General features: G+C 43.8%; 2 protein-coding genes across 5 annotated transcripts; one reads left to right on the top strand and one right to left on the bottom strand.

The window, feature by feature from the left end:
- Window positions 1-15335: 15335 nt before the first annotated feature.
- On the top strand, window positions 15336-114940 carry Pak1 (p21 (RAC1) activated kinase 1). 4 transcript variants are annotated; one of them, XM_057755966.1, is made up of 15 exons: window positions 15336-15697; window positions 74524-74737; window positions 80867-80967; window positions 81411-81558; window positions 85317-85354; window positions 89381-89497; window positions 91317-91491; window positions 93657-93720; window positions 97589-97637; window positions 102377-102489; window positions 104157-104274; window positions 107237-107336; window positions 108224-108420; window positions 110425-110562; window positions 113648-114940. In XM_057755966.1, the coding sequence occupies exons 2-15, from the start codon at window positions 74548-74550 to the stop codon at window positions 113732-113734; spliced, it is 1635 nt and encodes a 544-aa protein (XP_057611949.1). In that variant the 5' UTR covers window positions 15336-15697; window positions 74524-74547; the 3' UTR covers window positions 113735-114940. The 4 variants fall into 4 exon arrangements, with proteins under 4 accessions (XP_057611949.1, XP_057611946.1, XP_057611948.1 ...); XM_057755963.1 differs by having other exon boundaries at window positions 15337-15697; window positions 74521-74737; XM_057755965.1 differs by lacking the exon at window positions 15336-15697 and adding an exon at window positions 60839-61035.
- Window positions 44746-45247, bottom strand: LOC130865091 (60S ribosomal protein L21-like). The gene has a single exon (XM_057755967.1). It carries the CDS (start codon window positions 45223-45225, stop codon window positions 44746-44748), a length of 480 nt encoding a protein of 159 aa, XP_057611950.1. The 5' UTR covers window positions 45226-45247.
- Window positions 114941-121730: the final 6790 nt, after the last annotated feature.

Genomic DNA, 121730 nt, shown 5'->3' with positions numbered 1-121730 from the left:
TCCCCTCAGAACCGCATTGGCTTCAATCACAGGACTTTATTATCAAGATTTGATATTTTAAAAAATTATGTGATATGGGGAATTTATATATATATATATTTGCAGATGCCCTTGAGAGCCAGGAGAGGGCATCAGATCCCCTAGAGCTGGAGTTACAGGCAGTTGTGAGCAGCTGGTCCAGGGTCCTGGGAACCAAATTCAGGTTTTCTGAGAAAGCCTTGCTCTTGGCGGCTGAGCCACCTCTCGGGCCCCATCAAGCACTTTGAGTATTTCTTCTCATCACTTATTTCAGCATTGATGGAAGCACTCCCATCAACAGATGAATGGATAGACAGGGATAGGCATGCAGCAAGATCCATCCTTAAAGGGAAGGGAAAGGCATCATCAGGTGCTACCACAGAATGAACTGGAGCAGAAGTAACTCAGCTGCAGACTGCCGAGCACACCTCAGTACAAGGAAAGTCCGCTCAGAAATGGTTACAATGTGTGCTGTGCCACAGTAACAAGTTGGTAATCAAACTGATGTGGGATTCCCCTCCGTATGCTGTGAATACCATTGGTTAATAAAGGAACTGGCCGGGCCTGATAGGGTAGAACAGAGCTAGGCGGGGAGAGAGAAGGCGGAGCCAGAGAGCCGCCATTGAGCCTATGCTGGAGACAGACGCACTGAAACTTTGCTGGTAGGCCACGACCTCATGGTGGTGCACACATGAATAGAAATGGGTTAAATTAAGATATAAGAGTTATCCAATAAGAAGCTAGAGCTAATGGCCAAGCAGTGATTTAAATAATATAGTTTCTGTGTGATTATTTTGGGTCTGAGCTGTCAGGCGATTGGGAAACAAGCGGCCTCTCCTTATAACACCCAAGCAGTGGGGAGACGGAGACAGGAAGGCTGAGAGCTGTGGGCCAGCCTGGGCTACCTGGAAAGCTCTTCTCACAATGCCAACAACACTAACGGACCAACCAACCAAACAACACAGTCTAAAACCCTCGCCCCTTGTCAAGTCTTAGCAAAAGTGCTAAAATCATACCTACACTTGTCTAGAAGGGTGTTTAAGACGCTCCTTCCTTTCCCAGCGACACATAAAAGGTTGCATTTTCTTTTTCATTAGACTGGCAGCAGGCCACGCGTGGAGGCAGATGTAAGCACGCAATTGCAAGTTCACAGTACAGAGAGCGAAAAGACCTCAGAACACAAGCAATTCCGCTAGCTGTTTTCCTCCTTCTTCTTGTGGTTTAGAGAATATAGTCACTTTGCACACACATACACAATCTAATTCTTGTTAGTAATTACAAAGGATGTAGCAAGAGATTAAAAAAAAAACTAATAACTACGTAAAAGCTTTTTTGGCTTGAACTTTTAATACAATGGCTCTTGATGGACACTCCAGGATTTGTAGCGCAGAGGAGTCCTGGGATCAGAGCGTCTGAGAACGGCTTCCCTGTTTTCTACACAGCCCCCTCCAGGACAGGGGCCTCCGGTGGGTACCATGGCACTTCTGAGATAGAGTGGTGGCTTTGAATCAGCCGGGTTAATCTCTGGTCTGCTCTGCCTGCTAAGACATTCTGGCCACGAGTCAACAATGTTTCTTGGACAGTGGTCCCCAGCAATTGGTGTTAGAACCCACTTTTCGGATTGGAAGATAACACCCATTGGCCTCACTAGAGGGAATCAATAATCTTCCTTTTCGGTGACTCAGGAGCAGAGTCCTTCTGAGTCAGCCAGGAATTTGAAGGCAGCGTGGCAGAGCCAGGACATTCACAGCTGCGTTTCCGGGAACCAGCAAATCCCTGGCCCCACACCGAATCTGGGAAACGCGTGTCGACATTTTTTCCAGCCAGTTAACATTTTCTGTTATAAATTGCACATGCTCGTGAAAAAAGTGAAAGGAAAGTTCACAAGAGAAGGGCTTTGAAAAGAAAACTTGGCCATGATTAGCCCGGCCTTTCATATCTTGGCGGCTCTCCCTTTTAAAGTGACTCCGTGTACTCTCTTTTCAGAAAGTCCCGGTAAGCATTGGGCCCTGGTCTTAGGGGTTGATTGGTCCCTGCGCGTCAGAGCAAGGCCGCTGTTGGTCAGTCTAAAGGCCAGTTAGGGCAGCCCAGGAGGGACGCTGGGAAGAAATAGAAGAGTGTATGGTTCTGCGCTCAGAAGGTGTGTCAGCTGCTGTCCAAGTGGTCAGAGAGGACAAACAGGCTCCTAAGGTAGGGAGTGATCCATTTCTTTCCATATTTTCGTTATGGTAAAAATCTGAAATTACGTTAGGAATTCTCCTTCCGATAATCAGTCTTAAGGAAATGACGAGACATTGAGCCAGCACGATGTGTCTGCCGTTATTCATGAAACTTGGAAGCAAACTAAGTGCTCACGAATTAAGGTTCATTCCAAAACTCTGTGGTTGTATATTCTGTGCTGGCTAAGAAGAGTGGACATTTAGGAAGTCTTTAACGGCAGAGGAAAATTCTTTTTTTTTTTTTAATATTTATTATGCATACAATGTTCTGTATATATGCCTGAAGGTCAGAAGAGGGCACCAGACCTCATTACAGATGGTTGTGAGCCACCATGTGGTTGCTGGGAATTGAACTCAGGACCTTTGGAAGAGCAGGCAATGCTCTTAACCGCTGAGCCATCTCTCCAGCCCCCAGGAAAATTCTTGATGTAGATTATCAGTAGCCACTTATATACTTGGTTTAGATATTTGTTGGATGAAAACTAAAAAAAACATGCAGGTAAGAGATTGTACCTAGGTATAGTCATTTTCTATTATGTAAATATTTTGGTAACGAAGTAAAGAAAACGTAACCTTTAAATTTTATTTATTTATTTTTATTTTATGTGTATGGATGTTTTGCCTACATATATGTCTATACACTTGGTACTTGGGTGGTACCCTCAGAGGCTGGAATAGGGAATTTTATCCTCAGGAACTAAAATTAGGGGTGATTGTGAGCCACCATGTGGTTGCTGGAAATTGAACCCAGGTCCTCTGGAAGAGCAGTCAGCGCTCTTAACAGCTGAGCCATCTCTGCAGCCCTGAACACTTATCTAATGGCTGGCACCAATGTATGTCGCCAGAGGAAAGCTGTCTTTGTGAAGATTCTGAGAAATGACCAAGGATTCGGCAGATATACACCAAGAGGGCTGGGAGCTGCTTTGCATGAAGCAAAAACAGGGATTTGGTTTAGTGCTTCTGAAAGGAGGAGGGAAGAAGAGGGGAGGGAGGAAGGAGGTGGGAGCGGAGAAGGGGATTGCGTGACTAAAGGCTCTCTCAGAATTGCTAGTTTCAAAGAAGTTTAACTCAGTCTGGAAAAACAACAACAACAAAAGACCTAGGTACCTGTTTAGACATACTTGGATCCTCCCTCCCCTCCCCTTTCATCCCCTCTCCTCTGCTCCTTCTCTCCCCTCCCTCCCCTTCCTTTCACTTCCATTTTTTTCTCTTCTCTCTTTCTTTCTCTCTTTGTTTTAAAACAGGGTCTTCTCACTTAACGGTGTGGCAAAAGGAACGATTAATTTTTTAAAAACTTATCTACTCTTGTGAGTGTGAGCATGTGTGCAAACACACCTGAGTGCCATGGTGCATGCCTGGAAATTAGCTTTTAGTAGGGCGTTTTCTCCTGGCATGTGTGTCCTGGGGATCAAACTCAGGTTGAGCTTGGGAGCAGGCACCTTTGCCCGCTGAGCCGTCTTGATGACCCAAGGCAGGCTGAACACTTTCTCTACCGCTGAGCTCTGTCTCGAGATGTCCAGGATGGCATTAAACTCCTAGGCTCTGGGACTCCGGAGCACAGGACGGGGCTGGTTCGCTTCCCATCTCCTGACTCTTTTTTCCTTTATTGTACTTCTTTTAAAAAATTGACCAATCTCAGGACTGGAGCTATGGCTCAGCAGTTAAGAGCACCGACTGCTCTTCCAGAGGACCCAGCACGCATATGGCATTTCACAACCATCTGTAACTCCAGAGGATCTCACACCTTCTTACAGACATATATGCGGGCAAAACACCAGGGCACGTGAAATAAAAATCAAGAAATCATTTAAAAATTAAAATCTCTTTCAGTGTGCGCGTGTGTGTGTGTGCGTGCGTGCATCTGTGGTGGCAGAACATGCCAACTTATACCAACATATACCAACTCACGCCAAGTCATGCCAACACGTGCCAAGTCATGCCAACACATGCCAACTCACGCCAAGTCATGCCAACTCACGCCAACACATGCCAAATCACACCAACACATGCCAAATCACGCCAACACATGCCAACTCATGCCAACTCATGCCAACACATGCCAACTCATGCCAACTCAATGTTTCAGAGAGCAGTATGGGGCCAGGATTCACAGCTACTCACTGAAACTTGTTCTTGTTTCTTTTATATATGCAAATATTATTCCTGCTCATAGATAGCAGGAAATAAATGAAAGCACTGGGCATGTTAACATATCTGTCGTCCCAGCACTTGGGCGCTGTGACAGGAAGAGCTAGGGTTTAAGGCTAGTCGGCTACAACGCAAGACTTTGTCTCAAAACCCAATCAGACAAAACAAAACAAAACAGACTCTCTTTGCCATTATGAAGACGAATATCAAATATTCTGGTGGAAAGCCAGAGCACTCAAAGTCACAAAGTTCACTGTAACGTGGGACACGGGACTAAGTTGGAGCCCAGGAGGGAGCAGACGAGAGTCCTGTTTTACTCTCCCCGGGTTAGTTGCCAAGCGGCTTGGCCCTTTGCAGCAGATCAGAGCTGAGTCCTACACAGTGATGAGCAGAACTCTTGGTTCCGCTGCTGACTTGGACACATCACAGAGTAGAGATGACACATGGGCCTCAGAGCCTCTGATTCACTGCAACCTTCTTCCCAGTTCTCCTCCTAGGCCCAGCTGCGGCTGTTGGTCAAATAAAGTTGGTACAACACTTGAGAGACTCAGTATCTTCCTGATCTACTGATACTGAGGTCTTGGTGTCCTCAAGTGTAACAAGCACCTGCCTTGCCTGTTCCCTCATTGAATCAAGTAGGGGAGGAGAAGCCGGACTATATAGACCACATAAGGAGGATTGGTCCCACCCAGCATTGGTGGTGAAATCCTATAGTTCCAGCACTTGGGAGACAGTGGCAGGCAGATCTCTGAGAGTTCGAGGTCAGCCTGGGCTACAGAGTGAGTTCCAGGACAGACAGGGTTACACAGAGAAACCCTGTCTCGATAAACAAAACAACAACAACAAAGAGGATTGGTCCCCATTACCATTGGCGTTATTGCTCTGTGGGTTGCATGCTACTCCTGTCTGTGCTTCAGTTCCAGCCCGTATTCAGATGCACAGGGGATGAAGACCTGGTACCACCATGCTGCCTGGTGGGAAGGCTCCTCAGAGGCTGCAGGAGCTGGCTCTGGGTTCAAACCTTGCATTTCGGTTTTTATTTCTATTTTCAGAGTGTATATTAAGTTTAAAATTTATGTTTTTATTTTCCACTCTTGTAAAAGCCATTTAGCTTATTTATTCATTTAGCATGTGATATGTGCACGTAGGTACATGCATGTGCAGCTGCATATAACCATGTGTGTACATACGGCGGCCAGAGGTGTCCCTAAGGTATCCCCTTCACGTGACAAACAAGCCTATCAGGATCCCGTGTTTCCATCAACTCCGGGGTCACATACGTGTCAGGGGCTGGAAGGTGACTCAGAGGTTACAGGTGCTTACTGCTCTTGCAGAGGGACCTGAGTTTGGTTCCCAGAACCCATGTCAGGCAGCTCATTCACAGCCTGTAGCTCCCGCTCCAGGGGGAGTCACCGTGCCTGGCTCTCATGAGCACTGGCATCCGTGTGCGTTGTGGTGGTTTGGATGAGAATGACCCCCGGAGGCTCATAGGTTTGTATACTTGGTCCCCAGTTGGTAGATTGTTTGGGAAGGATTGGGAGGTGTGGCCTTGCTGGAGGAGGAGGTGTGTCACGGGTGTGTGTGTGTATGTGTGTGTGCTGGCTTTGAGGTCTCAAAAGCCAAGGCCACTCTCATCTCTACTGTCTTCTTGTTTATTGAGACGTGAGCTCTCTGCTATTTCTGCCACCATGGACCGTGACCTTCTGAAACAGGAAGCTCAGGCAAACGCTTTCTTTTATCAGTTGCCTTGGTCATGATCCTAACAAACGCCACCAAGACACACACATCCCCACCATACACACGGTGTTAGATAAATAAATACCACAAATGTATTCCGCTATCCTTCGTTTTTATTCATATTGTAGCGTAAGATTTTCTTCCTTTAAAATTATTAAAACTTTTTATTACATTTATTTATTTGTTTTGCATGTATGCCGGGGGGGGTGCTGTACATGCCACAGCACACATTAGAAGAAGTCGAGACAACTCTTGGAAGCCAAGAATTTCTCTTTCCACCATGTGGGTTCTGGGGATCAAACATCCCCAGCCAGAGGTCAAGTACTTTTACCCCACAAAGCTGTCTCGCTACCCTTCCTTTTTAAAAGGCCAAGTAATAAATATCCCAGAGTGTGTCTATGGTGCACGTTGCTCCTTCAGCTGTCCTTTGCAGGATACTTAGGTGGATAAGTTGGATGGATACTGTCTTAGCTACTGTTGTACCTCTGTGAAAAGACACCATGACCAAGGCAACTTATAAAAGAAGCATTTAACGGGGGGGGGGGGGGCTTGCTTACAGTTTCAGAGGGGGAGCCAATTACCATAGAGAGGGGACCACAACAGCAGGCACGTGGGCATGGTGCTAGAGCTTACATCTTATACACAAGTGAGAGAGAGAGAGAGAGAGAGAGAGAGACTGACTGGACCTGGCATGGGCTTTGAAATTTCAAAGTGACATACCTCCTCCAACAAGGCCATACCTCCTAAACCTTCCCAAACAATTCTACTGACTGGGGACCACCAATTCAAACATAGCAGCCAATGGGAGTCATTCTCATGCAAACCACTACAGATGTCTTTACAGATGTCTTTGGGTTACCGAGGAGAGACCTGCTGTGAATATGGGCACACAAATGTCACCCCGAAACTCTGCTTGCAGCTCCCAGAAGTAGAATGCCTGGGTCATATGTTAATCTTATTTAAAAATTTTGTTTAAGACAGGGTCTGATATTGTAGTCCACACTGCTCTAGGACATGCTATGTAGCCCAGGCTGCCCTCAAACTCACACTGATCTTGCTGCCTTAGTCTCCCAAGTAATGGGATTTAAAGAAGAGGACAACCACATTCTATTATTTTTTAAATTTTTTTTTTTTTGGTATATATATGTGTGTGTGATGTACTTGTGTGTGTGTGTTCGTGTGTATGAGGGTACATGTGTATTATATGTGTGTGTGATGTACTTGTGTGTGCATGCGTACATGTGTGTGTTGAAGCCTAGGTTGACACTGGGCATCTTTGGGCATTGTTCTGTGCATTATATTTTGAGTCAGGGTCTCTTGCTGAATCTGGAGCATGAGGTTTTGGCTCTAGTCTAGCGAACCAGCCTGTTCTGAGAATCCTCTGCACTCAGTCCTCCTGTAAGAGCCGTGCATGCTGTTTGCCCCCGAGCCATCTCTTCAAGCACAAGCTAGCTTCAGCTGTTTTTTTTTTTTAAATTTTAATGTTAATTTTTGTTTTCTCCAAGACAGTGTTTCTCTGTATATCTGTGTCCTGAAACTAGCTCTGTAGACCAAGCTGGTCTCGAACTCACAGAGATCCACCTGCCATTGCCTCCAGAGTGCTGGGATTAAAGGCGTGCGTCACCACGGCTTCATTTTCAATTTTTGAAAAAAAAAAAAAAAAAAAAAAGCATTTCTGTAGTTTTCCACAGTGGTGACACTATTTCACAGGTCTGTGGCTTTTCCTGGGGAGAAGTAAAAGAAACAACCATCCATCCTCAGTACGGAACGGAACGAGCCAAGAAACCAAAACAAGTCCAGCCTGGCGAACAAGTGAGCTGCTTGGGGTTGACGCCTTAGTGCCTCTCAGGCAAGCTGCATCAGCCGAAAAATCCCAGCCCTGCTCAGCTTTCTCCTCATATACTTTAGCGTGTCTAAGAATAAGTGCGGGGTGGGGGGCCAGAGGGCGTCGCGAATGAACCCCAGGGGAGGGGCCTGTTTCTTAGGACCCTCTTACTCCATCTCCTGGAGTGAACATTAACAGTCAGGGGACGGTAGAGCTAACAGAGCGCTGGCCACATTCAAGGGGCGCAGCGAACAAAGCTGTCAAAACGGAACCAGGCGAAGCCGACATTGGAACCTCTTGGGACACGCTGTACCGCCGAAGAACAGCACCCGACTGGAAGGAAGAGGGCCTTGAGAAACCGCAGCTCACAAACACCCAAACAGACCCAACCTGCCTCGCTCTCCCAAAAACAGGACAGCTGGAGGCAAGTGGCGCCTGGCCTAGGGTTGATGACTCAGACGCATTCGGCTGAAGATCTTGGCGATTTCCTTGGCCTTTTCCTCATAGTTTCAGGAGGGCTGCTCAGCTGCAGATCCCACATCTGCCTTTATGGGAAGAGGAAGGAGGAAGAAAGGGAAGACACCATTAGGAAGTAGAATTTATCTCCAGCGTTCTTCCCTCCCTGCTCCCCTGCGTAGCTTCTGTTACTTACAAATCATCACAAACACAGCTCGAGATGCATTTGCTCTCGCGGTTTCTGTGGGTCAGGCCTCGGGTGGTGGCGTCAGTAGACACTTTTTCATGAGTCCGGTGAGCTGCACCGTCTTCAAAGGGTTCCGAGCATCCTCAGGTTGTTGCCGAAATCATCTCCTTGCAGCCTCAGAAGTCACAGAAGCATCCTTCCTAAAGGCCAGAATACCTATGGTTTTATTTACTTATTTGCTCTGGTGTGCACGCGAGCATGTGCACACTTCCCGCAGCATAACCGTGGAGGTCAGAGGACAACTTTCAGGACTGGATTCTCTCCTTCTCTCCCGTGGGTTCTAGGATTGAGCTCAGGTTGTCTGTCAGGCGGGGCAGCGAGTGCCCTTGCCAGCTGAGCCATGTGGCTGGGCCGTGTGTGGTCCACAGAGGAGCCCCAGGAACAGCTGTATCCTCTACAGTGCACTCACCTCAGCTTTGAGGAGCAAACGCCATTCTTCACCGAAAGGCATCGGAGCCTCTTCAAGAAATGGCAGTTTCAGTACCTTCAACAAAGGAAGTAGAAGATGCCTAGGGTATCTCAGGCCAGGAAGCGAGGAAGTGCTCAAAGAGAAGCGGGCATCTTCCAAAGGCACACTAAATTCTACAGCTTTTGAAGAATAGCGTGGTTTATGAAGTTAAGTAGGTGCTTGTCCCTTGTCCTACAATATGTCACACCTATATGACTCTTAGGGGTTTACCCAATAAAATATAAGACATATGCACTTGAAGAATCATTATAGCTTTTTTTTTGAGACAGGGTTTCATTTTTTTTTAATATTTATTTATTTATTTATTATGCATACAATATTCTGTCTGTGTGTATGCCTGCAGGCCAGAAGAGGGCACCAGACCCCATTACAGATGGTTGTGAGCCACCATGTGGTTGCTAGGAATTGAACTCAGGACCTTTGGAAGAGCAGGCAATGCTCTTAACCTCTGAGCCATCTCTCCAGCCCTGAGACAGGGTTTCTATGTAGCTTTGGAGCCTATCCTGGAACTCACTCTGTAGACCAGACTGGCCTCGAACTCACAGAGATCCGCCTGCCTCTGCCTCCCGAGTGCTGGGACTAAAGGCGTGCGCCACCACCGCCTGGCTCGTTATAGCTTTTACAGAGCCAAATATTTGAAACGTCTATTGATATATAAGTGGATAAATGTATAAATACATAGAATGGAATACTATTCAATAGTATACAGGGAAGGATAACTGGCAGGACATGGATAATCTCAAAACCATGTGTAGTTCATGATAGTGTGTTCGCCTACAATGCGGCAGGGCCCTCTGTTCAAGCCCCGACATGGCAAGAAATATTATGAAAGAATTGGATGCACAGAATCATTTACATTTTAGAGCAAGCCCAACTAACTCACAGTAACAGTAAACCGATCATTGAGTGCAGGGGTAGGGGTAGAGGGTTAAGAGATTGACTGCAAAGGGGTATAAAGGAACTTTCTGAGTCAGATGGGCTTTGTCCTTGTTTGTGAAGACAAATATTTGTCACTGAAATGCAAAATACCTAAAATGCATTTGTTTCGTTTTATGCAAGTTCTATCTCAATAGTTAAAACCATTCAAACAGAAGATTCAAATACATTCTTTACTCTGCTGGGCACAGTGCAGGCAGGGAGACCAGGAGTTCAATGTCAGCTTCAACTGCATAGTCTGAGTCCAGCCTGAGCTGCTTCATGAAACCTAGTTTCCAAAAATAGGTGCGCACACGTTTGATCCCAGCACTTGAGAGGCAGAGGGGGCAGGTGAATCTCTGTGAGTTCAAGGCCGGCTGGTTTAGACAGCAAATTCCAGGCCAGTCAGATCACCATAGTGAGACCCTATCTCAAATCCAGTCAGTCAAACAGCCAATTAAACAGCCATCAAAAAGCACAGCTGCCTTAGCAATCAAAAGAATGTAAATTAAGGTAAGAACACACAGTCACATGACATATTGCTTGCAATAAATAAATAGCAAAGGTTGCTAATCCCAAGCTGTTGCGGTTGTGGAGTAATTAAAATCCACAGGTCTTCCAGATAGGAGTGGGCACACGTTTGACATCCTCTACTAAACTCGGTTTGTAAGATGAACCTGTAATGAAACCAAAGTAATTTGAGGCAGACCCTTTCTGCATCGCATTCCCTGAGCCCACCTCCTATTTCAGCTGCAGGCTCGGACAGTTGCAACTCTCTACACTGCGATGTTGAGCTAATGTCCACCACACACCTTCCTCACTATTCTGCAGGGACTCGATTGCAGGGGCTGGGGTGGGGGTTAGGAGGAGAGTCTCTGATATCAGATTAGTAGGATAGACCTGCAATCAAAGCCGTTCAGTCTAGGGGCATCGACAGCCTGGGGGCAGCTCTTAGGAGAGGAGGAATTCTTGCAGTAGATAAGGCTCCTCTTTCAGGGTCTCTTCCAGGAAGCCTGCGTTTCTCCAAGGTTCCCACACACTCCCCATTGGCTTTCCCACACCACTCCTGTTTTCCAGATCAGCTCCTAAGTGAACATTGTGTTTCCAAGTATTTATAGCAGGCTCTGATTTTTTTTTTTGAAGCTCAGGATTAGATAATTAGTACCCAGAATGACTCTACTCTTAGGATGGAATTCTGGAACTTAGTAGTCATTGGTAAGATGGCAATAAGAGTCCCCACAGTTGATAGCTGTCACATCAATCATCATGAGGGTTAAGGCTCTTTGCCTGATGTCAGACTGGAAGTATAAGCGGAAGGAAGACATTTCATCACGTCACAGGTACTGACAAGACGGTACAGTGGGTCAACAACGCTTGCCACCAAGCCCGATGACCTGAATTGGTGTTTGGAACCACACGGCAGAAGGAGAGAACTGACTCTGAATGTTGTCCTCTGGTCCACACACGAACTATGGCATATGCGCTCATACACATACGCACAAAATAAATGTTCAAACAACATTAAAATTACGTCCTGACATAGCCTAGCACAGGGATGCTCAATATTTTTTTTTTTTTTTTTTAACATTTGTCCTTATAGGAATAAAGAGGAATTAAAGCTGTCCTAGCTAGGATTCCTACTACTACGATGAGAAACAAGGACCCAGAGAAAGTTGGGAGGAAAGGGTTTATTAGCTCACTTTTCCACATCGTACTCCATCACAGAAGGAAGTCAGGGCAGGAACCTGGAAGCAGGAGCTGATGCAGAGGCTGTGGAGGAATGCTGCTTACTGCCTTGCTCTCCCTGTCTTGCTCAGCGTGCTTTCTTACAGAACTCAGGACTACCTGCCCAGGGGTGGCCCCACCCACAATAGACTTGTTGCACCCCCCTCCAACCCTGTAGTGGATCACCAATTAAGAAAATGCCCTCCCTACAGCCAGATCTTCTGGAGACATTTTCTCAGTTGAGGTTCCCTCCTCTCAGATGACTCCAGCTATGTCAAGTTGATGTAAAACTAGCCAGCGCAAAAGCCTTCCCATTCAGACAAATGAAATGTTAAATAATAGAATTTTTATCAAGCAGTACGGCACTCCATAGGCCACACACCATTATAATATCTAAAAATGTTCTGCCTGTGTAGGTACCAGATTCCCATGGAGAAATCTTAGCCCTGTGGAGAGAGTGCTCTAGCTCTTGAGAGACAGAAGGGCTGTGTCACATTTTGTGTTGTTGGTTGTGTTTTGTTAGCAATCTTGAGAGTCTCGAAGAAATTTCAGGCTCAGGTCATTCACTTGCGTATCAACTCAGGATGTCACGTGAAATCCAGAGAATCTCCACGGAAGACTGAAAAACCACAAAGCCCGTCGTCTTCGGCAGCCGGGGGGAGCAGACCATGTTGCAGGGGATGTCCTGAATGAACGGTTGTGTGTTCCACGCCTGTAATCCATGCACTCAGGGCACTGAGGATCTTGACTTTGGGGCTAGCTCTGGGCTATACAGGAAGAGCCTGTCTGGACACAATGTAAAAGGTTGCTAGTGATGTCTTGATGATTTGCTTTGGTAGGGCTTTAGAGACCAAACAGCAAATGGTATCCAGCAATTGGGGTAGACACATTAGGGTGTGTTTGTCTATAGCAAGCACCCCTGATGTGGGATTCCCCTCTATATACCATTGGTTAATAAAGAAGCTGCCTTGGGCCTGTCACAGGGCAGAAGAGAGTAAGGCGGGAATTCCAAGTAGAGAGTATTAGCAGTTTGGAAGAGATCCTGTTTGTCTGCTGTGCAGATGCAGACATAGTGTAGATCAGGATGAATTTTCCCGCTCGTGACCCTAGAGTATATTATGCTCTGTGCATATGCCTCAGTTTCCCCATCAAAGAGAAACAGGATGAAACCTCAAAGGGTTGTTAGAGGTTTCTTTAGGGAGATACCGTCAATGAGGTACTCAGTACAGCAGCACACAGTAAGCATTTATTAAATATATTGTTTTGGACGCAGGATCTCAGCGATTTGCCTGCTCCCACCTCTTGAATGCTAGGATTAAAGGCCTATGCCACCCCCCGGCTATTAAATATATTTTTTTAACAGATCAATTGATGCTACGTAACACAGCTCCAAGGGTGGAAGATACAGAGAGGAATAGGACTTGGGAAACTGATGGCATCAGATAGACAATTACAGTTACTACACCTGTACTTGGGATAAAAGAGCCAGGCGAGGTGGTGCACTTGGGGGGTTGAGGCAGGTGGATGGTCACAAGTTCTAGGTCAGTCATTCAAGAATCCTGAAAGAGAGAAAAGCAGAAAGAAGGGAAGGAGGGAGGGAGGGAAGAAGGAAGGAAGGAAAGAAAAAGGAAGGAAGAAAGGAAGGAAGGAAGGAAGGAAGGAAGGAAGGAAGGAAGGAAGGAAGAAGGGGGAGCAGTGAGTAAAAGGGAGAAAATAGATGTGAAAAACTTTTGATATTGTTAAGTTCAGGGACCCTTAGAAATAATAGTCAAATTCCTAAACAAATGTGACCCTGGAGTTTCAGGGTGCAGAATGAATAGGTGCCATCCAGTCAGATAAGGAAGGGCTCCAGAAGACTGTTAAAAAGCATTAGGTAGTGTTCTGATGTGACCGCAGCGAGGGCAGAGTGTACGATGAAGCCAGAAAGGCTGGTATAAGCAGCCAGCCTGTATGTGCCATGTTAAAGTTCGAACTTTATCCTAAAAGCTATAAAGTTTCCCAGACTGTTCAAATAGGGGAAGGAGAGACCAGAGAGCCTAATGGGTTAGATTTCGAGAGACTAAAGGTTGCTTCTGTTGCCCAAGTGACGGTAGTGACTAGAGAGAAGGGCAAGGCTTGACAACTTTTATTTATTTATTTATTTATTTACTTTTCAGATTTTACAGGTCGGAAGCACAGTTTGAAATGAATGTTGAGAATGAGATCTGGCTTAGAGGGCTGCTGGATGGTGGTGCATTGGCTCACCACAGGAAGGGAAAAGGACTCTAGAAATACCCATGATTTTCAAGGACAATGCAGGCTAAATTGCAGCTATTATTATTATTATTATTATTATTATTATTATTATTGTAAAGCTGAAGTTTAAAGAGGCCAAGTTAGGATAGATAGTCAAGTGTTATTTATTATGAAGAAGTTGGAAGGGTTGGAAATTCAAAGTTTTTTATTTTTATTTTTTTGTCTTTTCAAGGCAGGGTTTCTCTGTGTAATTCTGGCTGCTCTGGAACTTGCTCTGTAGACCAGGCTGGCCTCGAACTCACAGAGATCCGCTTGCCTCTGCCGCTCGTGTTCTGGGATTACAGGCGTATGCCACCATGCCCGGCTTGAATTCGAAGTTTTTTTTTTTTGTTTTTTTTTTTTTTCAAGACAGGGTTTCTCTGTGGTTTTGGAGCCTGTCCTGGAACTAGCTCTTGTAGACCAGGCTGGTCTCGAACTCACAGAGATCCGCCCGCCTCTGCCTCCCAAGTACTAAAGGCGTGCACCACCACCGCCCGGCTGAATTCGAAGTCTTAACTTGAACATCTGGGGTGTGAAACCAGACTATGAGTTCGGCTCAGAGTTATAGTGCGTCGGTTTTGGACGTACCGAATCCGAGTCACAGCAGGACAAGTAGTGAACGCTGTTTCCCAAGGAGTGAGAAATAGAGAATCTGAGCTTAGGAGAAAAGTTTGCGTCAAAAGTAGCCTCGGTGGTGGGAGAGAGCCGGAAAAGGAGCCTTTTTTTTTTTTTTTTTTTTTCCCCACGTGAATTCAGTCCAGCTCGACCGTCTCCGCTATTTCTTCCCCCACCCTTGCATGTGACACCTAACGTTGCTCAGACCGCCAACCCCAAGACAGACAGAAGAGCAGATGTCCGGCTGGGAGACGGCCCGAGACCCGACAACTTTCACACTTTCAACTCTTGGCGAGCTAGCGGATGCGCTGGTGCCTTGCAACCGAGGGGCTCCTCGTGTTCCACCCCGACCGCAAGCTAACCACCTTACGTGGCCCCTAAAATCTCACGGGCCAACGCCGGTGCAAAGCGCGAGAGCGTCCACACTCGCAGCAGACGCCCGCCCCCAATGACGTCACGTGGCCGCCAGGTGATCCTCGGCCTTTGGCATCAAGCGCTGATGACGTCATCCCGGCGCGGGGCCTTCCCCCTCCCCCCCTCCCGCGGCGTGGTTGGTCCGGTTCACGTGGGTCGTACCGGCGCTCCCGCCCCCTCCCACCTGCGGGGGGCGGAGTCCGGCAGGAGGGGGCGTGGCCGATCTGAAGGAGGCGTGCCCGGGGCGGAGCTGCAGGGCGCGGCGGCGGCCGGCCGGGCTGCATACAATAGCCAGGCTGCGACGGGGGCCGAAGGTACGGCCGCGCGGTGGGCTCCCCGCACCGCTGCCCGACCCCATCCCGCCCCGCCCGTAGGCTGCACGGGGTCTCCTCAGCCATAGCCAGCTCCCCGCAGTCGCATCTCTCCACCTAGAGCCCGCGCTCTCCCCAGTCTCCCCCTCAGCGAGTGCACCCCGCCCCCTCTCCATCCCGGCGCGCCCCCCCCGCTCCCCGCGGCCCGCAGCGGCGTGAGGGACCCGGAGAACGCGGGGCGGCCGCCCGCGCACCCCGCCGCATTCTCCCCGGGCTCGGCGGCCGCCGCCAGGAGGAGGAGGAGGAGCAGAGCAAGTGCAGAAGGTGAGAGACCCCCACCCCCCCGCCCGGTGCTCCCGGCATCGCGGCGTCCGGGCGCGGGTCGGGGAAGACGCGGGGGCAGGGGCGTCAGGTGAGCAGAGGCGGGCGCCGCCCCGCGAGGCCGACCGACCGCTCCCCTTCGGGCCAACAAAGGCCCCCGGTGCCAGCTCAGAGGCGACCGCGGGTCCCCACAGCCGGGACCCTGGGGGACCCCGAGGGCGTGCTCTGGCGGGGGAGGGACCACAGGTCCCGGTCCCTTCGGGGTCCTGGGACGCTGGAACGGACCCGTGACGCAGACGTTTAATAAAGCAGGGCGGTTTTGGGTCTTTGGGGTCGGTCCTGGTTTGGGAATCACTTTGCGGGTTCATCGTCTTGAAAAATAAAGAATGGAAGTCAGTGACTTGTGCTGCCCCTCCCCCACTCCGGGAGTACCCCGTAACTTGGGAAGTTCCGCACAGACTTTTGGAAAGGAGGATGAGAATCCTAGTCCTTTTCACGCCCATTTCAAAAGGGCGTGAATTATTCCAACCTTTCCAGAATCATTCAACCTTTTAACGGTAAACAATACTGTGAGTGCTTTGGAAGAATACTTGACAATTATTGGGTGATTAAATCTTTTAACTTAAGTTCCTTATGTTAAACCCCTTGGATAATTACCTTACCCTTTACGATACTCCCAGAACTGCGACAGGTAAAAGGAAAGGTTAATCGTTATGTTAGTACTTCTATTTTAAGGATCTTTCTTGAGGGAAACTTTGTCCCTATGTTTAAGGGTCTCAACCCTGTCAGGAGGGTTGTTCAGAGATACCTCTTTCGGCATCACCTCCTTCCTGTGTGACCTTGAACAGGTCCCCTCCAGCCTTCAAGTTCCTGGGGTTTGCTATGAATCTTCAGAAACAAGCAGGAAGGTAGCAATCACCTACTCGGCTTTCAGGATTCCACTGAAGAATACTCCTCACACTGCTCAGTCTTTGCTGGCATCCTTCCTGGTAGAACACAGTTGTCCCTGTTGGGGCTCCTAGCGGCCCACAGAGGTTTCAATGTCTGCAGTTTTATCGCGCTCGCTCTGTTTGGAAATCCTAAATCGTGTACACTCGAACTCAAGCCACCTCAACGAGAAGCCACCTCTCCAAGAGTTTTGGCAGCTCTGCCAACATTCCCCGGAAGCCTCTTCGTAGTCTTATGTTTGAACTCATGGCTTGGCCTGATCAGTTTGCTTATTTATTCATCTGTTCACCCAACATAGAAATAACCTAGGTAACCTAGACTCTGGAGTGCTCCAATGTTTCAGGCTGCCCTGCTAAGGTCTGTGTGGATTTCAAGTGCAGGATACAGTTGGTCTTTGCTCACAAGACTGAGAGCTCAAAGTTTAGTGGGTGAGGTAGACGTGTAAACAATGAAAGCCCTCTGGGGAACTCTAGCCGAGCAGGGAATGGTGTGCAGTAATTGAGGTTGCTGGACCTGTCTTACAAGTCTTGTCCTGGCCAAAGCTAGTCCTTAGGGAAAGTGACTGCCCCTCGTCTATAAGAGCTGCCCTTGACACGAAGCTTATCTGGTCCGATTCAATGTTTTCTGAGTACCTGCTTTGACACCTTGTGCTAGGTTTGCAGGTAGCTGTGCACCTTGCAGGGGTCTTTGTAAAACAAAACTGGTCATGGAAATGCTTCCTACCCCCACCGCACCCCACCCCTCCCTCTCTTTTCACAGTTGAAGGATCAGACTCTTTAGGATGGAATAAGAAACGTCTGGAGCCCAGGCCATGCATGGTGTCCTACGTCCCTTTTTTGTTGTCTCTTTTCCGTGTGCCGCTGGGCCTGGAGTGCTGCTTTCTACCCCTTCCTTGCCTGGACAGAGTTCTTTGTTGGATCTCTGACAGCTAGTCCCTCTTTTCTCCTAGTCTTCTCTTGGAGTGAGCTGCTCCTGTAAAGTCCTCTTTCGGTAATCAGTCTTGTAGTGAGAGTCCACACCTTTAACCCCCCTCGCCCTTCTGTGGTACTACTGCTCAGCTATATCCCCAATCCTTATCACATTGAACATTTCAAAATTTTGAGCCGGGACTGGCCTTGGATCATTCTGTAGCTCAGGCAGTGAACCTGTGAGTCTCCTTCCTTAGCTTCCTAGCTGGGAGACCATTAGGTCCAGCGGCTTGTGAATCTCGTAGGGCTCGTATGAAGAGCAGAGGGCAGCTTCGGAGAATCGGGTCTCCTCTTCCTAGGGATCAAACTCAGGTTATCAAGCTTGGAGGCAAGCACCCTTTCTGGATGAACCGTCTTGCCCGCCCTGCATATTTTTAAATGTTGTCTATCGGTATTGTATGAGTGTTAGTGGGAGTTTCGTGGAGGTCAGAGGACAACTTTCGGGATTGGCTTAGTCTCTCCTCACAATGGGTTTCAGGGGTGGAACTTAAGGTCATCAGGCACGCTCTTTAAAACAAGAATTTTTTATTTTTATTTTTTCTCTTTGACCTGTTGACCCGTCTCATTGGCTCTACTTTTTATTTTGAGACAGGACCTACCTACCCAAGATGCTCAGGCTGGCCTTTGAACTCCATGTATAGCTCAGGCAGTCCTTGAACTTGGAATCCTTCTGCTTCTAGCTTCTGAGTAGCTGGGGTTCTAGGCCCGTGCCATTCGGCCTATCTTTGTGAATTATTTGAGGTCAGGTTATATTTAGACTTATCTCCTAGCACTGTTCCTGGGCCTATGAATAAGTGTTCGAATGCTTGAATATGCGAATGGACGAAAGAAGTCCTGTGAGCTCCTGAGCTGGGTTACCTGATCTGGATGGACAAAAGCATGGCTCTTGGACCAGAGGTGTCAGCATAATCTGGGAATTTGGCAGCGTATTGTTGAATCTCATCCCAAACCTACCAGATAAAAAGATCAGGCTTGGGGCCCAGAGATCCCTGCTTTCTTAGGCCCTCCAAATGATCCTGATGCTTATTAAGGCTGAGAAACCACTACAGAGTTTAAAGATTTGTTTTGGTCAAACCAGCACTGTGTCCCCTGTTTTCCCTCTTCCCTCCACCCCTCTTTTCTTACTTGCAATATTTGGACCCTGCCTTTCCTTTCTGTTTACACCCCTCCCTCCGATCCATCTCTTGCCACCAGAATGAATGCTCCTTGAGGGCTGGAAGTCTCTCTGTTCAAGTTCATCGCTCAGAGCCTCGAGGGCTAACTGACCACAGCGGCACAGACACTCAGGCGTTTGCTGGGTGAATGCTGTGATTTAGTCCTTTGACAGCCAGCTGCTGCGTTGCAGTCTTGTCAGAGAATAGCGGGAGTGGAGAGCAAGCCTTTTTGATTTGCAAGTCCAGAAAAATCTTACCGTTTTGGGGCGTTTGTTTTTCCTTCAGCCACCTTAGTTAGCTACCTTCCTCCCCTCCCTGTTTTGTCATTTTTGTTTTTTTAGTATTATGTGAAACAAGGGTCTTTGTAGCCCAGCTTGACTATAAATGTGCGCCAGCCTTCCTGTCTCAGCTTCTTGAGCGAGATCACAGGCCTTTTCCTGGCGTTGCTGTCTCTCTACTGTAGAAAAAAAAGCCTACAGGGTTTTCCAACTTAGAATACTGTTTTAGCCGTGGCCTGAAAACTGCTGAGATATCCTAGGCTGGGATTCTTTCTTGAGAATTTACAGCTTGGTTTTGTAGGCCTGACTTCTGCAAGTCAGACTTTTGGGTCTGAACTTGAAACTGTCTCTTCTAGATGGCCTGTGGTTTTTGTCTTTTTCTAGTGATGTTTAAAGCCATATAAAGGCTTATTTGAGTTCATGACTTCCTTATGAAACTCTAGAAGTGTTTTATTTCTTTCACTTGTGTGTGTGTGTTGTTTTCTTGTGTGTTTGTGGTATGTGTGTGCATTTGTGTCTGTTGAGTGTCTTCAATTGCTTCTCCACCGTATTCTTTGAGACATGGGTCTCTCACAGCCAGGTAGACTGGCTGGCCAGCAACCCCCAGACATCCTTTGACTGTCTAGCCAGTGCTGGGATTAGCGGTCTTCTCTGGCTTCCAGCAGGGATTAGCGGTATATTCTGGCTCCCAGTTTGAGACACAGGTGCTGGGGATCCAGATTCAAGTCCTCATGCTTGCGTGGAAAGCACTGCACCGAATCACTTCTCCAGCCCAGTGCATTTGTCGGTTTCTTATTAGCCTAACCCAGCGTGCCCAGGCGTCCCCTTGCCTAACATCCCTCAGAGAAGTGGCTTTGTTGATTCATCCTCAACCTTAGGAACAGTAACTGGGCTCATCTCTGCATGTACCAGCCCTTCTCTGGGGTAAGTACTCACCTGTATATAGGGATAGCCCAAGCCCTTAAGGAAATATTGAAATGAATGGACAAATGGAGGGATTTGATTGTAAAGGGGAGAGAAAGCTGCCTTTGTGCCCCCTCCCCATTTACAGGTAGGTTGTCAAGCAAGTGTCATTTTAATAAACACACTTGAAAAATCATTTTGAAGCTAGGAGTGGTGGCCACTACTTTTAAATTATAGCAAGTGGAAGGTGGGTTTTTTTCCAACCTGCGGAATAGCCACGTATGATAATGTTGGTGTCTTGGAGGTGAAGAAGCAGAGGCTTCTCGCGGTACAGGAAACTCGTTCAAAGACTGGCTGCATGTAAGTGTCAAGCCTAGTTCCCATTCATATCCACCTGATCCTAGCAGCCACGCACTATTTCCTGTTTCCAGGCTGCTTGAGTTTTTATGCATGGGGGCATGGGAATATTTCACAAATAAATATATTGCCGTTGGAGCGAGAATAAAATTTTCTTCGTGTAGCCTGCCCTTCTTTGTGCATTAGGAAGACTGAAGGACTGATTTGCACCATGAGCAGTTAATCATTTCTGTGGGAAAAGGGTTTTTCCTGGGTGTCATTTCCATCGGTTTCACAGTAGCCCTGTATTCCCATTTTTTGAGTTAGGAGACCAAAGATCATAGAACAGTGTCGGTTTGCTGGAAGACACATCTCAGCCACTGCCTGAGTATTGGCGTGGAGCACACTTCGGGATTCTAGGTACAGTAGCTTACTTCTGCCCCTCTATTTGGAACTCTGTCCATCTGGACTCTGGGACACTAGAAACATCCCTTTAGGTTGCTTCCTAATTTCAGTTTTTTGTTTATTTTTTAATTTTTTTCTCAAGACAGGATTTCTCTGTGTAACCTTGACTGTCCTGGAACTCTCTCTATAGACCAGGCTGTCCTCAAACTCATGGAGATCCGCCTGCCTCTGCCTCCCAAGTGCTGGGATTAAAGGCATGCGCCACCACCGCCTGTCTTAATTTCAGTTTCTTAATCTTAAGGAAACCCTAATCAGAGAACACAGTTTGAGCTAGATAAAAAAAAATTGCTGAAAATTTTATGATGGCAAAAATTTTATGAACTAGAAAAAAGTTGTTAGCAGCTTGAATATAGCATTTCTTTCCCTGCCTTGTATATTTATTGTGTTATGCACTGTCCTTGTTTTAAGCCTGTTGAAATAAGAGCGGCAGGGCTGCGTCCCCGGCACCCGGCCGCCCGCATGGCTAGCTTATGCCCCGAAATAATTACACGGAAACTGTATTCTTTTAATCACTGCCTGGCCCATTAGCTCCAGCCTCTTATTGGCTAGCTCTTACATATTGATCTAACCCATTTCTAATATTCTGTGTAGTACCATGAGCTGGCTTACCAGGAAAGATCTTAACCTGCGTCTGTCTGGAGTGGGAGAATCATGGCGACTCTATCACTCGACTTCTTTCTCCCAGCATTCTCTTCTGTTTACTCCACCCACCTAAGGGTTGCCTATCAAATGGGCCAAGGCAGTTTCTTTATTAGTTAACCAATGACCTTCCTCCATCATTTCCCCTTTTTTTGTTTAAACAAAAAGAAAGGCTTTAACTTTAACATAGTAAAATTACATATAACAAAACGGTTATCAAGCAAGAATTACAGTTACAATATTTATATCTATTTTATCTTTTATCATAAGTAAGGAAAACTATAACTATAACTAACCATTCTTCAACTCCATCAAAGACTCCAGAAGGATATAATATTACCTAAGTAAACAAGAGATCCAAAACTCTAGAAATGACAGAGACATCTCGCTGCCTGGACAGTCACCCAAAGTTCTTTTGTACCGTTGGGGCATCCATCTTAGAAAAAAGTTGTTAGCAGCTTGAATATAGCATTTCTTTCCCTGCCTTGTATATTTATTGTGTTATGCACTGTCCTTGTTTTAAGCCTTTCCTCAAAAATAACTTTCTCTTCTTAGAACCCCTCTTTTTTTAAAAAAATATTTTTTCATGTTTCTGTTTTTGCTGTCATGCATGTTTTATGACTCTCTCGATTACTCTTTGTGGGCTGACATGTGACTCGGTTGATAGAATACATGCCTAGCATATACGAAAACCTGGGCTTGATCCCCAGCACCACAGGGAGCCGGGTTTGATGGCATGTGCCTGTAATTCCAGCACTCTAGAGTGGGAGGATCAGAAGGTCAGGGTCATCTTTGGCTACATAATGGGTCTGAGGTCAGCCTGGTGACCAGAGACCCTGTCAGAACAAACCAACTAACCAAATTATTCCTTGTCAAGGATCTTGAAGTAATAAGTCTAGGAAGAATTTGAGGTTCTTTAATTCCTCATTACTATGATTTACTATTTTTTTTAAAGGCAAGTCATAGTGTTTTGAAGTAGTTTTTCTTTGTTTTATTATTATTTTTTTTACATGTGTAAGTGTTTTGCCTGCACCACGGCTGTGCCTGGTGCCTGAAAAAGGCTGGAAGAGGGATTCTGATTCCCTAGAGGTAGAGTTCCAGCCTACAGTGAGCTCCTGTGTGGGTGCTAGGAACCTAACTCAGGTTAAGTCTTCCTACAAGTTTTCTAACCGCTGAGCCGTCTCTCCAGCCCCTCATTAATAGGATTTTGTGTGGTATCGATTAATCCTCTAAAATGGATCCAAGTCTTAAGTTATACAAGTCCATTACCTCTTGGCTCTTACTCTGGAGTCAGGGTTAAGTAATTTACATATAGCCTAGGGAAACCCTTTCTATTGTGGAGCTTTCTCCATTCTCCCCTTTCTGCTTCCAGCTCCCTCAAGTTCCCTGTCCCTTTCAGGCTGGGAAAAGTCCAAGAAGGGGGGGCAGGGATGTTGGGTCTTTCTATAGAATCTGCCTTTGGAGTCTTTTGTTACGATAAACAATAATGCCAATGTGTGCCCCTTCCTCGATCTTCTGTCTGTGCAGACCGGATCTTCAGGCTCTGCTCTCCTTATTCCCACCCTGCTTCCCACAGAGCTGAGGTTTATGTCTTCCTGATCTAAACCTTTGCCTCCATAGTTCTTGTGTGTTGCCGCAACCTTTGTCGCTTTCCTAGGAAGGAACTGGGTATAAAGTTACCCAGAAAAGCAACTTAGAAACTTATTTATTATTTAAATCTAGTTCTTCATTAAGAAAAGAGAAGAAAAAAAAAAAAGAGAAGAAATGCTTAACTCACGTAGTTGTTGTGAAAGTTAAATTAATGTTTGTGCAGATGGGTTGCAAGATTTTGTTCTGTAAGATCTTAGAGTAATGTAATTTATGTGTAGGTAAAAGTTTTTAATTTTGATTATGTTTGAATTCCTTTTCAATATTAATAAAAGCACAGATGTCAGATGTCTGTGTTAAGTTTACTTTAATCTCTCTCTCTCTCTGTATGTTTGTTTTAAAAGATGGTATCTAATGTGGCCCATGGTGGCCTCTAACTATGTAGCAGAGATAGCTTTGAATTTCTGATTCTTTGCCTCTACTGGCTGTGCTAATATACCTTTTTTAGTTAACTGTTTTAAATGTTTATAGATGATTCTAATATGCAAACATGATTGCCAGTATCTGCTCAACATCTCAACATCTGCTGTGTCTTACGTACTAGTTACATAACAATGAGTGATTTATTGCTATTTGAATCCACTCATTCATTTGCCAATCACATTATGTACTAGGCGTTGTCTGGGAGAAGAGGGACCTGCATGTAGACAGTTATGTTCTATTGAGACAGAAATGACAGGTTAAGGTATGTGCAGGCGCCATGTGACATGGGAACGGAATCTGCACCACTAGAAAGGGGGAGGCTTGGCACGCCGTGTTAAAGGAAGTGACCCCGCGGATGAGGTCTGAAGTAAGCAGAGGTTCCTAGGGCAGGAGTGCGGAAAGGAGAGAGGAAGGACAGCAGTTAGGAGGGCCAGGAGACTGAAAAGCTTTTCTGTTGAGTCCCGAGTAGTTCGGTATGTGTAGAAGACAGATAATGGAATCCTCCTGTGGGCTACACAGGTCCTTTCACTGTAACATGGCTTCACTTTGCTCTTTGAACAGTTCTCTGGGTTAGTTAGGACAGGTGCTGTTTTATCTCTATTTTATAGAAGAGGAAACAGGGAGGTTAATTGAATTGCCTGAGGCTGTCTGTGGTGCAGATCGTTCTAGCGTTTGGGCTCAGGTGGTTTGCACCTTTCCGGAGCTCAAGGGTCAGGAGAGAACCAGGGTATGAGCAGTTTGTAAGCTACACTGTGCTTGACTGACTTTGGCTCTTAGATGGGATTTTCTGGTTGGAACTTTTATTTTTTTGTTTTATGTATTTTTGGGTTTTGCATATATGTATGTCTGTGTGAGGGTGTCAGATACCTTGGAACTGGATTTAAAAATAAAAAAATAATGATTTTATATTTTACTTTATTTTGAGACAGGGTTTCATGTATCCACAATCTTCTCCTTTCATCGCTCAAGTGCTGGGATTATGGCATGGGCTGTCACACTCGGCTTATAAATTCCTTTAGCTCATAGTCTGTGGGTGTTTCTTAGAATTTTCCTTAATATCCAAGCATTTTCTTCCCCCATTGGAGTTGCTAACCAGGATCCAATAAGCTAGAATATTGTCAGCTAATTCTTCTCCAGCTTTTTTTGCTTGCCTGTCTGTCTCTCAAACTATTCGTATCCATGTTATTTTGAAGCATTTCAAAATAAGTTGTAGGCGTTAGTATTTTACCGTTGGACACATTAGTATTCACGTCGTCTGTTTTCACAGAGCCATACCCATTTGCTCTCCTGTGGTTTTATTTGATTAATGGCTGTCTGCCCTACTGGAACCCAAGCTCCAGAGATTCCGTCTCTTTAAAACGTGATGACTTAGAAGAGAATGAGGTCGTTTTGGTTGTTGTTTTTGGGACGGGGTCTTTGTGGAGCTCAGGCCACCTCGAATTGGCTGTGTAGCCAAGGATGACCTTGAACTCCTCGGTCCTCCTGTGTCCATCTCTCAGGTGCTGGAGTTAGCAGGTGCTTGACATTTCTTGAAATACAAAGTAGAATTCCTTTTCTGTGAAGGGATACTGTGCTTGAACCTGGCATGTAGTAGGTATGTAATAGCATGTAGTAGGTATGCAATAGCATGTAATAGCATTTGGTGCATAGTAACTGAAACTGGAGCCAGCAGACACGGGAGCCTGTGTGACTTCCTGAGTAAGAACATGAGCTTAGTTTTTCTCCAGCTCAGCAAACATAAAAGAGTTCTTGTGTGTTTCTCCTTTGGATCCCCTCCCATGCTTGGGAGTTCATTCTTTCTTCTTAATCTATGTTCACACAGCTTAAAAAAAAGGCTATTTTACTATTTGTCTAAACGGTGATAGGTTTGCTGAATAGATGACCGCTTACCGCAAACGCCGCTGACGTGAGTAAAGCGCAAGGCTTTCTTGACGACCTCTAAAAGTGAAAGTTTCAAGGCCCCTCCAACTGTTTTGCCACTCTGGGTGTTTCTTTACTCCATTTGAATTGAGGAATCAACGGGTTATTGAGGTCTTTGTAGGATGATGACCTGGGTGGCAGTTTGTTTGGTTTTGTTTGGTTGTACACTTGCTGGCTGTGAACCTTGCAGGTTTGTTTGTAACTACTCTGAGGGCCGGGCCTTTCATTCCAAGGCAGGGTTTAAAAATTGCAAGGTTTTTTTTTTTTTCCAATTAGTATTAAGGTGTTTGTTTCTTTTAAAGTACTTTTTTTTTCCCTTTTGGCAAGGTATCTGTGTATTTTAATTTGACCTTACAATCTTAATGCTGGGGTTACAGCCAGGTACTACCACACCCGGTTTAATGTTACTATCTTTCTTGTTAAAAATAACAGATGGTTAAGAGCATTGGCTGCTCTTTAGAGGACCCAGGTTCAATTCCTAGCACCTCGTGGCAGCTCACAACTGTCTGTAACTCCAGTTCCAGTGGATCCAGCTCCCTCATACGGACACACATGCAGCCCAAACACCAATGTACATGCAAAACAAAACAAAGGAAAACAAAAAACAGATCTGGGGCTGGGAGCCTGGCATAAGTAGACCGCCAGGTTCAGTTCGCAGCACCGCAAAAAAAATCCCAAACAGTCACTTTTCTCTTGCTGTAACGCAACACCATGAGCATGGCAGATTATAGAGAAAGTTTATCTAGGCTTGTGGTTCAGAGGGCTAGAGTCCCCGTGGTGAGCGGAGGCAGCAGGCCTTGATAGCAGGGTCAAGAAGCTGAGAACTCATCGCTAAAACTGCAAGCTTGAAGCAGATAGAGCAAGAATCCTGTAACTCTCAAAGCCTGCTTTGTTGACATACTTCCTCTAAAAAGGCCGCCTCCTAAGAGTCCTCAGACAGCACCACCCACCACCTGGGGACCATGCATTCAAATGGGGGGGAGGGGTGTATTTTTCATTCAAAATCATTGCACTTCTCAGCCACTTCCACCATCCTTCCAGTTTGTTTGCTGAAGACACCACATTATTTGGTAGGGTTACTCGCTTCAGATTTTGTATCCTAGTGTTAAAATAACTTCTTTGGGCCTATGTATTTATTTATTTATTTATTTTTAAAACTATTTTAGGGGCTGGAGAGATGGCTTAGTGGTTAAGAGCATTGCCTGCTCTTCCAAAGGTCCTGAGTTCAATTCCCAGCAACCACATGGTGGCTCACAACCATCTGTAATGGGGTCTGGTGCCCTCTTTTGGCCTGCAGACATATATGTAAACAGAATATTGTATACAAAATAAATAAATAAATATTAAAAAAAAACTATTTTAATTTAATTTTATGTATGTAGTTTGCTTGCATGTATGTGTGTGTACCACCTGAGTATCTGGTATCAGAGGAGGCCAGAAGAAGGCATCAGATCTTCTGGGACTGGAGTTAACAGATGATCATGAGCCTCCGTGTGGGTGCTGGGAATTGAACCTGGGTCCTCTGGAAGAGCAGCCAGGGCTCTTCGCTGTTCAGCCTTCTCTCAAGCTCCCCCCCCCCCCCCCCCCCGCCTTTTTGTTTCTACAAATCCATAGCTGGGGTTAGAAGCCCAGCTCCGTCCTCCCCTCTCTTCTCTTCCTCGTTCCTCTCCTCCTGTCCTCCTTTCCCCTTCTACCCTCTTTTTCCTCCTCCCTCTTCCCTCTCCTCCCCTTCTTTAACCAGGACCTTGCTTGTGTTAGACAAGAGGGGTAGCCCTGAGTCAGGTATGCAGAAGCTTGGTCAGATTAAGTGCATTTTACTTTGTTTTGAATGAGTGCCACTTCATTGTTATTGGTGTATTCTTTCACCCAGAGGCTCACGATTCCTGGGTGTCTCTCTGTGTGTTAATAATCTGGATTTTAATAGCTGTAGAAATTCCCTTTTTGTTCTTAGATTAGTGCACCTTTCAACCTTTGCCATTCTTGTTAAGTTCCTTCTTTTTTTAAAATATTTATTTATTATGTATACGATATTCTGTCTATGTGTATGCCTGCAGGCTAGAAGGGGGCACCAGACCTCATTACAGATGTGAGCCATCTGTAATGTGGGAGTTGAACTCAGGACCTTTAGAAAGAGCAGGCAATGCTCTTAACCGCCGAGCCAGCTTTCCAGCCCAGGTTCCTTCTTTTAAAAAAATCTCTTGGGCTGGCCAAATGACTCTGTACTTAAAGATGCTTCCTGCCAAGTCTGAAGACACACATACATACATACACGCAAAATAGGTAAATAAAATGTAATTTTAAATAACCTTCCTTTGTTGGGTGTTACGGCACATGTGCACTTAATAGTCCCAGCTACTTGAAAGAGGCAGAAGTTTTGCTTGTGCCCAAAAGTTGGAGGCCTGTTTTAACAAATTATTTAACATATTATTGTTAATATGTGGAATAATTTAATTGTTTAAAAAAAATCATCATTCATGCATCTTTTTCTGTTCTCATTCCTTTTGTCAGTAAGGGCTTTTTTTCCCCCTGAGACAAGGTCGAATTGTCTTTTTATTTGACATTTTTTCCCACTTCCTTCTCTTCTTGTCCTCTCCCCTCCTACCCTCTCCCATCACATCTACTCTCCCAACTTACTCAGGAGATCTTGTCTTTTTCTACTTCCCATTTGATTACATCCATGTATATCTCTCTTAAAATCCTCTTTGTTGTCTAGGGTCTCTGGGATTGTGATTTGTAGGCTGTTTTTTTTTTTCTTTTTAATGTCTAAAAGCACTTATGAGTGAGTACATGTGATAATTGTCTTTCTGGGTTTGGGTTACTTTACTCAATATGATGTTTTCTAGATCCATCCATTTGCCCGCAAATTTTAAGATGTTATTTTTTTCTGCTGTGTAGTACTCCATTGTGTAAATGTACCACATCGTCCTTGTCCATCAGTTATTCATCAGTTGAGGGGCATTTAGGTTGTTTCCAGGTTCTGGTTATAACAAATAATGCTGCTATGAACATAGTTGAGCACATGTCCTTGTGGCACGATTGAGCATCCTTTGGCTATATACCCAAAAGTGGTATTACTGGGTCTTTTTTTTTTTTTTTTTTTTTTTTTTGGTTTTTCGAGACAGGGTTTCTCTGTGGTTTTGGAGCCTGTTCTAGAACTAGCTCTTGTAGACCAGGCTGGTCTCGAACTCACAGAGATCCGCCTGCCTCTGCCTCCCGAGTGCTGGGATTAAAGGCGTGCGCCACCACCGCCCGGCTACTGGATCTTGAGGAAGGTTGTTTCCTAATTTTCTAAGAAATCACCAGCCACACTGACATCCAAAGGGGCTGTACCAGCTTGCATTCCCACCAGTAATGCAGAAGTGTTCCCTTTTCCCCACAACCTCTCCAGCATAAGTTGTCATCAGTGTTTTTGATCTTGGTCATTCTTACAGGTGTAAGATGGAATCTCAGAGTTGTTTTGATTTGCATTTCTTAGAGTTGTTTTGATTTGCATTTCTCTGATTACTAAGGACGTTGAACATTTCCTTAAGTGTCTTTTAACTATTTTAGATTCCTCTGTGGAGAGTTCTTTGTTTAGATCTGTACTACATTTTTTTTAATTGAATTATTCTTTTGATGACCAATTTCTTGAGTTCTTTGTATATTTTGGAGATCAGACCTCTGTCTGATGTATGTACCCCACTTTTTTAATGGCACAATATTAATATCTAATAATATAACAGATTCTAAAATGGAATTGAAGAATTTTGGGAAGTTGAGATATAGTAATTCTGGAAGATGGCTTGAGCCACACAGAAACCCTGAGAGGTGAGAAATAGATTAGGTTAGATCATTTTAAATTTGAAAGGATTGTGTACAGTTAGTATGTTTTAGCTAAAAGTTTAAATAAACTGGAAGAAAGATTAATGTGGGCAATAAAACGACAGGAGATTCAGAAGACACCGATTTAAAATAAGTAACAAAGGATTGAGAAGAACCTAGGGGAAAATTGATGAAGTCCTGAATATTTTTACCAAATTGATCATATCTACATAATGTTGGAAGTTAAATGTGAAACGACAGATGTTCTTTAAGATTTTTGTTAGTGACAATTAAAACAAATTTTAGTAATGATGATGAAAAATTGATTTTTATTTATTTTGATAGATTATTAAAATTCCTTTCTTTCCATCAACTTCTTTTTCCCTCCCTCCCTCCCTCCCTCCCTCCCTCCCTCCCTCCTTCCCTCCCTCCCTCCGTCCTTCCCTCTGTCCCTCCTTCCCTCTCTCCCTCCATCCTTCCCTCTGTCCCTCCATCCTTCCCTCCCTCCCTCCCTCCCTCCCTCCCTCCCTCCCTCCCTCCCTTCGTCCTTCCCTCCGTCCCTCCTTCCCTCTCTCCCTCCATCCTTCCCTCTGTCCCTCCCTCTGTCCCTCCATCCTTCCCTTTGTCCCTCCCTCCCTCCCTCCCTCCCTCCCTCCCTCCCTCCCTCCCTCCCTCCCTCCCTCCCTCCCTCCCTCCCTCTCTCTGTCCCTCCTTCCCTCCCTCCCTCCTTTCCTTCCTTTCTCTCATCTTTTTTGACAGGGGAGGGAGGTTTACTAGAAATTCTGGTTAAATTTAAGTACTATTTTGGGTCCTAGTTATCCTTGGATAACAAGAACCCCTCTAGTGTTTGATGGTCCTGTTAGATATAGTAATCTGAGACTGTGACATTCTTTATTGGTTGTATTTCTGTGATGTCTTGAGAAGAGCATAGTGAGAAGTAACTGAAGGGATGTGGTCCAGGGCGTGTGTGGCAGGAGTATGGTAGGTTCTGTCTGCCAAACGTTGTTAGATCAAATGGAAAACCTCTTACTCTTCCTTTTGTTACTGCGTGGTGTGTGCTTTAATATTCAGAATCTGTTCTCTGCCTTTGTAGCCCTGGTCTCATTGTGATTCCTCTTGGAGATTGAGATGGAAATGAGAGGCTTTGCAGCCTGGTTACCCACACTCAGGAGAACTTAGAGGTGCAGAGGACCAAATGCCTTGACTGACCTAGCAGTGCTGGGTCAGCCAATCACTGCTTTCCTGATCTCCCTTTGTTCTCTGTGCCTTCGGCCTTTTATCTGCTGGAGTTTGTGCTACAGCTGTTTCTACCAATTAATGTATGCTAATGTGCCCCTTAATGAAGTCGCGGACACACACGGTCCCAGTCGGTGGGCAGGAGCGCCATAGCAGCAGCCTTTAGAATGTCTTTTCCCCAGCAGTTGGACCTGAAAACCTTTTCATACTGTGTAGGAAACCATAGAAACCATAAACTGAACACACCGTTTAGATCTGGGAATCTTGACTCCTCATTTTATTTAAGAAGAAAGACAAGAAAACACAACAAATAAAAACCCAAAATGGGCTTATGCCAAATTTACTCCGTTACCTCATACGTCAACAGAGATGTCCGATCTGAATTTACCCTCTGTCTTGTATAGCAGTTAAGCTTCTGCCCCTTCCTAACTCTGTAGGCTGTGATGCTGCTGTCCCTGACTGTGTGTTATGGGAGTGCTAAACTCGGTAGTTTCAGTTTATTTACCCTTAAGATTGTACTGATCATACCTGTTTATAGGTTTGCATTAGGATGGCATGAAGTGGTAATTATAGAACACCTAGCAGATTTTGAGACTTAACAAACGCTCAGCAGACACTAGCCATCAGTCCATGTTAAAGAGGCAGCTGGGATGATCTTAACATATAGCTCTGTGCTTGAAACCTGGCTTCTTAGTTCCTCAGTTAGGATTCAAGCGTTGTGAAACCCAGAACCTTCTCTTTTGCTACCCTGAAGTTTCCTTAGCACCTAAAAACTAATTTTTTTGAGACAATAGTACCATAGCCTGGGCTGTCCTTAAAGTCACTGTGAAGCCAAGCATCTTCCTACCTTTAATTTCAAGTAAGCTACCTGAGATTGCAGGTAAGTAGCCCCGTGCTCAGGTTATGTGATTCTGGGGATCAAACCCAGGGCCTCGTGCCTGAGAGGCTGGCCCTCTCCCAATGGGATTATATATCCCTATCATTTATAGTACAATTTTTAGTGTATCATGGATGCTTAATACATATTCCCCCCCCCCCGCCCCGTTTTTTTCAGACAAGGTTTATTTATCCTTTGTTGGCCTGGAATTCACTACGTAGAGCAGGCTGGCCTTGAACTCAGAGATCCCACCTGCCACTGTCTCCTGAGTTCTGGGATTAAAGGTTTGTGCTGCCATGCCCAGGTCTGTGAATTTTTTTGAAGGAGTATTTTCTAAATAATGTCTAGGTTTAGATACATTGTCCTTGGTTGTTTTTGTTCTTTACAGTTTTTTTTTTAAATATATAAATTTGTAGTTTTTGAAAAGGTTTGGCTGGCAGGGAGGCTCAATGGCTACTTGGCTGCCAACCCCACCTCTTGAGTTCACCCCCAGGATCCACATGAGAGCCAGCACCCGTGACTTGTCCTTCAACCTCCACGTGTGTGCTGTCACCTGTACCCGCATACACATGTGTGCACACAAAATGAACTGACTTATGTCTGATCATCTCATGGATCTTTGTTTCCTTTGCATTGTGAGCCTTCACGAATGCGGTGGGGTGCACACCTGTAATCCCAGTGCTTTGGAGGTGGAGGAAGGAGGGGGGTCAGGAATTCAAAGTCATCTTGAACTACACAGTGGGTTCCAGGCCAGCTAGGGCTCCTTGAGCCTCTATCTCAAAAGCAAGCAAACAAACAAAACAAAAACAAAAAAACAACCAACACCCCCACAATCTAACCCTCAAAAAAGCAAAGGGACTGTGATCTTTGTTGTAAGAATCTTCACCATAGCTCATAGTATTTTTGTACAGTTTTGAAGATTTAGTAAATATTAACATTAGGTTATAAAAATAATTTGGATTCAACTTTGTTGAGCAAAAACTAGTATAGGCTGTGGAATCATTCCAGACTCTAGGAAGTGAATTTTATAGGTGTAATTCTCATGGGATGGGGTGCCTTACTGCCTTTATGAAGGTTGCTCTTTGTCCCCGAACTCACCCTTTCTGTCTCTCTCCTGTACAAGGACACTGGTCATTTCTTTGGTGCTCTCTCAAATCTGCCAAGTCTTTCTGCCGCTGCTTCTCTGGGATCAGTTTCTTTCTATGTAGGTTGGCTGATGAGGGACGACACTAATGAGTCAGTGCAAAGATATGGGCTGGAATTATGGGAACATGATAGTATATGTTGTATGTTATTTTTCACGTGGGGCTGTTTACCAGAGTCCTTATGAATTAACAGAGGCAGAAGCAGAGTCAGTTTTAGCAACTTTAAACAGCATGGATTCATTGGAGGTAATGAAAGGAGATGCTAAAGGCTCCTTGTATGGCTAAGGAATCAACTCTAATGGTAGACTGTGTGTCTGGCGTGCTCAAGGCCCTGAGTTTGTCTGCACTGAAGAAAGAAATCAGACGAAAAGTATCCAGTTGAATTCATAAGAACAAACTCTGCAGATTGCGTTAAAGAACTGAGCTCCCAAGGATGGCGATTTCTGCTGGAAGCTGTTGCTATGACAGCTGGATCTAGACTTGTGCTGTCTCTGCTGCAGTTTATTCCCACAAAAGGATGTGCTGTGTCGAGCCTTATCCTTTCTCTAATCTACTTCCAAATTGCTATTGAGTTTGAGAGTAGATACTCTCTCTTGGCAAAAACCTAAATCATACTAAGTAGAGCGTATAGGAAATTGAGTTTTATTTCCCAAACTATGTAGTACCTAGAAGGAGATTGAAATAGATTTGAGAAAACTAGTTGACAGATTGGTTATAGAGTATTCAGGTACTAGTGCATTTTCCTGGTACCAAATCTGAGAGTCTATGAATACAAAATCTTAAATTTTTTTATAGATCATGTTGACGTTTATATCATGCTCGTTACCTTTGTCCCTATGTTGACGTAGTAAGCTGGGAGAGAGAGAGAGAGAGAGAGAGAGAGAGAGAGAGAGAGAGAAGAGAGAGAGAGAGAGAGCCCGCACATGCTCAGGAGGGGAGCGGGAGAGATTATGAATACTTGCAATCTAGCCACTAATTTGGTCTGGTGCTGGAAATTGAGCCAGGAGCCTCTCTCTGTAAGAACAAGTGCTCTTAACTACTGAGCCATCTCTTCAGCCTCCTAAAGTGCCCCCTCATCTTCTAAAGAGTCAGATTGTACTTGCCCTGTCTCTGATTGGTTAAACCTAACCGCTTACCAGGAAGTAAACCCTGACAAGGAGAATGGGATTAATAGGCCTGGTTTGGTTTTATAACCAGCACCTGTCACCTTTTCCTCAGGGGGTAGCGTGGTTTTCAAACTGTGGCCATCTAGTAATTTTTTTTTTTTTTAATGTGCTTGCTTTTCGTAATTTGAGACTTGGTCTCCTACGTTGCTCAGGCTAGCCTTGAAGTCTTGCTGGGTAGCCAAGCCAAGGATGACTCTGAGCCCAAGCAACAGATCGTCCTGCTTCTGACTCCTCCCACTCCTGCCTCTGGAGTGTCCAGACGATAAGTGTGGGCCATCATGCCTGGCAATATACAAAGTTTTGAACCACATCCCAGACCTAAGTAAAAAACTCTAAATGTGGGGCCTAAATTCCAGGTGGTGCCGATGATATGCTAAGTCTGAGGACTCACTTTAGAGGAGGGAGGCAGGATAGATGCTGTGGGGTTTCAGAACTATAATGGGGACAAGAAGCCAATTCACGAGGGATCTGAGTGTGTACTTCCTGAGGTTGTGAAATGTAGTGGGTAGTGCGTGTCTGAGGACTTGTAGGGTGAAGGAGACGATGGAACAGCGGGAGATCAGATTTTCATCCCGGGCTCTTCCTCTCATTCAGCCTTCAGCTCTCTTTCTATAAACAGAACACGGCCATTAGGATGTTGGGAGAACTTAATGAACAACACACACTTCCTCCAGGGACCAGACTCGCCTCATTAGGGTCGTCAGCAAGCATCTTTCCCCACAGAACCATCCTGATGGCGGCTTCTTCTTCTTCTTCTTCTTCTTCTTCTTCTTCTTCTTCTTCTTCTTCTTCTTCTTCTTCTTCTTCTTCTTCTTCTTCTCCTTCTCCTTCTCCTTCTCCTTCTCCTTCTCCTTCTCCTTCTCCTCCTCCTCCTCCTCCTCCTCCTCCTTCCTTCTTCCTTCTCCTTCTTACTCTTCCTCCTCCCCCCTCCTTCTTTTTTTTTTTTTTTTAATATTTATTTATTTATTTTGTATACAATATTCTGTCTGTGTGTATGTCTGCAGGCCAGAAGAGGGCACCAGACCTCATTAAAGATGGTTGTGAGCCACCATGTGGTTGCTGGGAATTGAACTCAGGACCTTTGGAAGAGCAGGCAATGCTCTTAACCACTGAGCCATCTCTCCAGCCCTCCTTCTTCTTATTCTTCTTCCTCCTCTTCCTCCTCCTCCTTCCTCCTCCTCCTTCTTCTTCCTCCTCCTTTTTTTGAGGTAAGGTCTCACTCGCCACATTGCCTAGTGGCCTCATACTCACCACCCTCCTGTCTTAGCCTTCTGGGAGCTGGGATCAAGCATCTTTCCTTTAAGATAATATCTTGATTTTCAGTGATTATTTCAGGACTCGGGCGCTTGATCAGATTCTTCCGCCAGCTCTGGTTTAGCCATATGGAGATAATGTTCCGCCTCTGCAGTCTTTGGTGTCATGTGAATTGTTTAATTCCGTTGTCAGAGGGACATGGAGGTTTCTTTCTGCTTTTAGAGCTCATATGTATTAGGATGATGCCACCATACATGCGTTATCTTCTACCTTAGCGTTATATCCCATTCCCTTTTAGTTTGTGCCACTATCCCCTTTCCTCCAAATTTTTATCACTTACATATTTCACATTTTGTAAGATGGAATATTTTTTAGGTTACAAACAGGAAAGGTATTTAGATTTGATTTAGCTTCTTCCATACTTACATTTAATGAAACCAAAACAGAAGGAATTTACCCAAAATTTTAAGTATCTTGTCACTTCCCCTTTCACATTTCTGGGCAGAAAAAAATTACATCTGAGGTTAAATACTTTTTTTATTATTTTATTTTGTGTATTGGTATTTTGCCTGAATGTATGTATGTATGTATGTATGTATGTATGTATGTAGGCAGACATGTCTGTCTGGTATCCACAGAGGCCAGAAGAAAGTATCAGATCCTCTAGAACGGGAGTTACAGATGGTTATGAACAACTCTGTGGGTGTTGGGCGTTGAACCTGAGTCCTCTGTAAGAGCAGCCAGTGCACTTAACCACTGAGCCATCTTTCTGTCCCACAATTTTTTCTCAACTATATTACTTTTTATCAAAAGTTATATGTAAATGCCTTGACTTTGGTTACAAACTGTCTGATGTAAATGAAGCAGAGCTAAGGTCTTCACCTAGGAAGAGAAATCAGCTAGTGGAAAGAAGTGTAAATCCAGCAGAGAGAAAAAAGGTTCCTGCTTCCTGACTGAGGACAAATTCTTACCCTTACATATTTGGTATTAGATATTTGAGCTGGTGGTGGCGCCTTTAATCCCAGCATTCGGGAGGCAGAGGCAGGCGGATCTCTGTGAGTTCGAGACCAGCCTGGTCTACAAGAGCTAGTTCCAGGACAGGCTCCAAAGCTACAGAGAAACCCTGCCTCGAAACCACCCCACCCCAAAAAGAAAGAAAGAAAAAAAAGAGATATTCTAGTATTGGGTTACTGGATGGCATGAGAGTTTTGCTTATCTAAAGTGTTTGAAGGAAGAAACGGCCTGAGATCAAGTGGTGACTTCATGTGGTAATAGTAAAATGACTTGTTATTCTCCTTTCAGAATGTAACTCTGTGGAAAGGAAACCCAATAAGCTGCTTCTTGTAAACGTATTGTGACTAATTAAAACTTAGATCACCAGACTTTGGGGACTAGCTAACCAGACATTAATTTTATGAATGAAACACTGGGGCTCAGCGAAGAAAAACCCTGGATTTACCTGTCCTATTAGAAGTTTGGGTAAGGCCACGTTTTGATGCTCGTGCCTCCTTGATGAGTCCGTTTCTGATGGACTCCTTCCAGGCGTGGCACACGAGGACATGTGACAGCAGAAAGAGAACAGACCTGGAGGCACAGGTCTACCTGCATGCGCATCACACTTCTGCCTCTTACTCATTTGCCTCTGAGTCGGTATTACTCCCTCTGCTGGTTTCCTCAATTGTAAAATGAGGTTATGCTGCTCCCTCTCGAAACTGCCTTCCTCCCCTCCTCCCTCCCTCTTTTCTTTTTTCTTTCTCAAGACAGGTTTTCTCTGTGTAACCCTGGCTGTCCTAAAACTCAGAGATACACCTGCCTCTGCCTCTTCCTGATCTTTCTGAGTGTGGCATTCACCACCACTGCCGGAATGACCACTTGTTCAAGGATGGCAGTGCTCATAGTGAGCCTTCTACACCAATCATTAATCAAGAAAATAGCCCACAGACTTGCCTAAGTCTCATTTGATGATGCATTTTCTTGTCTGTCTGTTTGTCTGTCCATCATCATCTATCTATCTGTATAAACTATGGTACCAGAAAGGAAAGCATTATTTATTCCAGAAAATCTACAATGATAGCTAGCATAAAGATCTTAGCTGGGTCAGGAAGACGACTCAGTGGGTAGAATCAGATCTAACTAAGCCTGATAACCTGAGTTCATTTCTGGATCCTGGATCTCATGTCAGAAGATAGGTACCATCTGTAATTCCAGTCGTCCTGTTTCAAGATGGGTGGTAAAAACAGGAGGGTCAGCTGGGAACTCACAGGCCAGCTAGCATGGAGTATACACCTTAGTAAAAGAAGAGAAACCTTGTCTCAACAAGGTGGAAGAGAGAATTAACACCCAAAAGTTGTTCTCTGACTTTCCATGCAGGCTGTGGCCCATGCTTGCCCTCGCATGTGTGCGTGCACACACACACACACACACACACACACACACACACACACACACTCACTTACAGAAATAATTAGTTGGACAAGGTAAAGCATACTTATAGTCCCTCCTGCTCAGGCGGCTGAGGCAAAGGATCTGACAAACCTCAGGACTTTCGAGCCAGTCTGGGCAGTTTAGTCTCAAAGGAGACAGGATAGCTTCAGGGTTGATCCTTGGGTAGTTTGGCAAGTACCTTATAGCCAGCACTACCACCATCGCCACCATTGCCACGACTCACAGAAAAAGTTTCATTAGGAAAAAGACTACTTCTCCATTGAGTAGTCTTCTAAAAATTCAAGGTGCAGAAGAGCGTACCTGAACTGTGAAGTGCCCTGTTGTTTCAGGTTTGGCTTTCCCTGCTCAGCACCCTCTCTGGTTTTCATTGGTCTTATATAAACGATGAAATGGATGTTCTCTTTGGCCTTGAGAACTTAGATAATTAGATAATGCGCTTGCTTGTGTTACCATTACCATGGTAACTGAGATGTTCCACAGCTTCTTTGCCTCTCTTTAGCCCATTGCTTATTTCCTTTCAAGTTTGTTGTCTACTTTGTCTTTTTATTGACTTATTTTATTTATTTACTTTTTAACTGTTTCTGTGTAGACCTGTGTTCCCTTTTGAGGTTGAGTTTTGTAAGGCCTCAGGAAGTGGTGGAAGCACCTTCCTCAAACCTGGTTGCACCAAAGCCTGTCAAGTCAAGCCTTGTCCCCAAAGAGGAAGAGAAAGCCGAAGTTCCTGACCGTAGACAAGAGCTTCTCTTTTGAGCTCCCTGGGGTAGTTTCTCCACTAACAGAGGGACATTTCCTTTTAGGTGACAGCATTTATTGTGCTGTGTATTTTATACTCCATTCTCTTGTAATGGTTCTCATATCCTGTCTGCCCCTAAACATTTTCTTACAACCATCAATCCTTCTAAGGCTGGAGGTAGCTGTATGCCAGGTGATCAATAATGAGGAGAAACCACGTGCTGAGAGCCTTATTGCTTGTAAGTGCCCAGTAAATATTTCCATGTAGTCTTCACAGTGGTCTGTGACATGGGTATTATGTCCCTTTTACATAGGATGTCGTTGAAGTCCAGAGAGAGAAAGGGGTTTACAGTATTGTGACTGATAAGCTGGATTTGCTGACCCATGCATGAACTGTGATTGGAACTCTTCTTGTGATTTCCAGTCTAGCATTCTTCCCATTGCTACCGCAAATGCATAAACCGAGTGTGTAGCTTTCTTTTTTTTTTTTGGTTTTTTTTTGGTTTTTTTTTCGAGACAGGGTTTCTCTGTGGTTTTGGAGCCTGTCCTGGAACTAGCTCTTGTAGACCAGGCTGGTCTCGAACTCACAGAGATCCGCCTGCCTCTGCCTCCCAAGTGCTGGGATTAAAGGCCTGCGCCACCACCGCCCGGCTTGTAGCTTTCTTTAATGTAGTGGTGGAGAGGAGTTCAGATGGGAGCAGGCTGGAGTGGAGGGGCATATTGGTGCAGCACACACTTTTTGCCAAATTAAGAAGTTACCTTGGAATCTTTATAATGTCCTCACTGGAACTGTAGGCAGTCCTATAATTTGGCATCTTCAAATGATTGTGTGCTGATTAGCAGATGTAACACCACCAACCTTTAGGCGTGTTCCGTCCTAAAAAGATGAAAAGCTGCTTCTCACCACCAAAGGCAAGGTAGGTGAGCTCAGCTTTGACTTGAAACAGTTCGTACTTCTGTTTGCCCCCAAGCTTTTCTATTTTTCAATTTTTAAAGCCAGGTGCCAATAACCTACATTTTCAGTGCTGAAGAAGCATTAGACAACTGGGACATGGGGCTCTTTTCCCAGCAGCCAGGTCTCGCCAGAGTCAGGTATTAAGCACCGTGGTGAAATTGGTTGCTGAAAGATAAGCCTTGGGACATGACTCTGCCTGCTTGTGTTTGGCGCGGGCTGTTGATTCAGTCTGAGGTTTCCTAAGAGGACTAAGTGATATTGTGTAGCAAGGTAATAAAAATAACACCTGGGCTCAAACTCTTGTTAACCATGTGAACTTGAACAAATGATTTCTACCTTCCAAGACTTTTCCTTCATGTGTTTTAATGGAGCAATTCTCGTTGTCTCTGCAGGAAGAGACTGCAGCCCAGAGACCGATAGTAGTCTAGACACTATACTTTCAATTATTCTTGAGTCAAAACCCCTCCACTTATTATCTGTGTTCTGAATGTTTGCTGAAGTATGTCGCATGCAAAATAAAAACCCAGAGACAGATATTGGGGTTCAACCTCATGATTAGAAAAGCAAAGCGGCCAGCCACTAGTTCCCACCTCTACCTCAGACTGGAAATGGGCGATCCTGCCTCCAGGAATCCTCAGATTGAGACTGAGCTGATAACTGTCTCCTCCTGTTTTATATTCCTCTCTAGTGCTGGGATTAAAGGCATGTACCACCACCTCCCGGCCTCTATGGCTAAGCCTGGTTTCTTTGCACTGATCTGCAGGCAAGCTTTATTTATTAAAACACAAATAATACACCCCTATAGAAGACCTTACTGCCTGATATCGTCATCATTGGGGCTTATACCTTATGTATATTTTAAACTGTCATTTTAGCATGAGTTTGGAGGGAACATGGGTAAATATATTTTTGATCCGCCAACTTGAATTAGAGCAAACTTCAAAAGAAGTTAAAGGAAAGATGAAATTGGTGTTGTATCCAGAGTTGCAAAAGCTTCTCCATGAGAATAAGTGAGATGATAGTAAATGAAGCTGGTTTCCTAAATAAAGAATGGCCCGAAAAAGAAATGACCAAGACTGAAGCCTGGTAGTACCTGTTATCTGGCTTTGTTATATTGCTGTAGTCACAGGCCGGCCCTTCTCAAGGTGGGTGAAGATTACTTTTGATGACCCAGGCTAGCTACAACATTTATAAAGAAGTGAACCTTTCTAAGCAAGCTCTAATTCTGTTCCATTTTCCAGGTTTGGTAAATACAGGGAGAATTCCCATATGTCTTTAAGGGATGGTTTCTGCCGATGCATGAAGCAGGGACTCCTTCAGAAGCCTCCTGGGTCTCATTTATCTACGAAGGATCTTTCTTAGTTATACCACAGTTATGCCTGTTTCTACAAACAGCAACAGCAGGGCACTAGTGAGAGCTGGGAGCACCGGGGATTGCTTTGCTGTTTGGTGCTCTCTGGTGAAATCATCCTCACTAGTCTGAGCATTTTAACTTTTTTGACTATACAGAACATTAACTGAGGGAACTGTACTTTTCTTCAGTACTTGGTATTTTTTAAAAAATGGTTTCATTCATCTTCTCCTGGTCTTTCTAAAGAAGTGTGAGGAGGTGGAGACTAAGTGGCCTTGCAGTCAGTGTGGGTTTGCATTTGGCGTTGATTCACAGTGTGATTCTGAGTTACAGTCACCCTCTGACTTCAGGACACTCAGCTGGAGAGTCAGGACTTTGAAGTGAACTCTCACGGGTTACTGGGTAAATTTGGGAAGTGGGAAGAAGCTGAGGAAGTGGACTTACCCTTCTCCATTTCAGACACAACAGTTCTGCTTTTGTTTATTTAAATGTTGAGGTTATTGTAAGATCTGATTGGAAAGAAACTTTTGAGACTAAAAAAAAAGCTTGGGTTCTCAGAAGAAAGGGGTTGGCTTTTTGTTGCCATGGACAAGGGGCCTAAGGGATGTGAGGATACCCTCTTTTCTATATTTCTGAACAAAAGGCAACAGAATATTGCACCTAAATGACTCCTAAGAGACCAAGATTTTTCTTCCTCTTTGAGAATTATTTATTTATTTATTTTAAATAGTGCTTGCTGATATAGGCATTGGTTGCTAATGGATACATCTCCTGTCCCTAAAGTGGTATAGCTTCTTCAGGGAACCTAGGTCTTGAGGGATAAAGACCTTCCTTGGGAAGACGGAAAGTATGGTATACATAGATCAAGCCTTCCAGGTGGAGCAGGGGAAGGGAGGGCAAAAGAGGGAGGACTTCAGTTGACATTTGCTTTTAACTGTTTAGGAGATGTCTTTTTTCTTTTCTTTTTTTTTTTTTTGGAGGGATGGGGGTGGGGTGGGGTTGAGACAGGGTTTCTCTATGTAACAGCCCTAGCTGTCCTGGAACTTGATCTATAGACCAGGCTGGCCTCGAACCCAGAGATCCACCTGTCTCTACCTCCCGAGTCCTGGGATTAATGAGATTAAAGGCGTGCGCCATCGCCGCCCCCGCTCTCTTATTGTTTATGGCTCCAGTGCTCACTGTTACTTCCCTTACTGCAGAAAACAGTTGAGGGAAGGTAAGCTGTTACCGTTCCCCTGTCTGTTTTCTTACTTTCCAGGTAAACATTCTGGTTTGGAATAGAAGCTTAGAAAATAATGGTTTGGTGAAAGAAGGATTGGACTTGGAATCAGTAGACCTAGGAGAAATTCTGTGTCTTCTGTTTCCCTGTGTGACTTTGGGAAGGCTTCGTACCTTTCTCGGTTTGTTCCGTTTGTAACTAGGGGTTGTTGGGAGGACTAAAGGTAAAGATGAGGCCCTGCACTACACTTAATCCCACATTCATTGCTTATCAGGTGCAAAATATTTGCTATTTTCATTCATGTATCTTTGAGACTTTTGGATAGATACTAATTAAAAATTTAAAAATAGTTTATGCCAGAGTAGCAAAATTAGTACTTGATGAAATTCAGTCTTGTCAGATATATTCATTTACAGTTTTAATGGGCAGTTGGTCTTTGGAGTTGTTGAGGCTCTGAGTGAAGCAATGAATGGCTCAAATTCATCTAGTCGAGGCAGCAGGCAGCTCGGCTTGTACCTCATTCTCTAATGACTGGAGTAGTTTATAGTCGTATGGGCGTCCGGCATGACTAAACATCCATCCTAGGTTCCTAACTTCAGTTTTCAGTTCTGGTGGCTGCCTGCTGTTGGGTAGAGGATCTTATATGTTCTTACTGTCTTTAGGTGTTTTTTCCGATATGGGTCTAGGTACTTCCCTGCAGATACACCTGACTCTTTTCCTCTACAATTTTACCGCCTTTTCCTATAACTTAAGGAAAAGAGCCCTGGAAAGGAAAGGCGAGGGTAGCCATGGTGCTCTGGGAGCACAAAGGAGGAATCAAAAGGACCAGAAAACTCTTTAGGTCTTTCCCTATTCCCATCATAATCTGTTAAAGGCTAGTCCTTCAATTATTAGCGGGAGAATCTTAAAACTCCCACATAGGCACTGGTGTGGCCTTTACCTTATGTTGGGGCTCACAGTGTAGGTTTCTATAGTTCCCAGCATCTGCTTGCATTCTTCACAATAGAGAACTGTACTGCGATTGGTCGTCTCTGAAAACGTGGCTTCTCATCATTGGCCTCTCACATGAGAAAGCAGGCTGAGGCGGAACCTTAGATCCTGCAGTGTAGAGGTCAAGACGTTCAAATCTAGAACCTTAGATCCTGCACTGTAGAGATCAAGAAGTTCAGATCTAGAATCTTAGACCCTGCAGTGTAGAGATCAAGAAGTTCAGATCTAGAACCTTAGATCCTCCTGTCTTTGTACAGATTGACTTACCTAAATTTATTTTTGCGTAATTTTTTTCTCAACTTTCTGATTTTGTAGTCTTGCTACTCTTTTGTAGATGAATAACTCAAGGCCACACAGAAATTCTCTGAGATAACTGGGTTTGAATTTCTTTTCCTGGACAGTTTTTCTAGAGAAGCTGCTTGTAGCACGAATAATAAAATCCCAGAGACAGATACTGGGGTTCAACCTGAAGATCAGAAAAGCCAAGCAGCCAAGCCACCAGAGAGCGCTTACCTCTTTGAAATCTTCAGACTGAAAGAGTGAGTTCCTGTCTCATCCCACCTTATATTCCTCTCTAGTACTGGGACTAAAGGTGTGAGCAGTCACCACTGCCTGGCCTCTAGTGACTTAGTTTTACCTTCTGGTCTTCAGGCAAGCTTTTTTTTTTTTTTTTATAAAACATGAATAAAATATCACTGTAGCTGTTAGCAGTCTCTGAAGCCATCTCTCAGATTTTCAGGCCATGAGACTTCCATTAGGAGATGAATGGCAAGTTCTGTTAAAACACATCAGGGCTGGGGATACAGTTCAGAGCACTTATTTAGCAGGTGTAAGGCCCTGGGTTCAAGTCCTGATACCGCAAAACAGCAGAACAGAGCAAAACAAAACACCATGTAGGGGAGATTTTATCCTAAAAATATGAAGCTGTTTTTCAACTTTTGAAGGTTAAGAATCGTACCCACAGCATTTATAGATCACAGTAGAGTTTATAGACTGCTTTAGACATAAGCAGAACACTGTGTTCTAGCTTCTATAAAAACGGGGGAAATTCCAGCTTCCAGACGTGTCAGAAAACTTCACTTTTCTCAGTCACTTGTTCTTCCCCGCCTTGTTCCCTTATTCTTTTTTCTCAGTCTCTCACGGAAGTGTGCCCCATTATAGGAATTACCACATTATAGGAATTACCACACACATTGGCTCTGTGCTGCACTAAAGAATGTTGACGTTTGATCTGGGCAGCAGACCTGGGTTGGACTGGAGCAGAATACTAGACACACAGTTCTTGACATGGTAGCTCCAGCTCCGGTTGTAATTATTTTTATTGTTGTTCATGCCTCTTTTGTCTCTTTTAATTTGTGAATTTCTCGAGGTCAGTGTTGTATTGTTTCAGACTATTAAGCTATAACTGGTGTCTTTAAGAGGTTCAGTATTAGATGATAAAACGGCTTAGCAGTTTGTAGTTCAAAGCCCATCTTTAAAGGATGCTATCAGTTGAAATGGCATCATATGAACCAGGTGGTATCATTGTTGTGGGGCCCCAACTTCTTCCTGGAGACTTCAGAGATTACTGTCAGAAAATGTATTGCTCACTATGGAAAATTTAGACATTATTCATATCAAAATGGAAAGTTTTAATTTCAGTAGACATGTATTCAAAGAAAGGTACCATAGAGACAAAATTGGTAAGGGGAGAAGTCAAAATTTTGAAAACAGAGTTTTGATAACCTTGGTCCCTAGATTTTTGTCTTCCTTCTGTCCCATACTAGGTGACTCTCCTGCTATGAGACAGAAACTCTGAATTTTTCTTTTAACAACATGCTTGGGTTTAGAGAAGGCGAGAGCCATACTCCAACTCCAAAGCCAGCTTTAATCTTTAATTGCATTGGGACTACAGAAGAGACCTTTTGCATTATATGTCTGTAGAGAGGAGCAGAAACAAACATTTGAGAAGACTTATGGAATTTTACCCTGTTGGAAATGAAATATACCAATAGACCAACTTACTCTTTTTCTCTGGATGACTTGTTCTTTTCTTCAGATGTCTCATTTGTCCAGTGGTCTTCACATTCCTTAGCTGGATGTCTTCATTCTCCTGAAGATGGAAACAAAACCCCTCCCCAACCCTAATTTTGGAGAGAGTCTTTTTTTTTTTTTTTTTTTTTTTTTACACAGTCCAGGTCTTTTATTTATTTTTGTACTTCAGGCCATGAATTTGTAGGGAATGGGCTCCAGCAGCTCAGGCTCCTTCCCGTTAGTCCTCACAAAGTGTGCTTCTCTGGGTGGAGCAGGCAGGCGCTTCAGCTGAACCCAGGTGCCCTTCTCTTTGGCTTCCTTTTTCTTCTGGTCGTTCTCCTTCACCCTCTTCAGGAAGCTGTCTCTGCTCTTCGAGTGCTTGATGTGTTCAATCCGCACATTAATTTTCTTGGCAAGAATCTTGCCCTTGACTTGCTTGTTTACAATGCTGCCCACAGCATGCTGGGTGACGTAGACTCTTCCGGTTTTGCCATGGTAACATTTATGGGGCATTCCTTTTTGAACAGTGCCCATTCCCTTGATGTCTACAATATCGCCCTTCTTGTAGATTCGCATGTGCGTGGCCAAAGGAACAATTTCATGTTTCCTAAAGGGCCTAGAGAACATATAGCTAGTGCCCCTCCTCTTTCCCTTTGTGTTTGTCATTTTGGCGAGTTACTGAAAGATGGCTACCACGGCCAACGGGGAGAGTCTTTTTTGATAAGTTATATCTGATCAAATTAAAAGCATTTGTTAGTTTTATAGGTTAGTTCAGATGAAAAGATCATCATGTTTGATGAACTGTTTTCTCTTCTAATTAAAAGGTGTCTCTTGTTGAAATTGAATCTTTATCAATTTTGATGGTTTCTATAGCTTTTCTTCTGCAGTAGAAACAAAAGCAAAACCCCTTTCCCAACGTAACACTTGTCCCGGTTTCCATTTTGAGGTCAGTACATCCAGGTCTCCACAAAGAAACCCTATCTCCAGAAACAACAACAACAACAAAAAGTTCTCAGAGAAACCAAAAGTTTTTATTATAAATAAATGAAAAATACTCCACTAGGTATGGTCTCAAGTACTCAGGTGTAGGACAAATTCTAGTTGATTTAAATTAATTAAAACCCAGAGTCAGATATAGGGGTTAAAGCTGGAGATCATAGAAGCAGAGCAGTAAGCCACTAGAGAGACCTTTTACCTCTACCAATGCTCAGACCGAAGGGGCGACCCTCAGACTGCCCAGACTGCACTGTGTCTCCACCAGACCTCAGATTCCACACTCCAGTGTGTTCCTGTCTCTTCCCCTTGTATATTCCTCTCTCTGCCAAGCCATATTACTCCCGTCTTCACCTCCCTAGTGCTGGGATTAAAGGTGTGTGACTCCCTAACACTGTGATTAAAGGTGTGAGCCCCCACCACCTGGATCTGCTTCTTGATTGATCTTGTGTAGCCCAGGGTAGCCTTGAACACACAGAACTCCGTCTGCCTCTGTCTCCAGAGTCCTGGGATTAAAGGTGTGAGCCACCATTCCTTGGCCTCTAGTGGCTTGGCTTTGCACTCTGATCTTCAGGCAAGCTTTATTTATTAAAATGCAAATAAAATATCACTACACTCAGGAGGTTGAGACAGGAGAATTTTGGTGAGTTTGAGGCCAGTCTGTAAACTCCAGACCTGCCTCAGAAAAATCAAAATACCCCTCCAGTAAATAGTTCAGGAAAAGAGTTGAGAGATATGTCAGTGGGAACTTTCTCTTAAATCTTTATTGCGAGGTGTTGGCTCTTGCAGTTATAATGTAGGGTGCTACTTTCAAGCTTGAAACCTAGTAAAACTGGGCATTTATCAGTCTGAGTCTGAGGCCTATGAATTACAGCAGCCGATGATGTCAATCCTCTTCTGAGGGCGGAAAGAAGAGAGGACACAGCGTTCAGAAAGGCTGGCAGACAGGAAGCGAAGGGGTGAATTCCCTCTTTCTTTTGTTCCATGCAGGCCCTAAAAGGACTGGACAATGCCAGTCCACAGTGCAGAGGGCACTCTGCTGAGTCCACTGATTCAAATGTTAATGTCATCTTGTAACACCCACTAACGATATAATGTTTAATTCGGGCAGCCCGTGGCCAGTCGGGTTGGCACATGAGATAATTATCTCAGCAGCTTACCTTTCTGGCATAGGAATAAATTTCAACTGTCACTTACTGCTGAGTGGCATAAGGCAAGTTACTAACTACCTCCCTAGCCCTCATTTTCTTCATCTCGGAAATTGAATAATACCTCAGAAGCTGCTTGTGAACACTGAGTGAGGTCAGCGTCACACAGAGGCCGGCATTTGATCAGCGCTTTCTCGATACCCTCCCCAAGAAGAGGGGCATTCGTCCTTACAATACCGGTGAGAACTACCTGTAGGTGTTAGCTGTTGGCTACCCTCTGAAGTCCATTCTCCACGTTTTCTCTCGCTAAGATACCCACAGTCTTTTTTTTCTCTTCAAAGCCACTTCCTGGGGAGAAAGTCCAAAGTAAGCTGTTAAGACTTGCCTTGGCCCCTCCCTGAGCCCAGTTCGTTCCTGTAAGCTGGGAAAGGAAATGAGTTCACATTGTCCAACCCAAGCTCAACTTTTCAAGCAAAATATCTGCCTAACCTTGGGAAGGAGTAGCAGTAGGTGTAGCTTTGAATGAAAGGGACCCCTGGACAAGGTAAGTAGGAAGGCTTTTCTGACCCACAGACCAGCTCCAAATGTGAGGAAGAGAGGTCACTAGTGGCTGTCATTTGATGAAGGAGCTAGATCTTGATTTAAACTTGTGGAAGGGTGGAGAGAGGAAGGGTGGAGAGAATACTTGCAAGGTGTCTGAGACGTATCTTTGTGTTAGCTCCTGGAAAAAGCAGTAGCCTGGGCATGGGAGAAAAGAATAGCTCTTCTCCCATTGACCTTTCTTCTTTTGTAATTTTTTTTTGCCCATTCTGAGTTTTAGTAAATGCAACTCTAAAATGTTCATTCCCTGGGGTTGCAGGTTTGTGCTACTGTCTGTATCTTACCTGCGTGCTGGGGATCTGATTTTAGGTTCTTGTGTTTGTGGAAAGCTCTTTTCGCAATGAGCTGTCTCTCCAGCTCTGGTATAAGATGTGCAGCAGTGCCCTTGTCTGTCTACTAGACGCTAACACACCTCTTACCCCACAAAGTTCTCCTAATTGGAAATGTCTAGGTACTGCTGAATGTCATTGTGGGGGAAACTCAACTGCAGCTGAGACTCAGCATTCTCTCTGTACATAAGTTATAGTGATAGGTAGAAGAAAAGCTAATATTGATATGATCTTCTATTGTAGTCGCTATGTGCCAGCCTTAAATGTAATAGCTTGTTTAGTCCACTTAATTATTTTGAGTTAACTACTGTTATTGCTATTTTATAGATCAGAAAATGGAGGGAAAGAAAGGTTAAATGCATTAATAGGTGCTAATGTTGTTACAAGTATATGTTGTCAGGGACTGCCCTAAGTCCCTTACCTGTATATTATTTTTTTAATATCCAGCTTGAGTATTCTGTAGAGGTGGTTTTGTTAAACATAGACTTTTGCATTCAGTAGTTGTCTTACTTGTGTGAGTACTGAATCGTCAGTAAGTGCATGGGAAGGAAGGTGATTGGAAGATGATGTAGTCAGGATTATGTAGCATTTTGATAGTAGTTTGGGCCTGGCCCTGAATTCTTTATAAGCCACACACTGCTTGCTTTTTGTATTCGTCTCATGACTAGGACTAAATGATTTTGTGCTGTTTGCTCATCAAGTTCCTTAGTTTTTCTTTAACAGAAATGATAAGCAGCTGTTCTTGTCTCTTTTCCATTTTGGTTGCTCATAATGTCCTTCTAGTGTAGTCTTTGACCACTGAATAAATGTCTCTGGAGGACCCGGGAGGCTGTGCTGTCTCTGCCAGCCCAGACCTGGAAGTCATGCTACACCTACTGTTCTTGACAGCTGCTTCCTGTTTCAGTGATGACACGGTGGTCAAGGCATACCAGCCAAAATGAAAGTTAGTTTATAGGGAAGAAGGCTCTTTAAAAAGAGATTCACCGCGTACCCTTGGCTGGTCTGGAACTTGCCCTGTTGACCAGGCTGGCTTCTAACTCACAAAGATTTGCCTGCCTCTACCTCCAAATGCTGGGATTAAAGACACCACCACACCTGGGTAACCTTTTTCATCAGCATGTGTCATGTGGGGAGGGTTGCCTTTCCCTTCATAGTGAATTTGGAGAGCTGCTCATTTTCTTTAGCTTATGGGGGAAAGTCACAAAGCTACTTAACTAAAATAAGAAAAATGCTTTTGTCTGTTGGTTTCAGTGGTTTTGGTATTGATAGCAGTGGCAAGGGATGCCTATCAGGAAAATAAATATCTCAGATACTTTAACAATATATAAAGTATTTTCATGTCTGTTTGTTTGTTAAACCCAATTCTCTAGATATTCCTATTATATCCTATTTTACAGATAAAGCAGCTAAGGTCCAGTGAAAACTCTTGATTATATAGGCAGTGAGTGTTGGTGTCAGGGTTTTATTTTTTATTTATTTATTTATTTATTTTTTGTTTTTCGAGACAGGGTTTCTCTGTGGTTTTGGAACCTGTCCTGGAACTAGCTCTTGTAGACCAGGCTGGTCTCGAACTCACAGAGATCCTCCTGCCTCTGCCTCCCGAGTGCTGGGATTAAAGGCGTGCGCCACCACCGCCCGGCTTGGTGTCAGGGTTTTAACCAAGGCCAACCTCCTAAGTCCAGGAGAGGACTTCTTTACCACAGCTTAGTCTGTGTTATGTTTAACAGCTTTATTTTACTTCTGTTTATTTTTTGAGATTAGGGTCTCCTATATGGCCTCAACTGTGTAGACCAGGATAACTTTGAGCTTCTGATCCTCCTGTCTCTGCTTCCCAAGTGCTGGGATTTCATGACTGTGTCGCCATGTTTGGTGCAGTGCTAAGGATGGAACCCAGGACGTCATGTGCGGTAGCCAAGTACTCTGCCAACTCAGCCGCAGCCGCAGCTCTGACAGCTTTAGTAGATAGAATCATACACTGTAAAGTTCACACAGAGCATAGACAACTCAGTGTTAGTTTGGTTTATTCAGAGCTGTTTGTAAAACCAGTGCTGAAGTCTAGTTTTATACTATTTCTCCATCAAAGAGAAACAAACCCGCTAGCGTTCACAACCTCATTGTCTTAGTCTTGGGAGATGATTGATTTACTATTTTATTTTTGTAGATTTGATTTACTTTGGACATTGCCTGTAAGTGAAACCATACAACATGTAATCTTTGTGTGTGTGTGTGTTATAGGTGCACACATGTAGGTGCATGCGTGGGGGCCGGATGAGGACATCATATATCCGTCACTGCTCTCTGCTATATTTCTTTGAGACAAGGACTGTAGTAAGACCTATTTTGTCCCACCAGCCAGCTCCCAAATAACTACAAGGCTCCGTTACCTTTACTCTGTATTACCATACTACTTCTTCTCCATCTGCTGGTGACCCTGGCATCTCCACCCTTCTTCCCAGCATCCTCTCTGCCCCCCAAATCCTGCGTAGCTATGGACTGTTTAACCTTTTACTACCAATCCAAGTGACAAACCTTCGCAGTATACAGAAAGATTATTTAATAACAAAGCACTCTAACTAAACCTGGGGCTACCTGTTGTTTGTTTGTTTTTGTTTTTGGCTAGACTGCTAGCCAGAAGTCCCAGCAGTCTTTTTCCTCTCTCCTCTCATCACCGGAGCTGTAGGTGTAGGGAATCACTCCTGGCTCTTTATGTGGGAGTTGGAATTTGAACATTTTAGGTTTTCACTGTATTCTTTGTATTTTAAATGTTATTTTTTTAAGACTTCACAATAGTTATCTTTCCTCATTTGATAGACTAAAATGTCCAGGTCAGAGAAACACATAACCAGCTCAAAGGATGAAGTCAAGAATCAAAACTGACTGGGCGGCGGTGGTGGCGCAGGCTTTTAATCCCAGCACTTGGGAGGCAGAGGCAGGCGGATCTCTGTGAGTTTGAAGCCAGCCTGGTCTACAGAGTGAGTTCCAGTACAACTAAAGCACACATAGAAACCCCGTCTCGTAAAACTTTAAAAAAAAGATTCAAAACTGGGTTCAACTTTAAAGTCTCTATTTTCCTACTTCATTTTATTTCCTTTTGGTAAAGAGATCTTTCCCTCTGGCACTCTCTTTTTCTGATAAAAAGGTCTTGACATTGTGGGCGATATGGGTACTTTTTAAGGAAGGATAAAATTTGCTTCTCGACCTTCCTGATTTTTAATGCTTTCTAGAGGTGTCTGGAACAGAAGAGAGCGAGAGCTCAGTTCTTAGGGCTTACTGGTCTACCCACTTGTTCAAACCATAGCTGCATGTTGAACCTCTCTTATTTATGAGTCCATTCCTTTAGGCCTTTATCTTTTCCATCCTAAGCTGGAACTTTTTGGATTTCTGTCTATTCATTGGTGTTCTGTGATAGTAACAGTGACTAGTAAAGAATGAGTTGTTTACTTTTGTATTTTCATTTAATTTTTGTTATGCTTGTTGTTTTGAGACAGGGTCTCACCCCTGGGTGGCCTGGAACTTACTGTGTAAATAAGGCTGGCCTCAAACTCAAGAGATCCGCCTGCCTCTGCCTCCCCAGTGCTGGGATTAAAGGCGTGCACCTCTGTGCCTGGCTTCCCAGGCAAGTTTTTTTTTTTTTTTTTTCTAAATAATTTCAAAATTGAGATTAGGAAATTTCTGTCTCCATAGAAATGGAGTCAAGGTGTTTATCTTTGTCTACATGGCTAACTCAAGAATATGTTCTTTACTCAAGATGGCTTCCTGGTAGTATTTGAATCTAAAAAGGAATAAAACCTACTTTCAGTAATTGGGAAGTAACATAGAAATCTGTACAAGATGGTGGAGCAGATTCTCTTCCAAGTTGTGGTATTACTAGGTTTATAGTCTTTGTCAGGTGTTAAGCTTTCTGTGTCTCATTTTTCTCATTTGTAAATGAAGATAATAAGGCTACTTTGGGTGTGTGTGTGAGCATGTGTGTACAGTGGCGGGGAGTGTGTTTTACGGTGTGAAGGAGATTGCTCTGAAGCACAGGAAGTGACCTAGGTCTTATGTATATAACATGTCTACCCCGCACATTAGAACTTGGAGACCTAAGTGAGAAAGCAACGGGTGCTGAATGTCTTCTCCAGGCTGAGGGCGGAAGCCTTGCTCGCGAGGTTGGTCTTCTGGCGTTAGTGCTGGCTGTCGTAGCGAAGAGGGAGCCGTGATGCCGGTTCTCGTGTCCAGTGCGCTGCAGTGGTGTAGCCGTTTCTCTGTTGGACTAGATCTTCAGTGTAGCTTTGTGCTTTGCCCTGAAGTTTAGCCTCCAGCCCCTTTCTCTCTTCATTTCCGTAGCTTGTGAGACACCCAGTATTAGTAAGTTCATTTTCTACTCAGTCGTCTGGGCCTAATGCTTAGAGTCCTAGGCTGCTGCCTCTGGGACGCGTCTGACATGTTACCTCATTTGTAATAAAGGTTCTACTGGATGACAGCTACGTTGTTCATTTATGCATTATCCGTGATCTTCATGCTAAGGAAGTAGAGTTGAGTGGTTGAGACAGAGATGACAGAACCTGCAATCCTAAAATGTTTGACCTCTTGCAGAAACAAGATAATTTTGTCTCTTAACAAATACTGTTTTATCAAACAATGAGTGTTTGACTGCCAGTTTCATCAGAGCAAAGTGGCCCTGAATTGTAATGCGGCTTTTAGCATGGGATGTTGGTGGTATGCTACAGTTTTATTTTTATTATCTGAGTAATGTGTTGTGTGTGTGTGTGTTTTATATGCATATTTATATGAAAGTCATTTTAAAAATAGGTGTTAATGTTTACTTTTTTAATGTTTTGTTTAAAGGACTTATTGGGAATATAAAATTTATGAAGCGTGCTTATTAGTGCTTTCATATCTATTCATAGCCTCTGTAATCTAGTGGTAGAAACAGGGTTTCACTTATGTTAGAGACCACTGGCTACAAACAGCAATGACCATAATCAGTAAGGGGACAGTGGTTAGTAAGGAATCGGTGTTTCTGACTACTTAGAGTAATCTTTTCTCATGATTTTTCTGTGTTCTGCTGCTTTATATCAGCAACATTTCCAACTGTGTGGAGTAAGGAACCTGACAGCAATCTGAAATGTAAAAATTAGATTTCTCTACTCAAGGAGGAGGGTGGCTGGTGGCTGGTGTGAGCGCAGATGCACCAGCATTTGGGAACCAGGTGTTTTGTCTTTCTTCATTCAACTAACGTTGGAGCATTTGCCTTAGGCCTTCCTTGTGCTGTGAGGTCTTGACAGTCTGGGGACTGGAATGCCACATTTGAGGAAGGAAGGGTGAGGGAGAGGCAGAATGAGGAAAGGAGGAGCCAGCACCATTTCTGTGTCCTATTTTACAGTTAAAAATGACCATTTCCTTTGAATTCTTAAAAAGCTTCCTGTCTTTAACTGTGTCCTATTATCACATTAAATCTTAGGGGAGGCTGGGGAGAGAGCATAGATTCTCTTCAACGTAAAATGATGGGCGTGTGCCGCCATGGAGCCATCAAATTGTGTTTATGTGTGTATGTGTGTGTGGGCGTGTATGTGTGTATGTATGTGTGCGTGTGTGTGCGTGTGTGTATGTATGTTGTGTGCGTGTGTGCACACGTGTGCGCGTTGTACGTTGCATGCTGTGGAGGTCAGAGGACAACCTCCGTTGTCAGTCCCCATTTCACCTTGTGTTGAGACATGGTCTCTCCTTTTACTGTTGCGCAGGACCGGTTAGTTGTCTAGTGAGCTTCTGGGAATTCCCTTGTCTCTCTCATTTCCTGTTGGTGCATGCTGGGATTACAGATGTGTATGCTACCGTATCATGATACCGCATCCATCCTTTCTCTTGTGAGTCCTGGGGATCCTGAGCTCAGGTTCTCAGGTTTTCTAAGCAGTAGCCATCTGCAAGCTCCTTCTCTCCTCCTTCCCTTTGTCTTTGTTGTTTGCTTTTTGAGGCAGGGCATCATGTAGAGAAGTTTGCAAACTCCTGTAGCCGAGGATGACTTTGAACTCTTGCTCCTCCTGCCTCTGCCTCCTGAGTACTGGATTTTTTATAGGCATGCTCCACATAAAGCCATTCTCTATAGAAAACATTGTAAATTAAAAGTACATTTAGCCAGGTGCTGGCCGCACACACCTTTAATCCCAGCACTTGGGAGGCAGAGGCAGGGGGATCTCTGTGAGTTTGAGGCCTGTCTGGTCTCCACAACAAGTTCTAGGACAACCAGAACTGTTACACAGAGAAACTGTGTCTTGAACCCCCCCCCCCGCAAAGTACATTTAATGCATCAAACCTATTGCACATAATAGCTTAGCATCACAGTGTGCTGTATCGTATCAGCTGCCTATTCTTGCGATCCCATGTTGCCTTGGGACAGCACAAGATGTACCATGTTACACACCTGTGAAAGATCAAAATTAAATGTGAAGGGCGTGTTCTACTGAGTAACTGTGGAGGAGCATGCCTGTAATCCCAGCACCTGAGAAGTGGAGGATTGAGTGTTTAATGTCAATTTAGGCTACATAACAAGAACCTGTGTGGCGGTTTCGATTCATAGGAAGTGGCATTATTGAAGGTGTGGCCTTTTTGAAGTAGGTGTGACTTTGTTGGAGGAGGTGTGTCACTGGGGGTTGGGGTCTGTATCGTTCCATAGTAATGCTTGGTAGTGTCCGTGTTTTACTGGAGTCGCCAACTTCTGTGCTGGGGATAGAGTATTAAATTAGGAGATCAAGTGTCTTTTCAACCAAGAGCTGAGAAAAGGTATTAACAAAGATCTTAGTAAGGCAGAATGACTGTTTTGGTAGTTCCCTCCCCCCTCCCTCCCTCCCCCCCCTCCCTCCCTCCCCCTCTCTCTCTGTCTCTCTCTCCCTTTCTCCTTTTCAAGACAGGGATTCTCTGTGTTGCAGCTCTGGCTGTCTGGAACTCACTTATCCAGATGAAGCTTGTGTTTCCCTTTTCAGTTCTTGGCTTTGTTGCAAATATAGTTTAATTTATGTGGCTTTGTGACTGACTGCTGCCAAATAGATTTTACTTTTTTCATTTGTTTCTTCTTGCTTGTTTTATTGTTTTATTTATTGATGCAGTTTTTTTTTTGTTTGTTTGTTTGTTTTTGGATTTTTCGAGATAGGGTTTCTCCGTAGCTTTTGGTTCCTGTCCTGGAACTAGCTCTTGTGGACCAGGCTGGCCTCGAACTCACAGAGATCCGCCTACCTCTGCCTCCCGAGTGCTGGGATTAAAGGCGTGCGCCACCACCGCCCGGCTTGATACAGTTTTTTGAATCTGAGTCTGATCCCAGACTGACTGTATAGCCAAGGGTGTTCCTGATGGTCCTCCTGCTTCCACAGCCTCCATGTGTTGGGATTAATGTTGTGTGCTACCACATAACCTCCTGATTGCTGGGATTATAGACGTGTGCCACTATGCACAGTTTTATAATACAGCTTTAAAGTTGGTAGTGTGATTTATTTTTTGGTCTTGTGTTTTCATACTATTTTGGAAGCTCAAGTATTTTGAAAACTGTTATTTATTTTATACTCTATCTCATCTTAGAAAGTCTCCTTAGTAGACCTTGCCGTCTAATTACTTCAAGAAAGAACGACACATTACATGGTTATTTTATACACCGTTGTTGACTAACTCCGCGTACATTTAGTTGTGGTATTAGAAGAGCATAATTTCTATCCAGCAGTGTTTAAAATTGTTTGTGGTTGTAAGAGAAAACCGATTCAAATTCTGCAGCTACTCCAGTCATCGTAGGCACCAGTTAAGTACATACACAGGTAAATTAAAAGTTTTAGTTTCTAAACAAAGCCAGGTTTCCGAGTTAGAATTATTGCTCGTTTGCTCTTATAGCAGAGTTAGCAGGTGGTCTATGCTTATATGCCTAAAAAAGGGCCCAGTTAGGTCTAAGAAGACTTCACAGACAAAACATTGCTGTCCAAGGTCCACAGTTTATAATCTGTCAATTATTTACATTGTAAATCAAAGGGATATATCATAAACGTAAGGACGTTAGGTAGTTTTCAGTAAGTCACCTGTTATCTGGTTGATTTAATTTGTGTTTCAAACATAGAGCCTCATCTCTAAATTCCCTTCTCCTCATCCAGTTCGGCTTTCCCTCTTCCTTTCTTACTGCTGTGGAGACGAGATGTCGCCCTGGTCACTCTGTACCATTGACGTGATCCCTCTCTGTGCATGCTGAGTGCTGGATCGTAGGCGCACCTCCACCCCTGGCTGCATCTCACCTCCTCTTTGATCTAAACGGTTGTCAGTCCTCAGTAACAAACTGTTGGCGTCTCATCACCGTGCCTAGTTCTGCACATCGGTGTGGCATCAGAGAGAGCCAATGTTGTTGTTTTTAAGGGTCAGTAAGTATTTTGATTTCTTCTTATTTTTAAAAATTAAAATTAATCACATAATTTCCCCTTTCCTCGTAGTCTTTATGGGAAGGGAGCCAAGTTTCTTATATCAGTCCTCAAAGTGAGAGAGGACAGAGTGAAGCGGGGCGATGGCGTTTGATTGCCTGTGCTGGTTGGGTATACAAACAGAGCTTTTGATAGATGATTTTCCACAATTGAAGGCTAAACAGAAGATACCTGAATTTGATCTTTCCGTACTATGTGTTAGATGTTTTTGTTTCTTCTATTTCATTCTACATATTTAGCTGTCTAGTATGCCACTTTTTAGTCTGTTTGTGTGTCTGTGGTTGTTTTGTGTGCACATTGTAGTTGTGAAGACCTTGCTGGCCTGGAACTTGTAGCGGGAGCTGCGGGCTGTGTTCCTGCCGCCCCAGCTCCTGATCGCCTGGCTAGCTTATGCCCCGAAATAACAACACACAAACTGTATTCTTTTAAACACTGCTTGGCCCATTAGCTCTAGCCCTTGCTGGCTAATTCTCATATCCCGATCAACCCATCTCTAATAATCTGTGTAGCATCAATCTTACCGGGAAAGATTCAGCCTGTCTGACCTGGCGGCTTGCTTCATTGCGTCTGCCCTGGCAATGAGCTGCATGGCGTCTAAGCTCACTTCCTCTTCCTCCCAGCATTCTCTTCTGTTTACTCCACCCACCTATGTTCTAACCTATGAGGGCCAAGCAGTTTTTTTTATTAATTAACCAATGACCTTTCTCCATCAGGAACTTACTGTGTAGACCCAGAGATCCCCCTGTTTCTGTTTTCTGAGTGCTGGGATTAAAGTTGTATGTTACCATGCCACCATGCCTGGCCATCTTGCCCTCTTCCCCTCCCCTCCCCTCCCCTCTCTTCTTTTCTGTGAAGATACAGTCTCATATAGCTCAGGCTGGCCTAACTTGCTTGTAGCTAAGGGTAACTTTGAATTACACATCCCCTTACCTCCACCTCCAAAATTGTTTGTTTGCAGGGATAACAGGTGTGTGATGTTACCTGGATTACTTTTCGGTTATTCTACATATGTTGACCCCTGTTGGTGATTTCCTGTAGATATAGATAATTTCTTCACCATTTTTTTTTATCTCTAAAGTCTAGAACATGCAGGAGCACTCGATGAACTTGGGCCTGGTGGTCTAGGCATATCATCCTAGCTACGGGGGAGGTTGAGGCAGGTTCCTGAGCTAAAGAGTGAGCTCAAAGATAGCCTGGAAAATGTGTCATCCTCTAACAGAGAAACCCTCTTTCAAAAAACCAACCAACCAACCAAACAAAAAAAACCCAAAAAACAAAAGACAGAAAAAAGGAAGAAACATAAAGAGAATGAATAGAGGTGTATTTCTTTGGTAAAAGGCTTGTTTGGCATCGGGTCTGAGAGCCTTGAGTTCATTTCTCAGTACTACAGAGAGACAAAAAGAATTCATGACGAACGTTTAATAAATATTTCAAAAAACTGCATAATTAATATTTTTGTAGATTTGCAGATGGTTGTGTCCAGGAGGGAAAGCCAGTGTGCTCTGGAGTTGAAGGATGAAGTTTAAGAGGACTGTTAAATTCTGCATTTTAAGTCTCAAAACGGCAGCATATAGGCTGAAGGGGACTTAGCATGATGCTGATCTTATAACATGGTGCTGTGGGCTGCCTAAGTTCCACTCTGTCCAAAGGTATCGCGGTGGCTATCACTTTCATGTAGCTCTTAGTTATTAGAAGTACTAGGTATAAGGAGATAATAGTAACACTATGACAAGCAGTTTGTATTTAAGAGTAATTCCTTGGGTTATGCAGACAGCTGTGTTTAGTGGAGGCGGCCCTAGACCACCACCATTCAAAGTATATTTGGCACTGTTCATGGTCTGTAGACAGATAAGCATGGAAATTGAGAAGTATTTAGATACTTAGAGCATTTTGACAGTCATTTTATGTCTAATAAGCTTTGCTAGAAAGAAAGCACATCTTATCCATGTCTTTGTTTTTTCCTTAATGCTTTCTCTTTTATAATCATTTTCAGTGCAGTTATAGATTTATTTAAAAATTGGGCAAAACATTCATTGATCCGGTACAACTGACGGAACCAGTATTGAATACATCATTGTTGACTGAAGTCTGTAGTTTGAATTAGTCGTTTTCTAGGTTTTGAAGTGTATGTAATGCTATGTATTTATTATTATAGTGGTGTGAGACTCTTTATTCTAGAAACATCCCATGCGTTATGTATCTGTTTGTTAAGCTTTCTCTTCCCACACTTTTACTGTTTTTGTAGTTTGCCTTTTTCAAGACACCATGTAGTTGGGTCATGCAGCCCTTTTTCTGAATGGCTTCTTTCACTTAGCAACCTACTTGTAAGGTATTGCCATGTCCCTTTGTAGCTTGTTAGTTTCTTTTTTGCATATGCTATTGTATGGATTTATCATAGTTTATTCATGTACTAATATGCGTTGATTGCTTCCAGTTTAGAACTGTTGTATGTACAAGGGGAAACTTTTTGGGTGGGCTATAACCGATTATTTTCATTTGGGTAAATACCTAGCTGTTCGGCTGCTAAAATGCTTACTAAGCCTATATTTAGCTTTGTCAGAAACTGCCTAGCTGTCTTCTACAATGACTGACCATTCTGTGTTTCAGCAGCAATGAAGTAGGTTCCTGTGGTTTCACGTCATCATTGCCGTTAGTACTGGGGCATTAGCGTTGTCGTAGGTAGGAACTAATCGTGGTATCACACCAGTGTTTAAATTTGCAGTTCCCCTAATGGCTTACAATGTTGAGTATGTTTTTGCATGATTGTTGTCTTGGTAAACCTTTTGTTCAAATCTTTTGTCTCTACCTGCTTTTTAAGATAGTGTCTTACCATGTAGCCTAAGTTGTGTTAGAACTCACGATCCACCTACTCCAGCCTCCTAAGTGCCCGGTCAGCACGCTAAGAACCCCAGCCATTTGTTCTCATTTATTTATTAATCATCTACCTACCCACCTATTTTTTTTATTTATTTATTGCTGTGGTGTGCACTTGTCATTGTGTGCATGTGCAAGTCGGAGGACAGTTTTGTGGAGTCAGGCTCTCCTACATTTAAGTGCGTTCTGGGAATTGAACTTAAGTCATCAGGCTTCTGCAGCCATTTTTTTTTTTAACCCACTGACCCATCTCTCCAACTCACGGGAGGAAGAGTTAGTTCTGTCTGCCCCGCGTCCCAGGGATCGATCCCAGGCTAGCAGTCTTGGCAGCAAGTGCCTTTGCCCACTGATCCTTTTTACTGGTCCCAGTCAGTTTCTTTTCCTAATGTAGAAATGTCCATCTCTTTGTCCGAATATTGCAAGTACTCAGGACCTGGAAAGGGTGAATAGCAAGAGAACTGAGTTCCTTCTGTGTAGAGCTCTTCCTCTGCAGTTAGACGAATTTGGACACACTGAATGGAAGTGCAGACATCTGTCGGGGAAGATGGAGGAGTATTTCATGAGCCGGGTTTCATGCTGGCCATCCACTCTTAGCTAGGGTCCTGGAGTAGGAAGATGACCAACAGTGATCTGTTGTACGAAAAAGGAACTTAGGCTTAGGAATCAGACCGTGGTAAATAGATGAGCATGTCATTTACTGGATGTGTGACCCTGGGGAAGTCACCGTATCTTCTTATCCATTGCTCCCTGTCTTCTGCCCTGCTTTCAGGTGGTGTCTTCGGAATGTGTTATTTCTTTTCATCCCAGACATCTGAATAAATTAGTCCTGTCTCCTCTCTGTTGCCTGAGCTCTAAAAGACTGCTCACTCTGATCTTGCCCATACTCCCTTCCATTGACCAGGGATCTTTTTAAGTTGTCAACTTTCGTTGTTCTGTTTTTCCTGAGCAGGTGAGGTGGCTCAGTGAGGCAAGGCACGTGTCACCAAGCCCGACAGCCAGGTTTGGTCCCTAGGACCTGAATGGTAGAAGAGCATTGATTCCCATGTGTTCTCCTCTGACCTCTGCATGCATGCTGTGATACTCATGTGTCACCTCCCATACCACATAAAGAGAGTAAATGACTTAAAACGTTTAAACTCATGAGTTATGACCTGGAAGAGATAATCTGCATAACTTGTCTCCACTCATATACCCCGGAGAAAGGGGATGAGTTGGGTGAGTGAGGTGAGAGATACTGTCCCCTGGGGAGCCCTGGGAAATAATGTGAAGGTAGATTTTTATCGTTTTAGTCTTTAGGAGGCACCTTTTATTGGGAGGTGGCAGTTCAGATAGTGACTGGTATCTAGCAGGTCCTTAAGAAATTTGGAGAGCATATTCTTCTAGGACCCAGTTCTGACACCCATGAATTAAGGTTTCTTAAGTGCGGGGCCATGTACAGTAGATGTCCTTAACAAATGGTAACTGTTGCTGAGCGTTGTTCAAAGGAGAGGAGGGTATAAGGCCACCTAGTATCTTAGGGGACGCGTTTTAGAGAGTCAGGGTAAGAGATGCATTCCCCATCCACTCTAGTCTGAATGAATCTTGACTCCTATTTGAGAAGGTCCAGGAAGGACTCCCAGACTCCCTCAATACCTGGCTGCAAAACTAAGGCGCAGAGGACCTCCTGTTTTTATCCTGACCCTTGGGCACAGGAGGACTCTGGCGGCTCTAGAAAGCCTGCCTGGCACCTCTTGTTGGAGCCTGAGCTGGGAGACCGGCAGAGACAACCAGAATGGTGGGAACGCTGCTGTTTCCCGCCCATCAGCGCCTCTTTAGAAAGAAGGGGGAGGAGGCAGCGCTCTCCCCGCCCCCTTCCCCTCCCTCTCTCTGTCCCTCCCTCCCTCCCCGCCCCTTCACCGAGCCACTCCGTCTTTGCTGCCGCCCTGCTAGGGGGCCGAGTGTGCTGCTCCTCCGAAGCTGGGTGGCTGCGCTGCTGCGAACAGCAGAATCCAGCCTGTCGGGCTGGTTCAGCCTGGGCTTTGTCCCAACTGCTGAGCGGGGAGAGGTGCGGCTCTGCGACAGATACACAGGATCATCAGAGATGCTGGGCCCCGCACTCCCTGCCAGGTAATGCTGGCCTTTTCTGGGCCTGGCATAGCTAGGCTGAGCCAGGATAGGTGGAGGGGGTGTCCTGCTGCCTTCCGGGGCAGAATGGGAAGAGCATTCTATTGCATTTACCTTAAGGGACTCTTAATGAGGGAAGGGCCTGAGGGTGGAACCTTGAGATAAGCCCACTCAGGGCTAGGCCTGTGTTGGAATGAGAGATCTGGCTGGGGAAGGTTTATGAAGGGGAAGCTGGATTTTTGGGGAACTGTGTGCCTCAGGGGCTCCTCTCCTTTGTAAGCATGCTTCTGCTCGGTGGCCTGTTGGTTTAGCTGCCCGCTTACCGAGACCAGAGGTGCTGATCCCTGGTGGGAGATGCGGTGGAGATAGGAGACCCTGGAGCTGTTCCTGTTGAGGCAGCCTCGGTGAGCCTCGGTTTCCTTGTTTGTCAGAAACTGCGGCTTTCCTAGGCTGTCAGATTGCCCTGGAAAGGTGAACCAGACAGGGACAGGGGGCCAGCATTTTGCTGGTCTGTGTGCATTTTCCTAGTCTAATTAGAAGCAGTGACTTCTGGGCCAGATTGGCTGCAAATGCTCATGTTGGGGGCAAATGTAGGTATGGTGACTGTAGGGAGATGGGATTGAAAATAAACAGGTAAAAGTATATTCATATTTTTCTCTGAACTGGCCAGTTCTTTGGTGATTAGACCATTGCTGTAACTAGGCTGTCTTCTCTGGAGCCCTGCTATTGATCTGCTAAGTAAATGACAGACCTTGAGATTGTATAATGGCTTAATCACTGTAATTCCTTCCTCTGTTGTTTGGCATCAAGAAATACAAATACTAGCATACCTTGATTATTTTGGACCTTCTTTCTCATCTCAGTTTCAAAAATGCTATGCATTTCCTTTGACAGGCCTCCCTCTCCTTCCCCCTCCTCCTGGTCGTTTTTCCTTGCTTGTCCCTCACCTGTTTTCCTACCCCACCATCTTCCTTTCTTCCTGTCCTTGTCCTCATGCCTTCTACTTCTCCGTCTCCTCCCCTCCATAACCAGTTGTTTCTGGTTTTGTTGTTGTTGTCATCGTCTCTTTTCTCCCCCGATCCTCTCTGTCTTGGTTGGGCCTCTTCTGTTTTCTTTTAGAATTTCTGACTGCTTTCTCGGTGGTCGTAGGTTGCTGGTTTGTGATGTTCGTAAGGTTGAAACATTCTATCTAGTCTCCTTGTTTTTCACTTACACTCTGTTTTCTTTGAGTGCCAGGCTCCCTCCTTATGGCCCTCTGGCTGTGTTTTGGTGCCTCCCAATAATCAGTCCTTCTCCCTGGTTTTATTCCCCATTGTCCTTTTCCTTGAGTCCAGAGTAGGGAAAAAGCACAGGAGAAAGTCAAGAGCTTGAAGACCAGAGAACCAGTACACATCCAGCTAGATAAGAGACTACCATGAGGAGCTGGGGGAGAGCCAGTTACCAGCTGGCAGCCCAGAGGTACTGCTGCCTTGAAGGAAGGAAGGTTGATCTCTGTGTGTGTGTCTGTGTGTGTGTGTGTGTGTGTGTGTGTGAGAGAGAGAGAGAGAGAGAGAGAGAGAGAGAGAGAGAGAAAATAGCACAATGGGGAGAAGAGTAGAAGGTGGAGTTTTGGGGGCAAGAGAGTGTTTTTTTGAAGAGGAAGGTGGTCTTGACATCACTATAGAGGTTATTTGGGGGTAAGGGTGGTTGTAGAGGGAGAGATTATAGGATGTGTAACAGGACCAAATTCTTTTCTCTCCTGATTTAGGGGTCTTTGAAGTGGTTTATTTTTGCTCTGTAGTTTTTTCCCCCTTGGGTAGTGTCCTAAGGCAGGAGAGAGGGAACACAGAGATGAGAATGACAGGGTTGTTGTTTCATTGACACTATCTAGAATATGCAGTTTGTGTGTGAGTGTGTGTGTGTCTGTGTGTATTTATGCACACATATACACAAAAGATTTCAGTGTGGTATCCATTATTAATTGTTCCCTCTGGCTGGTGAGATGGTTTAGCCCAGAAGGGCACTTGCCTCCAAGCCTGACCTGAGTTCTATTCCCAGGTCTCATATGGTGGAAGGAGAGAACCAACTCATTTAAGCTGTGTAGTTCCTGAGCCATGGCGTACAGCCGCTACTACCCCAGCACAGACGTGCATAAATAAATAGATGTAATGTTAAAAAGAAGTATTTTCTCAGTCAGCTAAACCATGTTAGAGTAAAAAAAAAGTGGGAATTGATTCATTGTCTGCCTCCAGTTGGGGTAAAGGATGTAGACCCTCATGAGGGATGAAGACTAAGGTTCAGCAGACCAGGGGCAGGGCTGGATGATAAACTGTTCTTTAATGGTGACATGAATTTGCTTTGACCATGTCATCTTGTGACACATGCCTGTTGTGTGTGAAGGGTTTTCTTATTTTTTCTGTCTTTGAGACTAGAGTGTAGATATTACGGAGACAGGAAACAAATTTACATGTGGTAGGTTATTGTGCCATGGCCAAACAAATTCTCAGTATCTTGGAAGGAAAAAGACTTCGTCCCTGCTCATTTCTGGCTCCGTATGGAGTGACTCACTGCTGAGCACCCTTTCTGAGTTATTTGATTCTTTTCTGCCCCTTTTCTCCCCCTTTATCTTAAATTCAGTCTCTGGCACGAGATAGACTAGGTGTTCACTTCTCTCACTTCTGTCGGATAGAAATGTCACACCCTGTAGGGCTGCTGAGGATCTAGTGAAGCAATGAGTGCATGAAGACACTTTGTACAGTGATGTCCCCATTTTATTTTATTGTCCCTGTATGCATTCTTAAAACACTGAGCAAATGTTCAGATGCTGTAGCCCTGAAGCCTGAGGATGCCACTGGGTAGCCTAAAATTTGAGTTTCATTCTTGGTGAATACAAGAAAAAGAGGGACGAGACAGAAAAGGCTTTCAGGGTTGACAGTTGAACTCCTGTTCAGATGGAGTCAACTGGCGATCACAGTTTATATTCAAATCAGAGAGATGGTAGGCCAGTACAGAAGATTGTATTTTCAGTGATTCTTTACGGTAAACAGACTTTATTTTAGAAATCGCTGGTTACTTACTTGTTAATCTAGGTTTCATATATAAAATGAAAGGTAGTTTATATTACCACTGAAGAGTTTATTACAAAGTTTAAAAGTAACTTTATAAAGAATGATGGGCTGGAGAGATGACTCAGTGATTAAGCACATCCGGGTTCAATTCCCAGCACCCACATGGCAGCTCACAACTGCCTATAACTCCAGCTCCAGGGGATCTGGCACCCTCACGCAGACATACATGCAGGCAAAACACCAATGCACATAAAAATAAATAAATTTTTTAAAATAAAAATTACACGGTTGATAATAGTTATTCTTATCCTACAGAAATAAACTCTGAGGTCATCTCTTCAGAAAGTCTTCCTTGGCTGGTAGGGCCTCTCCTAGGTTTATGCAGTATCTCCCTGCACTCAGTGGTGGGGCTTGTGCCTGTTGTACTAGGCCGTGCGTTTTGAGGGCAGAGTCAGAGTCTGTACCTCTGACAGTCAGCTAAGTGTCTGTCTAGTTGTTACATATGTGTTAATAAATATACCATGTTTAGTTGCTACTGCTTATTAAGGAGATGTGTAATAAATGAATATAATTAAACTCTGTGATAGCTGCTGTGATAACCAAGAGTTCCTTTTGGTCATGTTAAGTTTAATAGTCTGTGAGACAGCAGCATCTGCCACTCTTACCGGGCCCTGCAGCTTCACAGAAGTGTAGATGGAATTGTCTGCCAAACAGAGATGTTTGGTTAAAAGGTGACACTTGGGTGTCATATGCCTGTGGGCTGGGTGAGCTCATCTTGGGGACAGTGTTGAGTATGAGTAGAGGGTCTGGAGTCTTGGATGTGCGACAGATACGTTTGTACAGAGGGGAAAAGAGGAGGCAGAAAGATGGATGGAGAGAATCCGAGAAAGTAGAACGTTTAAAGGAGAACTGAGGTTAGTTATGTTGACTGCCCATGAGAAGCACGACCATGTGATTTTTCAAGATGGGGATGATCGGCGATCTTGACAAGAATACTTGTGGCGACACAGGAAGGATGCCAGGTGGCCCGGAAGGGAAGGTAGTGGAGACAGGGCTATACATACAAATAGATACCTCTTTGGAGAAGCTCTGCTTCTGAGGGCAGGCAGAGACAGAGCGGCGTTTGGAAGAGGTGTTGGTGTCAGAGGAGAGCATATGTGCACCAGAGGATACTGTAGAGTTTTGTGTGCTATTCTGGTATTTCTTGGGTCAGGTAAAAATAACTACTTAGCTCTGATTTTGTGTTTCCTTTTAGCTATGGTCTGTCAGTCCCTAAGCCCTTTGGCTCTGCCTTTAAGATACATTTACCTTTGAAGTTCTGTCAGTCTTACATGTAACCGTGAGTTCTTACCGTGATTTTTGTAATTTCTTAATGGGTTTGCCTTTATTCTTCTTTGAAGCCTGTTCTACTCTGGCTGGAGTGGTCTGTCTAAATGACGAATCAGGTTACTGCTTTAAAACATAGTTGCTGTGCAGTCCAGGTTCTTATTGTGGCTTATGAGGCCCTGTACAGTCTGACTGTGTAGCTGATCTTTATGTTCTCTGCCTCTGTCCCCATCCCTCCCCTCTTGCTGTCTGGGGTTGGGGCTTAAACCCAGGACTGGAATTCTATCACAGAATTTCTAGCCTTAGTCACTTAATCTTAGTCTGTTTTTCTTTGCCTATTGAATAAACTTTTATCTTGTTGGTTGCCCATTATATATAGTTTCATAATCTATATTTGTATTTATGGTTCTATCTGCTTACAATGATCATCTTCTGGATGTTACTAAAATCTGTCATCTCGTTTCTTTCTTACTTGCTTCCTTTCTTTTCTTTCCTTTTTTAAAGACAGAGTTTCTCTGTGTCACCCTGACTGTCCAGGAACTACCCTGTAGACCAGGCTGGCCTTGAACTCAGTGATCCACCTGCCTCTTGAGTTCTGGGGTTAAAATCATGTACCTCTACCACCTGGCTGTCTTCTTTTCTTTCTTTCTTTCTTTCTTTCTTTCTTTCTTTCTTTCTTTCTTTCTTTCCTTCTTTCCTTCTTTCCTTCTTTCCTTCTTTCTTTCTTTCTTTTTAAAAAGATTTTATTTATTTATTTTGTATACAGTGTTCTGCATCGTGTATGCCTGCATGTCAGAAGAGGGCACCAGATCTCATTGTAGATGGTTGTGAGCCACCATGTGGTTTCTGGGAATTAAATTCAGGTCTTCTGGAAGAGCAGCCAGTGTTCTTAACCGCTGAGCCATCTCTCCAGCCCTGTCTTCTCATTTCTTAACCACTAGGCCATCTCGCCAGCCCTTGTCATCCTATTCCATTCAGGTCTTAAGTGTTTCTTCCTCAACAAAGTCTGTCCTGGTCAACCCTGCCCTATCCACGTACCTGTGCGCACTGTTTTATTGGATCGCTTGCTTCTTGTCTGCATCTGGTACTAGATACAAGATTTCCACGAACATAGAAATTCTGTTTTACCCAACTAGAGTAGTACTAAGACATTGTAAGTGCATGATATTATTTGTTAAATAACAGAATATCAAGTGACTGGCCATATCAAACAGAAGGAAAGCTTGGTGTAATTGAAAGGCCATTCTAGGGAAGAAGTCAGGCAAGCAAAGAGAATATGGAAAAGAGAGTCGGTTTGGGGGGAAGAAATGACGTCATCACTTCATCATAACTGGAAGCCGGAAGAATGCGGTTACGTTAGTAGGGAGGCATGTAGCATTTGGGGTGGAAGCTAGCGTTTTCCTGCAGAGATTTCTGTTTTCTTATTAGAAATAAGCTTCTCCCCATAGAGAGGAGTGGGGAACCATCCCGTGTCATGCAGGAGGACAGCGACAGCTTGGAAGTGACCGGGTTTTAGTGTTCTCATACAGCTCTGCTGCCGTCCGGAGACAGCGGAGAGAGTGAATTCAACTGTCTGCACTGGATTTTCGCTGGTTAAACTTTGGAAAGGGAGGGAAAGGCAGGCAGGCGTGTGTGTGTGTGTGTGTGTGTGTGTGTGTGTGTGTGGTTGTATTGTGTGAGTGAATGATCTACCATGTGGGTCCCAGGGATCACACTCAGGTCATTAGACTTGGCAGCAAGTGCCTTTACCCTCTGAGCCATCTGTGGGCTAGAGGGTCTGTGATTCACTTTATAATGTTGGAATTGATTTGTATTTGGTGATGAGGCCCTGGGTGTGATCCTGTGGGTGTTGTCTCAGTTGGACCTGAGGTGAGAGCGTGGGGCGGTGTTGGCAGGGTCTTCCCTGTGGCCGTTGATAACTTAGAACGGGGGAAGAAGCAGACACTCAGGAGCTGAGTGAGGACGACTAGGAAATGCGCTGAAGGAGCAAAGCGGTGGCGGCAGCTGGCAGAGGCGGCTCACAGTCCTCTCCGCAGACGGAGGCACAGAATGCTTTGCACATCGCCCTGAAAACTAGGGATAAAGTCTGCAGGGTGAGCGTGAGAGCACAGACAGCCTCCAGTTTGGGGGGTGGCTGCAGTGGCATCTAGAGGAATCCCTTTGGGTTTCTTTTAAGGCTAGCATGCAAAGGAGAGATGGCCAATAGCAAATGGGAAATTCCAACAAAAACCGTAGAAGGGTTTGAATCAAGAGGGGTGGTAGAAGTGAGGATGGTGTGTGTGTGTGCGCGTGTGCATGTGCGTGTGTCTAAGTACATAAGTACCAGACAAGACTAAGTGAATTTTAAGTCTTTTACTCCCAATCTCTTCCATTTCCACATCTTTGTTGCCTTTCCTATTCCTCTTAACTTTGGGAAGCCTCTCAGTGTAGCGCCCTGTCTCAAATTATAATTAGTGTCTAAATAATACTTTAAAGAGAATCAAAATAATTAAGAAATTAGTCATGCCCTTGCCAGGTCATGCCCTTGCTTAGGTCAATTATATACCCTGATAGGTTTCAGATTGACCCTTCAGAACCTTCCAGTTTCTATTTTCCGCTAAGCCTTAGAAAGTGAGCTATTGCCTGCCACCTGAGGCTCTCCAGGTCTCTGCTGGGTGGAGGCCGTGGAGACATGGAGATTAATCACAGTTTTGTCCCTTGAGTTATTCCTTGCCGAGGGATCCCAAGGGGTAAAGATGAAACTTTGACATTGCTTCTAGAAGTATGTATAAAATGCAATTAAAATTTGAGGGATGAGGTAAGAGGCTTCTTCTGAAGTTTCTTAGAGGAAGTGAGTTCAGTCGGCCCTTGAATGAGCAGGAATTGACTAGTCTCACTGAGACGCCCTAGGCAGATAGGACGGTGTAGGTAAAGGTGGGGACATGAAAGTGTATCAGTGGGTTTGGGGATTCATGTTGGTAAAACTAGAAGAATAGACGGAGAAGAAACAGATATGTGTTGGACATCCTTTTGTGCCATTCTGCATTCTAGGTACTGTTTCTTTTAAAATGCTTTTCTGTGTTTAATCCAGACTCTGGAATAGGCAGTCTTATTTGTATTTTCCTCAAGAGTCGACAGAGGATCAGAATTAAAGTGGCTTTCATAACAGCTCAGAAGCCACCTACACTTTTCTCCCCTGCAGCCCAGCAGTTGCTGTCTTGTTGCTCTACCCGGAGCCGAGCGGCTGGCTGAGGCCTGCATGGTGGGAATGCTTTGACGCATTAGAAGGACATCCCTCAGCACATTCAAGGCTGCAGCATTCCAGGCTCCTGCCAAAGCAAACCTCTTGGCACGATTTAATTAAAGATCAGATTCTAATAACCAGGCACCAAGGGCATACAGTATTCCTCGGCCTGCGGCTGGCCGTGAGCGTTTGCAGCTGCTCTGGGTTGTTCGGAATTGGAATGTAGTTAGGACGGGAGGTAGACTTTACTTCTCTTCTTCCTGTCCCTCCTTCATTCTGTTGACTAATTTATCGTAAACTCCTAACAATCTCTCTCTCTCCCCCACTCCCTCTCCCCCCCTTACAGTGCTGGGGATTGAACTCGGCACTTTCATGCTGTTCTACCACTGAGCAGTCCCACCTCCCTTCCTCTTCTATTTAAGTCATGATCTGCGGGATTATCTAGAAAGCGTCTGCTCAGAGGACAGGTAGGACGGCTCAGTGGGAAAAGGCCCCTATCCAGCCTGATGATGGTCTGAGTTTAATTCCCAGGACCCACAGGGCGAAAGAGAGAGCTGACTCTACACCCCCTTCTGACATCCCCATGCTTGCTGGGCGTGAGCATGCGGCCACGTAATAAATAAATGTAATCAAGTTGTTTTTAAAAGTTAAAGTAGTTTTTCCCTTTGCTTCTAGAGGTAGCAGTGTGGTCCAGTGATCACAAAACTGTTTTTTCAGGTCCCTGCCTCTTGTGCCCACCATGTGTGTGTTGTGGGGTGACTGGCTACATCCCTGAAACTGTGCTTGTTTGGATTTATTTGCTGTTCTATTTCTAGCCCCTAGCAGAGCCTAGAATGAGAAAAGTGAAACCTACCAACTTGGTTTCCAAGATTTTCTAAAGTGCGATCTGATGCCAGTGATTATTTAAATACTTGTTCCAATAATGGTTGAAATCTTATATGTAAAAGTAATTAAGCCAGCTGGTTCTCTAGGGAAAAGGTTTCACGGGGTTTCAGCAACTCTGTTTGGAAATGTTAAGGACTGTCCTGAACCCCAGGTCCCATGTTCTAAACTCAAGACTCCCCAGGTTCCTCAGTGCAGGTGGAGTACAGCTGGTCCCCAGCCTTTAGCGATACCCCTTTTCTCATTGTAGTTTCTCCATGGCCATGTTCTTTAATCAGTACTTGTTACTTTTTTATTTTAACATGGGGAATTATTGCCCAGATTCAGAACTTCTTAGAAAAGACCGTGTTTCTGGCTGCGCGTGAGGCGGAACATAGCAGACCTACAGTGTCCGCTTTAGTCCATTTTTGTAAAAATTACATTTTAAATTAATATTTCTTCCCTTCCTCTCTTCCTCTCTTTCTTTGTCATAGAGTCTTGCTGTGTAACATAGTCTGGTCTTAAGTTTTCAGTTCTCTTGTTTCTGTGCTGGGATTACAGGTGTATGCATGTGTGCTTACATGTTCTTGTGCATGAGTACACATGTATGCAAGTACATACACATGTGGAAGCCAGAGATGAACCTCGAGTTTTTCCCTTGGTCATTCTCTACTTTATCACTGAGACTGGAGCTCACCTTTCCGACTAGCTAGCAGGTTTCCCTCGGGATCTTCTCATCCTTCCTTCCCAGGTGCTGGAGGTGATGGGAAACACAGATTAGACTTCTGGGTAGGGAAGGGCTGGTTGGAGAGCTGCAGGGAACCGGGAAAGGAAACCCAAGCCCCGGAGGCTCAGAGGGCAGTGGTCAAGAGCACACTTCTGTGACTAGGAGTGTTTAGCTCGGAGGAGGTCTGAATGTCTTGAAAGGTTACTTCAATTACTTAAAATTCTGTCTGGGGGAGAAGGTTTTCTGAAGATCCCTAAGAGATGGTACTCAAGTATGGAAAGGGATAATTATTCTTGTTTATTTTACTTGCTCTTATTCATTCACATGTCCAATATCCCCCTTTTTTTGTTGCTCATTCTTTGCCAAAAATGGAGTAAGGGATTGAAAACCATGTAAGATAGGAATGTTTTTCTTCAGGGGTCCATAGTCTCAAGTCCAGCTGAGGGTGGTGAAGGGGGAGGCAGGTATGCAGACAGTGGTTGCAGTGCAGAGTGAGGGACAGATCTTATGTGAGAACTCTTTAGATGAGCTCAACAAAGATAGACCAGGCTACCCTTTGATGTTACAGATATCCTCCTGCTGAAGGTTTCCGGTGGAGTATCCATGACCCAGTCATCGTGTGGTACAAGGTTTCAAACATTAGATCCCAGTAGATTAATCTACCCACCAAGAATTCTCTTAAACATGGTAAAAATGACCAAGAATGAAGAAAAATATGTATCAAGATGGTTGGTGAAGCTGTCCTGGCATAATCCCGGCCTGTGGGCCTAAGGGAGTGAAATGTAGCTGCTGGTTGAAGGCTGGGCGGCCAGGGGGAGCCGCTTTGGGCAGTAGGTAGCTGTGGGAGTATAATTTTGGAACTGGCAGCCTGGAGTAGGAGGGCATCGCCAACTATGACGCTGGATGCCTTCTTGGAAGAGCTGAGGAACCTGAGTTAGAACTGGAAGAGAAGACAACAGCAGTCATATATGGGAAGTGAAGCTAGAAATAAATTAAAAGAACCACCCAGATAGTCATATAGTTCATGCAAACAGAAGTATCTTTACTTGACTTGATATTGTTTGTTCAAAAGAGAAAGGGGTAATTGGTTTGCCAGAGTTTGGTCAAGATGAATTAAAAAATCCAGTTGAGTTTGACTCTAAAAAGTTAAATAAGATTTTGATTAACGAAGAGAGAAGTCATTAGCACAGAGCTAGACATCCCCAGTTTCTTGCTCCTTTTCCCTCTCTTTCCTGTGTGGGAAAGAGTATTTGGTGAGGGCCAGGTGTGATGGCTCACATCTTTAATCCCATCACTCGGGAGGCAGAGGCAGGTGGATCTCTGTGAGTTTAGCCTGGTCTACAGAGTGAGTTCCAGGACAGCCAGAGCAACATAGTGAGACCCTGTCTCAAGAAACATAACAAAAAAGAATATTTGATGAGCTAGCAGGCAGTGTAGCTTGATGATAATTCCCAGAATCTAACACTAGAAAGAAAGACAAGAAGAGAGAGAGAGAGAGAGAGAGAGAGAGAGAGAGAGAGAGAGAGAACTTGTCAAGTTCAGAGATTTCTGAGGCATAAATTGAATGTAGACTGTGTATAGCCTAGTTTCAGTCGATGTCCTATTATAAAGGACTGAATTTCATCTGTACTAATAAATTCTTTTCAAGGCAGTGAACATACCTTTTTTGGTAAACTATTAATATGTTATCTACTGTACGTTAAAAAGGCAAGACACTTTGTAGCCTTTGGTCTGCAAAGATAGCAAAATGACTCTTTGGAAAGATATATCAGTAATAATTATAACAATACAAGGAAATATGATAACCTGGAAATAAATCACTGCCTTGGAGCATAGAGAAGGGGCACCTAACTTTTCGGGGACCAGAACATTTTCTTTTTTTTTTTTTTCCACATAAAAAATGTTCATTTCATTGTAAGAATTATCTGTTTGATAATACCTATACATACATCAACTTGACATGTTAAACCCATTACAATTTGGAGCTACAATGCAAGACCAAAAAGTGTCTTTTTCCTATTTAGACAATGAAAAAAATGTAGTATTGTGTGTATTTGTGTGACATGTGTGAGATATGTGTCAGTGCACACACAAGAGTAACATGTTGAGAGTTTCAAGGTCAGAAGACAGATTTCAGGAGTTGGTTTCTCCTCCACCATGCGTTTCCAGGCTCAAACTCAGGTCATCAGCCTTACCGAACAAGCACTTTTTCTACAGAACCATCTTACTGCCACTATGTGGTTCAAATTTTTAGTTGAGCATGGTGGCCCCCAGCTGTCATCCTAGTACTTGGGAGGCAAACACAGGAAGTTCAAGACTATTCTGGTCCACATAGTGAGTTTCAGGGCAGCCAAAGCTACAAAGAGACCTTTCTCCCCCTCGCTCCCCCAAAAGACAAATATATATGTCAGAATAAGGGTGTCTCTGACCAGAACATTTTCTAAAGGTGCCATAGAAGAAATAACCCAATTAATCTTCAAAGGATGGGTGAATTCATTTTGATAGGGAAATAGGCAGATGGAACATCACGTGTGAGGGGACAGAGGTGTGAAAATTATGGCGTATTTAAAGAAATTAAAGAAGATGGTATAGCTAGACTGTACCAGGGACTAAAAGGAGTGGTGGCTGGGCTGGTGCATGGGCCTGGCCACATAAGAGGGGTCTCTCGTGAAGACGCTGACGAGCATGGCTTTTATTCTGGCCTGTCGGAAGAAGTTTGAAATAAAGAAATACTATGTTTCTTTGTTTGTTTGTTTGTTTGTTTTTGTTTTTCGAGACAGGGTTTCTCTGTGACTTTGGAGCCTGTCCTGGAACTAGCTCTTGTAGACCAGGCTGGTCTCGAACTCACAGAGATCCGCCTGCCTCTGCCTCCCAAGAGCTGGGATTAAAGGCGTGCGCCACCACCGCCCGCCCCTGGAGACACCATTGAGGAAGAAATCAGGGTGGAAGAAATCAGAGGTTTCCCATTTACTAGAGAATATTAAAAAGACTAATATAAAATTTTACAAGTTTATAAAAACTGTTACTTTTATCGAATACAGCATTCTGTCAGAGTTCTCTCTGTGTCTAATCTTTTTAATTATTAGAGTGGCAGATGTATTGCATTTTAAATAATTGATTTCCAAAGCAGTGGTATTCCAATCTGGCCAACACTGAGCTTTTAATTTCTAAAGCACTGTAGTGTCTAACTCCAAAGAGACTATAGTATAAGTAGTTGTGATTTAATATACAATTTTTTTCCATTGCATGCATTAAGGAGACAATATAAGCTCTGGGCACATTCGTATCTATCTGTTGTCGAGAACTAGAACATATTTTAAGGTAATACTTGTTTTCATTAAAATCCCTTGTTGGCATATAATGGGAATTTTCCTCTTTTAAGTTTTATTCTATGTTTCAGAAGCACGGGGAAATACTAGTAAATTAGGCAGGATGGTTGAGTCCTTGAACATTGTATATTTAGAATTGATAGGATCTGGAGGGGGATCCAGAAGAGCTGGCAGAAGGGCAGTAACTTCCTTGTGAAGGACCAAGAAGTACTTCATGTTTTCGGGCGTATGATCACTGCCTTGACAGCCTAACCTGAAAGAGAGATAGGTAAAATGTAAGTGAAGGAATCTGGTTTGGTCTTGGTAAAACTGGCTCCAAGAACAGAAGTTTCGCAGACAGTCGGCAGTTGTCTCATCTGAACATGGAAAGAGTAACTCGTCTAAGAATTAGATGTTGTCAGCAAACTCAGTCCATGGGATGCTGCTAGGTGCTAGCTCAGGGGTTCTCAACCTGTGGGTCGTACATCAGATGTTTATAAGCCACAACGGTAACAAAATTACAGTTATGAAGTAGCAACAAAATAATTTTATGATTGGGGGTCACCACAACATGAGGAACTGTGTTAAAGGGTCGCAGCATTAGGAAGGCTGAGAACCGCTGTTCTAGTTAATTTTCGTGGGATGAATGAATGGACCCAAAGAAGCCGTGGGATTTCACTGCATCTGGTGTTCTTGGGTTTCCCACTGAGTTCTTGCCTGGCCTGCGTCTGCTTTTCAACTACAGTGCAGGGTCTGTCTGTCTGTCTTCTGTAGGCTCCGAGGTGAGAATGCAGAGAAAAGAAAAATCTTAGTTTCACTTGTATCAGTGCTTGGCACACAGTAGGGATTGCATCTGGGTTACTGACTACATGGGCTGGTAATATTCATGGCTGGCAGCAGAAGGGGTGTATAATTTGAATTTTAGAACATTTTAAATATGTATTTCCTTGTGCTAAAAAATAGTAGGAGTGACTATGTTATTCCTTTTGATTCTAGTAGCTGCTGCTGCTGCTGCTGGTGACAATGTCAAATAACGGCCTAGACATCCAGGACAAACCCCCAGCCCCTCCCATGAGAAACACCAGCACAATGATCGGAGCAGGCAGCAAAGACCCTGGGACCCTTAACCACGGCTCCAAACCTCTGCCCCCGAACCCGGAGGAGAAGAAAAAGAAGGACCGATTTTACCGATCCATCTTACCTGGAGACAAAAGTAAAGTATTTAATTTGTTTTCATAATTTTTGTGCTTTAAGAAGGAATACAAACCAAAGCAGATCATCTTCCCCCCCTCCTAATCATCTAAATGAGAGGTGGCCTTCCCTGACTTCATTCTCCTTCGTACCTTTTATTTTCGTGTTAACTATTCTCCATGTCTTGCCTTCCTAAAGTGGCTAAAACCAAATGAAAATTAGACTCATTGTTCAGAATTATATTTGAACAGAATTCTAAGAATAATTTTGTTCCTGTTAGCTATCAGACAAATTGAAGACATATCTATGTATGTGTCTCTTGTTTTACTTTTTAAAATGTTTATGAAATTATAAAACCTAAGCACTTTATAAATGTCTTGGTTTGGAGTTTTCTTTTGCCCAGATTGCTTTTACTTGGAATGCCTTCTTTGCATATTTTGATTCTTGTATTTTTATTTTCTGTCTAGATCTCTGTTTCCACACTCAGATTGGGGATTTAGTATCAGGAAGGAATGGCTGAGCAAAGAAAGCAGAGATAGGAAGGACTCACTGAGTTCACTATGAGTAAGACTTACTAGGCTACCTCATTTCCTGTATGTGTGTGTGTGTGTGTTTGTGTGTGTGTGTGTGACTGGATCTCACTCTGTGGGCTGTAAATGCTTGCTATCCTCCTGCCTTGGCCCCCAAGTGCTGAGATCGCTGACATAAGCACCCTGCCCACCTTCCATTACCTTCTTATTAATAGAATTTGAAAGTTGAATAATTAGAATCTTAACCGTGGGTCTGAAAAAGTCACTGACGTCCTTACAGACAAAGTAGTGGGGACATAAAGGTCTGAGTGTCCCCTGGCTTTTGCTTGGCACTAAAATGCTGACTTCGGTGACCGTTGACCTTAAGTAAAGTTCTCAGTTACCCAGGTAGGGGCTCTTCTTGTGTGGCTTTCATCTGTGAATAGTATAAACTTCAGATTCAGATGTGCCAGATTCTCCGCCATCAAGGAAATCAGACAAGAGACGACTTTCTGAAATTGCATATCTTATAAGGAACTTGCATCGCAAATACAGAAAGAATTACTACAACTTAACTCAAAATCAGATAACTAAGCTTAAAACTGGGCAAAGGATCTGAACAAACATCTCTGCAAAGAAGATAGACAAATCACAATTTAACATATGAATTAATGTTCAGTTATCATTAATTTCCAGGGGAAAAACGAATTCAAACCACATGAAATGCCACTCCACGCGCACTAGGATGGCTGTAAAATGGGTGGATAATATCAAACGTTGGTGAGAATATGGAGGTATTTGACCTTCATAATTGCTAGTAGGAATGTAAAGGTAATAGCCTAAGGGAAAGGATTCTGGCAGTTCTTTAGAAGCTCAAATATAAAGATATGTTACTACCCAGCAGTTTCACCAAAGAGAAATAATGCTTTACCCTCATTTTTCATAATACCCAAATGTGGGAGCAACCTAATATTAAAAGTAAAATAAAACCTCCATATAATGAAGAAAAAAGTCCTGAGCCATACTGCACTTACGAATGCTTGAAAGTTAAGGAAAAGACCCAGTTACAGTGGCCACGTAGTGTGTGGTTCCATTGTCTAGAAATGTAAATTCATGGATAAAAGCCATGTTAGTGGTTACGTAAGGATGCAGGATGGGTAAACAGATGGGATTAAGGGAGTGATGGCTAAGAGATACGGAATTTCTCTTTGGAATGATGAAAATGCCTGAGATGTCGTGGTGTTTGTCCAGCTCTGAAAAGACTAAAAGCCACTGATTTTATGCTTTATAGGTGAAGTATACTAGTATGTAAATTACATGTCAGTGGAGCTGGTGCGTGTATGTGCGTCCATGTGTTGTGTGTGGTGTATGTGCACATGTGGATAGCGTGCTCATACACCTGTCTCATCAGAGGAGGACACCCTAATCTGTCACATTTGACCTTATTCCCTTGGAGAAAGGGTCTCTCACTGAACTTGGAGCCAGGCAGGCAGTCAGCAGGCCCCAGTGACCATCCTGTTTATGTTGCCTCCCCCCAATGATGGGGTTACAGACGCACATGGGCAAACCTTGCTTTTGACATGGGTGCTGGGGATTTTAACTCAGATCCTCATTCTTACACAGCCAACACGCTTACCCGCTGAACCGTTACCCAGCCCCCTTTATTTGTTTTTAACTAAGATTCCCATCTAAAACACGAGGTAGAAGCGGCACTCTCATGCGTCATCGCGGCTGAAGGGAGTAGTTTTGTGCCAGGAATCTAGACACCTGGGTTATAATCTCGCTTCTTCCACAGCTGGATGTCAGGTTTGTGTCAGCGACTTCTCCATAGATGTCTGTGTGTCCATCTAAAAAACGAGAGGGCCAGAGCCCGTGTCTCTTAGCTCTACAACTCTGTATTGATGTAGATGACATATCGCAAGATGCCAGTAGATCAGGCTTGTCTGTGTAGGTAGAGAGAAACCAGGCCACTGTGAGCTATTTTTATTGGTGACAGAGCGAGCTGTAGACCTGGAGCTTCTTCTGCAGTTCTGATTGAGTACCCCTAGGCCAAATTGGGTCTGAAAATAAGTCTTCATAGTTTGCATCTTTGTAGGTTGAAAGCTGTTAGAAGAAGTTCTTGCAAGATGACCCAAAAGCCTGTATTTTCTAGCTTTGGGTTTTCTTTAGATTCCCTTAGCACAGTGGTTTTACTCCTGCTTTAAGACCCTTGTTGGCTATTGTTAATATGTGCATCAGGATGGAAAAATGACTGAGTTTCTTCCATTTCATTCGGAATCTTACTTCAGCGGGCCATCTATTCTCAACTGCAGGTTACACGGCAGTGCTGACAGTCTGTACCAGCACTGCCTTCATATGTATTTGAGGATTGATTCACGCTGCATAGAGAACTAGTCTAGAAATGAACTCCCAAAAACCTGTATCGAGGTCTTCCCCCACATTAACTCTGTCATTTATTGTTTTTAAATACCGTAATTTTAGAATCATCTGCAAAGTGGGAGTCACGCGATTCATGCTCATCTTGTATCAGCAGTGAGCACTTATATACAACTATGCCATGAATGTAAAAGCGTTTTCTAAACTATAAAACCATGCAGATAGGAGGTTATTTTTATGAGATCTCATTCTTTCTTTTGGTTGATACCCATATCTACTGCCCACAACCGCTTTCCAGTTAGAGAGCAGTGAGCAATGACAAAGGTCCCATTGGTGGAAAGGGAGGGGGATGAGTAGAATCCAGTCTTCCTAGAGCGTCGATGGCCTCATGCTGGTGTTAGTGGCTCTCGGCACTGTGTATTGGACCCATGCATGCTGCTTCTCAGAAGTACATGTATCAGCTCCTACCCAGACGCCAGAGGCAGAGACGTAGCGTTGTGTCTCTAAGGGAGACGAGAACCAAGAGGTCCATCACGGTGGTGGTTTAGATTAGAGCTGGCAGTTGGCGGGGTCTGTGGGCATTACCTAATGCTGGCCTCCAGGATGGCCTCAGATTGCACTGGATGGCCTGCGTAAGTGACTGGAAGGAGAAGCTGTAATTGAAGGCTTGCAATAGGTGCTGCTGAGTTGCAGAATTCCATGTGGCGAAGCCTGGTTCCTGTGGTTAGGATTTGGAGCCTTTGGTTTATTCTAAGAAGTCTTCTGGCATTTAGTTTGAAATCTCTTTCTGACTGCATTTTTATGAACAAAGTGAAATTCTCTGAGCCTGGGAAGAGGTTAGTGAAGTTAATTTTAACACTGAACGACAGCAGTGTTGATCTCTCTTACGTTTGGAATGTTTTACTGCCTTTGCTTGGGTTAGTTCAGTTGAGCCAATGAGAGGTGCTGTTTAAAAATAATTTAAAAGTAGGGCTAATAGCTCTCGCTAAAACTTTAGTGTCTGTGGTAAAACATGGAATTTTGTAGTCGGCTGCCTTCCCCAAGCTGAGCCTAGGCTGGACAAAGCCAGAGACAGGAGGACGGCTGAATATGCAAGCTCTTTTCCCATGTTAGCTTCTCAAACCTAAGGTCTCTACTTTCATGAAATCAAGGTAGGTCTTTCTCCTTTCTGTCTTCAGTCATATTTGAATTCTCTATCTTAATCAGCTTATTGAGAAATCTTATATCAGTAGTTGCTAATATTAATGATCACTCATGGTTTTAAGGTTCTTTAGTTTATAAAACCATATATTTTAATTGATTCACACAATAGTTAAAAAAATAAATTGTCCTGGGTTTCTTCCTTTTCTTTTTTTTTTCTTATAATTCTTTTCATTCTTTTTTCTTACCAGATTGTACTGTTTGATACTCATTGTTGTGTTAGACATTACAAGTGGTGTTGGGAATCACCCTTATTTTGTTTTTAATTCCAGAGGAGAGGGATCCAATATTTATAGCTATATTTAGTAGATATTAGCTAGGCAGAGGCAGGGAAGGACATTCCAGAAACAGACAGAATAAGCAAAGGCTTGGGAGAGTCAACAGTGCGCTCAGGATTTCCCCTGCTTTCCATCTACCAAAAGCCAACCAACTTCAGTAATCTCTTACTAGGCCTATTATGATTTGGGGTTGAGGAGCAAAACAGTGGATAAAGAAACTCTCTGCTCCTGGGGGTTCAATAGCCCAAGGCCACAAACCCCACCTCTCTAGCCTCTGAAGAAGGAAAGGTGGGAACTTGTGAGATGGATTCGGAGGCGGCAGACAGAAGAGTGAGTGGCAGAGGCAGAGCTAATTAAGAGTTAATCTTGCCCTCCCAACGAGCTACATGGTTCCCTTTCTCTGTCACTCTTTTCTAGAAACTTCTTCTTCCCTGAGCTACCCTTCCTCTGGGTCTTTACCACCATAGTTCTTCTGGATGTAACATCCATGTCTGTGATGCTATATTCTATACTTTATTAGTATGCCATGGAAGTCATTTATAAATCATAATAAGATGTATAAACATAACATGTCCAAACATAAATAAAACAATACAATTGTATTTCTCTAAAACCTTTTTTTTTTTTTTTTTTTTTTTTTTGGTTTTTCGAGACAGGGTTTCTCTGTGGTTTTGGTGCCTGTCCCGGAACTAGCTCTTGTAGACGAGGCTGGCCTCGAACTCAGAGATCCGCCTGCCTCTGCCTCCCAAGTGCTGGGATTAAAGGTGTGCGCCACCACCGCCCGGCTCTCTAAAACCTTTTAAGGGATTAGCTGAGAAGGAATTTAGAAGCAGAAAGCCATGCGGCACAGAAAGCGTTTCCAAAGCCTTGCTGCATGTACATTCTGGCTTTGAGCAGACAGATGCAGTTATGTCATAAGCGACTGCTCGTCTGGGGATCATGGTAAACCCTTAGCCTTCTCCTTCTCAAAGCAGCTGCTCTACAAGGGAACTTGCCAAGTATATAAATAGTCTAACCCTTAGCAACTGGCATGTAGACAGGGTTCTTATGAAGTTACTGAAGAAAACAATCTTTGGGAGCAGACCTGGGTTCAAATACCAGCCCTTGCTAGTTATGTTGACAGATGACTCTGTGTTCTCATCTAGAAGCAGGTAGTAGTGTTTAGCTTGTAATATAATAACAATAAAGGAAAGCTGTGTGTCGCGTATATACATGGTAAGTTCTTGATGTTATCTCTCCTTACATCTGAGTGCATTTTCTCAAATCCACTTGCAGTTCTTTAGCAGTGGTAGAGGAGAAGAGTAAGGCCCTGAACTTTTATTCCGCTTGCACAATGACGAGGCAGGTCTGCGCCACAGTCTCCTAGTCTACAATGAAGGTTGGCTCGCAGGCTTGTGACGAGCACATGAGATAATACATATGAAGTGCCTGTTAAAGGCTATGGGTGTCCTCTCGGGAGACAGTCTAGCTACAGTGCTTTGAGAGTACTCATCTTCCTTGTTACATAAACTCTTGTGAACTAGAAACGCTAGACGGCCCCTAAGATCGCCTTGTCCTTCTCATCATTGAGTAAGAAAGCAAAGATCCAGAACTATATATTATGGCGAGGAAGAGGTAACAATGGCGTGGACTCTGGATCTAACCCCCTCCCTTTATAGCCTTTGAGGCTCTATAAATATATATGCGTACTGGATAGAACTCGCTCTTCACGGGAACCTGCTGAAAGGCTGAAATAAGCCTAGAAACTGAATAATACCTCTTTTTGTTTTATTTTCTTTTCTTTTGTAGCAAATAAAAAGAAGGAGAAGGAGCGGCCAGAGATTTCCCTTCCTTCAGATTTTGAGCATACAATTCATGTTGGCTTTGATGCTGTCACAGGGGAGTTCACGGTGAGTCCTTGTGTTGGTCCTAGAGTTTGGGCTCTGTGCTGTTAGGTTCGCTTCTTTCTCTTTTAATTTTCTTGGTTGGTTTGTGGCATTTGGGTTTGAAAACAAGGCCCTGCATGTGCTGTACAAAGTCTTTCCACTGAGCTCCGTCACCAACCCAAACAAATCTCTCATAAGAGGTTCCGTGATAGCAAGCTCTAGGTGGGGCACTAAATGCCGGAGTAATCAGACTTGGTTCCTGCTCTGAAAGAGATGAAGCCTGGTGATGGAGTAGCCCTCTTAAGAAAGATACATGAAGGAACTTGTGTAAATTTTGAGGGACCAGGGAAAGAGGTAACTAACGGGCTCATTTTTATCCGCTAGCAGACATCAAAGTGTGGTCTGATATTCTTCCAGGGTCCTCTGCATCCCTGTATTCCTGAAACCCTTTCATGTCTTCCTTTTAGGGGATGCCAGAACAGTGGGCCCGCTTGCTTCAAACATCAAATATCACAAAGTCAGAGCAGAAGAAAAACCCACAGGCTGTTCTCGATGTGTTGGAATTCTATAACTCTAAGAAGACTTCCAATAGTCAGAAGTACATGAGTTTTACAGGTAAGAAGATTGTGTCCATGGTAATCCCAGCAAGAGAAGCTCTCAGGAGCCTGTTGGTGAGCAAGAGAAAAGGAAGTGCCGAGGGTTCTGCAGTATTCTCACGAAGGTGTGGTTTGGAAGTGGCGGCTGAGGTGAAGGCTTCTGTCTAGTTACTGTTCTGTTGCTGCAAGGAGACACTGTGACCACAACAGCTCTTATAAAGGAAGAAACATTTTATTGAGGCTGGCTGAAGTTTCAGAGTTTTAGTCCCTTATTCACAGTGTGACATGGTGGGGTGCAGGCAGACACGGTGCTGGGGAAGGGACTGAGAGTCTACATCTCGGTCCTCAGAGGTAGCAGAAGGAAACTGTTACATTGGGCCTAGCTTGAGCCTAGGAGACCCGAAAGCCTTCCTTTAGCAAGGTCACGCCTCCCAATAGTGCAGCTCCCTGTGGGCCGGGGCTGTACCTAATCCAAACCACCACAGCCTGTTTGTTTTCGTTCTGAAGCTGCCTGTGCTATTTTTACATGATGCATTTTGTGGGGGATGGGGCCATGGTGAGAACATGGAAGCAGGCTCTCTTTCCACCACGTGAGTTCTCGTGTTTGAACTCAAGGCCTCTGGTTGTCATTGCCATTATTTCTGATATTGTTACTTAGTGACATTAGCAAGTATCTTTTAAGTCTCCTTTAAAAGACTCCTTTTGAGCTAGCTCAGGCTGGTTTAGGCTTAGAACTCATGGTAATCTTGGAGCATCAGCCTTCAGAGTGCTAGGATTGCAGATATGAGCCATCAGATCCTGTGTGAGTGACTACATTTTATCATTTGAATGAAAATCAGGTCAGTAGTAATTATAAATGTTCTTTATATGTACTTTCTGTGGAAGGGATTTTTTTTTAGAATGTTTTTGGTAGTTGAATTGGGATTAGAACCCAGATCTTCTCCCTCCTAGTCCCATGTCTTTTGAATTACTTTGCCTCTCATAATTTTATTTGGAGCATGTCCTTCCATGGCAGAGGTAGTTTCCTTTTTCTAGACTAACTTATAATAAAAAGCTTGTATTTCTGGAAACTTGTCTTCTCTCTGTTGGAAAGATTTGTTTATTCATGAGTTTGTGTGATCTGCCTTCATGCACACAAGAAGAGACAGTCAGATCCTATTACAGTGGTTGTGAGCCACCATGTGGTTGCTGGGAATTGAACTCAGGACCTCTGGAAAGCAGTTATATGCTCTTAAGCCCTGAGTTAAGAGCTCCCAAAGCTGTTTTCTTTATAGCATCTTAAGAGTGTTAAAGCAAAGCTAGGCATTGTGGTTTATTCTTGTAATCCCAGGTAATACAGGAGGATTAGGAATTAAATGTCATTCTTTGCCATGTAGTAAATTCAAGGCCAACCTTGACCACGTGAGACTTTGTCTCAGAAATAAATAAACAAACCAGAAAAACACAACACAACAAAAACAAGGGGAAAAATGGAACATTAGATCAAGAAGCATACATACACCAATTCCTCACTGTTTGCAGATAGGAAACACAGAGAAGGCCTCTGGAATGTGCCTAAGTTAGCGTCAGGCCTAGTCTTACTTACTGTTAGCCTGGTGCTCTTGGTTTCTGCAGCCTCCTTCCGAGCAGAATTGTTGGAGAAGGTGAGAGTCAGGATGAACGAGCTGACTTTGCAGGGCGACTTCCCCAGCTAGTATCTGGCTCGTATCAGAGGGTACAGATGGTCGGATGATGGGATGCAGCTCCGCTCAGGCTGCCACGGTAGCACTCGGGAGAGGCCATGCGTCTTCCCAGCAGCCTTTCCTTCCTCTCCTCTGTGCCCACTGGGTCTGCCGTGTTCCTCTGAAGGATTAGATGATTCCTGGGAGGAACTGGGTGAGGCTGCTAAGTAGCCAAGTTTCCTAGTTGTCGGGAAATTGGAACTTCTGGTTAAAGACTTAGCACAGAGATATCATATTGGGATCTGTTTTCTATGCCCGTATGTAGATAAAAGGAAGTCACATGTATGTATGTATATGGATCATTGTCCCTGTGGACTTTTGTATATGGTTGAAATTATAGTACCTTTAAGTGCTTACGAGTGGATATGTGTATAGCTATATACATTCAAGTAATTACATATACAGTCATCTATGAATACATACTTAAATTATAGTTATTGTATTTCTACAGATACATGCACATACTTTTATTTTGTGTATTAACATAGACATGTCTGTGCACTTGTAGGATTTAAGATATTCTGATTGCTAAAGACAAGGGCCAACTCTAGGCACAATCTTATATTTGACAGAGTTTATTTTTAATGTGATCCATCCCTTTTTCCTGTTTCCTCTTCTCCCATATTGTTAATTAAGCTATACTATATAACAGTTGTATGTGTTCTCCTGTGGCTTATCTCCTCTGATTCTTATGTGGCGTATAGGGGTTTCAGGGCAAAGGTTTGTTACCCCCATTTTACACACTCAAAGAAGTTAATTAACTTTAAAGAAATTATATCTTGCTCATTATGATGCAAGTGATATGTTTCTTATTTTTATTTTAGTTCCTTTTTTTTCTTTTTTTGAAAGAGGGTTTCATTATGTAGTCATGGTTGTCCTCAACCTCCCGAGTGCTGGGATTAAAGGCGTGCACCACTACATTGCCTTTGGAAGTGTGTTTTTAACTTAGGCCTCTCAACACTGCTCTTGATAATCCACACAGCTCTCTTGTCCCTATTATTGTTCTGGTTAAGTTTTCTGTGACTTTTGATTTTCCATACCAGTTAATGTTAGGGAGAAAGTAGACTAAGCTGATACCATTTTATTATTTTTTTGTGGAAAACAAAGCAAATTAATTCTGTTTAAATTATGCCTTTGATTGATTTCTCCAGAGCTTAGCCATTTAGGGCTATGGATCATTGTTACTGCTTTCATTTTATTTATAGCTAAAGTTTTGTTTTATCTGTGTGATATATGTTTGTGCACTGTATTCGTGTGTGGTGCCTGGGGAAGCTAGAGGAGTTGGTCAGATCCCCTGGAACTGGGGTTAAAGTTGGGGTGCTGGGAACCAAACCTGGGCTGCCTGCAGGAGCAGAAATACTTCTAATGCCAAGCCGTCTCCAGTGAACAAGGTTTGCTTTAAGAACGTATCATAGATTGCTTCACTTCCGACTTTGTGGATTCTTTATTTGCTGTAGAGTCAAAGAGCCTTTCTGGGCCATTTTCATCCGATAGGATTGGGATCTCGAATGTTCTTCTTCTGGGTTCTTGATGACAGTTATGTCAGATTTGGTAGGATGTTTTCCTGAGCCCACTGGTGATAAACTGGCAACTAAATTCCTAGGACTTTAGAGGCAAATCAAAGACACTCCTAGTCTGTAAATCTCTTCTTTTTTGCTAAAATCTCTTACAGGATTCAGGAACACAGCATGGATACCTTGCCTTTATCTCAATGTCGGACATTTCCTTGACCATTGAAAACTCATGATGTGGGTGCTGTTACAGCATGGTACTTAGATCAGAATTCAGGTCGAATCATCTGTTTAACCTGTGTACACTGGGCAAATTATTATACGTCCCTCAGTTATCCAATCTACTAAAGTGAATATAGTATTAATACCCAGAGCCATGGTAGAGGCTAAAGGAGCTGATAGGGATAATGTGCCCAGCATGGTTTCTGTTCACCATTACCGTCCTCTGCAGCTGGCAAGTGCTTGGCCAGACCCATTTCCTTAGCCCTCAGGAAAGGGTTAATTCTGCTTGTTTACTAAATCTTTTGTCTCTCTTCTCTCTACAGACAAGTCAGCTGAAGATTATAATTCCTCGAACACTTTGGTAAGTTTATGTTTCTTCCATTCTGGCCTAACTGGGTGTGGAAGTAAGGTCAGAGAGTGTGGTAGAGGCCAGGCTGGCCGTGGAGACCCTTACGTCGGTCAGTGCCGCGCTTTAATCTCTTCCCACAGCGAAGGAGCTGGAATGGTGGGCAGAGTTGTCTCTACGGGACAGTGTCTCTCTTCCAGCTTTACAGTGTTGTCGAAATTCTAACCTTGAAGCCAGAAGGTGTAACTTTTAGGCAGTTTCGTTTGTAGGTCTGAACACTGGGAAACCCAGTTTGCCTTTCTGTGGCTCAGAGTTTTCCAGAGTCAAATGAGAGTGACACATCTCCGCCTGGGTTTAGAAAGGAATCTCTGCTCTTCCATCAGTAAGGCCTGCTCATCTGGAGGGCACAGATGCTGTTTAGTTAAGAGCAGCGTTCTCCCCTCTGAGGCTCTAATAAAGTTCTGTGAAGGATTGTGGGAGGGATCACTGAAGAATTGACTTGGACCTTAAAAAGCCCCTCTATGTCCCTCATTTTAAAAGTTGCATTTTTCATGGCAGTTATGAATAAAAATGAGATGCTGGTATCTGTCATATAAAGAATAACACTTGGTCATATAAATAGTAAGCTGTGAGTCTTATAAGAGAATATTATTCTTCATATGGGTGTTACCTTTTATAGAAAACTGTTTATAGCCAGACTTGGTGGCCCTGCCTTTTAATCCCAGTTACTTCACAGACTAAGGCAGAAGAGTTCAGCTTGGGCTGTCAAATGAGTTCAAGGCCTGCCTGAGCTACTTTCAGAAACTCTGTTGATGGAGGAAGGCCATTGGCTAATAAAGAAACTGCTTTGGCCCATTTAATAGGCCAGCCTTTAGGTGGGTGGAGTAATCAGAACAGAATGCTGGGAGGAAGAGGAAGTGAGCTCAGATGCAGGGCAGCTCCTCTGAGAGACAGATGCCATGCTCTCCTCTCCAGAGCAGATGCAATGAAGCTCCGACCCAGGATGGACGTAGACTAGAATCTTCCCAGTAAGCGCACCTTGGGGTGCTACACACATGAATAGAAATGGGCCAAGCAGTGTTTAAAAGAATACAATTTGTGTGTTTTTATTTCGGGGCATAAGCTAGCCAGGCGACCAGGGGCTGGGGCGGCAGGAACACAGCCCGAAGCTCCCACTTCACTCTGTCTCAAACAAAAAGTTAAAAGCTGTCTGAGTGGCAGAGTCCTTGCTCGTCATGTGAGAACCTGTAGATTCCATCCCCAGAACTGCAGAAAATAAAAGAAAGGTACTTACGCCATATTGATTTATTAGACATTTACAGAAGCCCCTGCTCTTTGTCAGGCCCTGTGTGGAGCCGTCAGACAGTCTTACAGAGGATAGGAAGGCACATGCATTTACAGTTCAGTGCGCTGTAAACACCATGAGGTCAGGATCTGTGTCTGTCTTACTAATTGATTTGTCTTTGGCGCTCAGCAAGTTCTGACATTTGCTAAACATTTATTGAATAAAAAGTTGGATGTGTCAATGAACACATCTCATTATTTAGAGCAAGAATTGGAGAGATGAAGATATTTCAGATAGAAAATTACATGCGTGGGGAAAGAGGTTCAGAAGGTATGTGTATTCTGGGAACTGCTCGTAGTTTGATATGTCTGGAATATAAAAATGTGCCGGAAGAGAAGTTGGCGGTGAGGAAGCATGGAAAAATAGGCCAAGTCAAGTAGGAGTTTGGCTTTATGTAAAAGGTAATGAAAGTTTAAAGGATTTGGAAGAGGACGATAGTAATATAGAGCACAGTACCGAGCCACTGGCAAGCCTGGCTGGCAGCAGAGTCGTTTTCCCTGTTGGCAGTTACAGAAAGACCAGTGAGCCAGCCTGGTACTTTGCAGTGTCTTGGGTCCTTTCTTATTCATTATCTCTTTTATTTTTCACAGCAGTGTAGTGAAGCAGACTGTAGCCCTCACTTTATAGGTGATAAAGCTGAGACAGAGAAAGGTTAACTGCCGTACACTTGATTCCTCCGCTGCTCGCCTTCCTCCCATTTATGCTGCGTGGCGTCAGCTGGAAGAGCTGTGTAAACGACAGGGAACGCGTTTGCAGCTGCACTGTCCGCGGACAATGAATTATTGATCCGTGGCTTATTGAAGGCAGGGCCTCAACACAGTGGAGCTGTGACCTATGGGCCACACGCCTTCGTGCTTTATAAGAAGAGGGTGTTATCTATTATTTAGTGGCTGCTCTGTGCCAGACGCTGTGTTAATATCTTCATCCTTAGCGTAATTAATCCTCACAGGTACCTGGGAGGGCGGTGTTGCTGTCCTCCTTTCCTGGGCAGAACAACAAACCTTCCTAAAGACTCAACACTAAGAACCATTTTAGAAACCAATTGTGGAATCAGCCTGTAAACCCAGCACTTGGGAGGTGGAGGCAAGAGGACCAGAGATTCAGGGTTTTCCTTGACTGCATAGTAATTGGATTGGCCTAAGTGACATGAGACCCTATCTCAGAGAATCTATCCGGGGCGGCCTAGATTCAGAGTGAATGTCAGGGCAGCCAAGGTTACACAGAGAAACTCTAAAAAAACAAGAAAGAAAGAAAAGAACTAGAATTCCCTGAATCTCATGCACTCCAGGCTTTTTTTTTTTTTTTTCCCTTTACTGTGTCAGGGAACAGAGAAAGACACGGAAGGTCTTTAAAGGTGACTGCAGTAAGCAGCAGCCATGGTGTTGCTGTAGGAGAAGAGCCCCGTGGCTCATGCCATATGGCTTAGAGGATGACACCTGCCTGATAGTATCTACAATTAGAACCACGCAGACGGTCAAGGACATTTCCCCACAGTTGAGAGCATTTCCCCAGAACTCCCTGTTCACCTGCCTGATAGTATCTACAATTAGAACCACGCAGACGGTCAAGGACATTTCCCCACAGTTGAGAGCATTTCCCCAGAACTCCCTGTTCCATATTTCCTTATTAGTCGTACACTGAGGATGTGATTTTATCATACTGGCATATTACTGATTTCTGTACTGGCTTATACACATTGTTTCTTTTCATTTATGAAATAACCAAGCAGAATTACTATCTCTATGTTACGGATTAAGAAAATGAGGCACAGAAAGATTATGAGTTGTTCCCTACTATAGTATGAGCCAGTTAAAAATTCCATTCTCCTGGACGGTCATGTATTTACTCATTTCATAAATACTTCCTCATCATTTTCTTTGTGGCAGAGCACAGGCCACACAAAAGTGAATGTGTCTGCCTAGACCTTGAGAAGAATCTGATGGTTACCTGGGGAAATAGGAGCCAAAGGAGAGGGTTGCAAGAATCATGCACATTCGGGTCATATTTGATTTGTGGTTTGTTCTTTCTGATACTTGAGGGAAGTTTACACACGAGGTCCTAGAGGTTTGCTCATTTAGCAAACATGATCTTGTCGATCTCTTTCAGCTTGAAACGTTGTTATCTGTGTCTGGGATCTGACTCTTAAGATTCTGTGGTATTTTTATGGCTGACTCTTATTTGTAGAATTCATACTATCCAGGTGTGGTGGTGCATATCTGTAGTCTTATTCAGGAGGCGGAAGCGAGAGGGTCATAATAGGGTCAGGTGTTTGGAAGAAGGGAGACTGGGAGGGATGGCTGTTTAGACCCCTGGTTACTATATTAGGTAGCACAGGTGGTTACAATGATAAAGTATAGGAAATTCAAAACTGTTTTCTTCTTTCCGTTTATTTTCTGCTCTAAGAAGAAACTGAAGTTCTCAAGGATTTGATTGTAGGAGGCAGGCAGGGATCTATAAGCTGACCACAATTCCACAGCTTTAGGTGGGAAAAGGAAGTGTCCAGAGTGTGTGGATATTGATGGCTTAAGGATGGATATTGACCGCACAAAAGTGGAGACTCTGAGGCCAATGAGGCTTTCGTAAGTGGGGTGGGGGGGCGTGGGAGGTCAGAATTGAGTTCCTTCTAGAGAACTAGCAGACCTGGTTTCTGAAGTTCTTTGTCCTCCAGACCAGATAATTTTGTCTTTTCTGCATAGAATGTGAAGACTGTGTCTGAGACCCCTGCGGTGCCGCCGGTGTCGGAAGATGAAGATGATGATGATGATGCTACCCCACCTCCAGTGATCGCTCCTCGCCCAGAACACACAAAATCTGTAAGTCTGGTAATCTGGAAGGATGTATGGTTCATTCAGAAAAGAGGCGGATGGCGGATGGCGGTCCTACAGCTCGGAGTCCAGTGTAGGGGTCCATAGACCTCAGAGCTGGTACAGTCGCTGAACTACATTTGTTTCTCCTCTCCTGTTTTGAGACAGCTGCTCACTGTGTAGTTCAGGCTGGCCTTGATTCAGTGTGCTCCACCTACCTTACTAAGGTTACAGGCATGTCCTGCGATACCCAACTAGACCCCTGATTTGAAGGTATTTCCTGTATGATTAGAGAGAGTAGTGGATTTGTTACTTCGGCTATTCCTAAAGTCCCCTAGGTAATTGGTGTTTACGCTGGTCTAACCTCGGCTGCTCCCCTTGCTCTTTGCAGATGTGACAGGGAGATGATATGGAGAATTGATGCATTTTATTACATAAATTATTCCAGTCTTTTAGGGGGCAGGAAATTACCTTGCCAAAGGGTTTTTTCTTTTATGGTAAATATATAGTGTTCAGCCCCTCCAGAGTCTTTGATGATGCTGACAGACCCAGGGGAGTTTATAAATACATTAGTGCTATTAATACGCTGGGCATTAGGAGTGCATTCGCATGCCGGATGCTGGTAGTGACTTCTCCTTTAACTTCCTCTGAGGTTCCTGCATTTCAGAATAGCCTCCGTCTCTCCCGCACTTGGCAGACTCATGTGTTTGCCTTTTATTTGATTTAGTATCACTGAGCGGTGCTCACCCGTCAGATGGTTCTCTGAAACACTGCTGATGTTGTCTCGGCTTTTTATTATGAGGAGAACTCCATAATGAAAGAACCATTAGGGCTTAAGCTCTGTGCTGACTGAATGACTAACGGAAGATGCTGTGGAGGAAATCCAATTAAGACGACCCACCTCTTGGCCTGAGAACCTACAGAGGGAATCTGTCTGATTTCCTGGTCAAATTTACCTGTAGGAAAATAGCCTTCTAAATCAGTGAGCTGTCAGTATTTTCCATTGATGCGTCCTGTTTGTGGTTTGTAGGCAAATTTATTTAAAATACTTTTCTCTCTAAACCTTTAATTTTCTCTCTCTCTCTCTCTGGATCATCTATCTCTGTGTTATCTATCTTTTTAATACCTGATATAGTTTTTGACACAGGGACCATGGAGAAGGCAGTAAATATTGAATAAAAGAATAGATTGATAAATTTGCTTTTCTTAGCATTCTTCTCTGAAAAATATATCACTAGTTCCTAATTTATAGAAGAAGCAGGTGAGATATAGAGAGGTGAATTGATCTACCCACACTTAGCAAGCAAAAGCCAGGGTTTGAAAGCGGATAATTAAATCCAAGTCCAGGTTACACTTCACAGTAGCACACATACCACATTTGTGTGTAGAGACCTACACTGGAAGCCAGTTAAGGATAACGTTATAGAGGGAACAGACAGGAACCATAGATAGAGAAGCAAAGAAGGTTAAAATACCCGGGGTGTAATCGCTCTACAGGTTCAAAAATAAAAATTGAGAAATTGTTTTGCTGGAGTGGTCAGAAAGCCAGTCTAGTTGAAAGATCTGGTCCTCCAGACTTTTACTGAGAGTTGTCCTGCTCTTAAGGCCGTCACTAACCATTCTTGTACTATGAAAGTGATACAGGCCATTTTACCCAGGGCTATAGGCTGGGTCTCACCGGAGGAATAATACAGGTTTTGACGTATAAGAAAGACTGAGCTGGGAAGTGGGAGGTTCCTGGGGATAATTCTAAGTGGAACATCCAGAAGAGGTTCTACTACATTAACAAAAGGCTGGTTTTGCCAAAAATCTCCCGGTGATTGTGCAGGTATATACACGATCCGTGATCGAACCACTTCCTGTTACTCCAACTCGGGATGTGGCTACGTCCCCCATTTCACCTACTGAGAATAACACTGCTCCGCCAGATGCTTTGACCCGGAATACTGAGAAGCAGAAGAAGAAGCCTAAAATGTCCGACGAGGAGATCTTGGAGAAACTACGTAAGCACGTTACAGCTTTTTTGATCCTACCTTTGGTCTGTGGCTGCTCAGTCGTTGATGTGGAACGCTGCTGTCAAGATCTGGATCCTAGGTTTCTACCATGTCCCTGGTTGGCCCTGTAGAGCCAGAGCTATGGAGCCCACTGCTCACCATCTGAACTTTGACCTTCTGTATATCCCCAGCTCTGGGTGTGCATTGCCTTAGGATACACAGGGACGTAATAGGAAAGAATGTGGGGTATACACTTGATAAATAGCTGTTATTAGTGGATAGTCTAGATCGCATGGAGAAAGGTTGAGGTATTGATTCTGCCTGGTAGAAAAGACCTTTCTTGTCGATGGCTTCCTAAGGAGAAGACCGCTCCGCCATCGTGGATGTAGAAAAAGAAGGGAAGAGAAACCGATGTTTATGAACCTGCACTGTGTAATGAATGACAAGCAAGAAAGATACTTTCTTGAATTTTTAAGTTTTTTTTATAGTAACTCTGTGAAGGTACCCATGATAACCTTCATTTCTGAAGTTAAGGTTTTTAAGACCCAAAGATTCTAAATACCGGGCCCTGGATCACAGAGCTGCACAGGGGGCAGCTGAGGGCAGGTTGAGCTGGGATTCTGTTAATAGAATGTGTGTTGACTCTTACAGTCAGGTATAGGGGGTTTTGTTTTGTTTTGTCTTTCTTGGAAGAACCATTGGAAAAGGATTTGACATGACTGGTTTGACCAAGCCTGTATACTCACATTGCTTTCTAAAGCTGAGGTTTCTGGTTCCTTAGTTTAGCAACTTCCTGTTTCTTCTAACAATTCTTGTTTGACCTTTTTTATTTGTTTGTTTAGTTCACTATCTTAAAAGAGTTGCCCTTGAACTAGGTGGTTGGTGGTGCACCTTTGTAGAGACAGGCAGATCTCTGTGAGTTCGAGGCTAGCCTGATCTACAGAGCTAATTCCAAGACAGCCAGGGCTGTTACAGAGAGAAACCCTGTCTGCAAAAACCAAACCAAAACAAAACAAAATGAAACAACAACAACAAAAAACAAAACAAAAAAGAGTTGCCCCCTCCAGGGCCTTCCTGTGCTGAGGTAAAAGCCACTCCCTGGCTTTAATCATGTGTACTCAGAAGGTCCCCTTACAGTAAATACAATGTGTTACAGAAAGCAGACTGCCCTGGACAATTTCCTGCTGTCTTTGAGCCTCCTTACCCCCTCACACCTTTTAAATAGTGACACTTTTAACTGATTTATTTTAAATTGGAGTACATACAATGTATGTCAGAAGTACCAGATCCTAGTGATTGAAGTATTAGTGGAAAAGCTAAGTGCATTGAGAGCCTGGAAACCAAACTCTGAATCTTAGTTCTGGCACCAGTTTACTGTACGGCTTTGAGGAAGCGTCTTCCCTCTGTGGGCTGCAATTCTCTGCCTCCAGAATACTGGTGTGAGATCTGTGGGCTCTCTCATGCTTCTGTGCCTTTGATTTCAACTGTCCCCTGCTATGGAACTCTCTTGGCCTTCTTAACCTCCATGAGTTGTACTCATAATAAAGTCAGCCCAGGTAGCACCTTTCTGAAACCTTTCCAGCCTGTTTCTCTCCCTCTGTCTCTGTCCCCTGTGCTTTCAAGCATTCATTACAGCAGTGCTCTGGAGAGTAACGACTGTCTTAAGTGTACCTCGTCTTCCTCTTTCTTTCCAGCACTCAGCATAGAGTCTGGTAAACGTAACAAACGAGTAAATGTTTAATGAATTAATTTAAAGTGAATGAGTGGCTCTTAGAGGTTTAGAAATGGAATAAAATACTATGAATAAACACAATCAAAGATACAAGACCTTTGGTTGTAGCCAGGTGATGGCACACACCTTTAATCCCAGCACTCAGGCAGAGGCAAGCGGATCTCTGTGAGTTCGAGACCAGCCTGGTCTACAAAGAGAGTTCCAGGACAGCCAGGGCTGTTACACAGAGAAACCCTGTCTCAAACAAACCAAAAAGGGCCGGGGCTAAACAATTTCTGGTTTGGACTTACTGGGGGGAAGTTAATGGCCTGGTTAGGCTGCTTTTGGGGAACTTGGCACAGTTCTGTAAAACTTGTCAACTTAGGGGTTTAAGAAGATCGTGGGATCTCTTGTGTATCTTGATCTGGAACAAAATGATTTATGGTTTCTGTTTCTTTCAAAGGGAGCATAGTGAGTGTGGGCGATCCTAAGAAGAAGTACACGCGGTTTGAGAAGATTGGACAAGGGTTAGTAGGGCATTCTGTTTCCTTGGAGAAATGACTTAAGATTGTATATACTGGCTTATGTGAATTTACTTGTTTTTTTTGTCTCTCATCAACCTTGTTCTTCTTTTTTACTTTTTGCACCTATTTGTTACATTAGAATGACTTCCAAATTTTGCAAAATTGTGCTTTATATGAGAGATGTGTTATCATCTGGCCATGCTGAAGTAGCCCTGCAGCAAGAGTAAATAAGACCTGTTTGCCTTAGTACTGAGACCTGTCATCACTCATATGAAATTTAAGATTCAGATATGTAGACTTTCTAGTAATGGGATGGGGCCTATTTTTCCTAGGTGGATGACAGAATTCATGACTACTCTCCAGGTTCATCTCTACAACCCGTATTCTGTCCTATCAGCAATGGACTCAGCACATCTTAGCTGAGTTTTTGTTGTGTGTTGAGGAGCGTGAATTGGCTATGAATCTGGCAGTCTCTGTCCTCAAGGATCTCAAGTCAGCCAGAGATAGAAAGACAGAAGAATTATAGTACAGAAGTCTCCCTTTGACTGGAAGGAGGTCAAGTGGGACAAAGAACGAGGGAATGTTGGGACCGGAGAGATGGCTCAGTGGTTAAGAGCACTGACTACTCTTCCAGAGGACCCAGGTTCAATTCCCAGCACCCACATGGCAGTTCACAAATGTCTGTAACTCCGGTTTCAGGGACCTATCGCCTATGGCAAAACATCAGTTTTTTTTTTTTTTTTTAAAAAGATCTTTGAAAGAGGGAATGCTGCAAGAAGCTTAGTAGTGAACGTAGGTCATATACATACCTAAAAATCAGATTGTACAATTAAAACTTAATGCAGAAAAATTTAGGTAAATTACCTCTATATGAAATGTAGAGTGAAAATAATGAGTTTCTATGACTATGCCCAAAAAACCCTGTGAAATTTAAAAGAAACTGAAAAAATTAAGTTCGGCTCATACTAGGCTCTCAGTAGAACAACGCATTGTTAATAATTGAAATTTTTTGTCTTAATTTTCTTAGGCTAACAAATTTCTGAAAATGTGTTAACGAGTTGTAAAATATTGGGATGGGTGATTTTTGCATAGTATTTTATAATCTATATCTGTTACTTACATTGAGTTTTAATTTGATCCTCAAATCAACTTTTGTCTGAGCAGATGTCATTTTTCCCGATCCAAGTGTCTTTTCCACTAGATGCAATGGTTTTTTGAGTCCAAACTGGTAGTATATAGCTTGCATATTGAGAAGAAATTATTTTGTTTGCCTCAATAGTGAAGATAGCATTTTTGTTTTTAGGTAATTAAATTGAGTTATTTAAGAATGTAGCAAAAAGGGTTCATGGGCAAATTGCAGCTAGTTGGATTCCTCTGGGTTTGAGCTTCTTTATCTGTAAATTTGGAGGATTGTGGATTAAGGACGTTTCTCCTCTAAAACATGCCTTTAAAAAAAATAGATGTATAACCCAGACACAGCGAGATAATTATCACATGTTCTCACTCATAGGTGGGTTTTAAACATAAAGCAAAGAAAACCAACCTACAAATCACAATCCCAGAGAACCTAGACAACAATGAGGACCCTAAGGGAGACACACATAGATCTAATCTACATGGGAAACAGAAAAAGACAAGATCTCCTGAGTAAACTGGGAGCATGGGGATCTTGGGGGAGGGGAGAGACAGAGAGGGGAGCAGAGAAAAATATAGAGCTCAACAAAAAAATCAATAAAAAATAGCTGTACAACATCTATGAAAGGTTTTTCTGCTTTATCTCACAGGTTGGCTAGGACTAGGCAAGGATGAAATATTTATTAGGCACTTTTGTTAACGTTGTATTCCATCATTTAAACAGTGCCCCACCAGTTGGATGTGTCGGATTGGTACTGTTATAATTTAGGTTTGCTTCCCTTTCTAAGACCTGGAGACTGTTAAGCCGTCTGGTCTTGTATCTGTGATAGAAATCATGCCCTACCTGGTCTGCTCATGTAGCTTTCTAAATCTTTGTACACACGGAAGATAAAATCCCAAATGTTTAGTCTCTGAGACGCGACTGTGTTTGCCTTTAAGGATGGTGTCTATATGGTAGCTGGAGAGATAAACTCAGTGGTTGAGAGTAGGTTCGTCTCCTGTCACCCACATGGTCCTTACAGCCATCTGTAATTCCAGTTGCAGAGAATCCCATTCACACTTCTGCCTTCCCAGGGACCAGGCACACACAGTGCACAAATGTACGTGTAGGCAAAATACTTAAACAGTAAATATTTAAGAAATTTTTTTTTTTAAAAAAAGAATGGTGTAAATTGGCAGGAATGCATAGGGCTAGGGCCAGGAAGATAGACACGCATTCCGAAACTAAAGCTCTCTCGGCAAAGCTGGCTAGGCAGTAAAGGAATCGGTACCAGGGAGCGTGTCCAGACCTCAGTTGATAGCCAGTATCGTGTAATTACCCTTGACATGCCTGTGGCTCGGCTGCCAAGGAGCGGTGGTGAGGCTGTGAGGACCATAGTTTCCAGCTGTAGGCATTTTCCAGCCGTCTTTTCCTCTTGAATTAACCTGACTTTTGTGGGACGCATAATTTCTGGATTTGCTGGGAACATCTTATAAAAGACCAGAATTTAAAAATGTCTACAAATTGCACCATATATACGTGACATATGGTATGTATAATGGTGTATATGGAACACAAATTGTCTAGACATGTATGGGATTCGCGATTTCAGGCATAAGGTGAAGGTTTTAATTGTTCCCTATAGATAGTGTTATATAGCATCATTTCCACCCATCTCTTCCACTTACCCCATCTCTTTCTTTGAGTGTGTCTAATAAATACCTCCATGTTTGTCCATCCTTTGGAGCGAGTCTTACTTTGAGGATGAGGTGGAAATAATCTCAGATTTTCTAGAAGTACATATGTTTGGAAAAGTATGTGCAGTATCGTTTTATTTTTGAAAAAAACTAAAAATGCATTTCATTTAAACCGTAGGAAATGAAACTCTTTTGATCAGTTATGGTTGAAAAGTGATTTTAAAGTATCCTTTAATGTGGAAGAGAAGGATGCTGAGGAACTATTTTAGGCTATTCAGTGTGGGTTGGCCAAGTTTTCATAGTTTTTAAAAATCAGTTATACTTTTTAAAGATTAGCTGTGGAATAGAATCTTAAAAGCTGAATATTGATTCTAGCAGCTAGCTGTCCCTACCACGTTTTCTAGGGTCTTGCCCCTCTTCCTCCCTTGGCTTACTGAGTTACAGGATTACAGGCAGACACTACCAAAACAGGCCATAGTTGTAGCTTTTAATGTAAAATTTAAAAGAAGGTAGCACACGTAAGTATATTGCTCAGGGAATTTTCAAAAAGTGAATACGTGAGTGTAAGCTGCATCCAGGTCAGTAAAGAGAACAGTGATACTCTGAAAGTCCAGACTTTAATAAATATGTATAAGCCATCTCCCCACCTCATTCTGACCTGCTCCTCGGTCTCCATTTCCCACCCCCACTCCCAGTCGAAGGTGTAAGAAATGAAAGCGAGTCCTCAAAGGTAGCAGAGAAGAGGAGGGCAAGCAGGCGTAGGAAATGAATGTCTCTGAACTCTTGGTCTGCTGCTTCACTAAACTCTTACGTATTTGTATATGTAAAGCTCAGAGTCAGAAGTCGCTTGAGACCAAACAGTAGGAGTTCTCGATTGGGTGAGGCCTTCCTTCTTCACGGCCACACACTGCCTCTCACGTGAGAGTGGGCGTTGCAGAGGAGATTTTACCTTCCCTGCTTTTGTTAGCGTATTTCCAGGTTGTGTGTCAGGCTGCATAGACAAATCCTGCATCGCTGAACACCCTGTTTATTTTCCTCCCTCCCTTTATCTTTTCTTCAGTGCTTCGGGCACGGTGTACACTGCGATGGATGTAGCCACAGGACAGGAGGTGAGTATCCCACCAACTGTTGGGCTTCTGTGGTGTTTGGTTTTAATGGGGAGTTAATCTTACCCTTCCCTCCTTCCCTCCCTGCCCCCCTCTTTCCTTCCTTCCTTCCTTCCTTCCTTCCTTCCTTCCTTCCTTCCTTCCTTCCTTCCTTCCTTCCTTCCTTCCTGTCTTTTCTTTTCTTTCTTGTCTTTCTTTTCTTTCCTCAATGGGAGATTTCTAGCTTCTTTCTGTACCATGCTAGGCTCAAATAGTAGACTAATATGAGACTTGAAATTTTTGCAAAGTCTTCCAAAGATCAAATGTGGAGAGCAGGTCAGAGGAGGAAGCATGGACCGTGTGAGCCAGGAGACTGTTGTGAAAGATGATGTCGTAGGGGTACGTAGACCTGAGAAGTAGTTAGCAGTGACTTGGTATAACTTAGCGGTAGAAGGTGAAGACAGCTTCCAGATGTGCAGTGCTGTACAAGGAGAAAGAATAAAGTCAGAGGCCTGAGATCTTACTGAACTGCCTAGGTAGAGGAGATTTAAACCATGGCCGTCAGCTTCTAATCTAGTAACTTCCAGTTCTGCTCCAGGTCCCACTGGACTTTGGGGCCCTCATTTATTTGGAGGTACCTCTTGTCCTTATTTTATTGAGCCATGAGAACACTGGCCTTATTGCTAAAGCCCTCTGACCCAAGATCAGCAAAAGGAAGCCATGAAAGGGATAACAAGTAATTGGAGGCTCCTTGTAGACTGCCCCTGGCTGGCTACAGCACAGGAATGCTGGCAGGTGGGTCGCAGTTAGTATCACCTGGGAGAAATGTTTAGTTAAAGGCGTATTGGAACCCAGAAACGGAGAGAAGAACCTCTCGGTTATGTTTCTCTGAGAGAGGCTGCCCGGATCTACTTGTATGTTTTTGATCATCAAAATCTCGTACCCTTGAGGGACAGCACATATCTTCTTGGCTTCTTGTTAACCTTTTAGAAGTGTAAAAGTCAAATACTGATGCTGTGTGAGAGTGAGTCGGTTTTCAGGGTCACCAGTATGGGAGCTGGAGATGGCTCAGCAGGTAAGAGCGCTGGCTGTTTGTGCCTCAGTTGGGTGACTTGCAACGGCCTGTACCTCCATCTCTAGGGGATCCAACACCCTCTTCTGGCCTCAGCAAGCACTACACTCATGTACACAAACCCACACAGATACAAACATAATACACATAATTAAAAATGAGAGCTCAACAGTGGTGGCACACACCTTTAATCCCAGCACTCAGGGATGCAGAGGCAAGTGGATCTCTGTGAGTTTGAGGCCAGCCTGGTCTACAGAGTGAGTTCCAGGATAGTCAAGGATATACAACAGAGAAGCCCTCTCTCGAAAACAAAACAAAAATCTTAAAAAAAAATAATTAAAATCATTATTATAGTTAAGAATTAATTGAGGTGGCAAGAGAGATGGCTCAGCAGTTAAGAGCACTGTCTGCTCTTCCAGAGGACCTGGGCTCAATTCTCAGCACCCACATGGCAGCTCACAACTGTCTGTAACTCCAGTTCCAGGGGATCCAGCACCCTTACAGATATACACACAGGCAAAACACCAATGCCCATAAAATCAAAATAAATAAATAAATTATAAAATAAAAGAATCAGTGGAGAATTTAAAGACATGGGTGCTTGCTTAAAGTTATTTCTATTAGCTTGGGTGAACTGTTTGACCTTTTTCTGCCCAGATGATCAGGGTCTGAGTTAAAGTTAAATCTTGTGTGCTTTGGGCTGCAGCGTTACAGCAGAGCTAAGGGTAGGTGTTAGGGACTTCCACCTATCGTGTTCCTGGCCTCTTAGGCCTTGTAACCGTTGAAGGAAGACAGGTGATGGTTGAAGCTCTGGAGATGGCAGTGTGATGGTGGGGCCACAGGAGAGAGACTTGACTTTGCTGTGCACTTGTCTCCTGGTGAAAAAGCTATGAATGGAAACAAATCCATTAGCGTGGATAACACAGTGTGGTCAGGACGGCCTCGCTTCGTCTGTGAATGATGATGAGGGTGTTCTCCAGCTCGAAGAGGGGAACCCCTGTCCATTCCATATAGATGGATAGCACTGAGTGCTGGGAAATCTTCCCGTTAGAGATCAGTCACTTTTCAAGCTTATTTTTAAAGGTAATGTGTTTAATAGCAAGAACGATTGGAGGTGCTTTAGGAATTTTACTGGTCTGAGAGCTGCGATCGTGATGATAGGCGGTTTTCTTAGGTGCCTTGGCTTTGGGTCTGCACCTGAAAATGCAGCGCGTTCCTTCGAAGGGTTGTTAGGTTTGGGTTTGATAAGCACAGCAGGAAGCATGGTCCTCATTCTTGCTGTTCTGTGACAGGTGCTGATCAGATGTGGGACTACTGTGCTGATCCTATTCATTGCTGGCTGCCTTTATTACTTAAATCTTTGACTTACAAGTGAATGACATGTCTATTTTTTCTGTACTCAAAATATATTTTGACTCAAAATAGAAATCAAAGTAGAATCGTAGTTAGTTATTATTTTTAGTACATTTATAAAGAGATTTAGGTTCATAAAACCAGCAGTTAGTCAAATTCAGAAATTGACTGTCACACCTAAAGCTTAGATCTCTTAGGTCAAGTCCAGTTTTCTTCTTTTATAGGAGTGGTATTGCCTGTCCTAGATGGACAGGGTTTTATTAGGTCAAGGCCTGTTGGCAGAGCCCTTGAGCCCAGCAGAGGTTGGCATAAGGGGCTCTTGGTATCTTGCCCTAGCCTCTGTTTGCCTTCTCCCTTGCTGCTGCCTCTGATGACCACAGGGAGGTTCACAAGCACTCGCTCATCCTCCAGGGCGGCCTAAGGAGCGCCAAAGGGACTCTAAAGGCCCCCGTCCTCGTCGTAAAGGCTTACTTAATATGTACAGCCGATTAATGTGTCCCTTTGCAGCCAGTAGGAAAAGGTACTGCTCCTTGGCCATTACATAGAGATGCTGTGGGCCCTGAGGCCTGACCTGCTGGGAAACCCATTTCCAGACAGTTCATCAGGGCTAGAAATGGAAGGGGTCAGATACTTAAATAAACATTTTTAAAAGATTTTTATTATTCTTGTGTGTGTGTAAGAGAGAGAATGTGAGTGTGTGTGTGTGTGTGTGTGTGGAGGGTGGTATGCCCATGACCGTGATAGCCATGGGAGGAGGTCAGAGGGGAGCTTGAGGGGGTTTGTTCTTTCCTTCTGTTATGTGGGTCACAGGAATCAAACTTAGGTTGCCAGGTTTGGCTGCAAGAACCTTGGTCCACTGATCCATCTTGATAACCCATAAGAATTATTTTTATTCTTAAAATAAAAAACTGAGCCTCTTCAGAAGAGTATATTAACTTCAAGTGATATTTGGCTTCAAAATCTCTGCATCTTCATTTTTTTAAAAATTTTTACTTATTTATGTGTGTATAGGTGTTTGCCCTGCATGTATGTCTTTGTACCTGGAGCCCAAGGAACTCAGAAAAAGACACCGGGTCACTTGAAACTAGATCTAGATAGTTAAGAGCTGCCGTGTGGCTGCTGGGAATTGAACCAGATCTTCAGCCTTCTTAACCCCTGAGCCAGTCTCCAGCCTGCATCCTTCAGTTCTTATTACTGCTTCTAGAAAGTGGTTCTACTGGATGTCACATTCTTGTCCACCAAGCAAGGAAAAGAGAGACTATCTCTAGGGGAAAAATATTTAACGAACAGTGTAACCCTGAGGGGTATGGTGGTGGTGGTAGTGGTGTGTGTGTGTTTGTGTGTGTGTACATGTGCTCGTGTAAACAAAGAACTTACCAACTTACTACTTCTCTCTCTCTAAGCACCAGCTTTATTTGTTGAGCCCTGTGCCTTGACACTGGGGTTTTGAGTTTTTAATTAAGCTCTGAAATGTCTAGATACATTCATGCATGTACACACACACACACAGAGACACACACACATACACAGACATACATAAATTCATACAAAGTGGCAGGAATAATGTGATCTTACAGGACTTTCCAAAAAGGGGGAAACACACACAATAAGTTTGAGAATGAAGTTCCTTCCTTGGCCATCGTATCACGCTTCTGACTGTGTAAAAGAGACGTCTATCCCAGAGAGAGGTGAGCTTAAGCGAAACCAGGGAGGACATGGAGCATGTAGTACAGTGGGAAGTCACAGTGAGGGACGTGAATGTCGAGCCGAGGAACACGCCTAGGTAAGCAAGAGCCATTTTGCCTTCAGATGGGAAGACGGGTGTGTATGGGGTCGGTAGACCAGTCTATGTTAGCAGGATAAATTGAGACAAAGTGCCTTTTACATGTATGTGTGTGTACGTGCCTCAGACAGTTAAACTATGAAGCCAGGCTGGTCACCAGTGTGCAATTCTATCTCAGCCTCGTGGGTGTTGGGATATAGGTAGTAACAACCTTACTCAGTGATTTTTTTTTAAAGTATTTTTTAAATATTGAGGTATCAAATTTTAATGTATGTCAGAATAGCACAGTGGCTTATGAAGATTTTTTTTTATTTCAGTAAGTTTGTAGTTGCCCCTGAGAACATTTGTTTCCAGCAGTCTTTGAGCTGGTGTTAAATGCTACCAGCTGAGAGAAGTCCCTTTAACATTGATAACTTATGAATTGCTTTAAGGCTAAGGCCATGTCTTCCTCATCATTGTTTAGATGATAAACTTAGAACTTAAGGTCTAGTGCTTGTGTGTGCTTAGTAAATGCTGTGTGACCCTTGGTGCGCATCGAATGTGTTCTTTCTTCAGGTGGCCATCAAACAGATGAATCTTCAGCAGCAGCCGAAGAAAGAGCTGATTATCAATGAGATCCTGGTCATGAGGGAAAACAAAAACCCAAATATTGTGAACTACCTGGACAGGTATGGAGTGGGTGGATTCTGTGAGAAGTTTCAGGCCTTTAAGACTGCTGTGTTAGAGAAGAAAGTGAAGCCAGCACTTGAAGCTGCTTCCATTTAAGTTTCTTCTGTCCTGAGCTCTTTGAATCTGGAAAATCCTTCTGGGTGATGGTTAACCCACTGCCCCACAGCGTCTAACAACTGTGCCTTCTGCTTTAGGGAAGGCTGCCTCTTCAGCCCGCTTGCCTGATGTCTTTATTTCCTTCTGTATCCCAAGCATTTCTCCATCCCACTCACCTTCCTGAAAACTCTCAAAACACGGCACTCAATCCAGTCTGGTGTTGTTTTGAAATCTGATCACCATGAAAGAATGGTTCTCTTTGTTTTTCTAAACTCAATAAAAGTGCATCTGTTTATGCCCCCCCCACCATGCCTGTTGTTAGCTACTAGTGAGTTTGTGGTTAGCTGAAATTTACTACCCCCCATATAAACTAGCATTAAACTGAGAATACAGAACATTTAGTTTACCAGCTTCTGCCTCCAGACTGCTTGGATTAAGGCATACACTGCCATTTTTAACTTGTCCTATTTATTCTTTATTACCTTATAAACATGGCCGCTGGGTTGGGGTGCAGCTCTGTGATAGAATGCTTGGCCAGCATGTATGCAGCCCAGCATTTGGTTCCCAGCATCCCCAGAAGAAATTATAGCAGAATAGAATTAGAATCTTACCTTTGTTTGAGATAAGTCTTAAAACCTTTCAGGTCTCCCCTCTACCAAGTAAGACCCATTCCCAGGATCGATCTCACACCTTGAGACAACACGTGCTTTTCTCTAGCGTGTCACGGCAGATTGACACACGTCAGCAGCCTCCTCTCGTGTGTCTGCAGGGAGAAGGTGTCGACCAGATGGGCTGAGTTACCTTTCTGTTCATCACGTAATGGGTCTGGGAGACCTGATCTCTGAGTCAGATTCAGTTCTAACTCGGGTCAGTTTATATCATCCAGGCTACCACACCACAGCCAGAATCCTCAGAAGTCATTGTCAGCATGGTAGCCAAGTATATATTTTACAGCCCCTAAAGACCTAACATGACCCTTTCACTTAACATATATTTAGTAATATATATTTAACATGCGTATTTTCCTCATGGATTTATTTGGTAAATAATGGTATCTGCTGTGCTGGACCCTGGGGCTAGGGTCTTGAACTAGACCCAGTCTGCCTTGTGGTTCTCAGGTCTAGTAGAACTCCCAAGGAGGCCCTGTGGCCCTTCGTTTTGATGGTAATACGGCTTCCAAATCCCATCCTTTTCACATGTGTGCGTGTTGCCTGTATGCTTTTACAGGTGTGGGAATAATGCTGATATTTTTAGTGTTAAGAGGTAGCCTCTGGTATTGCAGAGAAATGTGATTTTATATTTTAGCCTTGTGTTCTTAGTTTTAGTGTTTGGGACTTCATAGACCACGTATGTTTTGTCTTTTCAGGTGTATCTACAACTGTTTTAAAATTGCTGATTCTGTCCTCCAAATTTGGGTGTTTTTTTTTCCCCCAGAGTAAGAAATCCTAAACCCTTCCAAAGCTGCCTGAGATGGTTTCCCTTGTATCCTTGCCCCTCGATTCTGAAACCCCCTGCAATGGCTTCCTGTGTTCTAACCGTTCCTTCTTGCCCTGCATCCGCTTTCCTGCAGTTACCTTGTGGGCGATGAGCTGTGGGTTGTCATGGAGTACCTGGCTGGAGGCTCTTTGACGGATGTGGTGACAGAAACCTGTATGGATGAAGGCCAGATAGCAGCTGTGTGCCGGGAGGTAAGGCCTCTATATCACCATCCATGTGAGTTCACATCCAAAAGAGGCTTCAGTCTGGGCTCTATGGGCTCTATGGAAACAGAAGTTAATTTTGGCATTTATCATTTACGTTTTATGGTTGTATTTCATAATTTCTATAATCATTTTTTTCTTTAAAGCTAACTATTCTGACCATGGTAGAAAAATCAGAAAGTACCCAGAAGTCTATACTAAAAGTCATTCATACTTTGAATCTGTTATTGTAGCTATTCAAATAATATTTCTCTTCATCTCTCTTATGTGGACATACATTTGAACCACTTTTTCCATGCCTCCCTGCTTTGTGTATGGTGGAAGAAATAACTCCTGGTAAGAAGGTAGTGGCATCTTTCAGATAGGTAATCAGAGAAGGTTTCTCCCTTGATTGGAATATGCATTTGAGTGACATGTAGGGGCAAGCCAGCAAAATGCTAGGATAAATTTACTGTAGGCAGAAAGCCTGATGTGACATATGCCTATAATCCCAGCACTGGGGAGGTGGAGGCAGGGAGATCAACTTTGGTTGCATGGCAAGTTCCGGGCCATTTTGGGATACAAGAGACCCTGTCTCAAGCAAGTTAATAAGCAATCATAACTCCAGACAAAAGAAGCAGGAAAAGGAAAAGCATAAATAGATATTCTCCTTCTTCCTCATTGCAGTTAGACACCTCAGGGCCTGTGATGCTGCCATCAGCTTTTCAGGTTTCCACGAGAAGCATCATCCGCAGAGAATAGGCACACTTTCACCTTCCCAGCATCCTGAGAAGGATGCTAATGGGAGTAAACAGGTTGTTGAAAATGCTGGTGTTTTGCTCTTGAGAGACTGAATTTTTTTTTTTTTTTGGTTTTTTGAGACAGGGTTTCTCTGTGGTTTTGGAGCCTGTCCTGGAACTAGCTCTTGTAGACCAGGCTGGTCTCGAACTCACAGAGATCCGCCTGCCTCTGCCTCCCAAGTGCTGGGATTAAAGGCGTGCGCCACCACCGCCCGGCAAGAGAGAGACTGAATTTTTGTTTTGTTTTTGTTTTGTAGTTTTTCGTGGTGGCTTTTGTTTTATTTATTTATTTATTTTTTTGAGACAGTGTTTTTCTGTGTGGCCTTGTCTGTCCTGGATCTTTCTCTGTAGCCCAGACTGGCCTCGAACTTAGAGATCCTCCTGCCTCTGCCTTCTGAGTTCTGGGGACTAAAGGAATGCATCACCATGCCCAGCCCCAAGAGACTGAGATTTTCTAATGCCTAATAGTAAAAAGTTAGAAGATTGAAGAAAAGATGAGATTAAAAAGTGTACGGGAATGAGTGTGATTAGTGTCTGGTGGAAAATGGATGAAATTGTAGAGCACACTTAGCCAGTGCTGATGAGAAAGAAATGCAGTAACAGCATTGTCATTTAAAATCTCTACAGTTAAATTAATTCCGAGCTGTAAATCCTAGGAATTACGATTTTATTTGCTCTACCACTAATGTAATATTTTATGATCTTTTAAAAATAACTCTTCCCAGCCAGGTAGTGGTGACACGCACCTTTAATCCCAGCACTTGGGAAGCAGAGGCAGACAGATCTCTGTGAGTTGAAGGCCAGCCTCACCTACAAAGAGAGATCAGAGAACATGCATGTGTACACACATGTATCAGCTGAGGAGTGTGGTATGCATTAGGCCCTGAGTTTGATCCCAAGAACTGCACCAAAGTCATGAAGAACGTGGCCAGAAATTTAAATGTTATATAAATAAGTGGTATTATTATTCTTAAAATCTAACAGAGATGCCCTCTTCTGACCTCCACAAGCACCAAACACATGATGCACATACGTACATGCTGGCAAAACCCTCTCACATAGAATAAAATGTATAAATCTACTTGAAATGTTCTTAAGATACCACTTTATATTTAATTTAAAAATGCATGTATGTAGATGTGTACATGATATGGTGTACTTGTGGCAGTCAGAGGACAGCTCTGCTTTGTGTGTTCCAGGAATCCAGCTTAGGTCATAAAGCTTGGCAGCAAACCCTTCACCCTCTAAGCCATCTCACGTGCCCATAAGCAGACATTTGCAATGTGCCGTCTGTCTGTTTGTACTGTATTTTACCTGTTTGTCACTCATTCTGCTGGGTAAATAGAAGTGTTTAAGTTGTGTGTGTGTGTGTGTGTGTGTGTGTGCGCGCATGCGCACACATGCGCGTGTTGGAAGGCATCACAATAGGTGTTTTGTTTTGTTTTTCTTTTTCCCCCTCTTTTTCTTTTTCCCTCTTTCTTTCTTTCTTTCTTTCTTTCTTTCTTTCTTTCTTTCTTTCTTTCTTTCTTTCTTTCTTTCTTTCTTTCTTTCTTTCAGATCTTTCTCATATCTTTTACTGGTTGTAATCACTCCTAAGCCTTAAAAGTCTATTTGTGCTGCAGTGTGGGTGAGAGAGTGTGCTTGGTATTTATGAGGCCATGGTTTCACTTCTCAGCACTGAAAAAATAAATCTGTCTTTGTGAATGATTTGTAACTGTCTATCTCTATATAGAACTGGGATGTCAAATTCAGTGTGTCCCAGTAGTACAGACTTCTTTCCCAAAGTAAGATCATCTGTGAACATCACTTCTATGTGTCGCCTTTCCTAGACGTGGAAATGTATTGATAGAACACTTCTGATAAAAGCAAAATTGTAAGATGAAAGCAGTATGCAGTTTTAAATTAAAATTTAAATTGTGTGTGTGTTTGGGGTGGAGGGTTACATGCACATGTACGTGGTACCCAAGGAGGCCACGGAGGCCTGCCCCACGGAGTTTTAAAAGACTTCTTAGGAGACAGAAGATGTGGTTATATAGCCAGCTCTGCCTCTATGTGGGGCAAGTCCGTTTCTTCCTGGAGGCCTTGCTTCCTTTATCTTACAATGAGGAGGTTAGATTATCGTTAGTCTTCTAATTACATGTTTCTTTCTTCTGCACACACTAATGCAACAGTGTCTACAAGCTTTGGAGTTCCTACATTCGAACCAGGTCATTCACAGAGACATCAAGAGTGACAATATTCTGCTGGGGATGGACGGCTCCGTCAAGTTAAGTGAGTATGGCTCTCAGGAAGGATGATGCTTCTCTCTGTGCAGGGCTGTGCCTCGGGTGGCTAATTAAATAACAGTAGCTACAACATTCACCAGAGAAACCTTGTTTTTATAAGATGTTATGGGATATTTGTATTCCTCTGTATTATCATACGGTGTCTTTTCACTATTTTCCAACTGTTTTACATTAAAACACTTTCCCCCGAATGCCTACTTCTGTGGTTCTCTGATAGGATCTGATACATTTACCAACCTTCTCAGAATCCTCAGACCTGTAACGGATTTATGTAACTCATTCAGTTATTTATTCGGGAGCCATTTGCTGAATGTCTGTTACGTGGCAGCCCTTTTAGAGGTACAGGGAAGACAGCCTTCACTATCAAGGTGCGGCCAGTTTAAATAAACATGTAGTGTCAGTGTCGTACAAAGGAACGGCATTTTGTACAAAGGTGTGAAGCCAGTTACCTCGGCAAACTGGGTCCTAAGGGGGTAGACAGCTAGAGTGAGGACCTGACAGTAGGGATCTAGCCCAGTGTTGGTGCTTGGAGCTTAATTCAGTGACTTATGTCCACAAGATAAGAGATTGATTAATTGCAAGATTCTGAGGTATGGGAACGTTTTTTATGTATAAAGGGATAAGCAATTGAGACCAACATGGTCCTGCTGGACTTTGACCATTTGGTTTAAGAAGGCGAGAGGAGGCTAGAGATGTTGTTCTGTATGTTCCTCCTGCTTCTCTTCATGGTTGAACGAGGAGGGGACTGGTAGCCATCAAGTGATTCCTGCTTTGGTGAGACGGATTGCAGGGAGCACAGCTTGGTGGCCGTGTGTAGGTACAGCTCTTACTGACGGACTCTCCTAAGTGTGTCTCTCCTCTCCCTGTTTCTAGCTGACTTTGGATTCTGTGCACAGATAACTCCAGAGCAGAGCAAGAGGAGCACCATGGTGGGAACCCCTTACTGGATGGCACCTGAAGTTGTGACACGCAAGGCCTATGGACCCAAGGTTGACATCTGGTCCCTAGGTATCATGGCAATTGAAATGATTGAGGGGGAGCCCCCGTACCTCAACGAAAACCCTTTGAGAGTGAGTGTTCCCATCTTCTTTCAAAGTATTTGCGCTTCTGTCTCTAATCCCAGAAAGTTGGATTCAGGCTCTTCTCTGTATACTTGGGCATAGTAATACATTCTTATGATCTTAGACGCACAAGACTGAGATAAGATTGCCAGTTTGAGGCCAGCTTGTCTCAGAAAACAAAACCAAGGGGTCTGTGAGTTGACTCATTGAATTAATGTTCCTGTTGCCAAGCCTGACGATTTGAGTTTAATCCCTGGGACCTAAGCGGTAAAAAGAGAGAACCAGTTATTACAGCTTTTCCTCTGGTCCCCACACATGCACTGTGTGGTCCACATGTGTCACATACACATGTGCACACACTGAATAAACATGTCACACACGTGTAAGCCCAAAGACTAGATACTGTTGAATTTAAAATACAAATGAATATAAAATACAAAAGAGTCTGAGGACATAGCTTACTTTTAGAGCTCAATCTTAAGATTGTATGGTTAGGGGAAGAAATAAGGGCTGAATTTTTATTATACACAAGATATTGTTCTGATAATAATACCAAATTATTATATAGTAACAGATGGTAACTGCTGTTGAAAATGTAGAATAAGAATGGTTGAAAACGTGATGGGGAAGGTTTTACTAGTTTTCTCTTATTATTTCAGCAGAAACATGAAGAAGATTTAGTCTTATGCAAGATTTTCCAAGTATCAAGAATTTGATTTGATTTTTTGCTTGTTGAGCCCCATGTTCAAAGAGGCTATTTCCCTGAAAGGAGTGAGAAGAAAGTAGACTGGTAGCCAGAGTCAGGGGTAAGAGAAGGCCGGCCGCTAATACTTGTGGCCGATGTGAGGTCTTGTTTTATTGGTAGCCAGAGTCAGGGGTAAGAGAGGGCCGGCCGCTAAGACTTGTGGCGATGTGAGATCTTGTTTTAGCGCACTGGAAAGGGCTTCCCGCTAGCTAATAGAACAGGATACAGTTTGTGTTGGCAGTGAGTCATGCTGGTTGCTTCTTTAGAAATCGGTGAGAGACCGATAGAATGGTCCAGACAAGAGTTAACCCTAGTAGGGATGCAGGGGGGAAGTAGATTCGGAAAGCATCTTGAAAGCATCTTGATGAGGTGAATCGGAATAGCTTGAATTGCTGAGGAAGTCGATTCCCCTTTGCGTTAGTAACTTTGCTGTCGCTGTGACCAAGGCAGCAGGAGCAGGATACTGAGAATGTCTGTCTGGAACCACACCTGAGCCAGGGAGAGCAAACTGCAAGTAAGGCAAGCCCGCAGGTTCTGCCTCCAGTGACGGATGGACTTCCTCCTGCAAGGCCTTCATGGCCTGTTTGTAGAGGGATAGGGACAGAAAAGGAGAAACTGAGATGGCATAAATATTTTTCTCTTCTTCCATGAGAAATGAAACGAGATCTTGTAGAGAGTTGAGAGGGTTAGGCTGAAAGCTGCAGGCTTGCTAATGGCGGTGAGTTAGTGCTGAGGAGAAACTTGTAATCAAAGATTACTTATAAAACTCATTACTATGTTTTTCTTCCCCTTTCAAGAGTTGCTTCATGTCAAGGGCAGGGAAGCCGCAGAACAGTTGCTGTCTAACCAAACATGCCCTTTTTATAGTCCTCTTGGGTGACTTGAGTTCACCGAAGGGGTCAACACTGATTTGGGTCAGCTACTAAAGAGCTGTTTAACTTACCTTGCTGAGTGACTAATAAACTGTTTATATCTGTAATCAAGAGAAAGAATAAACCCTTGGACTTGTAACACCTCAGAAGCGTACAAAGTGCTTTCCAAACGCACTCTTTATTTTTGTGGATATGAAGTATTGTTTTATTAGCAACGAAGTTATATATTAGCTACGTATACATGGTCACATGGCCTTGAGATGTTAGACTTGATCCTTTAGTATATTCTCCTGTCCTGGAGCATCCCGCAGCTGGCCCTACTTTGAGAAGACATGTCTTGAGACCGAGAGAGAGAGCCTCAGTGAGACCAACATGGTTCTTCATTTGTATTGCCAGGCCTTGTACCTCATTGCCACCAATGGCACCCCAGAGCTTCAGAACCCGGAGAAGCTGTCCGCTATTTTCCGGGACTTTCTGAACCGCTGTCTTGAGATGGATGTGGAGAAGAGAGGTTCGGCTAAAGAGCTGCTGCAGGTAACTGTCCTTCTGTAGTGAGACGCCTGATGGGAAGAAGCGCCAGCCCAGCCTTTGCTTCTCGTAGGCTGCCCTCCTGCTGTCTGGCTTTGTAATTCTAGCTCTCTGACCGTCACCCCTGGGCCTTTGCTTAAAGTTGTCCCTTAGTTTCTTCCTCAGTCTGTTTAAACTTTACACATTTTCTAGGCTCAACTCAACGTCTACTTTCTGAGCTTCCTTTGAAGTTTTTCCTGTGTCTTTCAGACGTCTTGTTTTGCCTGAATTAGCCTATCAGAGTTTGGGTCTTGTGAAGTAGCTCTCTGAGAAGTCTAATTTTGTACATTTTACTAAGCAATGCAGAGGAACAGTGGTCTCGGGCAGTGGTTCTCAACCTTCCTGACGCTGCGACCCTCTAACACAGTTCCTCATGGTGTGCTGAACCCCAGCCATAAAGTTGTTTCGTTGCTACTTCAGAACTGTAATTTTGCTGCTGTTGTGAATTGTAATGTAAATATCTGATATACATGGTATCTGATATGCGACCCCCAAAGGGTTCATGCCCCACAGGTTGAGAGCTGCTGGTCTGGGGAGTAGCGCAGTTTTGGAGTCTTTATAGTCTCTTCATTGCAGACTTCCGATAGTAGCAGCGATATTCTGTTTGTTTGGAGTGAGACTCTGTAAGGGTGTAGTGAAGCAGAGTTGGATTTACCAAGCTGTTTATAAAAAGTACTTTTATTCTGAGGTCACAGCTTAGTTAGTTCATATGGTTTCAAAACTACCTTTAGTAAGTGACATCATTCATAGTTAGCATCTTTTAAAATACAATTTCATATTTCTTGTGTCATTTTACTGAACTGCAAACTGGGAATTTATTGGGAAGTATCACATTATGGAGGTGACAGTATATGTCTGCAGGTTAACCATTACTGTGGTGTTGCTGGACCAGAGCATGACCAGCAGAGCAGACAGCAGGACCTTAGCACCCACCCTGTAGTAGTTACACACGAACCTCTCCATCTTGACCACTCTACTGTAAACTCTGTTTTATTACTCTCTGGGCTTCTTCTTATATGCGATCTGAGAGTCAGTGCTCAGAAAATATTTATAGAGTTGAATAGAGATGTTTACTTACCTACATTTCTAACATCTGTTTGTGATTGAGGTTACTGTTTAGAGCGCTGGTCCTTTAGGTATGGGATCTGGGTTCTGCCAAGTATAAGTCATTAGATCCCTTGGGACTAAAAGGCTCCTTAAACACATGGTACAATGTAGTGTCCTTTTTGCCTTTCATGTGACTTGTGTGCTGGAAGCCATAGGCCTTGGGAAATGTATCAACACTGTGCTAAATCTGTGGTCATTGGAAACATTCTTAATTAGGTACCCAATTGTAGCCCTTGAAAGCGCCCTCTATAGTTTCTTCCTGGTACAGCAGGTACATTCTGTCCGGCAACCTGTGAGTTACAGGATTGGTTATTCCCATTTTTGCGGGTGAGGAAATTTACATGTAATAACTTTTGTGTGATTATACCATTGACAAACAGCAGATACAGTGTTTCAGTATGTCTGTCTGTCTTCCAAGTATATATGCTCTTTGTCATTGCTTCTATAGACTCAGAACATGTCAGCTGGAAGGTTTATAGGGCTTACCTCGTTTACTTTGTCGAGAGAAGTAAATGGAGGCTTCCTAGTTGAGTATTGGAGGACACTGCTTTCTTTCTTCAGAAGACTTAGAAAAATAGGACTTCATCCGTAGCTCCTTAACATCAGTGTTATCTGGTAAATATTCACAGCCTAGACTTTTCAGGATCTTTAGTCACGAAGTTTCACACCTGTTTCTCCTGTGAGAATATACATATGGGCAGAAATATATAGGATGAGACAGAAACGTATAGAACCCCAGTATGGGGGCCATAGCTTCAAGCTTCAGCCCAGATCATTCATGGTTCTTAGTTCCCCTATATCTCCTGTATCTGTCCCAATAACTTCCAGCAATGAAGGTATATGTATATGTCTCTGTGTGTCTGTACACATATATAATAATATTAGTTAAAGTTATTATAAGCATGGTAGAAGAGCCAGATAATGTTCAATAATTATAAACATCACATTTGCTCAGAAAAGGAAACGTAGCTCTGATATTTATTATCAAATGGAAGAAACAGTCTGCACCCTCAAGATAATTGTAGAAAACAAAACAAAAAAAAAAACATAAACAACCCATCATTTTAGGTAAGTGGTTACGTAAAGAATTGTTTTCTATAACATTTTCATAGGATATTTTCTCTTAAATGATTTTTTTTTTAAATAGAAGTATGACTCAAAGTCCGTTTCAGTGAAAGTAATTTTGGAAAGGACCAAACTATTGAAATTCTTACTGAACACTTAGCCTTGCTGGAGTCAAGGCTTTGACAAAGAGTCCTATATGGTGCATGCTTGTATTCCCGGCTTAAGGCTAAGGTTATCGTGTTAGGACTAACCTTCAGTGTCTTTCCCAGATAATAGTTACTCTGTTATTGCAATAATTTAGTTTTACTTAGGAACAAACAAAATCATACAAAATGAACTTTCATCTTCTATCACTCAAAATGTCTATGGTATAGAGCCGGGCGAGGTGATTTACGCTTTTGATCCCAGCAGAGACAGGCAGCTCACTGTGAGTTTGAGGCCAGCGTGATCTATAGATTACAATCCAGGACAGCCAGGGCTGTTACCCAGAGACAACCCTGTCTCACAAAACAAAAACCAAAAAGAAAGAGGTCTATGGATTCATCTTGCTTTCAGTGTGTCAATTACTGTGTTAATATTCTGTATAGTTTTTTTTTTTTTTTTTTTTTTTACAGGCATTAACTATTATAAGTAAATTTGTGTGCTTAGTCAGTGAGATTGCTTACTGGATATCCTGGTACCTGCTGCCAAGTCTGACACCCTGAGATCCCTTCCCCTGGACCTGTAATTGTGAAGAGAATTGATTCCTGAGAGTTGTCCTTTGACCTCCACACACACACACAGTTTGAGGACGACCTGACACGGCTGTCCTTACTGTCTTCAGATGGCTGCTGAGTGAGAATGGTAATAATCAGACTCCCTCTGCTCTTTCTTCCCCCAGCACCAGTTTCTGAAGATTGCCAAGCCCCTCTCCAGCCTCACCCCACTGATTGCTGCAGCCAAGGAGGCCACCAAGAACAGCCACTGAACCACGTCCACCCCAGCGTCATCGTGCCAAGCCTTCTAGGGAAGAAACACTCGTTTCAGGAACTCTGACCCTCGTGTCCTCCCCCTCCCTCCCCCGTTGCCTCGCTTCTCCCATTTCCTGATCTAGTGCTCTCATGACTTTGACCTTGGACACCGTGTGTGTAGCACTGAAGAGAACTGCAGCTGGGTGACCGGCTAATCCAGCAATGGCCATTTCTAAACAGGACTTCCCTTCCAATTTATGGGCGTGCGGGAGGTGACTTATGAGCAGGGGTTTACCTAATAAACCTGTTTCTACGAAACAGAAATTTCAACCATCCCATTCCTCGCCCCTCACAATCAGTTCTTGGCTGTATAAATTTATGGTTTGATAGCGTTATCAATTTGCGATCAGTCGAAATTTCTTTAGCACCTTCTTTCTGTGACCAAATTGCCCAAACACCTCGTTGTATTGGAAAGCCATAACAGCTTTGGAAATGCCGTGGGGCCTGATGTTCTGCCAGGGACGTGAACCGTGACATTGGTTCAGCCGACCCCGACATGGGAGAGCTACCGTGTTTTTCTTTGTGTGTGCTTCTAGCAGCTGTTCGGGAGAACCTTGGCGCAATAGTGTCCCCTGTGCTATTTCTAGTAAAGTGGTCTTAGCTCTGTAGCAGCTTTTGATTCCCTGCATCCCCTAGGCCGCTGCCTGCATTCTGTTATGAATCTTATTTATAGCATCGAGAGATTTCCTGGAGCACAAGTCGAGCGAGAGCATCGTGAGAAGGCAGAGGGACAGCACAGCTACTTTTAGGGCATGGCTGGGCTTCAGCACCTGTCCAGCTAGACCCGTGCGCTATTTCAAGGTCTCAGCCTCCGTTTCTACCTGGGATAGGGAGCTGAAAGACGAAACTCAGATCTTTTGGTAGCTTCACTATTTCGGTCGAAAGAAAAGGTCTCTAAATCTGAGATGTTGTGCTCTTGGCGATAAAGGGACCCTCTTTTTAAATGCATGACCAAGCTCTCTGCAAACGGACATGCTTACTCTTGGGTGTTGGGGATATTTGCTACCTCCCGCTTCCTTTGTGGATTTGGTTCTCCCACTGTGGTAGGATGCTTGGCCAGCATTGTGGCTTGTCGTGTCAGCCCTGCTGACGACTTTGTCCTGCTCAGAGGTGCGCCTGCCTCAGCAGCACACGTTTCTGTTTCCTTCAATAAAAGGAAATGAAAGTACGCTACGTGGAATGTGTCTTTTTCCCCTTCTCATGTTTCTGCTTCCCCCACTTCTCATGAAATAATACTGATTCCTCATGAACCCTTTGGAAGTCAGTTGCAGATAGGATACCCCTTTGCGATCATAGACTTCCATTTGTCTTTTCTTTCTAAAAACATTTTAGTTTAGATATATACCAAAGAACTTGGCCAAAACGAAACAAACAATCACGACAAAATGTGCGTTGTTTAAAGAATTATTGTAAACACGCATGTCTTCGGTGCCCATGCAAGGAACAGAGCTCGCCTAGGACCCTAGGACCATCTCCATCTTGCTGTTCCCTCATTCCAGCCTCCTTTCTGGTGGTAACCACAACACGCTTGGGTGAAATCATATGTGTCTACACTTTCACAAACTACAAATGTATTCCACAGCAGCTCGTCCTGCCAGGTTGGTTTCCTCCCTCCCCCTCAAGACTGTTTTTAGGAGCTTTGCAGTTATATATAGGTCTAGCCTAAGAACTGGGGGTGCTGAGTTCAATGTTCCGGCTTAGTTAAGAAGACCACAGACTCAGCCTGAAGTTGAAGGAGGTAACTGAGGAGACTGGGTGCGGCAGCAGTTGGCCGGCTAGTCTAGGCATACCCTGGCTTGATTTTCCTGCTCCGGCTGTCTGGCCTCAGGGCACAGTCAAGGTGTTTGGGGCTGTGTTTCATACAGTGCTTGGAGCCCTCTCCCAGGCTCACTGGTGGTTGATAGAAATTCACCTCCACCCTAGAGAGCGGAATCTAGAGAATGATTCTCAACTTTCCCAAGCTGCTTTCCTCACGGTGTGGTGACCCCAGCCTTAAAACGACTTTCATTGCTACTTGCTAACTGTAATGTTGCTACTGTTAGGAGTTGTAACTTAGACTCGGTTGAGAACCCCTGCTCTAGAGGAAACAAGTAGCAATAATGTAACAAATTAATTATGTTTCATCCTGGCTCACCCACAATATATATATGCCTTGGATATACTACTTAAATCACCTAAACTTCAACTTCTGGATCTGTAAAGTAGGTATAATAATAGTATCTACCTCTGAGTTTCTGAGGAACTAAAATAATTTTTGCATAACATTGGGTACAATCCCTGGAACATGGCAATTGCAGTCCTATGTTGTAATGCTTGAAGTGACCTGGTTTGCCAGAAGACTGTGTGCTAATTCTGACTCTGACTGGCACTAAAATAGGAACCTTACATAAGAATCTATATCTGGGAGTCTAAGTTATACTTTAGCATTTTGGTCAACGCTGGTTTCTTATCATAAGATCAACAATCACTTAAACACTGGCCAAAACTTGTGTTTGACTAGGCGTGGCATTAAAGGCCTGTAATCCCAGCCCTTGAGAGACATGCAGGAGAACAGCTTGAGCTACGTTTTAATATTGTCTCAAAAACGAAACCAAAATAATAAATTGTGTCTAGTCACGGCTGCTTGACAAGACTGTTAAAGCAGAAGAAGAAAACTGAAACTCCTCTTTTCTTGGCTGAGTTGCTAAGTGATAACACCTAGCGTTCATATCTCATGTCTCTTAGACTTGGAGTTCAAGTTTCTTTATTATAGTTGTGTTAAAAGCAAAGAATGGCAGGGCATTTGTGGTGCACACACTTTTAATCCCAGCCGTCAGGAGGCAGAAGCAGGTAGATCTCTGTGACTTCAAGGCCAACTTGGTCTACAAAGCAAGTTCCAGGACACACAGCCAGGAGCAAAGCAAAATCAAAAGAATTGATTTTAATGTTCTTGCAGGTAAAAGGAAATTGTGGGAGCTGGGGATATGGCTCAGCAGTTAAGAGCTCTTGCAGAGAACCTAAACTTTGCTTCCCAGCACCAGTATCCGACTCTGTCTTTTGGCCTCCGTAGGCACACACACATGTGGCGTACACTCACACAGACATACACATACACATAAAAAAATAAAAGGAGATTCAGAGTCAGTAATCTGCTCCACAGGTAAAGACATTTATGCAGCCTACTGACATATGTTCCAAATCACACACACAATAAAGGAAATTAAGAAAGGAATAAAAGTTTGTTTTTTTTTAACAAAAGCAGGTGACTTGTCAAACAGGAACACTGTGTGTGCCTAACAAAAGCTTTGCCCAAGATTGGGGCTTGATGCATCGCTGCTGGGTGGTTGGGTAGGGCCTGGCACAAAGTCTCAGCCGGCAGGCTGCCAAGAAAATGAGAAGCTGGCACAAGACAGGTGGCATATGTACTCACAAGCACATCCCTTTCTTCATGCCACCTTTCTCGAGTTGATTTAGACAAATGCCACTTAAGACAGCCTTGACTGTTTATTCATCCTTAGTCCAAGAGCTAGGGAGCAGAACCGCTCTTCGAACAATGAAGTTATGGCTGGTTTGGAGAACTCCTGCACTCAGCTTCAAACCACAAGGAACTTGGAGAAGCGGCAGCAGTTTTAAAATGACCGACATATTTGGCTGAGGGGTCTCTAAGCCAAGGGGAGCATGTACCACTGCAAAAGTTTAAATGTGTGCTGGTGTTTTCATGTTTGTGACTGTGTCCCCAACTGTTTGAAGTAGATAGACCTTAACGTCGACGTGAAACTAAGAACACTTGTGGTGAGGCACAGATCAATGGAGATGGGTTAGTCTAGGATATAAGAGTTAGCCAGAAATACGTTTAAGCTATTGGCCAAACAGTATTGCAAATGATATAGTTTCTGTGTGTTTATTACGGGACCGGGCAGGACAGAAACCTCCACCAACAAGGACTAGATGGTAAATATGTAGACTTTGGGGAGGTGAACGAAGGCATGAATAATGCGGAAGTCATGGACATTTTGGATCCAGGATCAAGACCAGCAGGAAGGTCACCATTGTCAACTGTGGACAACTCTAATTTCTGACTTGAAGGCATCTTAACCACCAGACCGTACTTCCTATAGCTCAGGACAATGCCCCCATTCCATCTGCTGGAAATACTCTGCAATCTTTGCTTTCACCAAAGTTCTCCGGGTTCCAAGATTTCCTCGTTCCCCTCCCAGTCTAGCTGGACTGTAGAGTTAAGTTCATGGTTATGAATATAAACTAAACGAGAAAGAAAAGGGAGGTTAGTTCAAGACGCCTGGGGTTGCTGGGAGACAGCAGAAGTGGGAGTGGAGGAAGAGGGACAGAATCCACATTACGAAGACTCAACTTTAACTTCAGGGGTGCGTGCTAAGCCTAGTCAGTGTTGTTAGAAGATCAGCATGGCCTGCTCTTTGGGAGGCTTTAGGGAGTGTGAGTAATTTGATCTCTTAACTGGTGGATGCACACTGTGAATTTGGGGGGCTAGTGGAGTTCGAAATACAAGAAATGGAGACTAAAGTAGTACCGCAAGCTAAGCAAAATTTCCTCCCTGTGCCAGACTACAAAGAAAGGGGGTTACCAGGGATGTGACACTGGGTTCAGACCTCATTCAGAGCCACGGGAGATGGAACCAATCTGAAAGGAAAGAGAATGGATTCAATCTGCAGTTTACATAGTTTGAAGTCTATACAGCAACACACCATTGAGGACAGCCAAGGTGCAGTCAGTGTTTCTACTGCAGTGAGAGACCTTGTCTTAAAGGAATACAGCCAGAGTAGCAGAGGAAAACACCAGAGATCCGTTTTTAGCCTCTGTATCTACAAGTGTTTCTGACCATTCTGATACATGTAGACATACACACTCACGTACGCACAGCCTAATACTTAAATAAATGAGCCCAAAAGTAAAATGGCCCATTGTCATGCTTGAAACAGGTTTGCTTATTTTCCTTTAAGGGGGCCAATAAGAGAATTAAGGGGCGCTCTGAATAGTTTCGCTACAAAATATAGCCACCATGAATTAAGCAAGCAATAAGAACTAAGCTTATTTTAATACACATCATAACAAATCAGAGAGTGTTTCCCTTAGAAGGCGCAATTAAAACATACTGCCCAGAGGAAATAAATTCTAACCCCAAGCATCACCCAACAACAGCCAGCCACCCACAGGGTCTGGCCTGGTTTTCCCAGGCAGCAGCCCTGTGCAAGCACGACCACGCCCTCATGGCGAATGGCCCCGCCCCCATGGTGAGCGGCCCCGCCCCCGCGCCTGTGGCCTGAGGTCAGCCGCTCGCCCTGCGGGTCCTCCATCTTGAGAGCCGCTTGCTTGTCTTCCCAGGTGTGAAATACAGATTAGCGTGAGGGGCTGGAAAGTCACCGTAAGTAGCGTGCCCCTTTCTGTGGAACTCCCAAACATCCCCAAACAGGAAGTTACCGTAGGTTTACAGCCCTCAGCCAAACTCACGTGGCCCAGCAAGTAGGATCAGCCTACCGGCCACTTTCCAAGGGAGGAGTCAGGGGACACGGGCCGAACTCTGCAGCCCAGAGGTGTCCAGGCTGGCCACTCGGGGTTGTGTCCCATCTGAGAATCCCTGCCCTGGGCCGCCCTCCAACGCTTCCTTCATCCCTCTGGTTGTGGCAAGAGGCATGCCCACGCTCGGTGCAACTGTCCTTTAGACAGAGACCGACCGGCTTCAGGGGGATAGATTTGGGAGGGTGATTCACGGTTGAGTCTGACACACGTTTATCTTGAAGTACCTGTAAGGGATCTGAGTGGAGCGTTCTTCATGCTATTGGCATGAAAGAGCAAAGAGGCCTAGCGTGGAAACAACTTCACCGATCCCCTGCTTAATATTAGTGTTTGATGCGAACTCAGCTACCCTTACTAGTGCATACACTCAAGGCTCCGTGGGCTCGTTGAAATGCTAGCGGTCAGGATTCTGAGTAAAAAAGCTGTCTTATTTGGTGTTCAGTTTACCTTTCTGTCATCACAAAGCCATTGCTCACATCTGCCATTAGATTTTCCAGTATTTGCAAGTAGCCACGCCGGGATATAAACACACACACACACACACACACACACACACACACACGATTTCCTCAACTAATTTATTTCTCATTTCCATTGTGATTATTTTGTGTTGACTCGTGATTTTTTTTTTGTAAGTGTCTTTAATTCCCACATATAAAAATATTCTAGTTGTCTGTTTCTTACGGATTCACGGATACATTTCTCTGTTGTTAAAAAACCAAAACCAAAACATTTTGGTTTCTGAAAGCAATCTGGGGGCACAGGCCATTTGGAAATAAGATTTTTTTTAAAGATAAAATCTTTTCTTGATGTGTGTGGTGAAGAGATGAGCAAAAAGTGGAGCTGCACAGACAAATCCAAGGACGAGGAGCATCAAATGGCTCGTCCATTGTGCACACCCTTTGCAAAGGCCTCGATAAAGGGGACAGACGACCCTTTTATCCACTGAAAGGCTCAGCCGTCATCGCGGCCTTTGTATGTTCTCACTGACTCCTCCCTGGGGTTGTGTATAGCATCGGTGTTAGCATGGAGTGTTTGCCTTTATTTTTTTACAGCTGCAAAATATACTAAATCTGGCCTCCAGAAAAAACTACGTCCTTAAAACAGCAATTCTTTAAAGCCACTTACATGATGATGATAACTTCATTTTTTTTTTTTTTTCTGTCCTGGGGACCGAACCCAGGGCTTCATAAATACTATACGAGTATTCTATTGCTGAGCTATCCTCCCATCTAGTCCCTTTACATGTGATCACTGAAATTGTTAAAAACGAAATTCTTATGAATTGTCTTCTTAGCTGAATAACTTGTTCTATGTTATTAAGACTAGTTTGTTGTAATCTTGTCTATACACGCCTGAAGAAATTCTTCCTTCTGTGTATATGTGTATACACACATGATTGTGTGATTACAGGTGCATATGTGCCATGGCTCATGTGTAGAGGTCAGAGGGCAACTTTTGAGAGTTCCCTCCTTCTGCCATGGGTTCTGAGGAAGGGACTCAGATCATCCACTTGCATGGCAAGAACTTTTGCCCTTTTGCTCTCTGTACCATCTCGCTGGCCCACGTACAATTTTGTTTTGCTTTGTTTTTGTCTGTCCATTTTGTCCTTTATAGGTTTATTAAGTCTCCTACACAGCGCAACTGTAGATATGTTTATTTCTCCTTTGGAGACTATGTGATTAAGTGCATGTGAATTGAAAACAATTTTAAAATTATTTTTCATCATCATGTTCTTTTTTTGTATCCAATAATGCTTTTTTTTTTCATCTTATATTTATTGGGTCGGTCCTTTAATAGAGTAGACTGCCTTATTCGGCCCTAATTCTTCACCAATCAAGTCCACCTCTTTTAAAGATCCATTTCTGTTTCTTTCTGAGTTTGTGTGTCGCATAGAGTGGCTGGCCTTTCACATGCTAAGGAAGGGCTCTACCACTGAATCTCATCCCCAGCTCTTTTTTCCTGTTTCAACAAAGGAAACATCGATGCTTGGCTATCTACTAACTGTACTTTTTCTCTTAGCAGTTTCAGAGTTTGGGTCTTACACTAAGATTTAGAGTGAGTTTTTCTGTAGAGTGAGAGAATAGTATTTAGTTCTGTCCTTCTACACCTAGATACCCAGCTTTGCCGTCATCATCTATGAAGAAGCTCTTTTCTTTCAGTGTGCGTTTTTAGCATCAGAAACCAGTTGGCTGTAGCTGTGTGGGCTCATACCTGGGTCCTCGTCCTATTCTGTAGATCAATGCGACTGTTTCTGTGTCTGCACTATGCTATTTTTATTACTATGGCTGACCTGTGCTATGACTCGAAATCAGAGATCACCGGGGGACAAGGATGTCCACTCTACTCCTATTCAGTATAGGACCTGACTAGAAGAATAAGTCAAGAGAAAGGTTCTTCTTTCTCAAGGTTGCTTTGTTTACA

Source organism: Chionomys nivalis, chromosome 23 (genome assembly GCF_950005125.1).
Source record: "Chionomys nivalis chromosome 23, mChiNiv1.1, whole genome shotgun sequence".
Taxonomy (NCBI): Eukaryota; Metazoa; Chordata; class Mammalia; order Rodentia; family Cricetidae; genus Chionomys; species Chionomys nivalis.
Note: the sequence above shows the minus strand (reverse complement) of the source record. Positions and strands in the feature narration are given on the sequence as shown.

Bases quoted from the DNA above. Each gene is read 5' to 3' on its own strand.
- LOC130865091 (XM_057755967.1), bottom strand. From the start codon at position 45,225: ATGACAAACACAAAGGGAAAGAGGAGGGGCACTAGCTATATGTTCTCT.
- Pak1 (XM_057755966.1), top strand. From the start codon at position 74,548: ATGTCAAATAACGGCCTAGACATCCAGGACAAACCCCCAGCCCCTCCC. The intron at 102,490-104,156 runs GTATGGAGTGGG...GCTTTCCTGCAG, and splicing joins ATTGTGAACTACCTGGACAG to TTACCTTGTGGGCGATGAGC. The intron at 108,421-110,424 runs GTGAGTGTTCCC...TTGTATTGCCAG, and splicing joins TCAACGAAAACCCTTTGAGA to GCCTTGTACCTCATTGCCAC.